The 144,179-nt window shown below is 43.5% G+C and overlaps 3 protein-coding genes and 1 long non-coding RNA gene across 5 annotated transcripts in view; 2 read left to right on the top strand and 2 right to left on the bottom strand.

Annotated features, from left to right (window-relative positions):
* The first annotated feature begins 39,771 nt into the window (after positions 1–39,771).
* Positions 39,772–93,410, top strand: LOC114814773. Its single transcript, XR_003762577.2, has 2 exons — positions 39,772–39,914; positions 92,974–93,410. It is a non-coding gene; the product is annotated as an uncharacterized LOC114814773 (long non-coding RNA).
* Positions 93,411–96,101: 2,691 nt separating this feature from the next.
* TMEM229A (transmembrane protein 229A) lies at positions 96,102–103,798 on the top strand. Its single transcript, XM_029072868.2, has 3 exons — positions 96,102–96,294; positions 98,751–100,507; positions 102,667–103,798. The coding sequence occupies exons 1-2, from the start codon at positions 96,102–96,104 to the stop codon at positions 100,157–100,159; spliced, it is 1,602 nt and encodes a 533-aa protein (XP_028928701.1). The 3' UTR covers positions 100,160–100,507; positions 102,667–103,798.
* Positions 103,314–123,915, bottom strand: LOC100076620 (ADP-ribosylation factor-like protein 8B). 2 transcript variants are annotated; one of them, XM_029073348.2, is made up of 7 exons: positions 123,665–123,915; positions 121,037–121,117; positions 113,054–113,127; positions 111,266–111,359; positions 108,891–108,958; positions 106,253–106,323; positions 103,314–103,681 (listed from the first exon to the last, which is right to left on the bottom strand). In XM_029073348.2, exons 1-7 carry the CDS (start codon positions 123,785–123,787, stop codon positions 103,626–103,628), a joined length of 567 nt encoding a protein of 188 aa, XP_028929181.1. In that variant the 5' UTR covers positions 123,788–123,915; the 3' UTR covers positions 103,314–103,625. The 2 variants fall into 2 exon arrangements, with proteins under 2 accessions (XP_028929181.1, XP_039769177.1); XM_039913243.1 differs by lacking the exon at positions 121,037–121,117.
* A 13,843-nt stretch (positions 123,916–137,758) lies between these two features.
* SPAM1 (sperm adhesion molecule 1) overlaps positions 137,759–144,179 on the bottom strand; it is a 6,971-nt gene continuing 550 nt past the window's right edge. Inside the window, exons 1-3 of the mRNA XM_001507887.5 lie at positions 143,776–144,179; positions 142,289–142,378; positions 137,759–139,342 (exon numbers count right to left, since the gene is read on the bottom strand). The exon at positions 143,776–144,179 is cut by the window's right edge and continues 550 nt beyond it. Of these exons, the coding sequence (XP_001507937.2) occupies positions 138,572–139,342; positions 142,289–142,378; positions 143,776–144,179 (1,265 nt within the window). The 3' untranslated portion in view covers positions 137,759–138,571. The remainder of the gene's footprint in view (positions 139,343–142,288; positions 142,379–143,775) is intronic.

Below are 144,179 nucleotides of genomic sequence, written 5' to 3'. Positions count from 1 at the left end.
GCTGAGATCTTAAGTCTATATATGTCCCAGAACCCTTGTGGACTTTAGCTCCATATCCCCCTTCCTGTCCCTCAGTATCAACTTTTCAGTTCTATTTTCCATGCTTCAGTTGGTATCTCCCTCTTGCCATTGAGACTTTCAAATGTTGGGCATCTCCACAATGCTGCAGTATTAGTGAGAATCTAATTTCCCAATTTTGATTGTAGTTTCCTGTTTGAGTTCTTTAGTCTGTGGCTTGACTCATGCCCACTTCTTTTCAGGGAGCCATGTTAGCTTCCTCCTGGTCACCAATGTGGCCTAAGAGAAAGAGCAGGGGGCTGGGTATCAGGAAACTCAGTTTCTAATTCCAGCTCCACCATTTGCTCTCTTTGTATGCATGCAAATCATTTGATTTCTCTGTGCTCCAGTTTCCTCATCTGTAAAATGAGGATTAAATACCTGTTCTCCCTCTTCCTTAGATTGGGAGCCCCTTGTGGGACAGGAATTGTGGCCAACCTGATTATCATGTATCCACCCCAGAGTCTGATGAAGAGTAAGCCCTTAATGAATACTACAATTATTTTTAAACAGGTAAACCTGTCAGCAAGGAATTAAAATTATAAAGAGGTAATGGAGCCTCAATGTATTCAATTTTTGCAGTTTGTCATCCACAGGATAGATATTGGGAGCTTAGATTAACCAGCCCACTTCACCCTTACCTCCAGAAAAAGGATGTTACCCCAACTCCCTCAGAGGTTTCCCAAAGTGCCTTCAAGACTAAAATCCACTGTGAATACCTTGAATAGTTGCAGCTGCTTCCTTTACTGTTCCTTTCTGCTTTCCCCTCAGAAGAGCTAACCAGTGAGACTGAGTGCTTATCATTCAGGGCAGGTCAATCCCTCCCCCTCCCCGCTCCCTGCTTTCCTTCCCCTACCCTCCAACCTGATTCACAGAAGCACACCTGCTGAGAAAACACTTGGGAGAGGTCCAGCTAAGAAATTTTCCTTGGGCTTTCTAACTAAATTACCCATTTCCCAATCTAGATCGAGCCTCCTAAATCTGTGGAAAAAAAAACCCTACAAGAGAAAATGTGTAAGGAGCCTCTCAACCATCTCTCCCTTACTTCACACTGATTTTTCCTCACACAATTTAAGCGGCTTGTATACAGCAGCTCAGTGAGAAAGCAGGAGGTCTGAGCTTTGTTCAGTTCATTATCCCACACGGCTTCTCACCCTAGAAGCCCCAAGGCTGAGAATTAGCCAATCATCTGCTTCCTAGAACACCTACTTCATCACTCCCTATCAGCTTTGCCTGAGGGGGAAGGAAAAAGAGAAATTCTTCCCCATTGCCTGCTCCTTTTAATTCCCCGTTTATTCATCTCCCCAAGGCATAAGAACAGGGAGGGGACTGAGCATATCCAATCTCTGCCTTGTTAGCAGTTTGACCCCAATTTTCGAGACTCCCTCTCCCAATTCAATGCCCACAAATTAGCTCTCAGGATGTTAGTTTAGCTTTACTGACCCAGAGGGGATTGATTAGTGACTGCTTTCTTAGCTTTCAAGAGCACTTGGAGATGTTGTCTATGCTTCATTCTGGATTGGGGAGGTAGAGGAAGAGTGAGAAAACTTCTGCCACTCCTGCTGACCAGTTTTGTCCCATTCAAGGGGACCCTGGGAGTTCCTGGCACATCTTAGCTGGGGTGTCTGTTTACAGCTGGGATGGAGAGCAATGTAAACATTAGAAATCAACCAGAGTCTGGAAAGCAAAGGGCAGTTCTCCTCTAGGGAAAATTCTCCAGGGCCTGAGTTTGAAAACCAAATTGTGATCTCGCCTCCCTTGCACATGTTCAGATTCTCCAAATCCAAAGCCTGACTGGGGTGTGAGAAGCCGCTGCAAAATTATCTAAGAGAAGTGCCCCTTTCCTTTTGTCTAGTGAGGGAGATCTTTTGTGTGTCTCCTCTCCCCTGACACATTCCCTTTCTCACCCTCTGTGCCAGTGAAACATATTTTACCTGTACATCTGCTAATGGCTTCCTTCGGGGCAGCACAGAGTTTGTGCCCTAAATGAGGGAAAGGGAAATAGCAGAATCTAGGGACCAATTGAATGGGGAGCTGAAGGGGAGTGGGGGAAAGAGTGGATGACAGAGTGGGGAGGAGAGGTGCCTGAGGTTTGTTGCTTGTGTGAAATGGTGGTGTTGCTGACTGCAATAGGGAAGCAGAAGGGGAGATGTGGAAAAGGAAAATCAGCAGCTCTGTCTTCACCACAGTCAGACACCTATGGGAGTGGGCCACAGAACAGCTACCTGGGTCAGGGAATAAATGACTGGGTGGGAGCTGGACTCCAACTGGCCTTTCTGTCCCTATTTTAAGCCTCCTGGTACAGGGGAGAAAATCCCAGCCAATAAAGCAAATTATTTACTGAGACTGTGAACCTCATGTGGGACAGGAACTGTGTCCAACCTTATTAACTTGTGTCTATCCAGTTCTTAACATATACTAAGTGCTTAACAAATTCCATTATTATTATTTATGCAAGCACAGTTGTTCCAGGAGACTGCTAAGGCTACAAGTCCATGGAACTCAAGAAAGAGACCTCATACCTCTGCTCATGGACCATACTCCATACTCATGGAAGGGACTCCCAACTGTCCACTGGGCCAACATCATAGGCACCACTGGGGTCACTTCTGGATCGGGATGGAGGCACCCAATGGGTGACACAATCCCATACGTGAGACTCCCTCTCCCTGCCACCCAAGACCTTTCACTACCAAAAAGGAGGTAGAAACTTAGAAAGACTTAGATCCAAATTCTTGGTGCTCAGCTCTGGTGCCATGATTTCCTCCCATTTGGAGTTAAATCCCAGAAGGTTAAGGGTGAGTGTCAGGACAATACCTTTGAATCCTCTCTTGGCCATGGGCTGGGCTATGGATGACGACTGAAATTACCTCCACTCACCTTTTTTATGATATTTGTTCAGTGCTGACTATGTGTCAAACCCTGTTCTAAGAACTGGGGTAGGTACAGGTTAATTAGGTCAGACACAATCTCTGTCCCACCTGGGGCTCAGAGTCTAAATAGAAGGACCAACAGGTATTTAATCCCCACTTTACACTTGAGGAAACTGAGGCACAGAGAGGTTAAGTGACTTACCCAAGGTCACACAGCAGTCAATTGGCAGAGTCAGGATTAGAACCCAGGTCCTCTGACTCCCAGAACTATGCAGGCCAAGCTTCTCACTTTTCTCAGAAAGATGCAGCCCATTCCTGACCTAGAATGAGAAACACAGTGGCATGCACATGAGGAAAGCTACACTTAATCATTTATCATTTTATAAAAAATGAGCCAGATATTCACCAGTCCAGAGAGTACTGTAACAAGATCATGTCTAAAGTGGCAGAGGGCCTTTCACAGAGCAACTTCACTACCCAAGACCTAATAGCTTCCTGAAGTGAACACAGAGACTTCTCTTTAGTAACTCTGCAGCTTTATGCTCTAATGGATGAAATAGCCACTGTTGCAACTGGAATTTCCATCTAAACACACAAAGGAACTAAAAGGTCTCCTTGTCCACTCCCTTTCCTATAAAACATCCTGAAATATCTCTCAGTGCAGGAGCTAGATACAAAATTTCTTTTCTCCTCTGGAAGGCCAAAAGGAAAACAGAACTGTGATTGCTGGGAAAATCACAGGATGGGTTTCATTTGGGCAATCCCTCTCACCTTAGGTGAAAATATTTCACTTTTGGTTTTGTCCCAAGACCTCCTCTTCATTGAATGGTGGACCAAGGTAAAGTCATCTCAATCCTGCTTGAGGTTCAGCAATTTGGTGGTCTGAATCCATTGCTCCTGAGTTCCTAAGCGAAAGCACATTACCAATCAGACCAAACCAACTGATCAGCTAATACTAGCCACAGCCTGCCCCCACAGGATAAAAACATAAATTTTCCCCGCTAATTACCTTGATCCTCACTTTAAGAGCTCTGAAAATAGAATGGAGGCGCAGAGTAAAGTGGCAGTTCACTAACTCCTGTCATTGACTGAACAGCATGACAAAAGACCTAGCCAGAAAATCAGAGCTTGAACATCCTAATCCTTATTTTGACTGCATTAAAAAGAGCTGAATTGTAAATAACTTTATTTTCAGATTTAGTTCCTGTTGCTGCCCAGACTTGCCCCTGAGTTGGCTGTTGGTATTTATCTATCGCTGTGGACACGCAAGACACTTTCTCTTCCTTGAATTGACTAAACAATAAATGCAAAGCAAAATCCTTGCCCTGTGAAGTTGACCATGTAAAACCACATCAGATTTAGCTGCGAGAAGAACCAGGAGAGGTGGGTGGAGGTTATTATTAATGATAAGTAATTATTTATCTGGTGCCAGCAGAATATTCCTAGCTCGGCAAGACATAAATGAGGAGATTTTCCTTCCCTGGCCCGAGGGCTGAGTTCTGAGTTGAGATATTAAACAAACAATTCAGAAAGGCAGTATGTTTACAATGAGAGTGTTTAATCTCTGGAGTGCTAGATTTTTTTTACTGAGGAGGCTTTAACTATATATATGGACTAGTAGTTAGAGCACGGGCTTTGGAATCAGAAGGACTCTACAAGAGTAGATGAAAAGAAGCAGCATGACCTACTGAAAAGAACACAAGTCTGGCTTGATCAATCAATTAGTGGTATTCACTGATCACTCACTGTATGCAGAGCACTCTACTAAGTGTTTAGGAAAGTACAACAGAGTTGGTAGACATGTTCCCTGCCCGCAATGAACTTCCAGCCTAGAGGGGAGAGAGAGCCAGAGGGCCTCTGAGTCATTCATTCATTCTTTCAACTGTATTTATTGAGTGTTTACTGTGTGCAGAGCACTGTACTAAGCACTTGGGAGAGTACAATATAACAATAAGCCAAAACATTCCCTGCCTCTCCTGGTCCCAGCTACATCCTCCTACTCTGCCCTCAAAAGCATAATTGTGCCATGTGATCCTCCAAAGCAACAAGGAGTAATTTCACAGGGAGAACCAGAGAATCTGATGTGGAAATTCAACTAGGCCTACAAGTCCCACAGAACAGTACACATGCTTCCATGTGCGGAAAACAAGACTGCTTCCAAAAGGCCACCTGTATCAATCTACGGGCTTCTGCTTGATAATGACTCAACCTGGCACTGCTTCAATTTCCTTCAAAAATATGCTTTTTGTTTTTACCATCATATTGCTCCCACACAATCAATTGTATTTATTGAGAGCTTAGTGTACTAAGCAATTGGAAGAGCCCAATATAACAGTATAACAGACACATTCCCTGTCCATGAGTTTACAGCTTAGACAGGAGACAGAAATTAATATAAATAAATAAATCATATTCTTCACTTGGGTCTCAAATGCTAGGGCTTCCACATTAAGGAAACTTTTTTGAAAAAAAATACAATGCCCTAAATTGTCAATGAGGAAACAAATCTTTGAAGCAGTGTGGCCTAGTAGAAAGAGCATTGGGCTGGGTTCTAATCTTGAATCTGCCACTTGTCTCTTGTGTGACTTTGGGCAGGTAATTCACTTCTCTGTGTCTCAATTTCCTCATCTGTAAAATGGGGATTAAATATTTGTTCTCTTTCCCCCTTTAACTGTGAACCCCTTGTGGAACAAGGACTCCACCTGACCTGATTGTCTTGTATCTACCCCAGTGCTTTTCTTTAAATGATATTTGTTAAGCTCTTACTAAGTGCCAGGTACTGTACTAAGTGCAGGGGTAGATGCAAGATAATCAGGTTGGACACAGTCCCTGTCCCACAGTTTTAATCCCCATTTTACAGATGAGGTAACTGAGGCACAGAAAAGTTCAGTAACTTGGTCAAGGTCACACAGCAAGGAAGTGGTGGAGCTGGGATTAGAACCCAGGTCCTCTGGGTTCCAGGCCCATGCCCTTTCCATTAGGCCATGCTGCTTCTCTAAATACTTGGCACAGAGTAAGTGCTTACCAAATACCACAATGAGAATTATTATTATTCTGAGAACGCATGTTAGATGTAAGACAATGGGAGAGGCAGTGGATCTTGGAGTACAGTGTCATGGGATGGAAAGCATTCCTTTAAATCTCTAATGCAATAATTTCAAGATACCTGCCATACATAGTTCAATGTCACAAACCTTTTTCCAAACCTAGATAGGGTGAAGTCTAAAGGAAAGCACACAGGTCTGGGCAAAGGAAACCTGGGTTCTTGTCCCAGCACTGCCTCCTGAGTAATCTCCAGCAAGTCACTAAACCTCACTTTGCCTCTGTTTCTTAATCCATAAAATGGGGCTGATAATATCTGTCTCTACCTCACTGGGATGTTTTGTGGCTCAAAGGAAATGATTAATATGAAATCCTTTGAAAAAATAAAAGTGCTTTATGAATTCAAGGCATTGTTATTTGAGCATTTTTCCTAGAATGTAATGCCATTACCCTTCAGTCCAACAATAAGTGATATTTATTGAGTGTTTACCGTGTGCAGAACACTGTGCTAAGCACTTGGAAAAGATATGTTCCCTGCCCACAAGAACTCACTGACTAGAGGGGGAGATGTAACTAAATACATTATGGATATGTACATAAGTGCTGTGGGGTTGTGGATGAGGCAAATAAAGGGTGGGAATCCAAATGCAAGGGTGACCATCATCATCATTATCATCATCAATATAATAAATATTAATAACAATAATGATAATATGTCAATCTGAGAACATTGCACAGATCACTGGCCAGAAGTAAGGAACATTGCACTATCCAGAAAACTCAGGAAGAAGGTTTTGAAGAAGTCTCTCTAGAGAATTTCAATCATCTTCAAGGTTGGAAGGAGTTCAGATGAGGCTAAAGAAGAAAAACTTCTGTTCAGACATGATGAAGGAGGAAATTCCACTCTGGGGTAAAATAGGTGGGAAAGGTGACTTCAAATGCAAAAGTCTTCATTGAAATTTCCTGGGGATCTTCCCAAACAAGCCAACCAACATATTCATCCCAGCTCTTGGGAGAAGAGGATGAGTCTCTGAAACCCCAGGCAAAGAAATAGAAGCATATTTGCATTTTGAAAATGCATCCAGGTGGCCAGCTAGGCTCGTTTTCTACTTCCCTGCTTGTTAATTATTAATTGGACTTCTTAAGCAATGTAATTCACTTGTCTAAGTCTGCTTATATAGTTCTTCGGTGCTCTTCATTAGAGAATTTAAGGAATGGAGACAGATTTCATTATGAAATCAGCAATGATCTTTCAGCACCAAGGGAGCTGAGTCAGGTTGGTTGAAGGGATCTCAGGTAAGACAAGGGAAGTGGAATTTGTGATGAACCATCTCAAAGAATGTAAGTCATGATTCAAGAAAAGAGATTCTGTTTTTATGGCTGAAGTTTTGTTCCTTTGCAATCCCTTTACTCTGAATCCCTTTATTCTGAGAACGCATGTTAGATGAAAGACAATGGGAGAGCCATTGCTATTATTTCTAAATCCAAAATGATTAATCCAAGGGAGTGAGTAGCCTTCTGACTCTGTTTTCATACACAAGCTGTATTTCTCTTATATGCTTTAAAAGATTGAGGAAAATTACATTTCTCTTCTGAGATATTCACTGACAACCTAAGTAGCAAGACAAGTGTGGGAAGGAAGACACGTGGGGGAAAATGACACCTTCTGGCTCTTACCACTAATTTCTTAGGGTGAATTTCCACAAGGAAGGCAAAGCTGATTTTGAAGGGCTCTTATTGAACTCTTGATTATCTGGATTCTTTATTGAAAGAAAAACACTGGTTTTGCCTGAATTATCTGCTGAAAGAATAAAAAAAAACCCAGAAACTGACTTTCAAAATAATTCAACCAAATAATTTTAAAATAAATTAGAAGTCTAACATAGGAATAGTTGTCCAAAGGTATTTCTATTCATTGAATAAGTACCATCTTTGCCTCATTTGAGGCCAAGGACTAAGAAAGAATATATCACAGTGCTGTGATTTAAAAAAAAATGGAAGTTGTGAAACAGAAAACCTTTCTTTCATCAATATTTGCTAAGTGGTTGAGATTCTCCATCTAGTGATTCCATTCTGAATAACTATCATCTGCATATGCATTATTGGTAAACAAGGAGCCTAGATTTCAGATGACATGACTGAAATTTAGATATTTGATCATGGGATTTTAAGGAGCAATGGTGGGGGGAGGAGGAGGCTGGGGGCTGTTAATAGATCTCTCTGGCAACAGAAGTACTAGATTTGAATCTTAAATTATAATGAGCAATGTTGGACCATCCAAATAAGGAGGAATGTCAACACCCTACCATTCAAGGAGATCAAATTCATTAAAACTCCTTAGGGGATTTCTGCATGGTAAAGACAGTAGATTCCACACAATAATTACTTCAATCCAACAGCTACCTCTAGAATTTACCTGTTTATTTAAACTCATCCACAGTGCTTGTGTATATATGTATATGAAATTATACATTCAATTATTTATTCTTATCACTCTATTTGTAAATCATTTTATGTCTCTTCCCCTTAGGCTGTGAGCCCCATTTCTGATCTGATTATGACTATCACCAAACTTGGCACATAGTAAGTGCTTAACAAATATTGTTATTCTTCTTATTATTAATATCATTACCTGGGGTTAGCTGGCAAATAAGAGTGAAAGGAAGAAAAGGCCAAGGGTTGAGTTGAAACTTCAGCATGAGAAGATTGCCTCCCCTGAAGGTCCCCCAACCAACTTTCTCCCTGTTTTTTCTGACTGTATATTAGCTTAATAGAACCTCTTGGACACAAGGAAGGACTTCCAATAACCAGCAGACACAAGTGAGGAATGATTACAGTAGAATGTCTGCAATAAACTCACAAGAAAAGCGTCATAAAAATTCAGTTGATAACACCACCGCCAAATATACACCCCTTCCCATCAAACTACTTCCTGGTTCCTGTTTCTCCGCTCACCTGGGAGTAATTAAACATCAGCAGTGCCCTCTGCTGTCTAATATCGAAATGAATACTTCACAACATGATCCTAAGTGAGGTATTTGTTAAGCGTTCACTATAATCATCAGTGGTATTTATTGATTGCTTACTGTGTGCACTTACTGTACTACGTGTTTGGAAAGTACTATACAACAGACTTGGTAGATGCATTTCCTGCCCACAATGTGCTTACAGACTAAAGGAGAAGCCGACTACATGCTAGGTGCTGGAATACATACAAGATAAGTACAGCAGTTAGAGTCCCTGTTCTACAAGGGGCTCACAGTCTAAGGGGGAGGGAGAGTGTGGGTATTGAATCCCCATTTCACAGATGATGAAACTGAGGCAAAGGGAAGTTAAGTGACTTGCCCAAGATCACAGAATAGGCAAAGTTAGGATTAGAGCCCAGGTCTCCTGATGCCCAGGCCCTTGTGCTCTTTCCATTAGGCTGCTTGTCCATTTAGAGTTTTAAAGAGGCTAAATAATACTGAAGAGTAGCCAAGCAAGAGGTGGCTCTTGTTTTTCACATTGTGAGTGAGGTTTATTTTTAAGATGAGCCTGTCCCTCTGTAACAAGTAGCCTGGAAAAAAAAAATCAATGAAACTGTGTGCCTCCAGTGACAGTTCTTTAATAAAAAACAAGTGGTCTGTTTTTTTTTTTGTTTTTCTCTGGAATAGTTATCTTTTCTGCACCTGGCTCCAGGGCTTCTTCTCTCACAAGAGATCTATTTGTTTACGAGTCCTAGTTCCACTGGCTTGGGTTGGGATTGTTGATATTTTGGGCTTTTTTGAAAAATGGTATTTGTTAAGCACTTACAATGATAAGCTCTGGGGTAGATATGAGTTAATCAAGCGAGACACAGTTCCAGTCTCCACATGGGTCTCCAAGCACTTATCACAGTGCATACAGCAAGCACTCAATATATACGATTGATTGAATGAATGAATTAATAGTCTCAGTAGGAACAGGCATTGAATCTCCATTCTGCAGCTGAGAAAACTGAAGCACAGGAAAATAAGTGACTTTCCCGAGATCTTCCAGCAGGAAAGTGCCAGAGGCTGGACTAGAACCCAGGTCCTCTGGCTCCCAGTGCTCTTTCCACTAGGTCATGTTGGTGTGTGAGGGGCAAGAATTCACAACTAAGACAGTGGGGCACAAATTGGAAGAGAAGAAAGAGGAGAAATTGACAAGGAAATACTTTTTGCTTCCAGCTTGGGGTTACTGACAAAGCAGGTCCTTGTTCTATCCACTAGGTCAAGCTCCTTCCCATAGGTAGTAGAGGTTTGCTAATAAATTGTTCTTAAGGAATAAGCTGGCTAAAGGATAGTTTTTCCCTTTAGCTGTCACTTCTACTGGCTTACATTCCCCTTGTGATAGAGGGGGATCTTTTCCTAAGGAGGGTTTGACAATTCTGAGTCATCTCCTTGCAATGCATGGGTGCTGGATGGGATTCCAATACCTCTGAGCTGGGATTGGGGAATCAATCAATCAGTCAATCAACTAAATCTATGCGGTGCCCTGTACTAAAAGCTTTGAAGAGTAATAGAGTTAATAGATATGTTCCCCGCCCTCAAGAAGTTTACAGTATGGCAGGGGAGACAGTAAAATAAATTACAAATAGGGGGAAGCAAAAGAGTTTATAGATTTGCTATGGTGTGAGGAGGTTGAGTGTGGGTAGGTGTGGTAATAGCCAAGTGCTTAGGGGGTGAGGACTCAAGTGAGGAGATCTGCCTTCTCTCAAAATCCTCTCCTTCCACCTGTGCATCTGATCACATCCTTTTTCACTTTATCAAAGTACTTGCCCTCCTCTCTTCTTCCCTCCATATCTGTCATCTTAAACTGTTCACTCTCCAATGGGCTCTTTCCCACTGCTTTCAAACAAACTATGTCTCCCCTATCCTAAATAAACCTTCCTGCATCCCGTGACTTCCCCCAGTTATCGCCCCATCTCCCTCCTACCATTCCTCTCCAAACTTCTTGAGCAAGTTGTCTATACCCGCTGTTTCAAGTTCCTCTCTTCCAATTCCCTCTTTGACCCCCTCCAATCTGGCTTTGTTTGCCTTCACTCCACAGATACTGCCCTCTCAAAAGTCACAAATGATCTCTTTCTTGTCAAATCCAAGAGTCGCTACACCATCCTAATTCACCTCAACCACTCAGCTGCCTTTGACACTGTCAACCCCACCTTTCTTCTGGAAACATTATCCAACCTCAGCTTCACTGACAATGTCCTCTCCTGCTTCTCTTCCTACCTCTCTGGACACTCATTCTCAGTTTCTTTCACAGGCTTCACCTCTACACCCCACCGTCCAAATTTGGGTACCCCATGACCTTCAGTTCTACGTCCCCTTCTATTCTCCATCTACACCCACTTCCTTGGAGAACTAATTTGCTTCCATGGCTTCAACTACCACCTCTATATGGCTGACTCCAAAATTTACATTTCCAGCTCTGATCTCTCTCTCTCTCTCTGCAGTCTCACACTTCCTCCAGCCTTCAAGACATCTCTACTTGGATGGCCCACCAACATTTCAAATATAACATGTCCAAAACAGAACTATTTATCTTCCCACCCAAACCTTGCCTTCCCATCACTTTTCCATCACTATAAACAGTATCGCCATCCTTTCTGTCTCACAAGCCCGTAATCTTAGCATTACCGTGGACTCCTCTCTCTCATTCAATTCACCAATTCAATCTATCACTAAATCTTGTCAGTTCAACCTTCACAACATTGCTAAAATCCACCCTTTCCTCTCCATTCAAACTGCTACCTCATTAATCCAATAATTTATCTTATCCCACCCTGATTACTGTAACAGCCTCCTTGCTGACCTCCCTGCCTCCTGTCTCTCCCCACTCCAGTCCATGCTTCACTCTGCTGCCCAGATCATTTTTCTACAGAAATGTTCAGTCCATGTTTTCCCACTCCTCAAAAACCTCCAGTGTTTGCCCATCCACCCCCACATCAAAAGGAAACCCCTTATCATCAGCTTTAAAGCACTCAATCACCTTGCCCCCCTTCCCTCACCTCGCTGTTCTCCTACTACAACCCAGCAACATACTTCATTTCTCTAATGACATCCTACTCGCTGTACCTTGATCTTGTCTATCTGGCCACCATACTCTTGTCCATGTCCTGCCTCTGGCCTGGAATACCCTCCTGCTTCAAACCCAACAGACTATTACTCCCCCCACCTTTAAAGCTTTATTCAAGGCACATTTCCTCCATGAGCCCTTCCCTGAATAAACCCTCATTTCCTCTTCTCCCACTCCCTTCTGTGTCACCCTGATTTGCTCCCTTTATTCACCCCTCCCTCAGCCCCACATCACTTGTGTACATAACTGTAATTTATTTATATTAATGTATGTCTTCCCCTGCTAGACTGTAAACTCGTTGTGAGCAGGGAGTGTGTCTACCAACTGTTCTATTGTTATATTATACTCTTCCAAGAACTTAATATAGGGCTCTGTACACAGTAACTGCTCGGTAAATATAATTGATTGATTGATTGGCCCTTGGAGTATATGTAATTTCAAAAGGACCTTGAAGATGGGGTGGTCTGTCAGAAGGAAAGGGAGAGGAAGTTTTAGGCAGGAGATGAGGGCATGACCAAGAGATCGATAAGGAGAGGAATGAGAGAGGGGTACAGTGAATATGTTGGCATTTAGAGGAGCAAAGGAATGGGTTGTGTTGTGATGGGAGAGGGGCTAAGATAAGGAATGGGGAGAGAGTTGACTGAGTGCCTTAAAGCTGATGATCAGGAGTTTCTGTTTTACGCAGAGAGAAATGGGAGACCACTGGAAGATTTTGAGGAGTGGGAAGAACTGTGCAAAATGGATAAAGTACATATTGTTCTTTTGGAGTTGTTTTGAGTATGCTAAAGTATTTCCAATGTTTGTACCATCCCTAGATGACTTATAGTTTTCTTGCAGAGCAGTAGCATGTTCCTCTAATGTGCCACATCTTCCAAATAGTGTAGCATGGCCTAGTGGAAAGAGCATGGACCTGGGAGTCAGAGGACCTGGGTTCTAACCCCAGCACTGCCAATTGCTTGCTGTGAGACCTTGGGCAAATCATTTAACTTCTCTGTTCTTCTGTTCTCTTGTTCTCCCTCCTTCATAGACTGTGAACCGCTTACAGGACAGGGACTGTGTCCAGCCTAATCGACTTGTGTCTACCCCAGTGCTTAGAACAGTGTTTGACACATAGTAAGTGGTTAAAAAATACCATAGAACAAACACAGGATGAGAGAGAGAGAGAGATATTGAAAAAGAGAGAAGAGAGGAGAAAGAAACTGGGTAGATGGGCTTGGACATGGAAAGAGAATGTAACAATAATAAAAATAGTATTTATTAAGCACTCTGTGTTAAGCACTGTTCTAAATGCTGGGGTAAATACATGCTAACCCGGTTGGACACAGTCCCAGTCCCACTTCCACACGGGGCTCACAGTCTTAATCCCCATTTTACAGATTAGGGAAATGAGGCACAGAGAAGATAAGTGAATTGCACAAGGTCACACAGCAGATAAGTGGTATGGTAGAGCAGTGATTAAAACCCCAGTCCTTCTGAATCCCAGGCCCATGCTCTATCCACTTGGTCATGCTGCTTCAATGTAGTCCTCCATGTTTGAAGATAACACTTTGAACAGTGAGATGCCATACATGTGCAAGGAGTGAAGCTGAGCCTGAAGCTTCTTAATTCTTCCACTAGCTTTGAAGAGATTCTCAAAGCCCCTGTATTGACACTGTAAGCCCTACGTGGGACCAGGATGGTGTTCAAACTGATTTGCTTGTACCTACTTCAGCATTTAGAACAGTGCCTGGCACATAGTAAATGCTTAACAAATACCATTATTATTATTATTTTTAAAAATCCATTACCAGCTGCTGTATCCCAGCTCCCCACTCCTTGGTTACATGTTCTGGAGGCAGAGAAGGAAAGAGCTGGGTGGGTAGGTCTACATGAGAGGGGTCAACTGTGCAGTAACTCTCCCCAGGCCTTTTTCTCTGCCCCCAGCATGCAGCAGGTAGAGTCTAGGTAGAAGTCTAGAAGGGCAGAGATAGACATCAAAATAAGTAAAGAAGCATAAATAGCATCAATATAAATAAACAGAATTATAGATATACTTATTGAGTGCTTACTGTGTGCAGAGCAGTGTGCTAAACTCTTCGGAGAAATCAGACCTGGTCATTTGGATGCCTGTATAAACCCCATCTTCCGGGCATTCATTGATGGCCAGATCAAGCCAAGACTTACATTAGAAAGGCCTCAGACTTCCTGTTTGTGCTGGAGTCCTTTACTGAGTGTCTCCACGGTGACCAGCTAACACTCAATTCTGTATCTAATGATGCAAATCACTGCTTCTAAGGAAAAGGGAGTTCTAAGTTTTGGGAGATCCCTGAAGTTGTGTCAAACCCCCCAAGTAAAACTGCAACAGTGACTTTACCCAAGTTAGACTCTTCGTCTCAGACAATGTTTCCACAGTATAAAATTTCACTGTATTGATTTTCATTTTTTAATAGAGAGGATATACTCCCTGACACTCAAACAACAAAAAAACCCCAAAACCTAGCCTTCAAGATGGTTGCTTGCAAAGAATTATAATTTGATACTAACTAGAATAAACTTCACAAGAACAGAAGTCAGTGTCCTTACAGTCTCAGGGAAATCATGGGGTTGGAAAAAGCCATCTAATACATTCCACTACTTCCAGAAAGGTCTGTACCTCCCTGTCTCAGAAAGATAATTGGGATGAAGATGCCAGAGGGTAGGGATAAAGAGAGAGAGAGTGTGGTTTATAATATCACAGAGAGAAAATTAGGCCCCTGGAGGAGGTGAGAGAGGGTGTGAAAGCCTAGGGCAGAAGAGAGAGAAAAAAACCTTAGATTAATAATGATGTGAAACAAAGAGAGGCACAAAGAGATAAGGCTGCTAAGCTTAGAAGCTTCCCAGGGATCAGGTTAGTCCCCAGAGGGTAATTAGCAGCCTAGTTGTGTTTAAAGGAAGAACCAATATGTTCCACATACATTTCCTCCCTGAAAAATAAATGGCTTTCAATTTAGAGCTCTGCTTTTGGCAGAGAGAATTCCACCTCCAGGGACAGGGTATATAAGAGCCCTGACAGATTGAGCACCATCCATGACACGCTGCTTGTTTCCTTCTCCCTCCCCGACTTGCAGGCTTCTCAGGCCAGGGAAGCTTAGGGAGCCCCGGGATTCCTCGAATTTCCCCTGGAATCCAGGCGGTCTATAGAGAGACTGTCATGTAGGTCCCACTCTTTAGTAAGAGTGTGAGATTGGGCCTGCTCTGGTTCATCTTGGTCGGTTAGGCCCATCTTCCTGAAGCTTGGAGAGGGTTGGGGCTGCATCTAAACTGGAGGTTAGAATAAGCGCTGGGATGATGAAACAAAAGCAGATGGGACACAGTCCATTGCCCATATGGGGCTCACATTATAAAGAGGAAGGAGAACAGGTATTTGTTCAATCCCCAGTTTGCTGATGAGGAAACTGAGACACAAAGAAATGACTTGTCCAAGGTTATGCACTAGGCAAATGGTGAACTAAGGATCAGAACCCAGGTTTCCTGATTCCCAGGATCCCAGCTCGGGTTTCTGTCCATTAGGCCACACTGTTACTAAGGTCATTATTGGAATTTTCTCTCCATGATTAAGGCCCATGTTTTTAGCCTGAAAGCAGTTTGTCCTGAAAATTCATGGATTTGCCAAAAAGTACAATCTTTTTGTTTTCTGATTTTTCAACCAGAATTTAGTATTAAACAAATATATTTTAAAACACTATATTCAGAATATACCCACTGAACTATAAAGTGTGATCTCTTTCCTTTGTAAATTTTCAATCATCTAACAGCTTTTCAGGAAACTGAAACTCTAGATCACTGATATTCAAAGTTTCTGACATATCTTTAGATTCCCCTCACATCCCAAAACAAAACAAAGATGTCCCCTCTCCCTCCAGCTATCCCTGACTCAGAGTGCACCAAAAAATTCCAATATTTGTCCAGAAATATCATACCTTTTTTGAAAACAAAATTTGAATCTATTGTTGCTACCACCAGTCCTCCAAGCTACAACTCCATTGGTTTCTGAACACAGAGTCTTAAATAGAAAGCTTATGAGCTGGAACCAAGTGGTGTGACCTAGTGGAGAGACCACAGGCCTTTGAGTCAGAGTGACTAGGGTCTAATCTGCCAGTGGTATTTACTGAGCGCTTACTGTGTGCAGAGCACTGAATTGAGCCCGTTATTGGGCAGGGATTGTCTCTGTTGCCAAATTGTACAATCCAAGTGCTTAGTACAGTGCTCTGCACATAGTAAGTGCTCAAAAAATGTGATTGAATGAATGAATGAGTGTTTGGGAGAGTATAATACAACAGAGTTGGTAGGCATATTCTCTGCCCACTACAAACTTGCAGTCTAGAGGGTGAGACAATCATTAAAATAACTAAATAAATAAATTGGGATTAGTATAAAACTATTAAGGGACTGAGGGTGTGGTGAATATCATGTGGTGAGGTGAATATCGTGTGCCTAAAGGGTACAGAGCCATCTACATGTGTAATGAAGAGAGAGGGAGTAGGGGAAAAGAGGGCTTAATTGGGGAAGGCCTCTTGGAAGTGATATGACCTTAATAAGGCTTTAAAGGTGGGGAGAGTGCTGGGCTGTCTGTCATATATGAAAGGGGGGGTTGGGGTGTTGGTAATTCGAGAGTTTGAATTAAACACACACACACACACACACACACGCACACAAAATCCACAGTCCAGTAATCCATCGGTGTTTAACCAAGAGATGATGATCTGGGGGTGGGGAGGTTATGGTACTTATTATTACTCTCACATATAATATCGTGCATCCATTCCTAGTGGAAAAAGCCCAGGCCTGGGAGTCAGAGGACCTGAATTCTAATCCCAGCTCTATCACTTTCCTGCTATACAGCCTTCGGCAAGTCACTTAACTTATTTGGGCCTCAGTTTCCTCCACTGCAAAATGAAGAGTTCTCCCTTCTACGAACCTGATGTGGGACAGGGACTCTGTATTTACTGATTAACTTGTATTTACCCCAGTGCTTAACATAGTAAACTATCAACAAATGCCATTAAAAAACCCTATGGAAACCATCAAGCATGTCTGAATGTCTCACACAAGTGCAAGATCAATCAGTGGTACTTATTGAGCACTTATTGTATGCAGAGCACTGTACTAAGAGCATTTAGAGCACCCAACAGAAATGAGGCTTATACCTAGGCTGGCCAATTGTCCAGCTTTAGAAGAAACAGTCTAAATTTTAGCTGGTCAGTCCATTTAGGTCTGCAATTTTTATTTTTATACAGCCTATCTACCCCAACTACATGCTTGGCTCATAGTAGGTGCTGAGTAAACACCACAATGATTATTATTATTAGCAGTGTTGTCTAATGGAAAGAGCATGGGCCTAAGAGTTAGAAGACCTGGATTCTAATCCTTCCTCTGCCACCTGTCTGTTGTGTGACCTTGGGCATTTGACTTAACTTCTTTGTGCCTCCATTCCCTCATCGGCAAAATGGGGATTCAATATCTGTTCTCCCTCCTATGAGACCGTGGGCCACATGTGGGACCTGATTATCTTGTATCTATCCCAGTGCTTAGTACACTGTGTGGCACATTGTCTTGTTATATGCTGTTGAGTCTTCTCCGATCCATAGCAACACCATGGACACATCTCTTCCAGAACATCCCACCTCGATCTGCAATTGTTCTAGCATTATATCCACAGAGTTTTCTTGGTAAAAATATATAAATGGTCCTTCCACGCAGTAAACTTGAGTCTCCATCCTTGAATTTCTCCTGTGCCGCTGCTGCCCAGCACAGGTGAGTTTTGACTTTTAGCAGATTGCCTTCCATTCTCTAGGAATGGAATGGATATGTGTCTACTTCACTTTCCCTCCTTTAGTCAAGACTGGTAGAATACTAGAAACTCTTCAGGTGCAACAATGAGAGGGGGTGTGGCAACACAGTAAGCTCTTAATGAATACAATCATAATCATCATCATTATATGTTTTTGTTACTATTGTTGTTGTTAGTATTATGATTCAGTCATCCCAGGGTCTGGAGGTTTGCTTGAATCCTAAGTAGGTCAAGTCTGGTAGGCTTTCTGGTCATGAGTCAGGGGACCAAAGGCCTCAATCCTATTCAGCCTCTAGACTGAAAGCTCCTTATGGGCAGGGAATGTGCCTGTTACACTGTACTTTCCCAACCCCTAAGTACATCTCTCTGCACACAGTAAGCGCTCCATAAATGTGATTGACTGATTAACTGACCACTAGCAATACAACCCTGACCTTAACCAAGTTACCCAATCTCCCTTCACATCTTTGATCTGAAAAATGGGCACAGTGACACTTCTTCATTCCAAGTTATGTGGGACAGTAAATCAGTTTTTGAGTCAAAGTCTCCTGGGATGTTCACCCTTTCCTCCCAGTAGGCTAGGCTCCTTTGGAGGAACCATAAGCTATTTTAGGAAGATACTGAATGATTTATTGACATCTGAAAATAGCTTCCACTTATATAAAGGCAACAACTTTGAATCTAGCAAAATGCATTACCCAAAACATATTATCCATCACCACCTACCAATTAACAGTAACTAACTTTTTTGTGGATAAGATTTACTCATTTTTGTATCATGGCTGAAGAACACAAAGGAAATAACAAGTTAACTGAGGTGTGTGAAGACAAGCTGGTTTTAAACTGTGATTGATTAACTGGGGATCAAAAAGACTACAAAATCTGAGCATGAACTATGCCGATTATTTTTAAAAGCCTGTGAGTTAATCTTCCATTTATTTCTGCAAGAGATTTCCAAGACTGATAAAATCACGCTTTCAACGGTCAGTTATTTTACAGCTTGGAATCTTATATCAGTCAATCATTTGTATTTATTGAGCATTTACTGTGTGCAGAGCACTGTACTAAGTGCTTGGAAGAGAATAATTATAACAATATAACAGACCTGGTTCCTTGCCCACAGTGAGTATGGAGTTTAGAGGGACTTTCCTTGGTGCTCTAAGGAAGGTCAGTGCAAGCCAAATGCATGTAAAGTGAATCCAGTTTGCATAGAAAAGGGGTATTAGATTCTTGACCCCCTTAAGCCAACAAAGATTATTGGTTAGTCAATCAAAAATGATTTTTTTAGCTCTCACAAGACACTGTACTTGATAGTTAAATTATGTAAAATAATGTTCACTTTAGTGCAAACATATACACTCTTCCCTCTGTATTGGCCCCAGGTGGATGATGAGGAGAAGCCCTTCAGTATAATTTGTAGGCTGAAGCCTCCCATAGCATTATCGATCAATCAATCAATGGTATTTACTGAGCATTTTCTCTGTGCAGACCACTTTAATAAGTGCTTGGGAGAGTACAGTAAAGCAGACTTAGCAGACACGATCCCTTCCCCTAGTGAAAGAGTTTACCGCCTGGAGATGAGGATAAGGAAATCAAATGTACCAATTTGGATGAGGATTTGGCCAAGGCAGTTCAGAAACTGGAGTGCCTGCCAAGCTTGCCCTTCTGGGGAAACAAGTCCTTTAAGAAAGATGGCTGGTTGGCTGTTCCCACCTCCAAGGCCTTGCACCCAACATGCTCCAAGTGATCGGAATTCTGGTCACCAGTGAGCAGAGAGAAACACAGGCAGAAGCACAAACATAGAGAAGGTGAAATAAATGGGAATTCAAAGGAGCCAGGAAATCATAGGAAAAGACTGTTAGGAAGAAAAGGAAACTCTTTCTCCACATATATCACAACTAACCATAAACACTAAAATCATGCTTAAAATTGCCCCAGAACAATCAAAATCATGACTCTTGAAATTATCCCTATTCTCCATAAGATTTGACACCCAAAAGGAACCTGGTAAGTGTGCCTCTGGGCAGTGAGAACACATCTGAATGGAGACCTGCACTTTAAAAGCTCTGAAAGATTAAGGAAATTTGCTTAGTTCAATACAATCCTTTTGGGGATTAAAATCACAAAATGAAAATCAAAATGATCTCAGCTGTGGCTTTACCATGGATGAACATCATGTCATCAGCTATTCATTCTACTCAGACAATTGGAAGCTCTACTGCAACTGTAAAACACAGCTTCTTGATCATAAAATGACAAAGTACTTTAAGGATGATCTCCGAATGGAGCTCAAAACAGAGAAATGGAAGCCAACCCAAATGGTGAAGATAATGTACTCTGGCAGATGGTTCACTGTCAGGACTGGCCAAATGATTGAAGAGTTAGTAAAAGGGGAGTGTAATTTACCTGGGCTTCCTGCAAGCAGAGAACTGAAATAGCAATCTTCATATTCAGAGGGAAATGGATTGTCTGTCACAAATAAGTCTTTTCAACCACACTGAGGAACCAACCACACTGAGGAACATGGATTGCATTTTTTTCAGTAGAAAAGCAGCATGGCCTAATGGATAAGAGCACAGGCCTGGAAGTCAGAAGGACCTGGGTTCTAATTCTGGATCTGCCACCTTTTAAAAAAATATAGTATTTATTAAGCACTTACTATGTACCAGGCACTGTACTAAGAACTGGAAAATATATAAATTAATCTATTTAGACACGGTTCCTATCCCACATGAGGCTCACAGTTTAATCTCCATTTTCCAGAGGGGATTGAGGTGCAGAGAAGTGAAGCTATTTGCCCACGGTAACAGCAAAGTGGTGGAGCTGGAATTAGAACCCAGGTCCTTCTGACTTCCAGGCCTGTGCTCTTATCCACTAGTCCACACTTGTCTGCTGTGTGACCTTGGGCCAAGTCACTTAGATTCTCTGTGCCTCAGTTACCTCATCTATAAAATGGTAGTTAAGACTGTGAACCCCAAGCAGAGCAGGGACTGTGTCCAACCTGACAACACTGTATCTACCCCAGCGCTTAGTACAGTGCCTGGCACATAGTATCCACTTAACAAATACCATAAAAAAGTAGAAATTTCTTTGGATACAAAGGACAGTGATGCTTACACACAGACATATACACTCAAGAAAACATAAACATTCAAGAAAGCAATGTGTGCTTATAGATGAAGAATATCTTAAAAGTATATCTCAAATCTGACAGCAGGACTTTAAAAAGCCGAGATTAGAACCCATGGCCTCTGACACCTAAGTCTGTGCTCTTTCCACTGAGCCACGCTGCTTCTCTTTTAGTGCTAGTGGCTGGGGGAGTATCACTCATATTCTCTAGCTGTCCCGCCAATTGTGTTCCTGATGGAGCAAAGAGGACAACAAGTGATTAGGCAGGAGGAAGTGCATGCAGGCCATTGCAATCTTCGCCCAAGTTGGCCAGCTAGAGGAGGAACTGGGATGTATGTAAATATCCTTATACTCTACTACTTCCTCTGTCTGTAATTTATTTTAATCATCAATGGTATTTATTGAGCATTTACCATGTGCAGAGCACTGTGAGATAGTACAATACAACTGAGTTGGTAGATATGTTCTCTGCCCACTATGAGCTTACAGTTTCCCCCTGTAGACCATCAGATTCTTGTGGGTGGGGATCACTTCTACCAACTCTGTTGTCCTGTTCTTTCTTAAGTGCTTAGTACAGTAAGAGGTCAATAAATACCCCTGATTGATTGATAGAATTCAGTTCCCTGGTTTCCCAGAGCAGTGGTCTTACCACTGGACCACAGCTATGTTGATGTTAAAAGCACCAACTGAATACATTCATTCATTAGTCTAACACTGGTATCTATTGAGTACCTACTTTTAGAGTTATTAACTTATTATTTATTTAATTGCATCTATTGAATGTCTACTCTACTGAAGGCTAAGAAATGAGACACTTCTTCTAGACTGTAAGCTTATTGTGAGCAGGGAATGTTTCTGTTTCATTGTACTCTCCCAAGCTCTTAATACAGTGCTCTGCACACAGTAAATGCTCAATAAATGATTAAGAGAATACCCTAAAAGTAAAAGGTATTGTCCCTGTTCTTGAGGCATTTAGAATCTATCACCTAAAATTTATAATTAAAATAATTAGTCTCCCATTTGAAGGAGGTGGGCGAGGCATAATTAACATCTAAAATTTGTATTTATCTTATACAAGTAATGGATTATTTTTCTAGCTAGTCAAATTGCTACTTGCAGAAACTGGTCATCAAGATGGAACCTAGTTTTATTCCACAAAAGACAAGGAATTTAAAATATAATCCAGGATCAAATCTATACAGGATTTAATGGCTGGTCAGGTTTGGAAATCAAAATTACAATATGGTGCTTATCTGCCATTACCACAGGCAAAATTAGATACTTTGCTTGGTATTTTACAGAAGGTTGAAGTAATGTGTGTTACTTCATGAGACTAAAGGTTTTATGGCTTGATTTAAGAAAGAAAGGGAGGCATTGATAATTATCACAAGAATATAATGAAGGAAATTTTGCTAGTTATGTTCAGGTACTATATATTATCTAACAAGGCAGTATAATTTGTAAACTGCTTAGAGAGCACAAACTGCAATGAAAAAAAATAGGAATTGGGTACCTGGCATTATTAAAACAACAGTTTCTTGTGGGTGTTCCAAAAGGTGATCACTTCCTCCTATTCCCCTCAACCAAAATGTTATATTTAGCTAGGCCCTATAGAGCCTAGAGGAACATTGGCCATAGCTACTGACAAAGGAAATCACTTACTATGGGCTACCAGAATCAGAGTATGATGTCAGACCTCAGTAGGGAACAGAGGATATCATCTTTGCTGCACATCAGATTTAGGTGAAATGCAGGGAACAGTAAGATCTCTCTATGGTGTTTATAACTTCATAAGTGTTCAGTAAATATGACTGATTGATGGTATCTTTCAGGAATCAGCAAAGAGTCTAGAAGCTGGAGTCAGATATTATCCTGATCCTCAAAGGAACACTGTCAATTGGGGAAGTGAGGTGACTGAGCTCTGTCCCCTATAAGAATGATTAACTTATTTTAAATATTTTTTACCGTGGAGTGTTGAATTATTTACATTGCTGTCATTGCTATTTATAATTCTCATTGCTTGTTACTGTTCTATGTGTCAGTTCTCTCCCACTTAGAATGGGGCTTGTTAGAATAATAATATTGGCATTTAAGTGCTTTCTTTTGTGCAAAGCACTGTTCAAGGCACTGGAGTAGATACAAGGTAATCAGGGTGTCCCACGTAGGACTCACAGGCTTCATCCCCATTTTACAGATGAGGGAACTGAGGCCCAGAGAAGTTAAGTGACTTGCCGAAAGTCGCACCGCTAACAAATGATAGAAGTAGGATTAGAACCCATGACCTCCAACTCCCAAGCCTGGGGTCTTTCCACTAAGCCACGCTGTTTCTCCAATGGGACAGAGACTGTGTCTCATTCATTATCTTGAATTCACCACAATGCTCAGAGCTTCATCTGAACTAAGCACTCAATGCCTATAATAACCAGGATTATTGGGAAACAGCATGACATAGTGGAAGAGCACAGACCTGGGCATCAGTGGATCTGGGTCCTAATCCGAGTCCACCACATGCCTGCTGAATGACTCTAGGCAAGCCACTTAACTTCTCTGTGGTTCGGTTACTTCATCTGTGAAATGGAAAACTCTGAGCCCAGTGTAGGACAGGGACTGTGTCCAATCTTATTATCTTGTATCTACCCCAGTGCTTAGTACAGTGCCTGGAACACAGTAAATGCTTAACAAATATCATTCAAAAAGGAGCATTTTATTATGAAAATATCCTCCTCAGTGGACAACGTGGGGGTGACATGTTTTATTCCTGAGGGGGTCAGGCAGGAGGGCAAGGCTAGTCCAGGAAATGGACAGCTCTGGGGACTCTGATGGGCGTTTAGAGATTTGGGAGAGAGAGAGAAAGAGAGGTGAATGATCATAGTGCATTATTAAAGTATCCAGAACTGTTTTCAGGTATTTAATGAGCAGTGCTAAAATGTGTGGAGACCAGATCAACCTGTGATATAAAATTATAATGTTGAATAATAATAGTTGGTATTCTTCCTATCATCACTGGGAAGAGGATCACCCTATCACAAATACTTAGCTTCTTCACGTAGGGCAAAGAAGACATTAAAAAGCGTCAGGTTTCCTTGGCAGCTCCTTCAGAAAAGTGTCAGGACACAGTGTTCCTTTGACAGATGTACTCAGCAATTCCTGGATAAACTGATTCATTATGCACATGAAAAGTGTGCCAGTCACAACAGGGCAAAATCAGCATAAATTCTTGCTCTCTTTTCACATTCTAACTGCAAGAGGTTTCTTTTAAGGAAAAATAACCCTGCTTTTTCTCCACAGCTGCAAAATATGCAGTCCCATTCAGCATGTCTCTTTGCCTCACCTTGAGAGGAGACTGATGACCATTCAATTCAAGTATTTACAAATCAGCTCCCCTTGGCCTTTGGTGGGGTGAGATAGGGCTACTTAGACTGTGAGCCCCTTGTGTGACTTGATTATCTTCTATCTACTCCAGTGCTTAGTACAGTGCTTGACACATAGTAAGCTCTTAACAAATACCATTATGTTGATGATGATGATTTAGGTGTGTGGGTCCATAAGAGCTATTTTATTTAGACTGTGAGCCCTATGTGGAACACAGATTGTGTTTGACCAGATTTTTTATATCTATAACAGTGCTTCGTACAGTGTTGGCACAATAGTGAGCACTTAACAAATATCATTATTGTTATTGCTATCATTATTATTATTACTACTACTACTAGTAATAATAATAATGTTAAGCGCTTACTATGTGTAGAACACTGTTCTAAGCGCTGGGGTAGATACAGGGTAATAATAATAATAATGTTGGTATTTGTTAAGCGCTTACAATGTGCAGAGCACTGTTCTAAGCACTAGGGGAGATACAGGGTGATCGGGTTGTCCCACATGAGGCTCACAGTCTTAATTCCCATTTTACAGATGAGGTCACTGAGGCACAGAGAAGAAAAGTGATTTTCCCACAGCCACACAGCTGACAAGTGGCAGATCCAGGTTCGAACCCATGACCTCCAACTCCCAAGCCCTGGCTCTTTCCACTGAGCCATGCTGCTTCTGTAATAGTAGTTGTAGTATAGTATTCAGGAATGCCTAGGTGTCTTTGTTTGGTCATGGTCTCTTAAACCTGCATCTCTCAGGCTTGGCAGTCTAACACTTATCAAGCAAGCTTTTTAATTTGCTCTGTATTCCACAACAGAGGCTTTGTTAAACTCCCTTTTGGTCAGAGTTACAAGGATCTGTTTTTGATCTATTTGTAAACTGTTTCACTGAAAAGCCTGCCAGGTAAAGACATATCCAATTGTTGGTCAGAGTGTTGGAAATGCGGTTATTAGAATCAGGGTGAAAAGGAATACTAATGACTAAGTTTTGTGTGTAGCGCTTACTATGTGCCAAGCACTGTACCAAAGGCTGTGGTAGATGTAGTACAATCAGATCAGACACACTCCCTGACACACCTAGGGCTCACAGGCTAAGAGAGAGGGAAAACACATACTGAATCCCCATTTTGAAGGTGAGAAAACTGAATCACCACAAAGTTGAGTGATTCAAGAAGGATTTTAGAAACACAGTGAAACAAAACCTGAAAAGACGTGGCAGAGCCGAGAGTGGTTGGAAGGCAGTGAAAAAGGACAAATCAAACTGATGGGCCACAATCTTTCATTCATTCATTCATTCAATAGTATTTATCGAGCGCTTACTATGTGCAGAGCACTGTACTAAGCGCTTGGGATGAACAAGTCGGCAACAGATAGAGACAGTCCCTGCCGTTTGACGGGCTTACAGTCTAATTGGGGGAGACGGACAGACAAGAACAATGGCAATAAATAGAGTCGAGGGGAAGAACATCTCGTAAAAACAATGGCAACTAAACAGAATCGAAGCGATGTACAATTCATTAACAAAATAAATAGGGTAATGGAAATATATACAGTTGAGCGGATGAGTACAGTGCTGTGGGGAGGGGAAGGGAGAGGTGGAGGAGCAGAGGGAAAGGGGGAAAAGAGGGTTTAGCTGCGGAGAGGTGAAGGGGGGTGGTAGAGGGAGTAGAGGGAGAAGGGAGCTCAGTCTGGGAAGGCCTCTTGGAGGAGGTGAGTTTTAAGTAGGGTTTTGAAGAGGGGAAGAGAATCAGTTTGGCGGAGGTGAGGAGGGAGGGCGTTCCAGGACCGCGGGAGGACGTGGCCCAGGGGTCTACGGCGGGATAGGCGAGACCGAGGGACAGTGAGAAGGTGGGCGGCAGAGGAGCAGAGCGTGTTGGGTGGGTGGTAGAAAGAGAGAAGGGAGGAGAGGTAGGAAGGGGCAAGGTGATGTAGAGCCTTGAAGCCTAGAGTGAGGAGTTTTTGTTTGGAACGGAGGTTGATAGGCAACCACTGGAGTTGTTTAAGAAGGGGAGTGACATGCCCAGATCGTTTCTGCAGGAAGATGAGCCGGGCAGCGGAGTGAAGAATAGACTGGAGTGGGGCGAGAGAGGAGGAAGGGAGGTCAGAAAGAAGGCTGACACAGTAGTCTAGCCAGGATATAACGAGATCCCGTAGCAGTAAGGTAGCCGTTTGGGTGGAGAGGAAAGGGCGGATCTTGGCGATATTGTAAAGGTGAAACCGGCAGGTCTTGGTAACGGATAGGATGTGTGGGGTGAACGAGAGAGACGAGTCAAGGATGACACCGAGATTGCGGGCCTGAGAGACGGGAAGGATGGTCGTGCCATCCACGGTGATAGAGAAGTCTGGGAGAGGACCGGGTTTGGGAGGGAAGATGAGGAGCTCAGTCTTGCTCATGTTGAGTTTTAGGTGGCGGGCCGACATCCAGGTGGAGACGTCCCGGAGGCAGGAGGAGATGTGAGCCTGAAGGGAGGGGGAGGGGACAGGGGCGGAGATGTAGATCTGCGTGTCATCTGTGTAGAGATGGTAGTCAAAGCCGTGAGAGCGAATGAGTTCACCGAGGGAGTGAGTGTAAATGGAGAACAGAAGAGGGCCAAGAACTGACCCTTGAGGAACTCCAACAGTTAAAGGATGGGAGGGGGAGGAGGCTCCAGCGAAGGAGACCGAGAATGACCGGCCAGAGAGGTAAGAGGAGAACCAGGAGAGGACGGAGTCTGTGAAGCCAGTAATGGAGGTCTCTCTATCAGAGCAGAGTCATCAAGGAGAGTGAGACACCAAGGAGGAGAAATAGCAAGAAAATCTGGCACTGTGGATAACCAATACAAAGGTTTGGCAAAGGGCAATCCATTAGGCAAAAAGACTTATCAGTCACAGACAAGTCTCATAAACCACACTCTTAAAAATGGACAAAATCTGTCTACTATAGAAGCAGCAGCATCCTCAGCCACAATGGACATCTTTCTGTGGTAGGAATGATGTCTACCCCTTTAGGTACAAGAGGATACCATTGGTTGTTTACTCTGATAGATTTTAAATTTCCAGTGGTTTGGTTTTATTTTATTTTATTTATTGTTCTTATTTAGAACACTAAGGAGACTCTAGATATTATATCATTTTTTTCCCTTAGAGTAATAAAAGATTCTAGCCCAAATAGAAGTTTAACACATAGAAGAGATCTGTTGGTATGTGACTTCTTATCCATGAGCTGGTGTGTTTAGGTGTAAATTTGATGAAGGCTGAATAATTCTTTTGATGGTGATGGAACACTTAGGGATTTTTAATTACATTGGTACCATCAATCTTAGTTTCTCTGAAGTGATTATTGTGGCAAAAGCTGCTTTATCACTGTTTCCCAGCTAATATATTGGCACATTTTCAGAGTTTCTCTTCATGTCTTGGACTTCCATTTTTTTTCCCTAAAGAGGGGCTGTTTGTGCTCATTATGTCTTCATGATTTGTGCCACTAGAAAGGTGTCAATGAATTCAAGGACTTAGGGCCCTGAAGAAAATCAAGCAACCCACCTCTCTGCCATTAGCAGGATGACACAATAACACTAACTGACAGACATGACATCCTCTTGCACTTTAAACCTCCATTTCACCATTTCACCGTGTTCTTCATCAAGAAGTTTGGTTAGGTTTATTAAAAGCCTTAACTTGCATGAGGCATTTTGTAAGGAACACATTTGGTAATAAAAGCTTCCCAAGTGAAATGAGGGAGTGGGAAGGATGAAAGAATTGAGAGGCATTGTGGCTTAGTGGAAAGAACAGAGTCAGAAGACCTGGGTTCCAATCCTAGCTCTGCCATGTATTTGTTGGATGACCTTGGGCAAGTCACTTAACTTTGATGTGCCTTAGTTACCTCATCTGAAAAATGGGGATTAAGACTGTGAGCCCTACATGGCACAGGGACTGTGTCCAACCTAATTGGCCTGTATCTAGCCCAGCACTTAGTAGAGTGCATGGCACATAGTGAGCACTTAATGAATACTTTTAAAAATGGAATTGGATTGTTTTAAATCTTCTTTGAAATATTGTTTGTTGAACATGCTCTATGACTTCCATTAAAGGAATTTAGGTGATGATACAATTTACAGAAAGTGAGAGTGGAGATTAGGAAGACAAATGGAGACTGCAAAGACCCAAGAAAAACAATGGAGAGGGGCTAAATGGGTTCTTAGAGGCAACGTTGGGGATGTAGGAGGAAAGTTCTGAACTTTTAGAAAGTGGCTGCTCCTGTGACTTCAGTGACCATTGGTCTGAACAATGAGGAGCCTGAATCATCAATCAATTGATCAACAAATTGTATCAACTGTATTACTTACTGTGCAGAGCACTGTACTAAATGCTTGGAAGAGTACGGTATAATGGAGTTGGTAGACACATTCCCTGCACACATGAGCTTAGTCTAGAGGATGCTCCTTTTGTCACAGTGTTCTGCTGCTCCTGTCAGTTTTATTGAAGTCCTTGTCCTTTATATTTATATTTCATTTGGCACCAATCCCCTCTCCACTTTACCTTTAGGTTGTGGCCCACTTAGAAGCCAGGGACTATGTCTATACCTAATCTGGGTACTTATTTTCCAGCGTTTAGTACAGTGCTTTGCACACAGCAGATGCTCAATGAATATCATTACCAATACCATTACTACTACTGTTACTAAACTACTACTACATTACTATAACTGGCATTTATTGAACACGCACCGGTTGCAGTGCATTGTACTAAGTACTTAAGAAAGTAGAACAGAAGCCCGAGATGTTAGGTGGTCCACCCCAACCTTTGCGGTGGGCAGCAAGAGGACTACAAACCTACAGTTCCTCTAAGCATCCTCACCTTAATGTGTCGTTATCCGACCCAAGCATATCTTATGCTCTTATGTCTTTGAACTCGCCTACACAAGCAAATTATAAGGATAACAAAAATAATAGTACTCGTTAAGCACTTACTATGTGCCAATCACTGTTCTAAACACTGGAGTAGACACAAGTTAATGAGGTTGGACACAGTCCCCGTTCCACACGGGACTCACAGTCTAGGTAGGAGGAAGTAGGATTGAATCCTTATTTTACAGATGAGGTAACTGAGGTGCAGGGAAGTTGCCTAAGGCCACACAGCAGATGCATGGCAGAGCCATGATTATAATATGATTATAACACGATTATAACAGGTTCTCTGATTCCCAGACCCGTGCTCTATGCACTAGGCCATGTTACTTTTGGAACACTGTTTCTGTTTAACAAACATCCTTCCTAACTCTACCCAGGCATGAGTCTCCGGGAAGCCATCTTCGTAGCTTAATTGGGAAAATTCCAGTGCAAATAGAGTATTTGAGGAGGAATATGTTTTCAAACTTCAGGAGCTGGCTGCCCCCTGCTGTCATCAGTTTTATGAATGTAAACAGATCTGAAGGGATGGCAACTGGCTAATTAAAGAAATGTTTGGATCTGGGAGCCTGCCACATTGGTTGGGTTGGCAGGTCCTGTTTAAGCTCAAAGTTCAGCTTTCTGACTAAAAAAACAGTGATCAACTCCAATATTTCTGGAGCTACTCTTGGATTTTCTTAGCAGTTAAGGAGAAATCGGCCTGTTAGAATTGAGGCTGCTTACTATTTTTCTCAAAGGAAGACTGCTCCTCCCTACCAGACTGATAAGTGAACTTTTTATCATCAACATTTGAGTCTCAGAGTGGCCTGAAGACATTTTTGTTCCCTGAGAGAGGACAAAATGGTATCTACTTACTCTATCGCACTATCCTAGGCACTCAGTTCAGAGCCTCCATGCAGTGAGCACTTAATAAATACCATTGATGACCTGATTGTCTGGGGATGTGATTGAATCATGAGACAAGAAGCACATTGGAAAGAGAAAAAGGACACTGGCCTAGTTTTCCTACATGGTAGAACTATCTCTGTAATCAAGCATCCTAGTTAGTTGGTTAATTGCCGCTTGTCAGCTGTATGACTTGGGCAAGTCACTTAATTTTTCTGGGTCTCAGTTACCTCACATGTAAAATGGGGATTAGGACTAGGAGTCCCATGTGGGACCTGGACCATGTCCAATCTGATTACCTTGTATCTACCCCAGGGCTTAGAACAGTGCCTGACACATAGTAAGCACTTAACAAATACCATAAAAATATTAATAAATGTGATATCTTCATGTCCTGACTCTGGCTAAACCCTAGATTATTAGAAGACAATCAGATCAGAGAGTCCCTGTCGCACATGGGGCTAAGAGGTAATAATAATAATTGTCGTATTTGTTGAGCATTTACTATGTGTCAGGCACAGTACTAAGTGGTGGGATAGATACAAGATCATCAGGTCCCACATGGGATTCCTATTGTAAGCAGGCGGGTGAACAGGTATTGAATGCTCATTTTACATAAGAGGGAATTGAGACCCCAGAGATGTTAAATGACTTGCCCAAGGTCACACAGCAAGCAAGTGATAGAAGCAGAATTATAACCCAGGTCCTCTGACTTCCAGGCCAGTGCACTTTTCACTAGGCCCTGCTGCTTCTCCTCTGGAGAGAGTAGATATGTTAATCACATTTTACATGCAAATTCCTTGAGGACAGAAATTATGTCTATTATATTGCACTCTCCCAAATACTTAGTATAGTACTCTGCTGAGGTTAGGAAATTTACTTTACAAAGTCCCAAGGGCTTCTTTAGACTTAACCCAAGACACCCTGATTTGATGGATTCTTCTTCTTTTAAGACAGTCCATGTGTTCCAACTACTGGGAACTCAGTTCTCGGTAGCAGACATAAAATCTGCTCAGAGACAAAAATATCTCCCAGGCCTCTCAGGATTAGGAGTCTCCCTGAGACATAATTGCCTGAATGTTACTTCTTCCTCTGAAGGAGGCTGTAATACTGAGATCTCATTTAAGTGAACCTTGGAAGTTTTAGAAAAGCCAGCCAGCGGGAGCCCAGACCAAGATTTCTGGGAGGTGCTCTTTGACAGTGATTTGAGTCTTTCATAAAGGATGTCTGCTTTGAAACTTTTGGACAGGGGAAGAGATAGGAAAAAAAAATACCCAAATACCAGCAATCACTGGGTTTGCCCAAGCAAAGTGGAAAAGCGAGTGGCGATTAGGATAAATAGGCAGCAAAAATGTTCAAAGGTGGTCAGGGTTGGCTGTTTTGCTAAGGGCAAATTCTTTATGATGTGCTGACCTGGAGTTTCCTTTAATCCAGGGCCCTCCCAGGGATGCAATTCTGATTGCTTCTCACCCAGCTCAGTTGGGACCATTCAATTACCTCTGCTCCTACTGCTGGGACAGGCGGGGGAAGGCTCCGAAGGAAAGAAAGAGGGAGGACAGGAGCCTCACAATGAGAGGTTTTATTTTCCTAAATTTCAAAAGCAGGTTCTCATGCTGAATGTCTGCCTAGATTTCACTGTGCTGGTCTGGAAATTGGATGGCCAGTGATGGCACTACAAAAAATGGACCCTGATACAGGCATATTATGCCCATGGGCACTGGGACCTGATGACTTCACACCACATGTGGAAGCCCACTTAACCTAACCAGACTGCCCAAATCCAAAATGTGTCTCTGGTCACCCTAACCTTGCCAGACTCATTAGTCTTTGCATTCCTCTTTCAGATTCAGGTGAAGTCTGAAGTGGCATCTGAGCCTCAGAACCTGGTGGCAGGAGACTGTGCCAGAAATAAATGCTAGACATAAAACCATCTGTCATTTTAACAGAATCAGAGAGGAGATAGCCCCGCTGTAAACCAGACTTTCCAGGATAACCCTGTACCTCTTTTTTATGGCATTCATTAAATGCTTACTATAAGCCAGGCCCTGTACTTAATGCTGGGGTAGATATAAGCTAATCAGGTTGGACAAAGTTCCTGTCTCACACAGGGCTCACAGTCTTAATCCCCACTTTACAGATGAGGTCACTGAGGCACAGAGAAGTGAAGTGACTTGCCCAAGGTCACACAGCTGACAAGTGACAGACCCAGGATTAGAACCTAGGTCCTTCTGACTCCCTGTCCCATGCTCTATCCAATAGGCCATAGTGCCTCTTGCAATCTGGGAAGGTGGGGGTGAGAGACCAGGGAGAAGAGGAAACAGAGAAGGACACCAGGAAATTTTCCAGGGCTCAGAAGTGTGGGCAGCTTTGTTCCAGAAAAAATATGGAAAAATGTCTGCTGATGCCAACATTGCCCTCTCAGGTCATCCCTGGTCTCAGAAGGGGCAAGAAAATTGTAATGTTCACCCTCTGTGGCTTTCTCGCTCCTCTTCACATTTTCATCTAGACAATAAGCTCATTGTGGGCAGGAATGTGTCTACCAACTCTGTTATATTGTACTCCCCGAAGTGCTTAGTAAAGTGCTCTGCACAGAGAAAGCACTCAATGAATATGACTGATTGACTGATTTCATCAGCTGTATGCTTTTCCCCTGAGTGCATTTGCTAACCATTCATTTGATCAATGGAGTTTATTGAGCATTTACTCTATGCAGAGCACTGTGGTAATCACCTGGGAAAGTACAGTAGATCAAGTGGACACTTTCCCTGCTATTAAGAAACTTACAATTAACAGGGAAGACAGATACTAAGGCAAATGATAGGTAGGGGAGGCAAACAAATATAAAGGCATGTAGATAAGTGGAGGGTGCGAAGGCGATGCAGTAGAGAGGGAAGCAGAGCTGGGCGATAGATTAATCAGAGAAGGCTTCCTGGAGGCGAGGTGATTTGAGTAGGCTTTGAAGATGGAGAGAGTATTTCCCATATGGGGTGGTCTGATTTGGGACTAGAGCTTGAGGGAGGAATGGGGAGATTTCTCCAACCAAAGGAAACATGTCACAGCTTATTTATCGTGCTTCCTCATTTAAATATTCACAAGTATTTACAATATTTACAAGACAATGTTCTCCTGGTCTGAATCTAAACAGTGGGAATCTGAGCTTGAGCCACACTGAGATAACAGGGAAGAGCAAACTGCTCTCTAGTCATATCATCACTACTCTACTTATTGTGTGTAGAGCACTGTACTAGGCACTTGGGAGAATACAATAGAGTTAGTAGATACATTCCCTGCCCAATTAATCAATCAAGCAATGATATTTATTGAATGCTTACTATATGCAGAGTGCAGTACTAAGCAATGTTAATAAACGCTGCTAAGAGGATCAAGTTTCCCTTGACTTCCTTTTTCTTTCCCTCTAGACTGTAAGTTCATTGTAGGCAGGTAATATATCTGCTTTATTGTTTTATTGAATTCTCCCAAGCACTTAGTACAGTGCTCTACAAACAGGAGGAGCTCAATAAATATGATTGATCGATTGATTTTTACATTTTATCTACCACGGGTTTTCTGGAGTCTTGTGTTTACAGGTCTTTAGTGCCTTGTTAGTCTCCACATATATTTATGACTCTGGGTTTTAATCTAAACTCCCTGCAATTAATGTATATCTATTTTATCACTGCACTCTTTACTTGTCTAGATCATCTCCAGATCAGTGCAGGAATGTAGAGAGGACATTGTATTCATGCTAGTAAATCAGACAAGAGTTTGAATCTTCTTAGGTGCCCAAAGTCCAAGTCCTGCTTTCTAGATTAAATAATTCATATCAAAATTTATCAGTCATCTTAGGCTGTGATGGGCCACAACCAATGAATAATTAAGATTCATTCATTTAATCATATTCATTGAGTGCTTACTGTGTGCAGAGCACTATATTAAGCACTTGGAAAATACAATTCAGCCACAAATAGAGATAATCCCTGCCCAACAATGGGCTCACAGTCGATTTAATAAGGGCCATCTAGAAGCATTCACATTCTAATTGAGTGGATTTTCTCTTATAAAGCAAAACAATTTCAAATCTAAGCATTTGCCAATCATACCTTACACCCTTGAGTGCATCTGTTAGGCCCAAATGGAAAATTAGATTTACTGGGGTAAAAATAAACTGCTTTCTCATAGTGATTTCTTTTTCTTTCCATTTTCACAAAAAGCAAAAATAAATGGAGCCAGTGATTCAGCCCTAGGGAGAGAGTGGCCTCCGGTCAGAGTGAGGGGACGTCAGGATTCAGTTCCATTAGACCACTGCTCTCAACACTCCCATTGGAGAGACTCTAGAGAAAGAAATTGCCTTCAGACCCACTCAGTTCTGCATTTTCACAGGATTCAACCAAAAGGTCCCTAGGTGAATGGGTCTCAATCCCAGTTTTGCTATATCCCCAGGGGAGAAGCATTTAGCTATTCATCCCTCCACACCCCTGGCCACACCAACCCCACCCCAGTGTGCACTTGTGTACATAACTTTAAACTTGTTTTCTTTCCCTTACCTATAATTAACCTTAGTGTCTGTGTACAGAGCACTGTCCTAAGCACTTGAAAGAGTACAGTGAAACAGAGTTGTTCGGCACATTCCCTGCCCACTAGGAGTTTAAAAGTCTAGAGGGACTGAGTAGAGAAACAGCATGGCATAGTGAATAGACCACAGGCTTTGGAGTCAGAGGACATGGGTTCTAATCCCTACTCTGCCACTTGACTCCTGTGTGTCCTCGGGCAAGTCATTTCACTTCTGTGTGCCCCAGTTACCTCATCTGCAAAATGGGGATTAAGACTGTGAACCCCACATGGGACAGGGACTGTATCCAACCCAATTTGCTTATAGTCACTCTAGCACTGAGTAGAGTGCCTGGCACATAGTAAGTGCTTTACAAATACCACAACTAATTATTATTATTGTTCTTAACAAATACCATTATTATTATTATTCTATCCTGCTTATTCTTGGGCAGTCCTTAGTCATGTTGACTAGCAGCTTCAAACCACAGCCTCCTATATCCCTGAATTCAGGTGTCATAACCTACTAGAAGGTAGAAACTTGGGAAGACTGGAAGCACCCGGGAAGCTTCCACTGAGTAGTTTAACATTCCTTTGGTTTCCCCACAACTCCACTCTAAGATCAACCTATGGCACAAAGGTTTTTTTCAGTTCAGCAGTCAGATACACCTGTCTCACAGGTGCTAAGGTATCTTTCACGAGCTGGTAAATCAGTCAGTCAGCCAGGTTTATTTGCTGTTAATGGGCAACTTCCACAAGCAGTCCCATCTTCACTGGGCAGATCATATGAAAAGAATGTACAACAAGAGTAATAGTGGCATTAAGTACACAGTTGTTATGTGCCCAGTGCTGAGGTTGATCCCAGATAATCAGATTGGGCAGTCTCTGCCCCACAAAGGGCATTCCATCTAAGAAAGAGAAGAGGTGTTTAATCCCCATTTTGAAATGAGAACACTAAGACCCAGAGAGGTTAAGAGACTTGACCAAGTTCACATAGCAGGCATGAGGAGGAGCTGGGACTGAATTTAGATCTCCTGCCTTCAAACCCATAGGCTTCAGAACCTAGAACAATAATGGGACATCCTAAAACCTGTTCTATGTTGAACTTTTTTATGATATTTGTTAAGCTTTTACTATGTGCCAAGCACTGTACTAAGTGCTGGGGTAGATGCAAGCTAATCAGGTTTGACCCAGATCATGTCTTACATGGGGCTCACAGTCTTAATCCCCATTTTACAGATGAGGTAACTAAGATACAGAGAAGTTACCCAAGGTCTCACAGCAGACAAGTTTCAGAGCAGGGATTAGAACCCAGATTCTTCTGATTCCCAGGCCTATGCTCTAGCCACTAGGCACACTGCTTTCTGAACTTAAATGGAGAAACCATACATGGGGTGGGCAAGACATATTTTAGAGACACAATCAAGCAAATTTTCAAATGATGCACATAGGCAGGGGCACTAGAAAACACATCAGCCTCATGCACAATAATCAAAAATAGGAAAATGTCTTGGAGAGGAACCTTAGGAAAGATTTTGATTCAAAGAGAGCACCATGCATTAGAACTAGCAAATGCAGGAGAGGAGAAAGAGGCAAGTTTCGCATGCAAATCAAACAGGAGGGTTTATCAAAGTCAAAGGTTCAGCATCAGAAATCTCATCATCAGTCGTTTCATCTTCAAATCCAAAAGCCAGATGCAGACATATGTTCAAAAGCGTGAATGGAACTTCCACTTTGTTTTGTGATTTTCCTAACTCGGTTGCCATTGCTGAAGAGGGAGGGGTCTTCCTTAAAGCAGCACCCTGCTCAGTAATAGCCAGACTGTGCCAGCTCTCTGGGGTGAGGCACAGTTGCTAGCAGCATTGAAGATGTGCCCAGAATACGCTGGAGGAGTAGATTTTAGGTAGAGACATTTCACTACCAGATCCTAAACTAGATTTTGTATTTATTGACTGGGATGTATTGTCTGATTTTGTTTTCTATTTTTTCCCTCTTCACCCTGGAGCCAAGAGGCTGTTGCGAATGTAATGCCCAACAAAATTAAGAGGAGTCAACTTTGGGGAATGAACTGTAATTGAGAGTAACAGACTGACTCTTCAGTAGTTAATATAAAGATGCCTTGAAAATGACATTGAAATTTAGGAACTGCAGCATTCCTTGACTTTTAAAATAACTGAAATTATCACCCACGTAACTTTCCTGATGAAAGTAATGGGGAATTTCCTCTGTCCCCTTAATGCTAGTTTGTAATGTCACCAGCATTAATTTGTAAAGCACTTTTATTTTCCCAGAGACTTTCACCTTAATTGCCTCATTTTAGCCTCACCATATCTGTGGGAGAGGTGGAGGGTAGCATTTTCCCCATTTACAGATGACGAAACTGAGACATGAAAAAGTTACATTACTCATAAGTGGTAGATAAGGGCCTAGAACCCAGGCTTCCTGACTCCCAGGTCTGCTGTCTTGCCACCAGGCTATGTGGCTTTCTTAGTAGAGGTCTTGTTTTCATTACAGAAGCATTGCTTATCTAGGCATCATTCTAACTAAAGTATTTGAAGAGATTTGCTGCCAGACCACCAGAAAAGGGGTTGCTGGAACATGGTTCACACCATAATACACGGCTTATGCCATAATGCAATTGATGATCTGATCTCTCCAAGCCAGGAAAATAGCGTGAAACTTCTGGAGTCTCAACTTCATTGGTCTTGATCCCTGTGTGAAGGACTTCCAGGGATTGGTGATATCCTGGGCAAAGTAATAACAATAACAATAATAATCATGGTATTTGTTAAGTAATTACTATGTGGAAGATACTGTACTAAGTACTGGGGTAGAAACAAGATAATCAGGCCCTATATGAGGCTCACAATCTAAGTAGGAGAGAGAACAGGTACTGTATCCTCATTTCGCAGGTAAGGGAACTGGGTTCAGAGAAGTTCAGTGACCTGTCCAAGGCCACAAAGCAGGCATGTGGCAGAGCCAGGATTAGAACTCAGGTCCTCTGACTCCCAGGCCCATGATCTTTCCACTAGACCACACTGTTTCTATGTAATAACTGCGGCATATTTCTATGAGGAAAGTGCTTTCTCTTCTTCACTCTCATTAATATCCTTTTTCTGTCTCTCTTTTTTACGGTACTCTTTAAGGGCATAAACTGTGCCAAGCACTGTATTAAGCATTAGGGTAGATACAAGATAATGTTTGACTGCATCTCTGTCCACAGGGGACTCACAGTCTAAATAGGATAGAATCCCTATTTTACAGATGAGAAAATTGAGGCACAGAGAAGTTATGTAACTTGATTAAGGTCACTCAGCAGCAAGTTCTGTAGTGGGGCTTAAAACCCAAGTCCTCTGTCTCTCAGGCTTGGGCTCTTCCCACTAGACAATACTGCTCTCTTTATCTCTGCCTAGTCAAAAAACATTAGGTCTTGGAGTCAGAGGACCTGGGTTCTAATTCTGGCTACAGCACTTGACTGAAGTGAGACCTTGGGCAAATCATTAACTTCTCTATACCTCAGTTTCCTCATTTATAAAATAGATATTAAATACCTGTTCTTCCACCTCCTCCCAGGTGAGACAGGGACTGGGTCCTACTTAATAATCTTGTATCTACCCCAGTGTTTAATATAGTGTTTGGAGCATAATAAGCACTTAACAAATACCACATTGTTTTCTGTTTCTCTCCCTTTTTCTCTTCCTCTTCCCTCCCCTTTCCTCAGTCTTTTTTCAGAGATTCTTTCTCCATTAGGCTTTATCAGAGAAAGGCTGGGTACATTTTGCCATTTTCCAATCTAGATGCCATGTCTTTTAATGCAGGGGTGAAGAAGCCATCTTTTGTACATGGAGGCTTGCTACCGGAGATTACATCTGCCAAAAAGAAATGAAGAATAGCACTTAAGAAGGAAAGTTTCAGTGCAGTGCCCTGCCCAGGAATGAAATGCACTCGCCCCCTCTAATTCATCACAGGCTAAAATGATTTCTCAAAGTCTTGAGTTTCTTCAAGGGTTAGGGTGAGTAAGATTCTTCTTGGCTAAGTCTTCTTTAGCTGCTTGAAATTTATTTTAATGTGTCTGTACTCAGTTTCCCTGAAATAGAATATTAAACTCAATAATATGTCAATTTGCCACAAAGCATTTTGGATCCAGCCAGCCAGATTCACTGGCACATTTATTGGAAACCAGGTCATCCAAGTTGGGAACTGACCTGCAACGTACGACTCAACTAATAGAGCTAACTGTTTTGTTTTTCTCTGCCTTGGCTTCCGCAATACTACACAGCAAATCTATTTGCCCACAGCAACACCGCAGGTGACATTTCTAGCACAGCCCATTAGTGGCTTTACAAACACCATCCTCTAGTGGCAGAAATGAGCCATTTACACCACCACCCTCTGCAATATATTGAAACTGTTTGACCAAAGATAGTAGTCGCTGTAATAGTATTTATTAAGCACTTACTGCGTGCAGAGTTCTGTATTGAGTACAGGGAATGGATAAAGGAATTGAGAAACAGCATGCATAGTGGCAAAAACACAGGCTTGGGAGTCAGAGGACATGGGTTCTAATCCCGGCTCTGACACTTGCCTTCTATGTGACCTTGGGCAAGTCACTTAATTTCTCTGTGCCTCAGTTACCTCCTTTGTAAAATGGGGATTAAGACTGTGAGCCCCATGTGGGACAGGGACTGTGTCCAACCTGATTACCTTATATCTACCCCAGTGCTTAGAACAGTGTTTGGCACATAGTGAGCACTTAACAAATACCATCACTATTATTAATTAGACAGAGTCCCTGTTTCAGTAGGGTCAAGTGAAAATACAAAGCATAAGTAACAATCGGGGTAGCTCAGAATAATGTCAACAGTGAATGTGTTTTTCCCCTTCCAGGTATCCTGGCCTAAGTGAATTCATTCATTCAATAGTTTTTTTTGAGTGCTTTCTGTGTGCATTGCACTGTACTAAGCACTTGGGAGAGTATAATACAACAATAAACAGGCACGTTCCCTGAATTAATTGAATTCTCAGTGCAGTATCTGAAGTCCACCACCAGGACAGCGGAAGGCCTGGTTAGGAAGGGTGCATTCAGGCCACTGAAGACATTGACAAACAACAAGGCTCTTCATCGCCGAGGCAAATAACCCGGCAACATTTCCGAGATCCAAAGAATGTTCTTGCTTGAAATCAAACTGGAGAACTTTTCCTGCTGTAACGGGAAATATTTCCTTTCCAACTACATACTTTCAAGGTAGGCTTTCTGTCCCGGTTACCCCCCTGGTCCCAACCGCTCCCAAAGATGTTTGAATTTGTCTCTCTGTTCTTTAAGTAACTTTTACCACCATGGAACAAGTTATAAAGTAAATTTCAGAAAATTTTCTGGTTTTTTTGTGGGAGCACTGAAATTATTCTTTCCATCTCGTTCATTACCTCTGTCCAGAATGTTTTTGACAAGGGGGAGGCAAATTGAAATGGTCTCAGATGCATTTTCAGCTAGTCTGTTAAGTTTCTGTATAGTTTGGGTTTGCCTATGGAACTATTACTATTCTAACAGTAAGGGAAGATTCTGAGCAAAGAGATGGTGAAAGTAGGTCAATATATAAAGACATTCTTTCAGTGACAGTTTTATTATTTAAAGCAATAGTGCATCCTAGTCTACTTGTGTTTCAAATATTAATAGTCAGTTTATCATATAAAGATGTGAGATTAATAAATGAGCTAGCTGCATTGAGACATAGTCTCTTCTCAGGTTTAAACCCATTAATGCTTCCTGAAACTCATTTTCATTCTGATCTATCGTGAAACATAAAAAGTTAGAGGAGTGACTCTGCTGTCTAATTCTGTCTCATACACCGGATTCTGTTCTGTTCAAAGCAGTTCCTAGCACCTCTCCTGACACATATTTGAATGATATGGGTATAATGCCAGAAGTTGTAGAATTGCAATATAAGTTCTCATGGAAAATTGTCAAGAATGTTGAGAGTGAAAGATTCATCTAAAGGATTGTGTGAAAATGGAGGAAAATAACTTTCCTGTACACAGCTCCTCTCCAGAGATGGCAACTGATTAGATGCTCTTGAAAGGATCCTTGAATACCCCTTAATAGGATTACAGATACAAGCATAGGAAACTGGTTTTTATATTTAAAAAAATCTTAGTTGTTAGAATGCCCACACTGTTTGGAACCAAAGTTCACATCCTGGAAAGACTGACCTGTCTATTGGCTTTTCAAAGCAGATAAGGCCTGAGCAGCAGTGTGACCTAGTGGAAAGAGCACAGGCCTGTGAGTCAGAGAACTTGGGTACTAATTCTGGCTTCTCTACTTGTCTATTGTGTGACCTTAGTTAAGTCACTTCTCTATACCTCAGTTACCTCATCTGTAAAATGGGGATTAAGATTGTGAGCCTTATGTGGGTTAAGGGACTTTATCCAACCTGATTTTCCTGTATCTAACTCAGGGCTTAGAACAGTATCCGGCACGTAATAAGTGCCTAACAAATATCATTTTTAAAAAGGCAGTTATCTATAGAGAAACCAGCTACTTTAGCTTTCCAGAAAACAGGTTTAAAGAGACAGTCAGAGAAAGAGACTGATCACTAGCAACATCAGGAATATAAAGCTAAATTCAGTTCCCAGCTGGAGGCAGACAGCCAGACACACACACACACACACAACACACAAACACACACTCTACCATTCTGTAGTACAACTGCATTAAAAAATATTTCTAAAATCAGACCTTTCCTTTATCAAGACTAAATTTTCCTCAATTTAGTTTAAATTAATGAAGTTTTTCTATAGTTGAAGAATGAAGTCCAGGTTTAATCCATTTAAGTGTGCAACTCTGTAAAAGCTAGATACAGTTATCATGCTCAGAATCTTTCAGGTCACATATCAGTGACTGTCCTAGTGTACAAAACAAATCCAGTTAGTAATTATTCATGTGCATCTTCCTTTACCTACTTGAGTGAAAATGTCCCCTTTATAAAAGGCCAGTTCTTGGCCCTTTGTAGTCAAACAAAAGTCAGAAGGAGACGAAAGTATTTCAATGTCCCTGAGATTGACAGACCTCTTATTAAATCGGGGATTGCCATCTGCGTGCAATAACTTCAAAAGCCTAGAGGAATTAAAACAATTGTGGAATGAATCAGCAATGATGCAGGTTACCAAATACACAAACCAACCTTTAGCTCTCAAGATTAAAACTGGAGGGTCAAATGCTTTGATGTGGCAGACAAGAGGATAGCTGACTTCAAATCTTCCCCAGGGCGAAAACAAGACGATAAAAGCTCAAATCCAGGGTTCATGCTAATGATTTACTTGGGAATTTTGCTGATTCCAACTTGTGGAGGGTTCCAGACTGCTGACTGCTCACAAATAAACATCCTGCAAAAAAAAACTGGAATCACTTTGGGGACACTAAACCAGATAAAACAGTAAGTGAAAGCAGGATCTGGAGTACACAGTGGGAATGAAGCAACTCCAAAAACTAAGATGCTGCAAATGTCCACTCCTTGGCCCAAGAAAGTTTAAAAAGAGAGACCGAACCAGACCTGGAGATAAACAGAATCCACATTTTTAATTAATCAATCAGTAGTATTTATTGAGCATGTACTCTGGGCATTGCACTGTATTAAGCTCTTGGGAGAGAACAATAGAGTTGTTAGGTATGCTGCCTGCCCTCAAGGATTTTACACTCCCCTAGCAATCCTCACATATAAGGTATGCACTGCAGTCTTCATTCATTCATTCATTCATTCATTCATTCATTCATTCATTCATTCATTCATTCAGTAATATTCATTGAGCACCTATTGTGTTAGGAAAAACAAAATTGTGTTAGAGAAAAATAAAAGAGAAAGATATGGTTGCTCTTTTGAAGGAGTAGATGATCTAGTGAGGGAGTTAGGCAGGTATTTCATAAACACACAGGAAAAACAAGGGTCGGGGGATAGAGATCAAACTGGTAGTAATAAGAATTTGGAAAGGAAATGATGAATCAAATGGAGAATATAAATCAATTTATGTATACATAAAGCTAAAGAGGAATGTCGGTATGACACCTGGAGTTGTGGGACTCAATCAACTAATACAGTTCATACTTCACTCCACTACCCAGACTATCTTTCTACAGAAACGTTCAAAGCATGTCACCACCCTCCTCAAAAATCTCCAGTGGTTGCCTATCCACCTCCATATCAACCAAAAACTCCTCACCATTGGCTTTAAAGCAGTCCATCACCTTGCCCCCTCCTACCTCACCTCTCTATGCTCCTACTACAACCCAGCCCACACACTTGGTTCCTCTGATGCTAACCTTCTCACTGTGACTCGATCCCTCCTATCCCACCACCGAACCCTGGCCCACATCCTACCTCTGGCCTGGAATGCCCTCCCTCCTCAAATCTACCAGTCAATTACTCTCCCTGCCTTCAAAGACCCTCTGCTCCAAGAGGCCTTCCCAGACTAAGTCCCACTTTTCCTCATCTCCCACTCCCTTCTGCTTCACTCTAGCTTGCTCCCTTTGCTCTTCCCCCCTTTCCCCACCCCAGAGCACTTATGTATATATCTAACTTTATTTATTTACTTGCATTGGTGTCTGTTTCCCCCACTCTAGACTGTGAGTTCATTGCAGGCAGGGATTGTCTCTCTTTATTGCTGTACTGTACTTTCCCAAGCGCTTAGTACAGTGCTCTGAACACAGTAAGCACTAAATAAATATGAAAGAATGAACAAATAATCAAGCACTGCCTAGTGGATAGAGCACAGGCCTGCCACCTGTCTGCTGGATGACCTTGGACAAGTCACTTCTCTTCCCTGTACCTCAGTTACCTCATCTGTAAAATGGGGATTAAGATTCTGAGCCCCATGTGGAACAGGGACTGTGTTCAACCTTATACTTTCCCAAGATGTTAGTACAGTGCTCTGCACACAGTAAATGCTCGATAAATATGATTGAATGAATTAGCTTGTCATTACCCCAGTGCTTGACACAGAGTAAGTGCTTAAAAAATAACCTTATTATTCTTATTGCTATTCTTATTATTTATTGAGTGCTTACTGTGTTCTAAGCATTTGGGAGAGTACAGTAGTGTAAATAGAGGCAGCCCTGCCATCAAGAAGTTTACAAAATAGTGGGGGAGACAGAAATGAAAATGAATTACAGGAATGGAAAGAAACCAAGTATAAAGCTATGCAAAAAAGGAGTGAGGAGTGGAGTGAGTACCCTAAATGCTTAGAGGGTAGAGACTCAAGTGCATGGGTGATGCAGAAGAGAAAGAAAATAGGATGGGGAGAGGAGACACTAGATGGGGAGGCTTCTCTACAGGAGATGTAATTTTAGAAGGAAGTGAATTGAGTAATGTCTCCTGGAGGAGGTGGGTTTTCAGGACTTTGAAGTTTGGAGGTCTAAGGGGACAGGATATAAAGCAGGAGGAATTTTCAAGAGGGGAAAATGTTCGAACAATTGATCAGAGCTAGTTGAGATGAGAGAAAGGTGTAATAAGAAAGTTAGCATGGGAGGAGCAAAGATAATGAGCCCGTCACTGGGCAGGGATTGTCTCTATCTGTTGCCAAATTGCATATTCCAAGTGCTTAGTACAGTGCTCTGCACATAATAAGCGCTCAATAAATACTATTGAATGAACGATAGTGGGCTAATAAGAATTGTGGCATCTTTTAAGCACTTATTATGTGCCAAGTGCAGTACTAAGTACTGGAGTAGATACAAGGTCAGACATAGTCCCTGTCCCACAGAGGGATCACAGTGTAAGGGGTGAGAAGAATAGGCATTTAGTCCCCAATTTACAGATGAAGAAACTGAGGCACAGAGAAGTGACTTGCTCAAGGTCACAGAGCAGGCACTGGCAGATGGGGAATTAGAATCCAGGTCCTCTTATTCTTAGGTCTGTGCACTTTCCACTAGACCACACTGCTTACCTGGGTGTATAATGGATGAATTGACCTAATATGCAATCAGTCAATCTGTTGTATTTATTTAACACTTACTATGTACAGATCATTATACTAAATGCTTCAAAGAAAGACCACTTTCTTTGCAAGAGGGAGGCAACAATGGAGAACATTGAAGGCAATGCTTAGGATTTTCTGTTTGATGTGGAGGGAAATGGGCAGCCCCTGGAGATTTTTCAGAAGCAGAGAGATGTGTTCAGAATAGCTTTTTGTCTCACTTAAAAGCACTGGCCTATTTGTGAATGCCATTGAACTACTGTTATTTAATGATTGGCTGATTTTTATGCTCTGGAAATTTTGAAAACGATTTGTAAGTGCCCCCTGAGGCATCTTAGTCATAAGAAAATTATTAAACATCTAAAAATGCTATCATCCCCACATCTCTTGAATGTAGTACCTTGAAATCATTCTGATTTATTACAGCCAGGTCGCTCTTCAGCCTGCATTGTCCCCATACGAAACACTTGTTAATCTGAGGCGGAATCACTAAATGAAAGAGTTGGATAACATGATGTTCATAGAAGGAAGGAACAGCAAAGCAAAAACTTTGTTTCCTACCTGATGGCTGTTTTTCTCATTGTTGATAAGAAACATCTTATGGAAGATTATCTCAGGGTCCATTGGCATGGGCTTGGATTCTGACCTATTTCAACTATCATCTTGTGAAAAGAGCCCTAAAATAGAAGAGAAAACGCTTTTCCTGAACCATCTCCAGTTACAGAGATAAAATCTGGTGATTAATTAAGCTGTGATCTGGCTGGAACATGAACAACTTGATGCTTTTAGATTTCTCTGTTCAGTCACATCTTGAGAGGAAGCTGAGAACTGACTCCACAGTTGAACCAGTCCAAAATGCATTTGTGGGATAGGACATTCCGGGCCCTTTCAACTCTGGGAAAGAGGATCAATAAACACCTCTGTTCAACAGAGGGGCTTATTTTTCCTCAAAATTGGAACAAAGCCATTTGGAGTGGCAACATACCTTGTCTGTGATTTGGGTTTTTTGTTGTTTTTTTATCAAAGGCTTCAAGTTACATCCAGGTTGGAGAGGAAAAATTGTCCACGGCTAGTGGTGTGAGCTATCTCTCCAAGGGTTAGGAATGTAAGAGATTAACAAATACCACAAAAGAAAGAATTCCCATTCAGGAGCTCAAATAAGAGTGATTCTTATTGGCGAATCTAAGTGGAATCTGGGAGTACAAAGGCCTCAGCAGATGACACTTCAGGCTGAGCTAGCTGAACTGAGTGGTAGCAATAACAGTCCAGCTCACTCATCCCTTAGTAATGTGCCCTTGAAAGAAAAGGAGCTTTAGATGTAGGCAGTCAGTGGCTGAAGGCTGTCATTTACATCATCCTTTCTTTCTTTTCCCTGAGATCCATTTTTATACAGTAGACAGGCCTTCGGTTGTTCGGTCTCCTTATTAGTACAGCTACAGCACCAGATAGCTTTATGTCAATAATTCTTCTTATTTTCAGCACTTGATCTCCCCCTGCCACAACTCCTGTGGCTGAGTTCACATGGCCTACCTTAGCTCCCTGATTTTCTTCTACAATCCAGCCTGTACACTTTGTTCCTCTAATGCCAACCTACTGACTGTACCTCAGTCTTTCCACAATCTCTCACCCATATCCTGCCCAGGGTTTGGAATACCCTCTCCCTTCATATTCGACAGATGATCACTATCCCCACCTTCAAAACCTTAAGAGCAAATCTTCCCCAAGAGGCCTTCCCTGACTAAGCCCTCATTGGGGAAGCAGCGTGGCTCAATGGAAAGAGACCGGGCTTGGGAGTCAGAGGTCATGGGTTCAAATCACAGCTCTGTCACTTGTCAGCTGTGTGACTGTGGGCAAGTTGCTTCACTTCTCTGGGCCTCAGTGAGCTCATCTGTAAAATGGGGATTAACTGTGAGCCTCATGTGGGACAACCTGATTACCCAGTATCTAGCCCAGTGCTTAGAACAGTGCTCTGCACATAGTAAGTGCTTAACAAATACCAACATTATTATTATTATTATCATTTCCTCTTCTTCCACTCCCTTCTACATTGCCCTTGAACTTGGATTTGCACCCTTTATTCACTCCTCCATGAACCTCCTCAGCAGTCATGGACATATCCATAATTTATTTCTTATAATAACATCTGTCTCCCCCGCTAGACTATAAGCTCATTACAGGCAGGGAATGTGCCCACCAACTCTTTTCTTTGTGCTCTCCCAAGTGCTTAGTACAGTGTTCTACACACAGCGAGCCCTCAGTAAATACCATTGATCGATGGACCTGGAAGGGGCACCTGAGTGAGGAGAGTCCCGATTCCCCCAGGGAAATGTTTCAAGTTTAGGCAAACTCAGCTTAAGTCCATCAAATGGCATGTGTGGTATGACTGGTTTCAGTGTCCAGTATTCTTGACGCATTATGGTGCCCCTCTCACGGGTTTTTCCAGCAGGCAGGGATGTGTTTCTAGACGTATTAGGGACAAACATGAATTCCAAAGAGAACCTGAAGCTTGACATTAAGAAAATGTGTTCCCTCTGATTTTAGCCATGATCAATAACATTTACTGAGCGCTTACTCTTTGTAGAGCATGAACTAAACACTTGGGAGAGTACAATAGAATAGGCAGATGTGATCCCTGCCTACAGAGAAGCTTAAAATCTAGTGGAAGAATTTACTGCAAATCAATTAATAGTATTCATTGAGCGCTTTCTCTGTGTAGAGCACTGAAGTAAGCTCTTGGGAGAGTACAATAGAATAAATAGACTTAATCCCCATCCTCAAGGAACATACAATAGAGTGGAGGAGCTTACTGAAAATCAACCAATCTGTAGTATTTATTGAGCACCTATGGTGTACAGAGCACCATACTAATGTTGGTATTTGTTAAGCGCTTACTATGTGCCGAGCACTGTTCTAAGCGCTGGGGTAGACACAGGGGAATCAGGTTGTCCCACGAGGGGCTCACAGTCTTAATCCTCATTTTACAGTTAAGGTAACTGAGGCACCGAGAAGTTAAGTGACTCGCCCAAAGTCACACAGCTGACAAGCGGCCGAGCCGGAATTCAAACCCATGACCTCTGACTCCAAAACCCGGGCTCTTTCCACTGAGCCACGCTGCTTCTCTAAATGCTTGGGAGAGGCAAATAGAACCAAAAGAAAAGGTCTCTGCCCTCAAGTCTAGAGAAGAATGTTAACTGTGTACAAGCCAAGAAGGACTCTTCTCTGAAGAGAGATAGATACAAGCTAATCAGGTTGGACACAGTCCATGTCCCACATGGAACTCACAGTCTTAATCCCCATTTTACAGATGTGGTATCTGAGGCACAGAGGAAGTGAAGTGACTTGCTCAAGGTCAGCCAGCAGATAAGCTGTGGATCTGGGACTAGAACCCAGGTCCTCCAACTCCCAGGACTAGGCTCTTTCCACTGGACCACATCACTTCTCTACGTCCGTAAATCCTTTTTGTAAGAACTTCAGACCAATTTTCAGATCAAAGAACAGGACTTTCCAAGGAAACCTGACTTTGCTAGTGTAGGCTCACTTTCAAGATTTTTAACCCTCTGCCCTTTTTTTGGCCCTCTCCGATTTGAACTGTTTTCAAGGGAAATGAGATGCTTGGAGTGGTGGGACAGGCCATTCTGCAGGAGCTTTGGAAGCAAGGACAAGCTGGAAGTGTGCTCTCTTGCATAGCAGCGGGTGGAATCCATGACCTCGGCTTTCAGTTGAACAACTGAACTGATCTTTTTACCATTAACAATAAACTACTCAGGCTATGCACTGGCAAAGGATTTCATATTAATAGCTGTGGTATTTGTTAAGCACTTACTATATGCCAGGCATTGTACTAACCACTAGGGTGGATACAAGCAAAGCGGGTTGGACACGTTTCCTGTCCCATGTGGGGCTCACAGTCTCAATCCCCATTTTACAGATAAAGTAACTGAGGCTCAGAGAAGTGCAGTGACTTGTCCAAGGTCACACAGCAAACAAGTGGCAGAGCCGGGATTACAACCCATGACCTTCTGACTTCCAGGCCCATGCTCTATCCACTACTCTATCCGGCAAGTTATTGGAGTCATAGAAAACTCAAGTTTTGCATTGGTTTGAACTGTGACCTCCTCTGAAATCAGGAGGGCCATTTTTTTTTAAATGGTATTTGTTAAGCACTTCCTGGGTGCCAGGCACTGTGCCGAGCACTGGGGTAGATAGAAGTTAATCAAGTTGGACACAGTCCCATGTTCCACATGGGGCTCACAATCTTAATCCCATTTTATGAGGTAAATGAGACACAGAGAAGTTAAGTGACTTGCCAAAGGTCACACAACAGACAAGTGACAGAGATGGAATTAGAACCCAGGTCCTTCTGACTTCCGGGTCTGTGGTCTCTCCACTAAGCCATGCTGCTTCTCTTATAACCCAAATCCAAACTCCATAGTTAGAGTTCAGCATTCAGGGATTAGATTTGATTATTTTTTCTCTTTTTCATTTTCCTGCTCACACTTTGGAAAGCTTTATCTGCTTCTATTTTATTTCCAAACCCTATGACAGCGCTTCATCAAACCACCTTCCTTCTTCAGAGATAGGCTCTCCAGAAAAGTCTTCTCCTCCAGGAGGCTTTCCCAGAGTAATACCCCAATCTTTCAAATCGTGAAATCCTTTAGCATCTCAACACTCTTATATCTATGGCATAGAAAAGTAAAGTGACTTGACCAAGGCCATCCTTAGTGGCAGAATGGGATTAGAACTCAGGTCCTCTAACATCCAGGCTCATCCTCTCTCTGTACCCAGGCCCCAGTGGAGTTTCAGTCTCCCTGAAGTGCTCCTTAAGGGTCTCAAAGCTAATGACCCATGAAATCACCAACTCTCTCCCAAACCCCAGGAAGGAGATACGTAGCAACAACCCTATTTATCAGATGAACCAAGTCAGTTGGTAGGAAATCTGGGCTCTTTGAGAAGCTTCTGAACGTGATCCTTTCCTTTGTGGGTAATCCTGGCCTCTCTTGACCTATTCAGTGAGGGCTCTTCAGGGTTCCGTTTGCAATCAACAGTCACTTTGTGGTGGGGTAGAGGGAGATGGTAGACTTTTAGATGAATCACGCTCATTGTGGGTAGGGAATGTGTATGTTATATTGTTATATTGTACTCTTCTGAGTGCTTAGTACAGTGCCCTCTGCACATAGTAAGAGTTCAATAAATAAAGGGCTCAGTTTCACCAAAGTCAAAGGCAACAAGGACCTTAAGGATGAATTAGCTATTAAGCCTCAATGAAATGGCTATTGGGGCTTGAAATTCATTTTTACCCTTTTAAAAAATTAAGTCAGAATTCTCCAATTCTAGAAGGTTCATCCAAGTGTTGCAGTTTGTACAGCAAATTTGTCCCCAGATATTCCATTCAAATTCCCTGCTAAATTAGGAACACCACTGTAAAACTTACCATGAGTCCAAAACACCCCATTTGAGGCTGCTTGAAGGTGAAAGATATCTGCTGTGCCCTGATTTTTCCAATGAACTTGTCTCAGAAGATGTATTTGTGGATTGTTACAAAAGAAATCTTCCAGTGTCCAAATAATTGCATCAATTTGGCAGGAGTGTGCCATTAAAATTAACAGCTTTAACTGTGTGTCTAGAGTTGAAAACAATATTTGTAGGTGCTAAATTGGCTCATTTCAACTGCTATTTATTGTGAAATGGGGCAATTTGGACAATTACATGCAGTTGAGAACAGCCTTTGTTGCAGCTAAAAGCAGTGGCTTGAACTGATATTTAACTGCTTTACAAAATGCTATTTACTGTCAAGAAAAGCCCGACTTATGGCCATTACACCCCTTTCAAAACTATAGATTTTATTTACAGCCTCATAGCTAATTCACTGCTTTGAAATGGGTACCTTCAGGAGCCAGAAACTTCATCAGAAATGAACCAAGGTCCGCTTTTCTCCTCAAACACCAACTGCAGTTCAACACTGTAGCACTACATCTGGCCTTTATCTCCCACAATAACCAAGATGGAGGCCACATTTTGACAAGGAAGTTGAGCTCTGGTATTAGTAATGAGTCCTTCCTTCTTCATGCTGGTTTGCCCATGTTTTCACTGAACTTCACTTCCTTCAGTTGACCCTGTGTGATCATCAGGCTTGTTCTCTTAGAGTGAGTGTGACCTTTACAGGAGATGTCAATGTTCCCAAAATCCCCTCTTCCCAATGCTATCGCCACTGACTTTGCTTTAAAGCCAAGGCCCAAATTTGGTTTATTTTCAGTAGTGAAGATACATATAGGGAATGAGAAGTGGATGATTTTACTTAGATAGGAGCAGGGATTTTGAAAAGGGGCTAGTGTTAGAAAAAGAGGATAATGCTAGAAAGAGGGGGCAAGGTGGATGAAAGAGGATAAAAAAATAGGGAGAAGAGAAGCAGTGTGGCCTAGTGAATAAAACACAGGCCTGGGAATCAGAGGACCTGGTTTCTAATCCAGGCTCTGCCACTTTTCTGCTGTGTGACTTTGGGCAAGTTCCTTAACTTCTCTGTTCCTCATTTACCTCATCTGTAAAATGGGGATTAAGATTGTGACCCTATGTGGGACATGGACTGTGTACAACATGATTAGCTTGCACTACCCCAGTGCTTAGTACTTCCTGGCACATAGTAAGTGTTTAACAAATGCCATTAAAAAAATGAGAGGAGAAGAAGAATTGGGGGAGGGGATAAAAAGAGAAATGGGGGCATAGGAGAGTAGAGCAAAGAGCAACACTCACCTGCTTTCTCCACCTCCTCCGTTTCCTCCTTCTTGTCAGCATCCGCCTCTGCTCCCTCCACTCTTCCACTCCAGGCTCCTGTAAAAACATTGCTTGGATGACCCAGTTCTCTTAGAACTCCTGCCAGTTTTAACCCCAGGGAAAATAGTCTGTCCCGGGCCACATCTCCACCGGAGTTACCCAGCCAGCTTCAATCCTGTGGTGAACCTAACAATAATAATAATAATAATAATATTTATTAAGCATTTGCTATATGCCAAGTACTGTCCTGAGAGCTGGATTAGATACAGGATAATCAGGTCCCACATGGGTCTCACAGAGTAAGTATGAGGTAGAACAGATAGAGAAGCAGTGGGGCCTAGTGAATAGAACACAGGTCTGGGTGTCAGAGGACCTGGCTCTAAATCTTGGCCCCGCCATTTGTCTTCTGTGTGACTTTTGGCAAGTCACTTACTTTCTCTGTGCCTTAGTTACTTCATCTGTAGATGGGGATTAAGACTGTGACCCCCATCTGGGACATGGAATATGTCCAATCTGATCGGCTAGCATACAGCGAGCACTTAGTAAATACCACTACCAAAAAAAAAAAAGGTGTGAATCCCCATTTTGCAGATAGGGAACTGAGACAGAGAAGTTAAGTGAGTTGCCAAAGATCACCCAGCAGTTAGAGGGTGGAGCCAAGATTAGAAGCCAGGTCGACTGACCCCCAGGCCCCTGTTCTTTCCACTAGGCCATGCTGCTTCCCAAATTTGCTTTTCAAGCATCCTCCCATGTCTTTCCCAGCCCAGCCTCCTCCCTGCACAACTCAATATTTTTCCCCTCAAAGGAACCTGAATTAATCAGTCATTGAACAGCATTTATTGAGCACCTCCTGAGTGCAAAGCATTCAACTTGATAAATTGTCAAAGTACAAAAGAAACAAGACATTTTTCCTGCCCTCAAGGAGTGGAGAGATGTAGACAGAAAGTACTTATAAAAGTGAGAGCAGGAGGAAGAATAAGTTTATAACAGGGACTAGTACAAGAGTGTCAAAATTAAATAGCTGAACAAATGATTAAATGCACCCAAAGATTTGATTATGTACAAATTAAGGATAGAATTAAGGATAGAATTGAAATGCCTTAGTGCTATAGATGGCAGTTAGCATTATGAAACTAAAGTGTTAAACAGGGAAGACTTCTTGGAGGAGATGGGAATTTAGAAGGGCTTTGATGATGGAGATAGCTATGGTTTGGTGGAAGTAGAAGCAAAACCATTCCACCCAAATTGGGTCAGATGGACTTCTTAGCCCAGATGCAACTTTCCTCCTCCATAAATGAGGAGCCCAGGGTACTGAAAGAAAGTGCTGTCACCCCAAAATGTTGCTCATTCTCTTATAATGTCTTCAGCATTTCTTACTGTTCTAGGTTGCCATAAATTGTGGGGATTTTGATGCACATCTCCTACTACTGGCTTTCAAGTTACTTCATTTTGATTTTGATTTTTTAGTAAATTTAGTTATGGCATTTATCAAGAATTTACAAGCCAAGCACTGGGTAAAATTAGATAATCTGATTATACCCAGTCCTTGTCCCTCATGGGGTTCACAGTCAAAGATGAAAGGAGAACAGACAGCTCACTCCCAGTTTTCAGCTAAGAAAACTGAGGCACAGACAGGTTAAGTAACTTCCTCAAGGATTAGAACCCTGGTCTCCCGACTCCCCCAGCCCCATGCTCTATCCCCAAGGCCATGCTGCTTTCCTATTTTCTTTGAAGAAAACATGCCTTTCCCATTGCATCTGGACCAGCACCCCTTCAGATGGTTTTGTTTGTTTCCAACCTGGAAAGTTGCAACTTCTTGCTCTAGTGCCTTCCGCATGTTTTCAGCTTGTGGGTCCAACAGGAATTTCTGACTTGGGTTTCTTCTTTTGGTTTCTTTTTCCTTCTTCCCCAAGGCTCTTCAGTGTCCAGATGGCACTCTACCCACAGGCTGCCCTTTTGCCTGCCTAGTGTAGGGCTGGTTTTAATCTGAGATAATACAGTGTAGGCAGTAAGTCTAGCATCCCTAAATTCTTCTTGCATAAGGCATGCATAATGAAGGAAACATAATACAGGGACAAACAATTTCTCTTCCTCTCATCAAAGACTTATTGAAAGCACATCTCCTCCAAGACGCCTTCCCGGACTGTGCCCTCCTTTCCTTTCCTTCCTCTCTCTTCTGCATCCCCCTGACTTTCTCCCTTCATTCATCCCCCTCCCATCCCCAAAGCACTTTAGTACATATCTGGAATTTATTTATTTATACTAAGGTCTGTCACCCCCTCTAACTGTAAGCTCGTTGTGGGCAGGGATGTGTCTATTATATTGTTGTATTCTACTCTCCCAAGCACTTAGTACAGTGCTTTGCACACAGTAGGTGCTCCATAAATACAATTGACTGTCTAATTGACAGAGAGTGTTCTGGGAGAGGAACTGAAGCAACGTGGATGTGACCACACTAATGAGAAGTGGCAGCTTTCAAAGACATAGCCCCATCTCCTGGAAGTGGCAGCTTTCAAAGACATAGCCCCATCTTCTGCTTGGTTACATTTTGGAGATCTGACATCCTTTCATAGCCTACTTCCCTTCATCAAGCAAAAGAGAATCTTGGGTCCAGAGCTAATCTGAGGACCAACTGAGTTTGGCAGCTTCCTGAGGTCATTGATTTTCAGGGACCCCCGCCCCCCGCCCCTTCCTGCAACTTCCTCCCTTTCAAATCCACCAGAACGTGGTCCTCCCCATCTCCCAACCCTCCTGAAAGCCCACCTCTTCTAGGAGGTGTTCCCCAGCTAATTTCCACCACCCTGGGTAATGTATCCGCATCATACATCTCAGTATTAAGGAGATATACCACTCTACTCATTCCATTCATTCATTTTTTCGTACTCTTCCTGCTAAACAGTTGAACCTATAAGTTTTCTCCTACTCCCACTGTCTACTGAGCACTTATGTCTGTCAGTCTTCTCCAATAGATTGGAAACTCCTCAAGGGCAGGGATGATGTTTTTTATTTTGAATGTCCTCTCCCAAGTTCTCAGTACAGTGCTTAGCATATAATTGGTATTCAGTCAACACTACTGAATGAAATCATGGGGAAAAAATAGCTTGGGGACTCAATCAATCAATCACTAGTATTATTGAGCATTTACACGGAGCACTCGGACTCAATCAATCAATCAGTAGTATTATTGAGCATTTACATGGAGCACTCGGACTCAATCAATAAATCAATAGTATTATTGAGCATTTACATGGAGCACTCTGTTAAAGATTTGGGAGAATCCACTTGAGCTAGTAGGCATGAAACCTGCCTCCATGGAGTTTACTATCTAGCAGGAAGCCTCCTGAACGTAAAACAAGCAGAATTCAATTTTAGGATGTTGTTCATCCAGTTTTCAGCTGATGTACTCCCTGTCCCTTTTATGTCCAGTATCCTGATTTTAAACTCCTGCTGAGTCCCACAGCTCGGAAGTGACTCTCACTGTGGTTCTGAGGCAAAGGATGAAATCAGAGGTCCTCTTGACCACAAGGTCTAGGTTCTGCAGATTTCCTCAAAGAAACCTTTCAGGTAACCTTATGGCACCATTGCATTATATAATTTAACCTACATAAAGATTGCAACATACCATATGCCTGTGATATCACATGTGCCTCCTTGTCCAAGACCAATGGTGGCCACCCTGCTGGAGACCATAAAAGATGGTTACTATTGTCAAGTGCTTACTATGTGCTAAACAGTGGGGTAGATACAATACAATCAGATCAGGCAAGGTCCCTATTCCATATGGGGAGAGGGCTGGAGATTAGGTATTTTATCCTTAAATGAGATAAATGAGATGAGGATAAAATTACAGAGGAGGAAGCTGAAGCACAGAGAAGACAAATGACTTTCTCAAGATCACATAGCAGACACGTGGCAGAATTGGGATTAGAACCCAGGTCTCCTGACTCTCACTCAGGTGCCCTTTTCACTTTATCATTCTGCTTCCAGTCACTCAATGAAGCACATTGTCTCCTTCTTTGCTCACTTTCCCAGTAATTCTTTCACAATTGGTCATATTTCAGAAGTGAAATATACCCATCATTCGAGAAGAGTGAGTGCTGGAGAAGCCAAGTTCTCCTGGAACAGAAACATGAAATGAGGGCTGGGTGGTACCAGATGGAATAAGTTGTTTTTGGCATTCATTTACAAAGTCACTGTCCCTTGCAGGGGACCATATGCCTGCAGCGTGGCAAAGTAGCTCTCTGGGCATGAGTCCAATTCTTCAGCCGAGTGGGCTCTAATTTGTTCTAATAACTCATTATTATGTGAAAGGGATTACACAATAGGCCTCGTCAACAGGGTGGTGAAGAATTCCCAGGCCATATGGTCTGAGAAGAAGCAGCGTGGCCTAATGGCTAGAGCACGGGCCTAGGAGTCAGAAGATTAGAACTCAGATCCTAATCCCTGCTCCTCTATGTGTCTGCTGTGTAACCTTGGAAAAGTCATTTCACTTCTCTGTGCCTCACTTTCCTCATCTGTAAAATAGGGATTAAGATGGTGAGCCCCATGTGCGACAGGGACTGTTTCCTACCCAATTTGCTTGTATCCACCCCAGCACTTAGAACAGTGCCTGGTACAGAGTAAGCACTTAACAGATACCACAATTATTATTATTATTATATGATCAAAAATTCTGGTTTGAATCCATCAGTGGAGACTGTGCAGAGCCACCTAGCGTGGGGGTTACTTGAAGTGCTCTAAAGATTGGGCACCTGGGCCTATCCCACAGTCCCCTTTGACCAAGGTCCTTGTAGCCAACCAGGAGGGCTGGTGCAGTGTTTTGTAGGGATTAGTCTCATTGGCTATGGGGCCCCTTCCCCTTTCCCTCCCTCCACTGAGTCACATAACTAGGGTGGGGGGGAGGAGCCGGAAGGGCTGATGGAAGAGCAGTGAGGGGTGAAGTTAACTGATTCCTTCACCGCCAGTGTTCCCTCACCTTCAGCTCACATCAACCTCCCACCAAGCCACTTCAGTCCAGCAGGGAGGTCAAACCATCCCCTGCCTCTCCCCCTCCTGCTCGGGTCACAAACCAGTTTGGCCCCTTCCACCCACCGTACTGCCTCAGCCTGGAGAGTCACTGAGTTCTTGGCTGTGGGTGGGGAAGGGGGAACTGAAAATGGAGAGCTATCCTTCCTTCAGTGCCACCACCATTTCTCTGGCAGGCCAGCCCAGGCTCTTCACAAATGGAGGAAGACGTCAAAACCGCCTTTCCTATAGCCCTGCTGTGGGAGTTCAGAACTGCCAGCAGCATCAATATCCATTCCTTCCCCATGGGATCATTGATTGGCATGTCACCTCAGCAGCAACAACGTGCCTTGTCCCTGCTCTGTTGTCGGGCACATGTACAGAATCTATCCAAGCAGAGGTGAAAGCACTAATCCCCAGTAGGACCTTCCCTCCAGCTGTCTCTTCTCCGTCTTGTAAACCAGGAATAAGGGGCCAGTTCCAGCACCAGGCCGCCTTCTCCATCTTCCCTCTCAATAGGAAGGAGCAACTGTCATAACCTCAGTTGCCTGGAGCACAAGCGATCAAAGTCATTTCCTCCTTCATTGTTTTTGGTCATTTATAACTTGACTTGGGAAGCTACATCTTCCATCATTCCCTCAAAGCCTTTTAGGTAATTCCCGAGGGCTGAAAAGTCTTCAAAGACTTCAAGATTCACTTAAAGGATAAAGCTGGGGGGCGATCGGGTGGGCATTCGACCAGTTTCATACCTGATGTCCAGTCTCAGGTTACCGATCCCCCGTCCAGTATTGTGAGGGTAGTTAGAATTAATCAGGAAAGTGATGGTCAGTATGCTTGAATGTAGTTACTGACCACTTTAGGTATGTCCCAAGACAATAGCTAACACAGTACATATCCCTAAGACACAAATTCCATTAGATTGGTGTCACAAACTGGTATCACAGTTTTACTTCATAGCCCTTATTGTATCCATCAATCAATGGAATCCGGCGAGTAGCTCCTCAATGCAAAGCATTGAACAACGTGCTTGGGAGAGTACAGCAGAAGCAAGCAACACATTCCCTGCCCTCAAGGAGCTGACAATTCTCTGGGGGGACTTGGGGGAATTGAGAGACAAAAATGATTTACAAACAGTGAGAGCAGGAGGACAAACAGGAGGGAATAACCAGAAGTAGTACAACTACATCAGGATGAAATGGCTGTTTAAATAATTGAATACAGAAATAAAAGTAAACATGAATGTGGGCAGGGGATGTGTCTGTTTATTGTTATATTTTATTATTATTATGGTATTTGTTAAGCACTTATTATGTGCTAGGCACTGTATTAAGCGCAACTCTCCCAAGTGCTTAGTACAGTGCTTTGCACACAGTAAGTTCTCAATAAATATGATTAAATGACTAGATTTGGAGATAAAGCAACATGGGAATAAGACTACCTTATATCCAGGAGACCCCGTCCCTAAGGCCTATATTTCAGGGCCAATGCAAATCCAGTCTTCTTTATCTAAGGTCCCACAAATAGGATAAAATTTGCTCAAGGCAGACCTGACATTTTCACAGACAGTTGTGGCTTTAAGTCATTGCTGTGGATTATAGTTCTATGGTAGGTGGTGACATAATCTACTCCCTGCCTAGTGGCTGATAGTGGTGAGGTCTCCATTTCCTAGAATGCTGTGACATAGGTCTAGATTTTCTGTGGGGTAGAGAATGGAGAAAGACGGTATGGGTGCTATCTGAGCTTGGCAGGAATTCATCTTGGGCCCTTCCAGCCTACAGGCAGAACAGACTAGGTGATGGAGGACATATTGATGACCCAAAATCAAATCAATCAATTGTAATTACTGAGCACTTACTGTGTGCACAGTACAGTACTAAACCCTTGGGAAAGTACAACAAAATTGGTAGACATGATGCCTGCCTAAAAAGATCTTACAGTCTACAGTCACTAATGCTCTATAGGAAAGCAGTGGGACCTAGCAAAAAGAGTATAGGCCTGGGAGTCAGAGGCCCTGAGTTCTAATTCTTTCTCTACCATGCTCTGTGACTTTGGGCAAGTCACTTAACTTTTCTGTGCCTCATCTGTAAATGAGAATTAACACTATAAGCCCAACATGGGGCAGGGATTGTGTACAATCGGATTAACCTTTACCTCAGAATTTAGTACAGGGCCTGGCACACAGTAAGTGCTTAACAAAGACCATAAAGGAAATAAAAAGCTAAGTAATAAAAGCATGGCTGGGCATCTCCTGCATTAGAGGATTGATTGGGGTCCTTTAAATTGCCCCCCTTGGTCAGACCTTTGGAGATAAAGGTGTAGAGAGCTGAAGGTGAACTCTTTCCTGATATATGTTTCCCCTCCACCCTCCCTCACAGTGATAAACTGCTTTTATCGCTCGCTCCTAAATCTGTCTAATCCCAATTTACTTTTTCCTTCTTCATACTGTGTCCTGACTTCCACCTTGTATAAGGAGTTCTGCAGTGATAATTGATCAGTCTGGCCATCTTTCCTCCTTTTTCCATTCTATCTTCCTTCAGCTCTTCAAACCAAATTCACGAGTTTTAACAGCCACAGTGATTTAGGGCGTTGGTGATGCCCCTGCATTCCCCTTCAGCACATGGAACCGGACTCCCAAGCACTTGATAATCACCCTACCCTCAGCTTCACAGAATTTATATGCATACCCTCTCTATATAATTTATTTTATGGGAAGCAGCATGGTGTAGTGGAGAGACCCTGAGCCTGGGAGTCAGAAGGTCATGGGTACTAATCCCAGCTTTGCCACTTGTCTGCCATGTGGCGTTGGGCAAGTCACTTCACTTCTCTGTGCCTCATTTACCCCATCTGTAAACTGGGGATTAAGACTGTGAGCCTTATGCGGAATACGGATTGGGTCCAACCCGATATGCTTGTATCTACCCCAGGGTTTACTTTGGTGACTGGCACATAGTAAACCTTAACAAGTACCATAATTTTTGTTATTTTAATGTCTGTCTCCCCTGCTAGGCTGCATGCCCCATGTGGGTATGTTAAGCAAGCATTTGAGCATGGTGTAGTGGATAGAGCACAGGCCTGGGAGTCAGAAGGTCACGGTTTCTAATCCCGGCTCCAACACTTGTCTGTTGTGTGATCTTGGACAAGTCACTTAGTTTCCCTGGGCCTCAGTTACCTCATCTGTAAAAATGAGGATTGAGACTGTTAGCCTCACATGGGTCAAGGACTGTGTCCAACCCTTTTCGCTTGTATCCACAGAATCTGGCACATAGTAAGCACTTAACAATAGTACTTCTCCTAAAAGGATGCAAGAGGGATTCTTTAGGATAATAGCAGGCAATCTGTTTACAAAGAGTTAAGAGAATAGGTCCTAAAGAGATAGGTATAAAGTTGTAGTAGTCCATTCACCTCCACAACAAACAAAAACTCCTCACCATTGGCTTTAAAGCACCCAATCATCTTGCCCCCTCCTAGCTCATCTCGATACTCTCCTATTAGAACCCAGCCGGTACACTTCGCTCCTCTAATACTAACCTTCTCAATGTGCCTCTATCTCGCCTATCTTGCATCTGACCCCTTACCCATATCCTGCCTCTGGCCTGGAACGCCCTCCCTCCTCAATTGTGTCTGTTCTACTGTGCTTTCCCAAATGCTTAGTGCAGAGCACACATAGTAAGCACTCAATAAATATGATTGAATGAATGGCTTGAATGGCTTGAGGGACTCCCAAGTTCTCAAGTGGACCTTCTGGTCTCACATTGTTTTGGGTTGCCTGGTGTCATATTCAGCATTTTTGGACCCAAGGCTGAGGTTAAACTCCTTAGGTCTGTCTGTGGTCTTATAACATTTGACTGTCCAGCTTATGTATGCAGTTGGGTCTCAGGCTTATCAATTAATGAACATCTCTTCCTGCCCTGGGTCCACTGCCTGATAAGTACTTTTGTGTAAGCCCACAAGTCAGAGTGTTATGTAAACTGTGTGTTGGACACCCGCCCCCCAGGATGTGTGGTCAGAGCTCAAGCACAACACCCCACATTCCTCTGGTTAACCCTATATCTTCCTCCTCGAGTAAAACGTTCTTGTGTATTGTACATCGCCTTGATTCTATTTAGTTGCCATTGTTCTTGTCTGTCTGTCTCCCCCGATTAGACTGTAAGCCCGTCAAACGGAAGGGACTGTCTCTATCTGTTGCCGACTTGTTCATTCCAAGCGCTTAGTACAGTGCTCTGCACATAGTAAGCGCTCAATAAATACTATTGAATGAATGAATGAATGAGGCCGACACCTACATACAGTTTCTGATGCCTGTCTTACATTCTCACTACTTTCCTGTAATCAATCAATAACTTTTACCAAGCCCTTACTCTTTGCATTTTCTTATCAGATTTGTTAAGTGTTTACTATGTGCCTGGCACTGTACTAAGTACTGGGGTAGATACAAGCTAATCAGATGGGACCCAATTAATGTCCCACATGGGGCTCACAGTCAATGCCCATTTTACAGATTAGGTAACTAAGACATAGAGAAGTGAAGTGACTTGCCTAACGTTAACAGCAGACTAGTGGCAAGACGAGACGAGAAGCAGCGTGGTTCAGTGGAAAGAGCCCGGGCTTGGGAGTCAGAGGTCATGGGTTCTAATCCAGCCTCCGTCGCTTGCCAGCTGTGTGGCTTTGGGCAAGTCACTTCAGTTCTCGGTGCCTCAGTTACCACATCTGTAAAATGGGGATTAAAACTGTGAGTCCCACGTGGGACAACCTGATAACCTTGTATCCCCCCCGTGCTTAGAACAGTGCTTGGCACATAGTAAGCGCTTAACAAATACTACCATTATCATTATTATTATTATTAGTGGTGGAGCCAGAATTAGAACTAGGTCCTTCTGACTCTCATACCCATGCTCTATTCCCTAGTTTATGATGTTTCTAAGCATTGTACTAAATGCTTGGGAGTGTACAATAGAGTAAGTTGACATGATTTCTGCCCTCAAGAAGCCTGCAATCTAGTGAGGGAGAGAGATATTAAAATAAATTAAAGGTAGGGAAGCAGCAGGGAATTGAGGAGCTGTACACTAGTGCTGGGAGTGTTGGGAATGAGTACCAAAGTCATGAAGGGGTATGGGCTCAAGTGCAAGGGCACTTCCTTCAGGAGGGAAGGAAAATGGAATAGGGCAAATGAGAGAATAGTCAGGGAAGGCTTCCTAAAGGAGATGTGATTTTAGTAGGGCTTGGAAGATGGGGAAAGTGATGGTCTGATGTTGCCACCCTGGCTATTTTGGAATCACTGTTTTCCTACTACCTTCCCTTCTCCTACTGCCCTCCTTCCCAACCCTCCTATTCACTCCTTTACTCCACGTTTGTTTCCTTTGTCCTTGCTACTTACACCTTTCTCAAGTTTGCCACTGCCTACCTCTTAAAAAACAAAACAAAACTTCCTCCCCTTTCTCACCCAAACCTAAGGAGCTGTTGGCCTGATAGATGGAGAAGATTTACCTCTTCAGCTTGAAAAAGTTGTTTTTTATCAGGAAAAAATGAAGTGATTACCCCCACAGGACTCAACTCTGTAGTGCTATCTTGCCCAGGAGAGTGATTTAATCAGAGTCCTCTTCTGAACACTTACCCAACAGTCTGTGTCAAAGAGGGAACGAGGGTAAAAGAATGCCAAGACTCTGGATTTCTTTTAATGAAGAAGGTTTCTTCTATTAGTATTATTTGACACGTGGCCCTTTACTAGTCCTTTATTATCCATTTGGAGGGCTTCTCACGGGCCCTTAATTTTACCTCGGGTCCTTAATGCTGCTAAGTGATTATGTTTCTTAGATTTAAAGAGCCAGAAGCATTTAAACAGTAAGAAGTGTTCCATCCAGGGAACATAAACCCTGCCTATCACCAGATAATTACTGTAATTTGTGTTCCTGTCTCAGCCCTTCAGTGCACCAAAAAGCAATCTGAAGCTGCAGAGAAAATGTATGAGCATGTGTTCGCAACCTTGACAGGATAATCAGTCACTTCCAGGACCTAGTAGCTGGCTTTGATAAAGACATCCAGAAGATAGAAATGGAGGGCTACCGTGCTTCTGTCTCTGCTCTGGATGGGCCCTGTGAGTCAGGGGGCCAGAGTTTTGTAGGTTCCATGTGGATAGGGTTTAGGGAGCAGGGATGGAAAGACAAGAAAGGTGACAGAGGACAGAGAGAGCAGAAAAGGGAGGACAGGGAGAAAATGAGAGGCAGAGGACATGGGGCAATTTTACATAAAGACACAAACATACAGACATCCACACTAAGACAGTCACAAGTGAATACAGATACACACACACATACATACGCACACGTAACATACATATATACATACACCACAAAAACTCACCGCTGCCCTGTCCAGTCCATTGTGATTCCCCCCTGGGAACAAGGTGCCCACTGCTGCCATTCAGAGAGCAGGCAGCTGGAGCCCTGCCCACATGTTCTGGGCAGTAGCAGCAGGTGCCTGTGGTCCCGGAGGCTGACAGTCCTGGTCCCCTGGACCAGGGGAAGAAGTGTGCCATGCAGCCGGGTGACATATTTCTAACCACCCTTGTGACTCCAATACCCATTGCAGGAGGACCAGCTCAGGTCTGGGGGCAATGACTGCTAATGGACACTGCCACTGCAACCACTATTGTCACAACACACTGGAAGAGTTCTGTCCCACCACCCTAGCCTCCAGTTGGATCCCAATGCCTCCCACCTTACGTCCTTCAGAGGGGTGATGACCAACCCATTCAATGGAGGGGGTCACCTGGTCACCTTAGCAGGGCAGTCCATTTCCACCCAAGTTGGAATGCAGATAGATTCTTTGGTGTGGGCAGATACAGGGAGGTCCAGGAGTTTCCTTCAATCGCGTTTATTGAGCACTTACCGTGTGCAAAGCACTGCAGTAAGCTCTTGGGAAAGTACAGTATAACAGAGTTTCTATCATTCCTTAACTTTCTTCTTTTTTTAATGGTATTTGTTAAGTGCTTACTATATGCCAGGCACTGCATTAAGCACTGGAGTAGAGGTAGGCTAATCAAGTGGGAAACAATACATGACCACATGCTGCTCATAGTCTTAATCCCCATTTTTTACAGGGAACTGAGGCACAAAGAAGTTAAGTGACTTGCCCAAGGTCACACTGCAGACAAGTAGATTTCATTCAGACCTTTCCACACTTGGTTATTATCTATTAAATCCCCTATACCAAGTTGCTGATTTTTTAAGTTGCTGATTGGTTAGCAGAAATTCCTGCATCCACATCAGAAGACTCCAACCTGTCAATACTTGGGGGCAGAAATCTAGAGGAGGACCTTGGAGGCCTGGTAGATCACTCGGGAACAATAATAATAATAATTGGGAACAATTATAATAATAATAATAATGATATTCATTAAGCATTTACTATATGCCAAGCATTGTACTTCATCCTGGGGTAGATAGAAGATCATCAGGTCCCACATAGGGCTCATAGTCTAGGTAGGAGGGAAAACCCATTTTGCAGATAAAGGAACTGAGGCACAGAGAAGTTAAGTGATTTGCCCAAGGTCACATAGCAGGTAAGTGGCAGATCTGGGTTTAGAACCCAGGACCTCTGACTCCCAGATCCATACACTTTCCACTAGACCATACTGCTTCCCAGTGTGAGCTTTTGACAGGGATGAGGAGAAGCCCTTATGGGAGGAGTCAGGAGGCAAACATTAATCAATTCCTTATCAATTGACTTACTGGAAGTAAAACAACTTTTACCCACACTAATTAGTTTTCTTGGTTGGCAGTTCTTACAACACTCTCTAGTAAAAAAACATATTCAAGATAATCCATTTTGGTACATGACAGGTGGATCCTTTAAAGATTTCTTCCTCTCTGAATATCAAATTGATTGTTTCCAAGTGTCCTTCAGTGACATTGACTAAGAATAGAAGGACTTCATCAGCAAGATATCATGCTAAATCCCCTGAAGAACCTGACTATGATATCTTGATAGCTAATTAAAATTGATGCCTATATCAAAAGCTTCATAAATACCATGAGAGCTTACTAAAGCCACCTTTTGGGGATACAACATGCTAAATGAACTTTTAATATCTTAAAATGGATTCCCAACTCAACAAAATCCGAAAAAAAATAGAAAAAGAAAGAGCATAGGAATGGGAGTGAGGGGACCCTAATCTCACCTCTCCCACTTACCTGCTCTATGAACTGGGGCAGGTTAATTTCCTTCTCTGGGCCTCAACTTTGTATCTGAAAAATAGAGACTGAATTCTTGTTCTCCCTCCCCTCTATCTATGAGCCCCGTATGGAAGAGGGACAGTGCATGACCTGATTATCTTGTATAAACCCCACCACATAGAACAGTGCTTGGCACATGGCAAGTGCTTAACATATACCTAAATTATCATTATTATTATTATCTTTATGAAATTATACTCATGATTGTAAGCTCCTAGAGGAGAGGGATATTGTCTACCTACTCTACTCATTCTCCCAAGAGCTTAGTACAGCACTCAGTAAATACTGCTGACTGATTGATCCCCTAGCCTACACTAATCTTTTCCATCATTTCTAATCCATTTAATTCCTTAAATATTTCCCCGGTTACACTGATTAATGGTACATAAAGAAGATGAAGCAATAAAGAGAACTGTTTGAGGAAAACTGGTACCCCAAAATCCATACTGTACTCTCCCAAGAGCTTACTACAGTGCTCTGTACATAGTAAGTGCCCAATAATACCATGATAGATTGACTGATTGATGTCAGGAAGAACCACGGTGTTATGTCTAGCTTGACATGGAAACGGGAGAAAAACAAGCCCCCCCCCCCCATTTTCAGAAGAAAGACTTTTTCAAAGCAGTCACATCCCAGGCCAACCCTCTCATATTCCATTCATGCCCCTACCTTCCTCCCTCCTCACCTGGCCAGCTGTTTAGTTTCATATTTGAGAGTTCAGTTTTCAGTTGATCTGTTCCCATCTAGTTCTGATGTCAGTCAATCAGTCAATCATATTTACTGAGTGCTTACTGTGTGCAGAGCACTATACTAAGCTCTTGGAAGAGTACAGTACAATAATATAACAGACATATTGGTACCGAGTGTCTTGATGCCCAGTTTTAAAATATTGGGGCACACACCTCCTGCTCCCAGATGCTGTGCCAGTCTTTGGATGACCTGGAAGGGGATCGCCAGGGCTGTGGGGCAAATGAGGATGTCCAGGAGAATCTTAGGAGACATGCTCTAAGATCATTCCTACTATTCCTTCACCTTTGATTTTCTCAAAATGGCAGCCATGACCCCAGTGTGTTACTCTGCAGTAAGTCTGTAAGCTCTCTGTGGGCAGGGAATGTGTCTGTTTATTGTTATATTGTATTCTCTCACAAGTACTGTGTACAGTGCTCTGCATACAGTAAACACTCAATAAATGAATGAATGATTTGGGAGGACCATCGTTGGTCACCCTACTCACCCCTTTCAGCATTTTGCTTTAGAAGCCACTTCCTGGCACCCTAGTGTGGTAGTTGTGGTCGACCACTCAGATGATCAACTGTCTCCCAGCCAAACCTCCCTGAGCTTCACCATTGGCCAGTGAAAACAATTTACAGAGAGCCAGCAGGAATCTAGACCCTGTGCCTGGCTGAGGTTTCAGTAATAGTAATAATTATAACTGCAATATTTGTTAAGCACTTATTATGTGTCAAGCACTGTACTCAGCGCTGGCATATACACAAAATAATCAGGTAATTAGGTTGGGCACTATCCTTACCCCAAATAGGGCTCACAGTCTCATTAGGAGGGAAAGCAGATACTGAATCCCCATTTTACAGATGAGGAAATTGAGGCCCAGAAAAGCTAAGTGACCTGCCCAAGGTCGTACAGCAGGCAACTTGGATCTGTTCCCTTTAAGCATTTGAAAGTCACTCCATCTTAAGACCCACAGCACTTATTTAACTTTCCATAATTTATTTTAATGTCTGTCTCCCCCTCTAGACTGTAAGCTACTGGTGGGCAGGAAATGTGTCTAGAAAATAACTCTGTGGTACTAAACTCTCTAGTACAGTGTTCTGCACATGCTAAGTGCTTAATAAATGCCAATGATTGATTGACTGACTGATTGAAGTGTTAGAGCCACCATTAGAACACAGATCCTCCAACAGCCAGTCAGTAATCTTTCTCCTAGGACACTCACCAGGTAATAACGATTTAGATCATTTTGGTGCTGAAACTGCTACAGAGATTACTTGGACAAAACCAAATGTATTTGTCTGAATTATCCAACTTGGCTTCAATTCTCTGTTTGCCCCAAATGCTAATTAAATCTTCCTTATTTGGGCTAAAAAGAACACCAGTGCCTAGAAGCTGCAGGAACTGATTTCTTGGGGCTTTTTTTGCATCTAAAGTTTCTGGCCAATTGCAAGCCCCCTCTGTAAGCTTCTTGATGATCATGACGATGGTATTTGTTAAGCACTTACTACATCAAGGACTGCTCTTAGCGCTGGGGTAGATACGAGATAATCAGGTTGGACACAGTCCCTGTCCTACATGGGGCTCACAGTCTTAATCCCCATTTTACAGATGAGGTAACGGAGGCACAAAGAAGTGAACTGAGTTGCCCAAGGTCACACAGCAGACAAGTGGCGGAACTAGGATTAGAACCCAGGTCCTTCTGACTCCCAGGCCTGTGCTCTATCCACTAGACCATGCTGTGTCCCTAGACCTGCTCCTCGTGGGCAGGGATCACGTCTTCCAGCTCTACTTCATTCATTTATATTTATTTAGCGCTTACCGTGTGCAGAGCACTCTACTTGTATTGCACTCTCCCAAATACTTAGTCCAGTGCTTTACACACAGTGAGCACTCAATAAAATAGCATTGACTGACTGATTAAAATGATTCTACTTCACTTTAACCCTAATGCACCCCTGGCTTCCACAGACTTTTCATGGAAATTCCAGTTGATGTCTGGTTGGACTTCGGGTGTAAGGGAGGCCATGTGGACAAATGCTTGAGGCAATGAACTGTCTCTTCTCCTAGTCAACAAGGACCTGGTTTTGAATTATCCCAGAGCACAGTCTGGTTTAAACAGATTGATTTAAGGTGGCAGTACATAAAGGGGAACCCATTCTAAATGAAAACCGAGGCTTTGCCGAGCCATGTTGACAACCATAAATGTCAACGAAGGCTTCGGTCCTGCTTATGGTCACAGTTTGAAATGTCTTCCACAAACCCCATGATTGCAGAGACAGGTGCAATTTTTATAGGATGAACTATTTTCCAGAATTAGGAAAACCATTTTGAATACAAATGAGCTAAGAAAATACAGCCTTTCTTTTAGGAGGGCCTGCCCCTATCAAGAGATCAGGGAAGCAGCGTGGTTCAGTGGAAAGAGCCCAGGCTTGGGAGTCAGAGGTCATGGGTTCGAATCCCAGCTCTGCCACTTGTCAGCTGTGTGATTGTGGGTAAGTCACTTAACTTCTCTGTGCCTCAGTTACCTCATCTGTAAAATGGGGATTAACTGTGAGCCTCACGTGGGACAACCTGATTACCCTGTATCTACCCCAGTTCTTAGAACAGTGCTCTGCACATAGTAAGCACTCAACAAATACCAACATTATTATTATTATCTTTAATAATAATAATTTTGTTATTTGTTAAGTTCATACTATTTGTCAAGCACTATACTAAGCGTTGGGATAGTTACAATATAATCAGATCAGAGTCCTTGTCCCACTCAGGGCTTACAGTCTTAAGTAGAAGGGAGAACAGGCTTTGAATCCCTGTTGTACAAATGAAAAAGGACATGGATTCTAATCCCAACTCCACTACATGTCTATTGAGTGACCTTAGGCAAGTCGCTTAACTTCTCTGGGTCTCAGTTCCCTCAAATGTAAAATGGGGTTTAACAGTATGAGCTCTATGTGGGACAGGGACTGTGTCCAACCCAATTACAAGCAGCATGGCCTAGTGGCAAGAGCACAGGCTTGGAAGTCAGAAGATGTGGGTTCTAATCCCGGCTCTGCCCACTTGTCCGCTGTGTGACCTTGGGCAAGTCACACCTTCTCTGTGCCTCAGTTACCTCATCTATAAAATGGGGATTAAGACTGTGAGCCCTATGTGGGACACCCTGACTACCTAGTGTTTACCCCAGCACTTAGAACAGGGCTTGGAAAGTAGTAAGCACTTGACAAATACCATTATTATCATTATTATCTTGTATTTACCCCAGCACCTAGAACAAATACCACAATTATAATTGTTATTATTATAATTATTGTTATTATTCAATGAGGGAACTGAGGCAAAGAAGTGTTAAGTGACTTGCCCAAGGACATATTCCAAGAAGGTGGCAGAGCCGGGATTAGAACCCAGGTCTTCTGACTCCTAGGCACCATGCCCTTTCTGATTCTATTGATTGCCATTGTTCTTGTCTGTCTGTCTCCCTCAATTAGACTGTAAGCCCGTCAAAGGGCAGGGACTGTCTCTCTCTGTTACCGATTTGTACATTCCAAGCGCTTAGTACAGTGCTGTGCACATAGTAAGCGCTCAATAAATACTAATGAATGAATGAATACTAGATTATGCTGGTTCTCACCTTGCACAGGAGATTTTTCTATGAATGGCTGTAAGCAACTCCCCACTCTCCCACAGCAGATTTGAAGTCTTCCCCAGAGGAGCCACATGTACCAGAGGAGAGGCATGCCAGGTCAGTCAGTCAATTGTATTTATTGAGTGCTTACTGTGTGCAGAGCACTGTACTAAATGCTTAGGAGGTACAATATAACAATAAACATACACATTCCCTGCCCACAAAAAGCATACGTGTTAGGCCAAGTATGTCATTTTCTGGAAGTATGTGAATTTCAAGTGATACTAGAGCATTTTCTCCCAGGAACCCCTGAACCCCTGAACTGTTTCAGAGCTTTTGCATTCTCTGCACAAGTCAGAATGAGATCTGGTGTAGTGTTCATGCTGTGGGAAATACCCAGTAAACCCTTAATAAATATGATTGATTGGCTGGGAATGCTATGGACCCAGAATGTTATAGATCCAAACCCAAAAATGAACCATGCATGCTCCAACCAGGACCTGGAAATCCAAACATTTAGACTGAGCAAGAGCAACAGAGAGTGAAGGCAAATCAGGCTAACCAGTTTATTCAGGATAATCCCAAGTCTGTGCTATATGAACATTTTTTCTCAAATTGCCCAGATCAGCCTTTTGAGGCTCCAGGGCAGTCCTAGCTGAACCAGAATACAAAGGGTGCAGAGATATGCCAACATCACCATCCTCTGCACTCTGTCAGCTGCCTCACTTTGTACACAGCTGGGCCAAGGGAAAAGAGGTAAGTGATCCTGGGTGATTCAATGTGAGCCACCACACTATAAATAGCTTTGCACACTGAATCCTGCTAGCCTCAGGACAGGCAGAGACACAGCTGTATTGCAATGTGAGCAGTATTAACATCTTAGGACCAGATATGAATACACACAATTCAAATATGTCCCTTCACAAATCCTTTGGCTGGTCACCTATTCACTATGTCTCCCTCTCATCTCTGCTCTTAACCTTTTCCTCCCTCCCTCCCCACCCTTCCCCTTCATATCCAGCAGAACACTGCTCTCTCATTTTCAAAGCCCTCCTGAAATCACAATTGGGAGGCCTTCCCTAATTATCTCTTTACTCTCTACCCTTTATCCCTTCTACTGCCACTTAAGCACTTCCACACCCCCTAAACACTTGGGTACTTAAACCTTCCACCCCTACCTCAGAACCCTCCTATACATATCTATTTCATCCTCCTAGCTATAATTTGTTTTAGCGTCTGTCTTCCGCTCTGGATGTATGTTACTTGAGGACCAGTTACCTCATCTGTAAAATGTGGATTAGGACTGTGAGCCCCATATGGGGCATGGACTGAGTCCAAACTGTTATTAGCATGTTTCTAACACAGACCTAGTACAGTGCCTGGCACATAGTAAGCATTTAACAAATACCATTAAAAAAAAGTTTTATATCTACTAATTCTATTACTCTCCCTAGTGCCTAGTACAGTACTCTTCACACGGCAGGTGTTTAATATGTACTTTTCCAGACCTTGAAGTCCCTCCTCAGGCACCTCCTCAAGGTGTTCACAATATAACATATTCCCCGTCCACAATTTTATTTATTTATTTATATTAATGTCTGCCTCCCCCTCTGGACTATAAGCTCACTGTGGGCAGGGAAGGTGTCTGTTACATTGTTTCTTAGTACTCTCCCAAGCACTTAGTAGAGTGCTCTGCACACAGTAAGCGCTCAGAGTATGACCCTAGGAGTCAGAAGGTCATGGGTTCTAAGTCCAGTTCCACCACTTTTCTGCTGTGTGACCTTGGTTAACTCACTTCACTTCTCTGTGCCTGTTACCTCCTCTGTAAAATGAGTCCAGTAGCATGGTGGGAATTTACCACTTCATTTGGTTCAGTTCAACTGCAAAACCTGCCAAAACTTCCCAGAATAGTCATCCCCCATCTCATCCTCCTACCCCCGCTGGGCCTCTTATTGGAAAATATGAACTTTTTTGAGCTGTTTACATTATTTTAATGACTCAGATCTAGAGAAGAAGTTCAGAAATATTTGGTTTGGCAACTTGTTATAAGTAAAATCCAGAGATATCCTCCCTAATGGAAGAAATTCCAATTCTTTGGATATTCTTTAGTCTGAAGTCTTTCCCGGATTGTCTTATCTTACAGAATTCCTGAAACTGGCCTGGCTTTGGGAGATCCAAAATGTCCTGAAACAAAATTCTCATCTTCCTCTCTAACCTTCTCTCTATCTCTTCTTGTCAAGGTGTGTCTGTCCAAAGGTGATTTTGAGGCCCTTCAAGGTCGAATCCAAGACATTAGCTTCATGATAAGTAATGTCTCAGGATGCTGTTTGTTCAGAAAATATTAATTTTCATAAGTTTTAAAAGATCACAATTATATATCTGGTTTGTGGACCCACTGGCCCTATAGTTTTATTGCTATTGTTCTTGTCTGTCCGTCTCCCCCGATTAGACTGTAAGCCCATCAAAGGGCAGGGACTGTCTCTTTTACCGATTTGTACATTCCAAGCGCTTAGTACAGTGCTCTGCACATAGTAAGCACTCAATAAATACTATTGAAAGAGTGAATGAATAGTTGTTGCTAGATTTTACTAATGCTTTCATTTCTTGGACAACTTACACTGAAAAATAACCTGCTTTTATCTCATTCATTTTGCAGTGTTCTCTTCAAAGGGCACATGACCAAAAGATTGCAGGCCAAGGTCTCCAATAGTCATAGGATATACAGTAAAATAGTGCAATACTTAAAAGAAAAAAGAAACACTTTCTTCATCAGAGTTTAACATGGATTTCCCATCACTTCCTTAGAATTCCTTTTTTTTTAAGCACAGTGCTGGGCTAAGCCTGCCAGGTGAGCTAAACCTGAGGGAAGGGCCTTCATTCAGAGCTATTCCTACAAATGTGGCAATGCTGGGAGTGATGTCTGAGCTCTTTTTGTATGGTATTTCTTAAGTGCATACTATGTGCCAGGCACTATACTAAGAGGTGGGGTACATAAACGATAATTGGGTTGGACGTGGTCCCTGTCCCACACAGGGCTCACAGTCTTAATCACCATTTTACAGATGAGATAACTGAGGTACAGAGAAGTTAAGTGATTTGCCCAAGGTCCAGGATTAGAACCCAGGCCCTCTGACTCCCAGGCCCAAACTCTTTCTACTAGGCACACTGCTTCCCTCCTAGTGTAGATTGAATTCCGACTGACTCCTCTGTCTTAGGTTGTTCCCCTTCTCTCCTTTTCCTCTTCCTTCATTTATAGCTTTCTGATAGAGCGGGGAGTAAGACAAATTTATTTCATTTCACTTTACCTGATTTCCATGGGAAGCTTGTTGAGGAAGGTGGAATGACTACAGTAACCTTTCTTTGATTGAATCCCCAATTTTTATCTTGGTCCTAGGAGATTCACCTCAATATGTCAAAAAGAATATTGCAGAAATAAGTTCAAGCTTACCTACCCCCAAGTTACCAACACCTTAATATTTTAAAGAGTTTTGCCCATATTCATTTCTTTGAAGTTACATATTTAGTCATTTCCATTCTGACATTCATTAAAGGGGGCAAAAACCCTCCCCATTAAACAGACTTGCAGAATTAGTAATTTGTCCTTTTCTTCTCAAAATAAATTTGCAAATTGCATTTTACAGCCTGACATCACCCCTAGGCATGAAAAAATCCAAATGAAGTCTTACAGACAGGGCAAAGGTGCCAACTTTTCACTGTAAGGATCAGGGGAAGCAGTGTGGTCTAGTGGAAAGAGCATGGGCCTGGGAGTCAGAGGACCTGGGTTCTAATCTTATCTCTGCCAATTGCTTGCTGCTTGACCTGAGCAAGTCACTTAGCTTCTCTGTGCCTCAATTTCCTCAACTGTAAAATCGTGATTATATCGTACTCCCTCCTACTTAGACTGTGAGCCCGAGATGGGACAGGGACTGTGTCCAACTTGATAAATTTGTACCTACCCCACACTTAGAACAGTCCTTGACACATAGTAAGTGCTTAGCAAATACTGTTTTTTTAAAGGGGGAATAAGAAAGGAATGGGGCAAGAGCCAAGAAGCCACAAAGTCTCTATTTGGGGTTTTTCACTCCTGACTGGCCATTCTCAGGTTGAAAGTTCAACTCAGAAAGCTGTGAGGGTAATTCCTCACATCGCCCCTGAGGAGTTGGTACTTATGCCAGAGTCATGAGCACAGTTTGAGAAAACTCTAATCTTGACATGTCCCTGCCAGTCTGGTTTTCTTATAAGCTCTCCCTCCTTCCTTACCTTATTGATATCCCACTACAACCTAACCCTCACATTTCACTCCTCTAACATCAATCTACTGTCTGTGCCTCCGTCTCATCCATCTCACCTTGTCCTCCTCCACCCTCTGACCTGGAACTCCCTTCCCACTCATGTGACAGGCCACCATTCTCCCCATCTTCAATGTCCTACTAAAATCCTATGTCCTGCAAGAAACCTTCCCTGATTAAGCCCTCATTTCTCCTATTTGCCTTCCCTTCTGCATTGCCTATTCACTTAGGTCTGTACCCCTTAAGCACTTACTTGATATTCACCCTATCCCCAGCCCTTCGGCACCTATGTACATATCCTTACACTCTCCCATTTTCTCAATCTGTAATTCATTTTAATGTTTGTCTCCCCATCTAGATGTGAGATACTCCTGGAATCAGATCAACCAATTCCATTGTACTGTAGACTCAAGCACTGTATAATACAGGGCTTTGTACACAATAATAAATACCATTCATTAATTGATTTGGCCCTTGTCTGCCATAGATATGGCACCAAATCCATTTATGTTGGGGCATTTTAATTTTAAACTCCCAGTCTTCCATTACCTTAGAAAAGCAGTGTGGCCTAGTATATTTTAGTGGACCATGGTCCTGGGAGTCAGAAGGGCCTGAGCTCTAATACCAGCTCTGCCACTTGTCTGCTGTGTGACCCTGGGTAAATCACTTAACTTTTCTGTGTCTCAGTTACCTCATCGAAAATGGGATTTAAGACCATGAGCCCCAGCTCGTTGTGGGCAGGGAATTTGTTTATTGTTGTACTGTACTCTCCCAAGTGCTTAGTAATAATAATAATAATAATGTTGGTATTTGTTAAGCGCTTACTATGTGCCGAGCACTGTTCTAAGCGCTGGGGTGGACACAGGGGAATCAGGTTGTCCCACGTGGGGCTCACAGTCTTCATCCCCATTTTACAGATGAGGTAACTGAGGCACCGAGAAGTGAAGTGACTTGCCCACAGTCACACAGCTGGCAAGTGGCCGAGTCGGGATTCGAACCCATGACCTCTGACTCCAAAGCCCGTGCTCTTTCCACTGAGCCACGCTGCTTCTACAGTGCTCTGCACACAGTAAGTGCTCAATAAATATGATTGAATTAAATGAATGAAATGACAGGGACTGTGTCCAACTCGATTTGCTCGTACCCACCCCAGTGCTTAGTACAGTGCCTGGCCCATAGTATGCACTTAGATACCACAGTTTTCATTATTAATTATTATCACCTCAGCTCCTGCCAAGAAATCCCTTGGCCGGAAGCAGTTCTGTGTTCACAGAGCTCAAAGGCTGAGGAGCAAGTTGGGGGTGGTCAGGGTCCCTCAAGCTCTAGGTCTGGGAGGAATTCTGCAAAATGAGGCAGATGAAGTCATGGCACTGCTCTGCGTGACTATCGTAACATATCCGCCATCATGTGCACCTTCTGTCCGGTAGCCACAAGGGCTGTCAGTAACCACCCTAACCTGAATTCAAAATCCTGGGGCCTCTCACTAAGACCTTACAGGTCTCTTGGACCCCTCTGAAGTGGCCAATTTCTTATTATTAATAATAATAACAGTAATAATAATTGTAGTATTTTTAAGATGCTGTGTGCCAGGCATTGTACTAACCGCTGGGGTGGATACAAGCAATTTTTCTTCAATTGCTGTCCAGTCATTTCTGACCCATAGTGATTCCATGGTCACACCCTCTTCTAATGTCCTATCTTCTGTCATAAAGTTGTGCTGGTATATGTATCCATAGAGTTTTCTTGGTAAAGATACGGAAGTGGTTTACCACTGACTTCTACCCACGCAGTAAAAACTTGAGTCTCTACTGTTGAAGCAGCGTGGCTCACTGGAAAGAGCACGGGCTTTGGAGTCAGAGGTCATGGGTTCGAACCCTGGCTCTACCACTTGTCAGCTGTGTGACTTTGGGCAAGTCACTTAACTTCTCGGTGCCTCAGTTACCTCATCTGTAAAATGGGGATTAAGACTGTGAGCCCCACGTGGGACAACCTGATTCCCCTGTGTCTACCCCAGTGCTTAGAACAGTGCTCGGCACATAGTAAGCGCTTAACAAATACCAACATTATTATTATTATTATTACTGTTGTCTTTGATCAACGTTTTGATCACTTGATCATCCACCTTGGACTCTTTCCCATGCTGCTGCTGCCCAGCACAAGTGAATCGACTTTTTGTCTGATGCTCCGGCTTAGACCTTGCCAGTATGGGTAGCCCTATATGGCACAGCTCGAAGCTTCATCAGCATACACAAACTCTCCCGCCAGGATAAGGTATCAATTCATAGGAGAGATGGTGCCCAATAGTCCGATCCTAATTCCTTTCCTATATGGGATTTTATCTGAATGCCTCAGATGATTCTCCATTCATAGCTCACCTCACCACCTCTCATGGTAAACAACACTTTCTGTAGTTCCAGTGTGCTGCCCGCTGAGACCAATGTCTCAGTCATTGTGCCTCCTCCCCTTTCAACATCAAAAGTCCCATCTTTCAGGAAGTGCCAGGTGCACATTTCCTCCCCAACCTTATGTGCCCGACTCCCTCCCCCACGTAACCAGGTCATCCGGTGTATCATGTGTGAGTCTGGATTAAATGGAAAGTTCCTTGTGACAGAGACCCTGTCCTTTCTGTGCCTGTAAAGCAGTGCCTAATCCTTACAATATGCTATAAATAAATGATCTAGGAGATAAAAATACATTTGAAAAATTTTCTGTTAAACAGTGGCAGCAATCTGCTGTCCCCCGCAATCCCATGTTACTATAAAGAAAAAAAAAGCAGAATAATGTTGGACAGCCCAAGAAAAATCTGTAACTGACCAAATTCTAAATTTGTTTCTCCAAAAATGCTCTGGTTTAGCATCCATTAAGTGCCCCAATCAAATTCTCCAGGGGGAATTCAGGAATTCTCCCAGTGGCCTCTTGGGTCAACTGTACTTTCCACTTTCCAGAATGTGGGTGGCAAAGAGCAGCATCTCTGACCCACTGCTAGCCCCCCGTCCCCTGCCGTGATGTCACACAAGATATTATGAATACCCAGAAGCCCCACCTCCAGATGCTTACAGTTATTTTCCCACTGGCTTGGTGGAAGTAGGCCTACCCCGGATAGGGCCGTTTAATGAAATACATATTTCATCCCTGATTACTTTTAAAATTTAACTCTTAACAGGACTTTTTTTAACATTACCTTGGATTTTGAATTTGGATATTTTTTGTGGTTTTGTTTCCCCTGCTAGTGTTCTCTCTGTTTACTGCTGGGGTTGGCAAACTTTTCGTGCAGAGGCCCAAATAAAATGAAACTTTTGAGCAGCTGGCACCCAAAAAGCCAATCATACAATTGAAACCTACTTTACTTCATTATGAATCAAATGGTTTAAATGTGCTGTCCCTCCAGCATTAATTCAGCATCAGTTTAAGAGCCCCATTTTTTTTCCAAGAAAAGCCATCTATGGCTCCAAAGTTGTAGGCTGCAGACCCCTACTTTACCCCCACTTAGATTATGAGCCCCCAAATGAAATAGAGACAGTGTCCAATATGCCTGTATTATACTCTCCCAAGTGCTTACTACAGTGCCCTGCATACGGTAAGCTCTCAATAAATATCACTGACTGACTTACCTTTTACTTAGCCCGATGTTTAACATGGTGCTTCACACATAAGAGGTGCTTCGCACATAGGAAGTGCTCAGTGCCATTAATACCACCCAAAAGACATTCAAAAAGGGAGGTAATTGCTGCCCTCATGAAGCAAGCACTCAAAAAGATGTGGCTGAGATTAACTGCCCACCCCACATCTGCCAAATAGGAAAAACAAGTGAAAACACACGCCACGCCGTGGAGAGGTTCCCTTGGTTTCCGCTAAGTTCCTATGATGATGGCAGTAGCATCCTACCAGTGAAAGAGGATGGAAGAAATCCTCTCACTTTCCTTACCTCAGGACCAGTAAAAATAGGTCTGCCAGCACTGTATCCATTTTTTATGTCATTTGTTAAGTGCTTACTACATGCCAAGTACTGTACTAAGTGCTGAGGTAAATACAAGCTAGTCAGATTGGACACAGTCATGTCCCACATAAGGCTCACTGTATTAATTCCCTTTTTGCAAATGTGATAACTGAGGTACAGGAAAGTTAAGTGACTTACCCAAGGTCTCAAAGCAGACAAGTGGCAGAAGCAGAATTAGAACCGAGGTCCTTCCAACTTCCAGGCCCATGCTCTAGCCACTAAGTCGCGCTGCTTTTCAAAATTATTTCCCGCCCCGAAAATGAATATAATAATAATAATGTTGGTATTTGTTAAGCACTTTCTATGTGCAGAGCACTGTTCTAAGCGCTGGGGGAGATACAGGGTAATCAGGTTGTTCCACGAGAAGCTCACAGTCTTCATCCCCATTTTACAGATGAGGTAACTGAGGCACAGAGAAGTCAAAATATGATACCTGAGAGCTACAGCTGTGAATATTGCCCAGTCTTGAATAAAGGAGATACAGAAATAATGGAGATATAGAACTGTTTATTTGAAACAAGCTCTAGATAGAGCCCTCTGAAATGAACCAATTGGCATGGGTAAAGAGTATGTTCAAAATTCAATTTAACACATAGAAAAGTTCTCTTAAGATTCCAGGTGGCTTATGACAGAAATAGTGCCCATTTTTAGACTAAAATTAAAAATTTAGTTAAGAAATATATTTCATAGCTAGGTGATAAATATCAATACTAAATATATAAATTTAATCAAAGTTGCAAAAGGGGAAAAGTTGGTTCTCCTTTTAAGCATCCAAACAAATTCATTCAATAGCATTTATTGAGCGCTTACTATGTGCAGAGCACTGTTCCTGGAATGTACAATTCGGCAACAGATAGAGACCATCCCTGCCCAGTGACGGGTTCACAGTCTGAATGGGGGAGACCGACAGCAAAGCAAAACAGAACAAAACAAAACAATATCATCAAGATAAATAGAATCATAGAGATATACACATCATTAACAAAACAAATAGGGTAATAAATAATATATACAAATATGCACAGTGCTGAGGGGAGGGGAAGGAAGAAGAGCAGAGGGGGGAGGGGAGGAAGAGCAGAGGGAAAGAGGGGTTCAGTCTGGGAAAGCCTCCTGGAGATGAGCTCTCAGTAGGGCTTTGAAGAGGGGAAGAGAGTTAGTTTGGTAGACGTGAGGAGGGAGGGCATTTTAGGACAGCCGTAGGACATGGGCCAGGGGTCGGCGGCAGGACAGGCGTGAACAGGGGACCGTGAGGAGGTGAGCGGCAGAGGATTGGAGTGTACGGGGTGGGCAGTAGAAAGAAAGAAGGGAGGTGAGGTAGGAAGGAACAAGGTGATGGAGAGCTTTGAAGCCAAGAGTGAAGAGTTTTTGTTTCGTGCGAAGGTTGATAGGCAACCACTGGAGGTTTTTGAGGAAGGGAGTGACATGCCCAGAGCGCTTCTGTAGGAAGATGACCCGGACAGCAGAATGAAGAATAGACTGGAGTGGGGAGAGACAGGAGGAAGGGAGATCAGAGAGGAGGTTAACACAATAATCCAGTCGGGATATCATGAGAGCTTGTACCAGCATGGCAGCAGTTTAGATGGAGAGGAAAGGGTGGATCTTGGCAATAGTATGAAGGTGAGACCGGCAGGTGTTGGTGATGGATTGGATGTGTGGGGTGAATGAAAGAGCAGAGTTGAGGATGACACCAAGGTTGCGGGCCTGTGAGACAGGAAGGATGGTAGTGCCGTCCACAGTGACAGGGAAGTCAGGGAGAGGAGAGGGTTTGGGAGGGAAGATGAGGAATTCAGTTTTTAGACATGTTGAGTTTTAGGTGGTGGGCAGACATCCAGGTAGAGACCTCCTGGAGACAGGAGGAGATACAAGCCTGGAGGAGGGGGAGAGAACAGGGGAGGAGATGTAGATTTGGGTGTCATTTGTGTAGAGATGATAGTTGAAACCATGGGAGCGAATGAGTTCACCAAGAAAGTGAGTCCAGATGAATCCACTCAATCCACTCAACTCTTTGAACAGCCTGGATGTTTATTCAGTTGTTTTTTTTCAAGCAATAAAATTCAAGGGCATTTGCCAAGTCCAGCATGATAGAGTAACACAAAGGAACCAATGAATCCTTATCTCCTGACACATTTGACTTTTCCCTCATTAATAGTAAATTACCTACACTTAGGTTTCAGATGCTACACTAAAGTCACAGTTCTTCTGAGACTCTGTTTTATGGTGATAGGGTTTCCCTATTTCATTATTTCTTAAAACAAATATTTCTTGGGGTATGATCCAATCCAGGCCCTTGGCAAAGAAAAGCGTACAGTATGATGACCAATGACCGCTCAAGATGGGAGGCAGCATGTTTTTGCAAACTGCAAGGGTGCAATTGGAACACTGGGCTCTGCTGGGCTTTTTGTTTATTGGCAAATGCTAAAGCTTTGAGTGGATCTCTGAGGGGTTTTAAACTAGACTGAAATCACCAGTAAAGATGAGTTGCTGTACCATTTGGTGGCAGTTCTTGGTTTAGTACTCCCCAAGTGCTTAGTTCAGTCCATTTTGCACAGAGGACCCTCAATCAATGCTGTTATTACTAGATTTTTTTTAAAGTTAAGTGTCATTTGAGTTTTAGTCATTAAGTGACCACTGAAAAGATCGGGGGTCTCAAAGCACTGATCATTAATCATCTAGCTCCCCTTAAAATTCTCTGTTGGAAATCTGGGTTAAAAAAAAAAAAGAATGGGCAAGGTTCTTGAGCCAGAACCAACCACAGTGATGGAGGGGGAGGAAGTGGGAAAGGGCAGAGGGAATAGGATATTATAGTAGCTCATTGTAGCATGGAGCCAGTAGGCAGTATGTTCTGGGGCTCAGGGAAGACTAGGCCATCACCGCTTCCACCTCCCCTGCTCCCCAGGGTGTGAAGTTTCTACAACTGTAACCCTCCAAAATTCACCACTGTACCAGGGACCCACCACCTGGGTCTCCAAAACACTGCTGCTACCCAGGAAGGAGCTGCCCCAATGAAGGAGCCACCCTGGGAAATTGCAGTGGCCCAGGGCCAGCAGGAATGGTACTTGGGTGAAGAAAATACCCAGGAGCCACCTTGGTGTCTTCTATCAGCACAGAGCACAGCTAGCACCTTCGCCCTTCCTGTCCAATCGCCACTTTCAGCTTGACAGTTGTTTATCCTTCTAGCTGAGCCCAATTTTAGCATTCCTTAGGGTGGCAGTGAGAAAAGGGAGGAAGAAATAGACACCATGACATATTAGCACCACTTCCCAGCTCTGCCACTTGTCAGCTGTGTAACTATGGGCAAGTCACTTAACTTCTCTGTGCCTCAATTACCTCATCTGTAAAATGGGGATTAACTGTGAGCCTCACGTGGGACAACCTGATTATCCTGTATCTACCCCAGCGCTTAGAACAGTGCTGTGCATATAGTAAGCACTTAACAAATGCCAACATTATCATTATTATTATTATTATTAAGAGAAGCAATGTAGCCCAGGGAAGCAGCATAGCCTAGTGGAAAGAGCATGGGTCTAGGAGTCAGAGGACCTGGGTTCTAATCCTAGCTCTTCCACTTGCCAGCTGAATGATCTTGGGCAAGTCATTTAACTGCTCTGCCTCAGTTAACTGTCTCAGCTGCCTCAAATGTTAAATGGGGATTAATTGCCTGTGCTCCCTCCTAAGACTGTGAGTCGCCTGAGAGATAGAGACTGTGTCCTACTTAACTTGTATTTAACCCAGTGCTTATAACAGGGCTTATAGTAAGTGCTTAACAAATGACATAATAAAATGCTGGGCCAGATGCAATTATCAGTTGGGACAAAGTCTCTCTTCCACACAGGACTCACAGTCTAAGGGAGAGGGAGGACAGGTATTTGATTGCCATGGTACAGATGAAGAAAGTGAAGTACAGAGACATTAAGAGACTTACCCAAAGTCATATAGTAAGCAAGTGGCAGAGTCAGAAGTTTGTCCCAGGTCTCCTGGCTTTCAGGCCCAGGTACATTCAACTCGTCCAAACTGCTCCTCACTCCCCACAAGAGAGCTAGGGATGGGTGTGACCCTATTACCCTATTTATTTTGTTAATGAATTGTACATCGCCTTGATTCTATTTAGTTGCCATTGTTTTTACGAGATGTTCTTCCCCTTGACTCTATTTATTGCCATTGTTCTTGTCTGTCTGTCTCCCCCGATTAGACTGTAAGCCCTTCAAATGGCAGGGACTGTCTCTATCTGTTGCCGACTTGTTCATCCCAAGCGCTTAGTACAGTGCTCTGCACATAGTAAGCACTCAATAAATACTATTGAATGAATGAATGAAAGTGTGAGGAGCAAGATTTGCAGGCAGAGCCAGGCTACAGTGGACCCTGGTCAAGGACAGCCTAGGGTCCCCAAGGCCAAGGTTTGCCCCCTTCCCTACCATCCCAGCCCACTGAGAAGCAGCATGGTGTAGTGGATAGAACATGGGCCTAGGAGTCGGTAGGTCATGGGTTCTAATCCCACTTCACCACTTGTCTGTAGTGTGTCCTTGGGCAAGTCACTTTATTTCTCTGGTCCTCAGTTAACCCACCTATAAAATGGGGATTGAGACTGTGAGCCCCACAGGGGACAGGCTCTGTATCCAATCCAATTTGCTTGTACCCACCCCAGCACTTAGTACAATGCCTAGTACATAGTAAGCATTTAATGAATACCACAATTATTACTATTATTATTACTCCCCATCAGGCATGTCCAGAATTCCCCTCCTGGACCTGGCTGAGACTATTTCTAGCCAGGAAACACTGCTGGGGATGAGGTGGGAGAATAGGAGGGGCTGGGGAGAGAGCTACTGGGATGACTCTGTCCCTGGTCTGCCCCTTAAGAACATGGGCCCCAAGAAGCTGCCCTGATGGTCAGTTGTTAACCTGGTCAGGGAGCAGGGACACCCAGTGGGGAGAAAACCCACACCACCCTGGTCATGATGGAACTGAGTAGCAGTTGGAAGAAGAGGGGGAGGAATGGGAGGAGGGGTGGGGGCACCCACTGCCCTTCCTGTGGATACCCGCAACCCCTGGCAGCAAGAAGTGCCCAGTTTAGGAGAGATTGCCTCAGGAGAGAATTCCCAGCCCCAGTCCTGCACTCTTGCCAATTTCTCAGTGCCTGAATTGCCATATGCAAGCATGATCATCTGCAAATGCACAACGCTGTGTCCTCAAATAACTACAATTAACTGGGCTGCCTCAAACCAGCTGAGCAATATCCTGAAGGAAAACAAACATACTCCATAATATTCTGATCTCCGCTGACACCCATTCAAACACAATGCCCAAAGTCACATGACTGGAAGTCACACTAGTCCCTGTACTGATGAGGAATGCTATTTTGGATCAGTTGGTCACATTGAGGATTTTCAGATTCTATAACAACAGAGCTCAATCCTAGCAACGCCAGGAGAGTAGCTCCTCCCCTTGCCTCTGCCCTCTCTGGCAGCCACAACTGAGTCATACCCTGTGGGTTTAGTTGAAAGAGCAGGGGAAGGGGGATGAGGAGCACTAGAAGTAGGACTCCGGCACCTGGCTTCTTCCCCTGGCCATGCCATGGTCTCTGTCTCAGGACCACTCACCACTTTGATCCATCACCACAACCGCCACCTCTGCGTACCCTGCAGGCTTTTTTTTTCCAGAGGGTTCTTCTGTCCCAGTCTGTATCCAGCTCAGCAGCCCCTCTCAGCCTTAATTTACTGAACACTTTGTTTTTCTCTAAAGGATTTTTTTGTGGATAATTTTCTATTCATCCTCCTAAAACCTCTTTGCACAGGGAGGGGCAGGAATTGTTTTCTGCATTTTACAGCAAGGCAGAAAAAAGGTTAAGTGACAGGCCTGAGGTCACACAGCCTGAGGTCACACAGCCTGAGGTCACACAGCATATCAGGGGATATGTCCACCAACTCTATTGAATTATACTCTCCCAAGCATTTAGTACAGTGCTCGGCTCACAGTATGTGCTTCATAAATATCACTGATTGATTGCTATCCACCACATCAAAATTCCTGGTCTCCTACTTGACTCTTTCTACTTCCATTCAATCGTATTTATTGGTTGTTTACTGTGTGCAAAGCACTGAACTAAGTGCTTTAGAGAGTACAATATAACACTAAACTGACACATTCCCTGCCCACATCCATCTACTTGACTCTGCAGGAATCTCTCCTCTCCCCCTCTACTCCCTTCTCCTACCCATTTGATTCTATCTCTGTCCAGCAGAAGTTCTGATAAATATATCATAAATATATTGTTCATATATATAAATATATCACATCTTGAAAACCTATATTTCTCTTTTGTACAGTGTATGTATTATTTGAAGGGTTCTATCTTCAATAAATGCCTTTACAATTTTATTGTTTGTTAACTGTTTATTGTGTGGCCCTTGGCATTTCTAAAAAAATTATAAGGTGAGATTTTATGGCCCAAATAAATGCCATGCTGTTTCTGTCTTACCTTTGGGCCAGTCCTTCCAGGCAATGATCTCTCAGCATGGCACCTTCACTCTCTCCTTCAAAACACTAAAATCACCAGACCATCAGAACTGCCATTATGGATCAAGCCAGTGGCCCAAGAAGCCCAGAAGTCCATGTCCAAAAGTGTGGACTAGGAGGTATCGTGTGCTTGTTGCCCTCCATCTGCGTGCTATTTATGCTTACCAAATACACAGAACTGTACTACAAGCTTGAGAAGATAAGACAGGATCCCTGCCCTCGAGGAGCTCACAATCTAGTGGGTGAGAAGGACAATAAAATAAACTAGAGATAGAAGAGGCAGCAAGTATAAGGATATGGACTTAAGTCCTGTTGGGGTGGGGATCAGATGAGTAACAAAATGCTCAAGGAGTACCAACCCAAGTGCTCAGGCAATGAAGAAGAGAGAATGAATAGAGTGGGGAACTGAGGTGTTAGTCAAAGAAGGCTTCTTAGAGGAGATATTATTTTAGGAGGGCTTTGGAGGTGGGGAGAATGGTGTTGTGTTGCATATAAAGGGGAAGGAAGATCCAGGCAGGAGAGAAGGTGTGAGCAACGGGTAGAAGGTGACAGAGATAAGATCAAGGCACTGTGTGCAGTTGTGGGTGTAAGCTCCTTGTGGGTCGGGAACATATTTACCAACTCCATTATATTGTACTCTCTGAAGCACTTAGCTCAGTGCTCTGCACGTAGTATGCACTCAATAAATACCATTGATTGATTGATATGTGAGAGCTGGGTTGCAGTGGGAGAGGAGCCCATTTTCATATCAATAAATTCATCTCAAACACCCTGATATTTTTGACCTGCACAGGTTTGTGTGATAATGGATTCTTTAGGCTTCCTGCCCTTTCCAATCATTCCTTCAGGCTGGGAGTAACAGATCCAACACCATGTTATACAACCTTCTTGGGCAGTGTTAAAAACAGGAAACTAGAGTCTGTGGGAGAGACACAAGACGACTCTTGGCAGCTGATAGGAGACAGGCTGCCTCCACTCACACATTCATCCTGTGGTATCCCTAGAGAAGTTTCCCATAAACCTTCCCTTGTTTACATATGCTCACTGGGACACTTCTATTCTCCCTTCTACTTCGACTATGAGCATCATGTGGGGCAAGGACTGTATCTGATCTGATTAACTTGTTTTTACCCCAGCACTTAGAAGAGTGCCCAACACACAGTAAGCTCTTAACAAATACCGTTAACAAAAACAAAAAACAATGTCAGTGCTAATCCAAGTAATTTAGGAGACAAAGAAGTTCCACAATTAACACGGTTGTGTTCAGCAGACATTTACACACTTGATGGTGAACAGTTGGCCAGAAATGAGTTGTTAACCTGGAGTAGACCTAGTCTTAGCTGACAGTGGAAACAGTATAGGCTTCAGAACTAATGCCAAATATTTACAGAGCAGCTAATGTAAGCGGCACTCTGACCTAGACACTGCTACAGTGTACCAAGGAAATACAGCCCTTGCCCTCAAGATGCTTTCAATCTTTTGGGTCAATAATAAATGATAATAATAATAATTGTGGTATACTTAAAGTGTTTTCTGTGTGACAAGCACTGTTCTAAACAGTGGGGTAGGAACAAGCAAATTAGGTCAGACACAGTCCGTGTCCCTCACTGGGCTCATAGTCTAAATTAGAGGGAAAACCGAGAGTTAATCCCCATTTTACCAATGAGAATACTGAGACATAGAGAAGTTAACTAACTTACCCAAGGTCACACAGCAGGCAACCCACAGAGCTGGGACTAGAACCCAGGTCTTCTGAGTCCCAGGCTCATGTTCTTTCCACTAAGCCATACTGCTTCTCTAAACCAGGAAAGTATAAATATACACCCACAGATACCTGTGGCAGAAAGAAATGTCTAATGAAGTTCTGCCTCCAGAGATGCATACAAAGGCAGTGGAGGAGGGGAAGGACTTGCTGAAGAGAGTGGAAGTACTGAAACCAGGGGAGGGTAGTCTGGAAGGGCTTCTTGGAGGAGGTGAGGCTTATGAAGTATTTAGAAAAGATTTGAACAAGACTTATAAACCCAAGAGATATTATTGCCAAATATAAATGACGAGTAAGGTTTATACCTTTGCAACCTTGATAGATCACAAATAACGATCATAAAAGAATCTCTTCTCCATTTGGTTTGAAAGAAGTGTATCTTTGGAGGGAACACTGGGTTCTGCCCTCTGTGTATTGATTGTTCCAAAGGATAATGGTCCTAGTTATTCCAGGAAGCGGAATGCCAGCCCAGGGGATTTACTTGATCTATCCCACTGGTTATTCTCATGGACATACTTGGCTGGAGTTTATATTTACCCCATTGAAGCCAGTGATTTTCTCCCACAAGCTGAGAGATTTTGTGATGGTTTGACCTCTCATTTAGTGTCGCTTCTTTTTATCTGGGAAAGTGTAGCTTTCTCTTTGAGCCTCAGAAACTAAACTGAGCCAAATTTTATGCCTGACAGCTTGACTTAGTGACGGGAAAGGCCTCCGGCATTCACTGATTCAATCGTATTTATTAAGCACTTACTGTGTGCAGAGCACTGTATTAACTGCCAGCAGACAGCGGCATTTGGGAGGCTGAAGGATGAGGAAGAAACAAGATGTGACTGAAGCTACAAGACCATATTGAGTCTATCAGTAATTGTCGTTCATCAGGCTAGACCAATGAGGTGGAGGGGTTAGCTGACCCTACAGGTAGGGCACCCCTAAGGGGACAGAGGGAGGTCCTGTGCACTGGTCACTGTTGGATGGCTTGGGGGGGGAGATATAAGGAGGAGACATTTTCTGGTTACATCTTCCCCCCCCTTTCCTCCCCGGCAACCAGTCTAAGTGGGGCTGTGGGACTGAGTGGAATCTGGTTGGGAGGGATGGAGGTGGAACAGTGCCAGTGTGGTCTAGTGGAAGCAGCATGGATTAGTGGTAAGACCATGGGGTTGAGAGTCAGAGGAGAGGGTTCTAATACCAGCTCCGCCACTTGTCTCCTGTGTGACCTTGGGCAAGTCACTTAACTTCTCTGTGCCTCAGTTACCTCATCTATAAAATGGGAATTAAGACTGCGAGCCCCATGTGGGTCAGGGACTGTGTCCAACCTGATGAGTTTGTATCTACCCCAGAACATAGAACAAACAGTGCTTGGCACATAGTAAGCACTTTACAGATACCACTATTATTACTATTATATTATTAAGACCACAGGATTGGGAGTCAGGAGACCTGCATTCTCACTCCACCACTTATCTATGTGACCTTGAGCAAGTCACCTAACTACTCTGTGTCTCAGTTTCCTCACCTGAAAAATATCTGCTCACCCTCCCTTCTAGACTGTGAACCCAATGTGGGATGGGAACTATGTATTGCCTTACGATTATCCTCAGCCCTTGAATTCATTTATATCTGACTGTACATTCAATTTCTTATTCTGATTCCACTTCTTGAAAACCTTTTTGTGTCTATCTCCCCTATTAGAGTATAAACCCCTTGTAGGCAGGGAACATGTCTGGTGTATCTGTTACTTTTCTCCAGTGCTTAATAAGAGTGCATTGCATCCTGTAGGAGCTCAATAAAAACTACTCCTCCTAGTACTACTGCCAATCAATCAAACAGTTGTATTTATTAAACACTTTCTGAGTGAAGAGCTCTGTGCTAAGCATTTGGGATAGTACAATAGAATAAGCAGACAGGATCCCTGCCTTCAGGAATTTTATAATCTACTATTACCACTACAGACTCTTGGGCAGAGGAGGGTTGGAGAAGATGAGTGATGGAAGAGAAGCAGCTATCCCACATGAATATTTGCTGTGTTTGCCTTTCCTAAGACCACCATATGCAGCTAATATTTCTTTAGGACCGGTTGAAAAGAACATTACTGCTTTGGTAACATTTGTTGAGATAAACTTCAAATATTTACTTCTGAAACAAATGTTTCAGTTCTTAGGACTGTGATCTTCTGAAGAGCTAATAAATAATGTTTCACTGTATTTTCAGAAGTGAAATTCTAAAAACATTGGATCTCTCATTTTAAAATTAAAAAAGAATAATTCTTAAAATGAACTTAAATACTGAATGTCTTTAAGACTTAATAAAAATACCTAATTCAACTTCTTATTCAAAAGTAATTCTTTCAACTGTACTCCTGGGAGATGAATGAGATGAATTTCAGAACTAATTTCTCCATCCCACATACCCTTCTGTAAACCAGATAAAAATATAGCTAGCTGCAGTGTAATCTAAGGAAACCAATCTAGTGCCTATAAAAATTTTCAGTGTTAAATAAAACCGAGTATCATGATTCCATTAATCCCATCATTAATGATTAGTAAGCATTATAAGCTTTGCAGAAGAACATGAGGAGAGAAGATTGTGTTTATATTTAGCTTTTTTTCCTTTCCTTCGCTTAGCCTTATTACAGGAATAAAAACCATAGGACAGAAGCTATTGTAGCTTTCACTGAAGTAAGGTCATCCCAGAAGAATTTAACAGCCGAGAGTGATTTGTTCAACATTCATCCAGTGGCAACAGGCAGACTTCATCCTCCAATAAACTGGCTAACAGAATAACATCAAGTTCAACAATAGCTATGAAAATATGAGGGGCCAAAGCTTCTGCAAGATTTATGCCACGTTAAGCAGGCTCATTTTGTGAAAGTATCTTTAAATGTAACTCTGCTACTCCCAAAACCATGCTAGACATGACAGATCCTTCCCTTAATTTCACGTAAAATGAAGGTACATGAGTAGGAAAGAAAAAACAAGTGATTGTTTTGTGAAGACCAATCCATATTTTTACACATCATCAATGGTATTTGAGCACTTATTGTGTGGATCACTGCACTAAGCACTTGGGAGAGTACAAGAGAATTGGTAGACATGTTCCCTGCCTTACAGACTAGAGGGGGAGACAGACCTTAATATAAATAATTTACAATATGCAATTTATAGATATGGTCCTAAATGCTGAGGGTTGAATATTAAATGACCAAAGGTCACAGATCCGAGTGCACAGACAATGGAGAAGGGAGAGGGAGCTGAGGAAAGAGGGCTTAATTGGGGAAATCTTCTTGGAAGAGTTGTGACCTCAAAAAGGCTTGAAAGGTGGGGAGAGCGGTGGTCTGATGTATATGGAGGGGGAGTTCGTTCCAGCCCAGAGGTAATCTTCTTAGTCAGTCTGAGGGGAGGGGGTTTTGGGGTGTGTGGCAGAGTGTGGGGGGAGAGTGTGTGTGTGTGTGTGTGTGTGTGTGTGTGTGTGTGTGTGTGAGACTCCTGGGCAGTTTATCCATTATGGAATAGGAAGGTAAATGAACTCCAATCCCAAGATGTTATTTTTCATTCAAATGCAATCAATAGCTTGCTTATGTATTTTTGTTTTACCAATTATGAAAATTTCAAATACATACCTAAGGGGTTTGGTTTAGTTAAAATTTCATTCTCTAGAAGGGGCACGGAGAATATCACAGATTATTTATTCTTTCCTATTGATCGAATGATCAATAGGAATGATCTTTTTTGTTTACAGATTCATTTTATCCTACAGGGTAAAATTAAATGATTCAAATTCCTTTCACCGATTCAGAAAAAAAAAATGATATGGTAGAAACACAATAGTCCTTCATTTGCTTCCAAAGCAGGTTCATTTTTATTGCAGCAAGAAATGAATGCTTTGGGGCTTTCTTGATGAGTACTTTAGCCAAGTGACTTCTTAGCTAGTGAGTGATTATTAGCAAAATAATCCATCACCATTGCCACCAACCCCATCCTCTCATTCTCATCACCATCATTACATCACTATCATCATCATCACATTCATCATCACCTCCACCATCATGACCAGCCATTTATGAATCCCCTATGTGTGTGGAGCAGTGGAGTGGGGACATTACAGGCATTTAATATGATTCACCAATCTTTTCCCTCTGCACGGGTCTCCCTCTCCTCTCAGCTCTGCCAAATTACACACCACTCTCTCCACCTTCAAAACCTTCTTAAAAAAACCACCTTCCCTGAGATGTATTCCCTGACCAATGCCCACCTATCTACACCTCTACTTGATGGTCACTGTAACCCTCTAGAAATATCTGTTTACTTACTTTTTCATCAAGTACATCTCTGTTCTTCCACTTTTACCTATTGCACTTGGGGCACTTAATGTCTGCTCATCTCCTCCCACTGGACTGTATCTCGTTCAAGGTCAAGGACTGTGCCTATAGACTGTATTCCAAGGCAACACATTGCTCAAGGTGGCTGCTAATGGTGCATTTCTTTGCTTTCTGTCTTCAAAATTTACTAAAGCCTCTTCTAAGAAACAGCTCAACTGTATCTAGGCTGTAAACTCATTGTGGGCAGGGGACAAGTCTACCAACTCTGTTACACTGTTCTTCCCCAAGCGCTTAGAACAGTACTCTGCACACAGTAAGCTCTCAGTAAATACAAATGATTGACTGAACCAGCAAAGAGAATCTTCCTGGACCCCGGATAGCGACAATCCAACAACAGTATTTACTAAGTGCCTACCGTGCACAGAGTCCTGCTCTAAGATCTGTTTTCCAAACACTTAGTACAGTGCTCTGCATGCAGTAAATGCTCAATAAATATGACTGAATGAATGAATGAATCAATCAATATAATTCACTGATTTAGCCAAGCACTGTAGTAAGTGCTTGGGAGGGTACAATAGTGTAAGTAGACCCCTGCTTTAAAAGGAGCTTTCGATCTAGAGGGGTGAGAGACATTTTATATAAATGACCTGATGGGGAAGCAAGTATAAGACTGTAAGCTTGTTATGGGCAGGAAAGGTATCTGCTAATTCTGCCGTACTGAACCCTCCCCCAAGCGCTTAGTATAGTTCTAGTTAGCTCTCAATAAATCCCATTGATTTATTGAAAGATATGTGAGTGCTGTGGAAGTGGAGTGAGCATCTATGTGTTTAACTCTTTTATTACTAAGTGCTTCATCTAGTGCTCTGCACCCAGGCAGCATTCAATCAATGTTATTGATGATGATGCCCTCTAGAAGCTTCTGAGCTCACAGACTGAGCTGACATAGAAAGAAAGACATAGAAACTGGGCAGGCATTCAACAAAAGCATGAACTGAATAATTAAATAAACCTAAACCATAGCAACGTTATGTCCAAGCAAAGAGGAAAATGCATATTCCTTTTCTAACTTGATTACTATATAGCAGGGTCTGAGACAAGAGTTAATTTAATCATTAAGCGCCTGGAGTTGCTATCCACATCATTTTCTCTGCATAAGAAAAACAGATGGCTCCACTTGAGTGGTTCATAGATTGAGAGAGACTTCTATATAGAAAAAATGCAGAAAAGCTCTCCAAAATCCACCAACACTATGACCCTGTCATCAGGGGCAGCCCAAGAGCATTAATAGTTCTGCATTTAGATTCCCCCCTTGGAATCTCCAGTGGTTTGGCCAACCTGAGAGGGCTGGAGACCTGTTGTTTATTCAGCTTGAAGAGTAATCAGTGTTATTTACTGAGCACTTATTGTGCACAGAGCAATGTACCAAGCGCTTACTAAGTACTAAGAACAAGGATGAATGGGGGAGGGTGAACGTTTTGAGGCCAAAAGTTTCAAGGTTCACCTTCTGTTCACGTTATGGTGATCATGTATCTACCCCTGCACTAGTACAGTGCTCAGCACATAGTAAGCAATTAATGAAATGCTAATATTATTTTATTTATATGGATCTGCTCCATTCTGCTTTGGGTAAAAACCATACACTTCAGTGAAAGATGCAAGACTGTTCTGCACAGTTGACGGGGTCGAGGATGTTAAAAATCAGAGAACCATGGCATTGGGAGCTCCTGAGAAGACAACCAGCCCATCACTCTGCCTCAGGCAACCCCTTACCTAGCTATTCCAAAGAGATTACAGAAAATCCATTCTAACTTTACCCATTTGAAGAGAGGCTTCCTACCTTTACCTAGCAACTTTAAAAAAAAACTTATGGTATCTGTTAATCAATTGCATTTATTGAGCACTTAATATGTGCAGAGCTCTGTACTAAACACTTAAGAGAGCATAATACAACAGAATTAGCAGACATGTTCCCTGCTCCCAACGAACTTATAGTCTAGAGGAAGAGAGACATCAATGAATGAATAAAAAGTCCTTACTACGTGCCAGGCACGGCACTAAGTGTTAGGGTAGATGGACACATGGGGCTCACAGTTTTAATCCCCATTTTACAGGTGAGGAAACTGAGGCACAGAGAAGTTAAGTGATTTGCCCAAGGCCACAAAGCAAATGGTAGATCCAGAATTAGAACCCAGGCCCTCTGACTTCAGGCCCATGCTATTTCCATTCAGCCCTGCTGTTTCCCATAAATATATCATTATTTTAAATATCTACCTGGGAAATTCTCTTTAAATGCCACTCTAGATGCTCCCTGCCCACACCACCCTGAGCAAGGGATTGAAGATAGTCACAAGGAATAACAATCCTTCATCTTCTGGAAGATCCCTAGGATGACTATGAGATTCCCAATAAGAAGCAGTGTTGACTAGTGGATAGAGCATGTGCCTGGGAATCAGAAGGGTTGGGTTCTAATCATGGCTCTGCCATTTGTCTGCTATGTGTCCTTGGCCAAGTCACTTAATTTCTCTGTGCCCCAGTTACCTCATCTGCTACATGGGGATTAAAACTGTGAGTTCTACGTGGGACAGGGACTGTACCCAACCTGCTTAACTTGCATCTACCGTAATGCTTAGTACAGTGCCTGTGTGGCACATAGGAAGTGCTTAACAAATACCATAAAAAAAGATTCCCTGCTGCCTCCTCTTTCGGAGACCTCCTCTTTCAGAGGTTTGGTTTCAGAGACCAGTGGGGCTTAGCATGGCCCAGGAACTCAGGGGATTTATCAGGGCCTTTGGGGGGGTCGGCAATCACACTGTTACCTCCCAAAACATTCCTTTCCAGAAATAGGAGAAGGAGGGAACAGGGAGGGAGCAGGTTCTCCCTTTAACCTTGACCTCATCTCAGAGGGCACTTTCAAAACTCCAGATGCTATTTTGGAATGGGCTCCAGGCTATAGGCTCCGGTTCCCAAGACGGCATGGAGAAGAGGCTGGCATGACCCACCAGTCTTCCTTCAGGTGGTCTTCCCAGCCTGCTCCCTCCCAAAGTGTCTGAAGAGTTGAAGACTCACTGGCCTGGAAGGAATAAGACCAGTTCCTTGAATTTTTCCTCACAGTCCTTGAATCATCTCTATGAGTCCCAGCAGCACCCTTTTCTATTGGCTTCACTTTGGTTTGGATGAACCCAGGATATCCCCGGATGAACACTTAATGGCAGATGGATTGCAAGCCTTGTCATTTGCTTCTGGAGCGCTCGCCCAAGCATTTAGTACAGCAGTCTGCATTCAGGAGGTGCTCAGTAAGTACCATTGAGAATGCATTTTCAACAAACTCTTCCCTCCAACAAAGCCAATATTCAGCATCCCCTGCCTTCCCCTCACCCTCCTTCCCCCAGTCCCCAGCCTCTATATGTGAGTATATTTAAATGCTTTTGTTAGTTAAGAGGCCCTTTCAGACTCCCCAACATAAAGTCTTCTTTGTGTTCTTTCTCCAATGCCATTGCCTCACAGCTCTCTCAGAAACAAAGGATTTATAAAAGAGAGTTTCTTCTCTATTTTGGTGTTGGTTTTTGATTAGCAGCAAAGCTGTAACTTACTGAAATATTTCAGAAGCTAAATCTTTTCTTCTTTCCTCCCTCCCACCCCACATCTGCTATTCCCCCCGCATTATAAAGATTCACTTCTTTGCACCTGTTCAGGTCTTGAGAAATGAGTGGTCTAGTTTTGGAGGGTTTTTTTCTATTAATATAACCAGATCTCCAGGAGGTGACCCTTCAGAAATGGCCTCCCTTAATTTTTTTTCTGGACCACAGGCTTTTTTAATGCCTTAAACCCTTAGACCTACTTACTAAAAGAAAGGGGTTTGGAACTCAGTAAATACAGCTCAAAATAGGGGCAAGGGTAGACTGTGGAATGGATGTACTTCTTTATTACAGTAATAATTATGCAATCAACCTAATCTTACAGAAACCCCATAGCTTGGGGAAAGACCCCAGGTTGAGAATCAGAGGACCTGACTTCTAATCCCAGTTTGGCCACTTGCCTGCTGTGTGACTTTGGACAAGTCACTTACCTTCTCTGTGCCTAAGTTCCCTCATCTGCAAAATGGGGATTCAATACCTGTTCTCCCATCTACTTAGACTGTGAGCCCCACGTGGGACCTGATTATCTTCTGCCTACCCCACTGTTTGGCACAAAACAAGGACTCATTATTATTATACTAACATTTATATTAATAATAATAAAGAGTCCAGATTTGACAATCAGAGGATCTGGCTTCTAATTCCACCTCTGCCATTTGCCTGCTGTGTGAACTTGGGAGAGTCACTCAACTTCACTGTTCCTCAATTACCTCATCTGTAAAACAGAGGTTCAATTCCTGCTCTCCCTCTCCCTTAGTCCATAAACCTAATACGGGACAGAAATTGTCCCTACCCTGTGTCCAACATGATGAACTTATACCTACCCCAGTGCTTAGTGCAGTGCTTGGCATATGATAAGCACTTAATGACTACCACAATTATTATTATTTGCCATCAATCATATTTATTGAGTGCTTACTGTGTGCAGACCACCGTAATAAGCACTTGCGAGAGTACAGAATAAAAATATGCATCCATTTTGCATGGAAAATAAAAGTGGCTTTTGTGAAAATGCCATAGGTTGAAATCTCTTTCTAACCTGCTTTAGACTGCAAATCTGCTGAGTAACTAGGAGGGCTTCTTCCAGTTTTTATTCAGCCTCAAGTTGACTGTTGATGCTCAATGAAGAGCAGTGTTGAGGTAAAAAAAAAAAGCCACCGCTTTGGGCTCAAAACCATGTCCACTCTGTTTCCTCCCCCCACCCCTCTCAGTGAGCACTAGTCTTCTTTGTGCTGTTCTAGATCACAATTGATCTGCCCAATATCCTTGCCAGGCTGGAAGGGGGACTCACTCCAGAGAAGCAGCATGGCTCAGTGGAAAGAGCACGGGCTCTGGAGTCAGAGGTCATGGGTTCAAATCCCGGCTCGGCCACTTGTCAGCTGTGTGACTTTGGGCAAGTCACTTCACTTCTCGGTGCCTCAGTTCCCTCATCTGTAAAATGGGGATTAAGACTGTGAGCCCCACGTGGGACAACCTCATTCCCCTGTGTCTACCCCAGTGCTTAGAACAGTGCTTGGCACATAGTAAGCGCTTAACAAATACCAACATTATTATTATTATTACAGGAGACAGAGGAACTGAGGCCTCTTGAGGGGGAGTGAAATACCAATGGGGATAATCAAGGGAAGAGCCCAGGGGCCCCGTGGCTTCCCAAGTGATGTGCCCCAGCTGGTCCCCCAAGCCACTATGGGAATCTGGGAACCTGCCATCTTTAATTGGCTGGCACATGCAGGGGCCTGCTCCCAAAAGGACCGCAGCATGCTCCCACAGAAAGAGATACAAGCCTTGCCTTTCAGTGGAATCCCATAGGACAAAGAAAAACGTTGGGGAAATGCTGCCTTACCCTGCAGCTTTTCTTCCTTTCCCTGGCTCAGAAAGAGGAAACACTATCTCACCAAGCACCATCCAGCCTAACAGAATGGGACCAAACCCAGTTTGTTCAGGGCTTAACCGCCAATGGCCCAAAGTGACTTTTGAATGTTAATTTTGTTTCACAAATGATGGAGCTCAAGAGAATAATAAAAATAATAATTTCGGGATTTGTTTAGCGCTTATTATGTGCCAGGCACTGTACTAAACGTTGAGGCACTGCACTAAGCGCTGAGACGACAGCCCTTTCAGATGTGCTTCCTTTGTGCCCACTCGCCTATCCTTTCCATGCTTAATGTGACAATGGGCAGTACCCCATACCTGTGCTTGGTACAAATGTCTTCTGGGAAAATTCAAGTGTAAATGTCACTCGTTAGTAGAACAGCTCCAAACCCTTGGATTCTTCTGCCCTGGCAGGGAAAGGAGTCTGGTAATCCAGAAAGCAGCTCAGGAGATGGAGAGTGAGGGAGGGACATTCCCACCTGTCCCATGCCCAGGCATTCTAAAGGTTGGGCCTGGTGCCCACGCCCAGGACTGTTACCTGGCAGCTCCCACCCTTGACTCAGAATCTCTGCCTGCCCGGTCTGGCCTGGGGTCAGGAACTTGGAGGAAGTTTCTGGAATTAAGAAACAATCTCAGACAGAGAGTGAATTGAAAAAGAAACCGCATCCTCCCACCCCCTAAGCTAACGCCTTGGCAACGGAATGACAATTTTTTACCGTACTACTGGGGCGCATGCATGCATTTGTGCCCACTGCCCAGGCCCCCTTCAGGAGACTCAGCGGACCACAAGGGAGGCGGGCTCCCTGGTATAGAGGCATGGGCTTTTCCCATTCTAGAAGGAGAATGCTGGGCTCCAGACCCAAATCTTCCATCCCAGTGGCTGTCCAGGTGTCAGTGGCAGTTCTCAAAGTCCTGGTTCTGCTCGGTGAGGGAACACCACCCCCGCCTGGAGCCCCAAGATGGAGCCCAGCGGAATGAGCATGGGCCACAACACGGGGGATAGATCCCCTTGGGACAGGGTCAAGGAGAGTGGGTGTTGCACTTAAGGCTGCTGCTTAAGTACCAGGCAGCCCACCCACTGCCTCCCAGAGTTTTCATGTCTGAGGTGAGAAGCAGCAGGTTGGAGAAGCAACATGACCTAGCGGATAAAACAGAGTCAGAGGACCTGGGTTCTAATTCCAGCTCCACCACCTGTTGTGTCACTTAGGGCAAGTCACTTCACTTCTCTGCACTTCAGTTACCTCATCTTTTATAGATTTTTATAATGGAGATCAAGACTTTGAGCCCCATGTGAGACATGGACTGCGTCCAACCTTTTTAGCTTGTATCTACCCCAGTGCTTAGTACAGTGTCTGCCTCACAGTAAGTGTTAACAAATACTATAAAAAACGTGTGGGGAAGGGGATTCATCTTTGCTCTGAGCCTCAAGGGAGACTTCCAGTATTGTTTTTAGCACAAGGAGGCTGCTCTGTGAGCCTCTCCCGTGCTTGGAACCCTTGGGGGACCCCTGGATGCCGAGGCCAGCACGAAACTCACTTCTCTCTCCCAGGAGTAACACCCGAGGACTTTGGCTCCCATCTCCCCTTCCACACTAGGATAGAAAGAGTTGGCATGTGGGCACCTTTCTGCCTAACTCTCCATCTAGACATAGGATTGGAAGTCACCAGGCCTAAAAGATCCCCACGTCACTACTCACCTGGCTCCTGACATAGGCCAGAAGGTAAAAGAGATCTGAGGGGCGGGGAGAAAGAAGGGGAGAGAGAAAGAGAGAGAGAGAAAGAAGTTCCTCAAGAGGAGGGGTCAAACTATGGGTAGGGGGTCAGAGTGAAGCTGACAGAGGGTAGAAACGAAGAGAAGACGGAGGAAGGGTCAGCAGAGACCAGTGAAGGGGGCTCTTCAGGGCACTGGAGAACATGTGCTCTGCCCAGGACCCAAAGCCCAGTTGGATGGCCACAGACTATTCAGAGAAGTTTGGTCTCTGGCCACGGCTCCAGGTCGGTGGCACTGGGCCATGCCACTGTGCCAGCAGAATCTGGCCCTGTTTCCCCCAACCAAGGAATTCCCTCCCGGTCAGGACTCTGCCTTGGCATATCCCTCCCCACCCAACGCTGCCTCCACCCTGCCACATTTCCGGGGGGGAGAGGGGGCGGGGGGAGGCCGGGGAGGAGAATAGATGGAAGCCCTGTGGTCTGCAAGTCCAGCAAGCAGGGAGCATGAACTGAAGGGGAGGGAAGAGAGAGGATGAAGGAAGAAGTGAAATATTTCTTGAAGTTGAGATTGGGATAGGAGAGAATGGGAGGGAAAAGGGAAGGTTGTGGGCTAGAGAGTGGAGGGAGGAGCTGGGGCTGGACAGTGGGAAGGGAGCTGGGACTGGACAGATGAGGGGAAAGATGGGACTGGGCAGAGGAGGGAGAAGATGGGGCTGTACTGAGGATGGGGGGAAGATGGGGCTGAAGAGAGAAGGAGGAAGATGGAGCTGGACAGTGGGAAGGGAAGCTGGGACTGGACAGATAAGGAGAGGGGAAAGATGGGACTGGACAGAGGAGGGGAAAAAAGAGACTGGAGAGAGAAAGGGGAAGATGGGGCTGGACAGAGAGGGAGGGAGATGGGGCTGGACAGAGAAGGGAAGAGATGGGGCTGGATAGTAGGAAGGGGAGCTGGGACTGGACAGATTAAGGGGAAAATGGGATTGGACAGTGGAAAGGGGAGTTGGGACTGGACAGAGAAGGAGGGATATGGGGCTGGACAGAGAAGGAGGAGATGGGGCTGGACAGAGAAGGGGGGGAAATGGGGCTGGACAGAGAAGGGGAGAGATAGGGCTGGACAGTGGGAAGGGGAGAGATGGGGCTGGATAGCGGGAAGGGGAGCTGGGGCTGGATAGATTAAGGGGAAGATGGGATTGGACAGTGGAAAGGGGAGCTGGGACTGGACAGATGGGGGAAGTTGGGGCTGGACGGTGGAAAGGGGAGCTGGGACCGGACAGATGGGGAGCGAGATGGGGCTGGACGGTGGGAAGGGAGCTGGGGAGCTGGACAGGAGAAGGGGGAGCTGGGGGCTGGACACCAGGGACCGTAGGGTTGAGTGAGGCCGTGGAGCCGTGGGAGGACGAGGGTGGGGGGGGGGGGGGGCTGGTGCAGCGGGCCGGGCTCCTCCCGGCAGCCGGAGGGTCAGCGGCTCCGTCCGGCTCCCCGCTGCCCTCCCCGCTCCGGGAGCGGAGGCGGGGCGGGGGGCGGGGGGCGGGCACCGGTCGGTCCTCCCCCGGCATCCCCGCCCCCCGGCGCGGGCAGGAGCCGCGGGCCCGGCCGGCGGCGCACAGCATGCAGCGCAGGGGCGAGCGGCGGGCCGAGGGGGCGGCGGGGCGGCCCGGCCCGGGGGGAGCCTCCCGCCCGCCCCCCGGGCCGCCGTCCGCCGCCCAAGGGCCGCTGCTGCCGGCCTGGATGCGTCTGTATTTCTACGGCATGCACGGGCTGACCCTGGACGTGGTGCTGTCGGCCGCCCGGCGGTTCGGGCGCCGCCCGGACCCGCGGCTGCTGGGCTTCTCGTCCCCCTACCGCTGCCTGCTGCACTCGCTCACCCACCTGGCCCTGGAGCGCGTCTACCTGCAGCGCGGCCGCTGCCCGGCCGGACCCCTCGCCTTCCACGGCCTGCTCTTCCCCTCCGCACACGTCGGCCTGCAGGCTCTGGCCGCGGGGGCTCTGCGGCTGCTGCCCGGGGCCGGGGGCGCCGGGGGCCCCGGGGGTCCGGGCGGGGCCGGGGGCGGGCCGGCCGACGGGCCCGGCCCGGCCGACCTGGCCCTCCAGTACGGGCTGGCCCTCTACCTCTCCCAGGTGTTCCTCAAGGGCTTCCTCAGCCTGCAGTACACCTGCCCGAGGCCATGGCAGCCCGCGGGGGTCGCCCCCGGCGCCCCTCCACCCGGGCTCGGCCCGCAGCAGCAGCAGCAGCAGCAGCAGCCCCAGCTTCAACAGCTGCATCAGCAGCAGGACCAGCCCCAGCAGCAGCTGCACCAGTCCCAGCTTCAACAGCTGCATCAGCAGCAGGACCAGCCCCAGCAGCAGCTGCACCAGTCCCAGCTTCAACAGCTGCATCAGCAGCAGGACCAGCCCCAGCATCGGCTGCACCAGTCCCAGCTTCAACAGCTGCATCAGCAGCCCCGGCATCAACCACAGCTGCATCAGCAGCAGCCCCAGCATCAACCACAGCTGCATCAGCAGCAGCCCCAGCTTCAACCACAGCTGCATCAGCAGCAGTTCCAACCCCAGCACCAGCAGCAGCGGCCTCCCCGGCCCGCGGCGTCGACCGCCCCCCACGAGGGACTGCCGGGCTCCCTCCGCTTCCTCTTCTTCGGGATGCACGGCTTCCTGGACGAGATCTTCTTCACCTTCTTCTTCAACGTGCTGGGCCCGGGGCCGGGGCCGGCCAGGGGCCACACGTCCCTGTGGTCCTTCTTCATGTACGGCAGCTGCAGCTTCGTGGTGGAGCGGCTGTACTTCTACCTGCACCGCGGGCGCGGCTGGGCCACCTGGCAGAGGGTCCCTCTCTATGTGCTCTTCATCTACACGTGGGAGCTGGGCTGGGGGCTGGTCCTCCGAGGCTGCGGGGCCTGCTCCTGGGACTACTCGCACTACCCCCTCAACTTCATGGGGCTCATCACCCTGGTCTACCTGCCCGGCTGGGTCTTCCTGAGCGTCTACCAGGACCTCCTCTCCAACGTGTTGTGGAGGGTGCGCTGCCCGCCCGACCCCCGAGTCCCCCCTCCCCAACCGACCGAAACTGGAGGCCCCCCATGTTGAAGAGGAGGGTGGCCGTGTTTTGGTTTTGTGTTCTTTTTCTAAAGATCGCTGACGTTTTCTATCTTTTACTAAAGTCTCCCGAAACGCGGGGGGCTCGCCACTGGGGTTTTCCGGCTGGCCTACATGCCTTAGGCACCTATGCACAACACCTGGAAAGGGATCCTTTCGAAGCTGGCGTAACACTCCGGGGTCTTTATGATTATTCAGTGTTGAAAACTAAAAACAAACACAACCTTAATACCTTAATGACTAAAAAACCGTGCAACCACTTGCTTCGGAGAGGGCTGGGGCAGGGCGGCCTCTTCACGGAAGAGGTTCTTTAAATGTCGACACCAGTGTTTTCGAGAGGTAGGTGAGGCTTCTTTGTAACTAACTAGTGGTTTGCTTATTTAAATTTTAATCAGGCTCTCGTTTTCCACATCATCACTGCCTGCTGGAGTTCGCTGCCCTGTACCGAGAAACTTGTGTGTGTGCGTGTGGGATTTTTAAACGCAGTGTTTGTCACATATCCAAGTGCCTGTGTCTAGCACCTAAGTCAAGGAGAATGGACACTCGTGTGGAAATACATTCTGGGAAATACCATCTGAGGAGTCTCTTGTCAAAAACCCCAAGACTCCCCTTGGGTTAGTACGTTCTACTCTCCATCTCGGAACTGATCGTTTTCCAAGTTTGGTAGCCTTAAATACATAAGTGTATTAAAAGTGGATCAGATCTTGTTTCCTTTACGCCTGGAGTTTTTAAAAACACGGGATTGTTAAGGCAAAACTCGTACCTCCCCGTGGGACCAATGTCTGTGAAGGGAGTAGAAGAAAAAATAAATCATTTTTAACCGGGCTGTGCACATGCAAAATCCCAGCAGCGCTTAGTAGGAAAGGGAATACTTTAACGGGTCTACCCGAAGCAAGGAAATGTAAGTTTTGGGTTCTATAGTAGATTCAGATATCTATTTAAGTAGTCTCTTATCGTGACATTGAAAAACATCTCTGTTCTCTTTCAGCTGCGGCTAGTGGGCTTAGGGTTGGCCCCGTGTGGTACTGTGCTTTATAAACCAGTGACAACTTCATGGGAATTATCAGGAAACTCCCAAGTTCAGTGAGATGGTGAATGATACTTGTCTGTCCAAACTAGTCTACTTAAAAATGCACTTTGGATTTTTACATGTAAAAGCAGGGGCCCACGAGGAGGCTGTAATAACTGAGATAAGTCTGTCTAGCGTGCTATTTAAATCTTCAGTACCCAGGGGCTTTGTATCAACACCTAAAAATGTTTATACAAAATATTACTCCTTTTGCCAAAGCCTCCACTAATGTGCCACCATTCTACTTCCAAATAATATGGGAAGAGTAGCATTTTTTGAAAAAAAATTTCCTTAATCCCTTTCCACTCCCTGAAGCTAACCTGTCTTCCAAATAGTAATAATTCTGGCATTTGTTAAGCGCTTACTATGTGCCAAGCACTAGTCTAAGTGCTGGGGTAGATACAAGGCAGTCAGGCTGTCCCACATGGGGCTTACAGACGTAATCCCCAATTTTACAGATGAGGTCACTGAGGCACGGAGAAGTTAACTGACTTGCCCAAAGTCACACAGCTGGTAAGTGGCAGGGCCGGGATTAGAACCCATGACCTCTGACTCCCAAGCCCGTGCTCCATCCACTAAGCCATGCTGGACAATACTTGGTCCAAACTGCCTTGTATACCATATTGAGACCAATTGCTGATACTGGCACAATCATGTTCGTCGATCCTGTAAACAATGAAAGGTGGAAGCCAAAGGGTTTTTGCTCAATTTCTCTGAGGATAAAAGGAGCATAGTGGTCTTCACTCATGCGATTAAAAACCTTTTAGAGAATTTCTGAAAAAAGAAACCTGTGCCTACAGAACTAAACTTCACTGTGATAAGTCTTGTATCTATCCCAGTGCTTAGAACAGTGCTTGACACACAAGCCCTTAATACAATAATAATAATAATATCAAAAAATGATTTCACCTCAACAGTTGTCTCATTTGTTGCTTGGCAACTTCTGGATTGTGAGGCCTGAAGCAATCCAAACCAGGAACTGTACCCATCCTTCTTAAATGGGCCCAGTTCCAATGTAAACACTTGCTCTATGCTAGTATTTACACACACATGCTTCAAATGTCACTTTAATGATAACCTTTCAAACTGACCTCATGTGCAACCATACTTCACCACTGAGCGGATATTACTGGGGTCCAGCTTGGGCTGGCAGGTCACTGCTCCTTGGGATCTCCAGAAACCAGACAGAGATGGGGAGAGGTGAAGCACTAATAGGCCACCGTTTCTACTCATCAACGGGTCTGATAAAGGAAGCTGGGAAGGTGACGGAAACCGCTGGCCAGTGTTTTTGAACTATGTGTGGGTTTCCATTAACTGTACTTTCCCTGCCTCTCATTCATTGCCAAAGAAAATTATGAGTCGACTGAATTCAAATAGTCGGTGTGAGAACTAAGAATACGTTGCTCAGTTTCCTTCCATCTCCTGACAGGCTCAAGTCAGAGCGGCAAGGAAACCTCTTTGAACTGACACAGTCTGGTTCTCTGTATTTGTGGGTGTCGTTTTCCAGCACACAGCCACTTGTGGAGTCTGTGCAGAAGAGGATTACTCATGCAGGTCAGAGACCGACACATCTCATCCACAACAATAGTGATTGGGTTGCCTCCTGTGTGCCAGAGCACTGTATTGCTCGGTGCTGAAATCGATGGTCGGTTTTACTGTTCTGAATTTATGCCAGGGGGATGGGAGAAACCAGTATGCCTTTAAATACATTTGAGACTTGGGAAACCATAGCATTTGGGTCTGAAAGGGGTATATTCAGTTTAGCCCAGCTAATTTTATAGCGGCATAAATATTTAAAATGGTTTTAATATGCTGCCTAAAGCACTGAGAAGAAGATGCAAGTTGACAGTAGGGATATCAAAACATAAATACTTAGTAGCTGATAACACTATCTCACTTTCAAATTGACACAGCTGGATTTTGCTTTTTGGAGCCTCAGTATAATTCTGGCCATTTTCGTAACAGGTCTCAAAAGCAACATAACCGTAAAGTCTCACAAGTCACCAAAGTGGCTCTAACAAATCGAATGTAATACATGACTACAGTTCATCTTCAGTGACGGTTCGATCATTCAAATAAATTTCAACAATGTGGTTTATTCAACTTCAGATGGAAAAGTATTGAATGTTTTTCAAATGCCCATGTAAAAAACCTTAGAAGAGACTTCTGGCTCAGAAAAACTGGCTTTGGTCACATTTAGTAATCACCTTCAATAATCTTGACATTTGTGTAAGAATTATGACTTTCTTGAAATTAAGCAGTTTCAATCAGCAATAGCAGTCCCAATCAGCAGTTATTTGGTTCTTTTTTTTTTTTTAAGGTGATGGTGAAAACAAATCCAGGGAGTGGGTTTCATTTCTTTTTTCAGCAACCTTTATGGAAAGGACTTTATCTTGCACTGTGCCTTGACTTGGAATGATGAATAAGCCACTGTAATGTAATGTCTGAAAGCATTTTAAAAACGAAAAGAAAAAAAAATCAATAGTTTTCTTTATAGAGGTACAAAGGATTATAGATACACTAAAAGCCATTAAAATAAAGTGCTTCAAGTTTGCAGTCAATATTAGCTCTGCCATTTCCTCAGGTCTTTGGCTGCTTGTGCAGAACGGGATGCTGAGGGGCAGCATGCGCGCGCACACACACACAAACCCCGAAAGGAGGACGAACTACAAACAGTGTCACATACAGGTAGCATGGTCACTGTGCTCCCTTCGCCACCAACCCATCCCAGTTGGCTCACAACTAAAAGCCACCAAGAAAGGATGGCTCCATTACCAATTACCTCTTCCCTTGGTCAACAAGAAGGTCAACTGTATAGTTATGGCAGTTGCAAAGGGTTTACTATGTGCTAACCACGAGGGTAGATACAAGGCAATGAGATCCAACACAGCCCGTCCCCTGATCTATCCTATCGCCATTTCACAGTTGAGGAAACTGAGCTCAAAGAGGCTAAATGACTTGCAAAAACATGTTAGACACCCCTCTAATGTCTCCCATGATTATCTGTAAAGATGTTCAGATGGTCCACAGGAACCTACCTGGCAGGGAGGAGAGAACATGAACGGTGGTACTGCACTGAGCAGACCACTCACTCTCACCAATTCCTCTGCAGACGTTCCCTGTCTAGAAGTCTCAGGAGCGAGGCCTGTCCGATACGCCCAAAGGGAGACTACCATGTCATCACTTGACAATAAACTTGAATTTCTCCAGTTTAACGCACTGTGTTTCTTTCATGCAGTAACACTTTTAGGAGCAACTTCTCTCCTTAATTTTAAGGAACTCATCTTTGAGGGTCTGTTCCTCATCCTTAACTTAAAAACTTGGCATCAGAGCTCTCAAATGCACTTCGGTCTCTGACACTGGTTGGCTTGTCTCTTTGAGAAGTAGACCAGAGACTAGTACAGACAGTGCTTAAGATGCTGCCAGAGGGATTCTCACCTTCCTGGCAGTAGGGGCAGAGCAGAGGCAGTACAGAGGGTGTGAGGAGCTTCCAGTCAGTGGCCTCCATTTTTTTTATGGTATTTGTTAAGCGCTTAAATGTGCCAAGCACTGTTCTAAGCACTAGGGTAGATACAAGTTAATCAGATTGGACACAGTCCCTGTCACACGTGGTGCTCATAGTCTAATCCCCATTTTACAGAGGAGGTGACTGAGGCACAGAGAAGTGAAGTGACTTGCTCAAGGTCTCACAGTAGACAAGGGGTGGAGCCAGGATTAGAACCCAGGTCCTTCTGATTCCCAAACCCATGCTCTGTCCACCGCCCGTGCACAGTAAGCACTCGCTAACTGCCACTGATGGATAGACGAGAGAGGCGATATCCCAAAAGGACACAAACAGAACTGAGTTTGGCAGTGAGAAATGTGGAACATTTTCAGATGCATGGTTTCTGCAGCAGGCTCCCAGGGTCTCCTGTCAGTCAGTCAATTGTATTTACTGAGAACCTACTGTGTGCAGGGCACTGTACTAAGTGCTTGGGAGAGTAAATTATAACAACAGACACATTCCCTGCCCACAGTGAGCTTAGAGTCTAGACAAACATTAATATAAATGAATTACGGATCTGTACACAGGCTACTGCTTCACAGACATTGAGCTCACCAGGGACTCCGATCCCCCAGCCTCGGATGAAAGAGAGCCCAGGACCACTCAGAAACCCAAGCATACCAGGCTCTGTCTGCTGCCCTTCCGAATCCTTGGGCAGGGCCAAGCCTGCCTGGCATCTGTTCTCTCCCAGGATCCGGCGCGGTTGCAATTCCCTGACGGGGGAGGGGAGGGAACCTCCAAGGAACAACTTTCCCTTCAGAAAAACAGGATGGAAAGTTGTCTCCCTCACACCACGACCCCCCGCCAAGTACTGGAAGCCACTAGCCGGTGACCCACTACCAGGGCCAAGCAGACCTCCCAAAGTATTTGGTGAGACTCAATAGATGAAAGATCACATGGTCACCTTCGAACACAAACCAATGAGAGGTGGCCGAAGGAGAAGAGAAACAAGGGTGAGGGCTGAGGGGAAGGGATGGAAATGAAAAAAAAGGAGGGAGTCACTCTTCCACGAGCTTGGGCAGCTCCTTTATCACACTAGAAAATAGCTCGGCTGAATTCAGCTCACAGGTGCAAGCTTTGCTAGCAGATGTCTGACACAGCTCACTAGGCACAAGGTAGAATGTCCTGACTTTGAGGACGCTGAAGGTTAGAACACGATCTGGAAAAACATGATCTCAGACACTATGACTCCAACACTTTTTGATCACTTAGACGAGACTAAAACCAAAACAGGGCTAAATGCCAATTTACAAGATATTATATCTCAAAGACTTCTACATTACAGGAGGTTGCAATGTTGCCAAATAGAAGCATCCAAAGTGGGATATCATTTTTCCAAGCATTATCGGCAAACAGAAATGCTGAGTGGCCATTAAACTTTCAAAAACCACTTACTCCAATTTAGGGACTATGAATAGTATATTTCTACACATTTCTCAGTGATTTATAAACAGCTCCGAAGTGTGCTTACCTATGTTTTGCTTTTCTTTGCAAGAAATGGAATAGCAGCATATTTCTCGATCCTGAATAAGTGAAAGATTTCTACAAAAAAAATAAAAATAAAAATAAATGACTTCAGAAATTGTTTTGAATGAGATGCTTAGAATTTTGCCCTCAGATACAAATGACCCTTCAATGTGACCCTTGCACTCCTGTGCTACCTCAAACATTATTTTCCGGCTCATGATCGAATAGAAGACATTTCTGGTGCACCTAATACATCTAGAATCGAAAACCTGGGCTCATTTAACGCATAGGTGCTAGTAGGCTACATTCAACATTAAAAAGTTAAAAATGACTCCTGAAAACCATCTGTCAGGACAAAATGCAAGTACATTCAGCAGTAGGTTCGTAAGGGGACCACAAATGAATCCCAAACATTGAATCAGACATTGCGCCTAAAATCTCCTTACTCACTGACAGTGATTCACCTGCCTCTGTACAATTGGTGCTAAATCAACAGACTAGAAACCCCAATCGTGCCCAGAATGCAAACCATCCTAAAGATGCATGGGAAGTACCCAAAATGTCAAAAAGTAAAAGTCAACAATCACAGGAACTTCTCACTTTCCAAAATTCTTCAATTGGCTCACTAAAAAAGGTTATTTGTATAATAATATTAAATGATTCATTTATCTGCAAAACTAAGATGCTTAGACAAAAAACCACTCTGCTTGGTAGCAAATGGATCCTGCAGTTATACTTCACTTAGTGCTCTTAATTGGTTCCATAAAAAGAATGTTAAGTGAGAGGCCTAAATGAAGTATAATTTCCCATAAGAAATAATGTCAAATACATTCATGTATCCCCAGGAGCCAAAATATTATTCAGAACAATTAAAAACATATTTTTTAAATAGTGTATGAAGTTATAATATATAGTTTCATGATCAGGCAGCAATAATGAAAGGCTTTGAATTTGAGTTTTTACCTGTAAATAGTTAAGGACTTCCTTTTCAAAATGCTATCTTACATATCCAAGACAGCAAAAAGACAAAGTGTGCACAGATGTGTCATCATCAGTGCTAAACAGAACTGCCATTTTATAAGGATAAATTGAACACAGTTTTAGTCACCTTGTTCAAGTCAGTCAAAGCAGTTCAAAGTTTGTGAGAGGGAGGAAGGAAGGTATTTAGGCCAAAGAAAACCTTGCTGGGTTATAAGTGCAAACTGAACTCAGATTCAAAATCCTCTAATAAAGAAACCAAGTGGCTTCCAGCTACTCCCTAGCCTACTCCCAGTCTGCTCATCACCCAGGGCTGGGTCCTTTGACATTACGAGCTTCCCATCTGTCCCCACACACTGCCACCTTAGTCCACAAGTCCACTGTTTTTGTCCACCTCCACTAGTTCAGTCATTTCTCCTGCCTCCTCTGCCACAATTGCTACTGCTATTATTTTCCCTGGTGCCACTATCTTTGCCTTCTCCTCTGTTCATTCATTCAATCATATGTATTGAGCATTTACTGTGTGCAGAGCACTGTACTAAGCGCTTGGGAGAGTATAATATAACAGTAAACAGACACATTCCCTGCACCCAACAAGCTTACATCAATGATATTTTTTGAGCACTTATTGTGTGCCGAACACTGTACTAAGTGCTTGGACGAGAACAATACAACCGAGTTGATAGACACCATCCCTCCCCACAAGGAGCTTACAGTATAAAGTGGGTGGGGAGACGTTAAAATCAATTACTGATGGGGAAATGGGAGAGTATAAGAAGAACCTAAGTACTGTGGGTGGGGTGACTATCAAATGTGAAAGGGATCCAAGTGCAGAGGCAATGCAGAAGGGAGGGTGACTAGGGGTAATGAGAACTTAGTTGGGGAAGGCCTCTAGGAGATAAGATTTTAGTAAGCTTTGAAGATGGGAAGAGGATTGGTCTGTCACACATGAGGGGGAAAGGATGTAGGTAAGGAGTCGATGACAAACGGGACTGAAGTACAGTGAATAAGTTGGTGTTTGAGAAGCAAACTAAGGGCTGAGATGCCACTACCTCCTCCATCCTTCAGTGGCAAATGAGATGGTAGAGACAGACAGGTGAAGGCAAGATTGATGGATGGTGGAGGGAAAGAGCCCCAGCCTGGACACAGAGGAGTCAGGGGGGCAGCAGGCAGAGACCACCAAGCACCAGCCAGCATCCCCGTTGGCAAGACACTCAGAGAGGAGGGCATCATAGGTAGCTCTCTTACATATGGTTGGCACCGGATTTTATTCTAGATCCATCTAGATCCACTTGCCATTCCCTTCCCGAGATTCCAGTGGCTCCCCAGTTCTCCAACCTGTTCCACTTTGGCCAGATTCACAAGGAAAATCTGCTCATTGCTCCTGCCTGTGAAAAATCACGCTGCTTCTGCTGGTGAAGAGGCCTTCCTTTCTTCCAACGCACATCTTCCCTCAGCAACATCACAGACTTCAGGAGGGAAACACATCCAGAAGAAAACTCTCTGCCCGGATCTGACGCTGTAATTATCTCCCCATTTCTCAATGCTGACTAGTAATACGTCTGCCTGGCAGATAGATTTTTAAAAAGGTTTTTCAAGACCTAAGGTTGAGTGCAGCAAAATGATCTGATTAACATAAGCATTCAGTTTACGTTAACACTTACAACTTTTCAATTAGCTGTTTTTCATCCAAGGCACTGGGTAGGTCTCTTTTATTTCCAAGCACTAACACCTAAAAGGATAAAAAATAAAATTCAGAATCACAGAATGGCCATTTTAATAGGATTTGGAGAGTATTTCACTATTCCTCTTTAGGTCTTTCTCCACTACAGAAAGCAGAACATTTTAAAGAAATAAAAGGCAATGCCCAAGTGAACCAGTATGTTGAATTTCAACATTATGAAAAGCAGTAGAATGAAACAACAGAAAGTATAACTGAAATAGTTATTACTCTTGGCAGTATTTGCAAATACATTCTATAAAAATCTGTTAGGCAGTCTGTTCCATTTTGTTCAATTTGAAAGTTGAAAAAACCCTTAATTCCAAAGATAGGAAATGGAGTAATTTACATTTAAAAAGTATACAGACTGAAAATAGACTGCAAAGTTTTATGCTATTTTTGATTAATTTTGTTCGATACACTTGGCTTTTACACACTTATGTAAAGGAATCATAAATAAACAGGGCATTCCAGTGGCATTTCTAAAATTGCTGCCCAAGAGTCTGTGAAATGGTTTAAGGATCACACTTTGGATTGCTATGGGGAAATGCAGTTTCATGCTAATTAAAAATATGTAAAATACATTTAAACACAACTTAATTTTAAGAAGTGAAATTCTTCAAAATGTGATGCATGTTAAGAAAAAAATCAGTTCACTTTTGACCACTACATTGGTTTCACCAAAAGTTTTTAACTTCTCCATCACTGTCAGAGTGCAAAGCAGCTTTAGGTTAAAGGCAGTAACCTAGGTTACCTGGTAAGATAACATTAGACCGGGCAGGAAATGTGCCTGCCAACTGTACTCTCCCCAGCGCTTAGTACAGTGCTCTGCACAAAGTGCTCAATACAAATGATAGACCACGCAGAGTAGTGTGGCCTAGTATATAAAAAGTATGGGCCTAGAAGCCAGAGGAGCTGAGTTTTAATTCCAGGTCTGCCACTTGTCTGCTGTGTGACTTTGGGCAAGTCACTTAACCTCTCTTTGCCTCAGTTACCTCATCTATAAAATGAGAATTAACACTGTGAGACATGGACTGTGTCCAACCTGATTAACTTGCATCTATTTCAGTGCTTTGTACAGTGCCTGGAACATAGTAAGTGCTTAACAAAAGCAATACAAAAAATCACAATTACACAGATAACATATTTCACAACTCAGATAATGAGCTAAGTTTAGCAAGAAGCAAGGACTTCTGGGTAACAAAGACCACCCAGTGAGATGATGCTATGCACTTCAACTTGAAACATACAACCAGCCTGGGTAAGATAGTCTTGGCTAGATTCCTGTCTCTTGGAAACCAGATCTGAAAATCTCTACGATACCATCTGAAGAATGATCATCAGAATTCTTAAAGCATGTAGAGAGACTCCCAACTGTACACTATCTGATGCTTGTTTTTTAGGGCATCAGATAGGGAAGGAAAGTTGAAAAATACTTTCCAACTATAAGAACGTACCAGCTGATCAACATGTCTCAATAAATACACCATGTATAGTTTCTCCTCTCAGTGAAGTCTCGTGTGTGCTATACCTTTAGATATAGCTAAATGGGGACAGTAATCACTTGGTCTGCCCTCTCTCCTACCTACCCAATACTTGTTTTAACCTATGATGACATAAATTACCAAACTGTTGTAAATATACGAGTAGGGAGACTGAAAATTTAAAAATTAGGATGTATATTTTGTAGCCGCACACTTCCCCAGGGCCTAGAACACTAGCCTATGTTATTAGGATATTTAATGATCAGACAATGGGAAGTGTGGAAATTCAGCACCTAATGATATTCCTCAGGTCCCCAAAAGTACTTGATGCTGGTGGAAGCACTTTCAAAAAAGAGAGATATCCATGTCCTCAAGGAACCAAACTCTAAAATTTAGAGACTGAACTACCTGCAATATATAATTTCCCTGAGAATTGGTGAGCAGAGATCAGAATAGCTCCATCAACCTGATTCACTCTGTAAAAAACTTCTATAAATTAAAAAAATCCAAAACAGTTGCACAGATCTATATCTCTTTAGGTTTCTGCTTCTCATCAAACAAAAAGAAAAAGCACCCTACGGTGAGGAGGGAAAGGACTGATTAAAATTTTACAGGCCAGTAAAGATATTTGTAGATCTGAACATTATTTTGACAAATGTGCAAATCTGACAAAGTATATGCATTATGAAATACTATGCTTGCTCAGAGGGAGGCAGACATGCATAATTGCTATTGAATTTTACTAATGATTTCCTTAAAAATCAAAATTTCTTCCAGTCACCTTAACAAGACACAGCTAAAAAACCTAGGAAAGTTTTGTTCTCAGAAGACTTACAGGGATTCCATGGAGCTGTGGTTTCTCTACCAAACTGTGGAGTTCATTTTTAGAAGCCTCTAATTTTTCTATATCGGCTGCATCCACCATGTAACTAAGAAGTAGAAAAGAAAAAGAAATAGTCTCACTCTTGCCACTGAAATGGCTTTGAGACAGTGCTGATAACATATGTACAAGTATATATTTTTACACATAAAACATACATACACTAAAGCCTGTAATATTTAAAGATGAAGCTACTGATGGTGAGATCCTATTATTGACTGAGCAGGTCTGGCTGAAAAGACCAATGCACAACCAACAATCCACACTGGACTGCACACAAAAAGTTTGGGGGTTTTTTTAATGGCATTTTTTAAGCCCTATGTGCTAAGCACTGTACTAAGTGTTGGAGTATATACAAGCTAGTCAGGTTGGACACAGTACCTGCCCCACATGGGGCTCACAGTCTTAATCCCTATTTTACAGATGAGGTAATTGAGGCACAAAGAAGTTAAGTGACTTGACCAAAGTCATAAAGCAGACAAGCAGCCTAGCTGGGATTAGAATTTAGATCCTTCTGACTCCCAGGCCTGTACTCTACCCAAAGATTGGCTGCTGTCATACTAGTGCAGTTGCCCCTTATGGAGCCTGCCCTTATTTTCCACTTGCCTCTTGATTTTCCTGAAACTTCTGCTTTAAGTGAGTAATTCCTCCACAAGATTTCCAGAATCTGTCCCATCCACTACAAACAAACCCCAACACTGGTCTAGGCAACTTGTCATTACTCAACTTGACTACCGACTCAGGCGACTCACAGATCTCCCGGTTTGCAGGCCCTCCCCACTTGAGTCCATACTTCACTCTGCTTCCTGGAACATTTTTCTACTCCCGGATTGTTTTTCTATAATGTCACCCTTCATGGCTCCACCCTCCTCAAAAACCTCAAGTGGCTGTCAATCCCTCTCCACATCAAGCAGAAACTCCTGAGGCAGAAACTCCTACAAATCCACAATCAGTTCTCTTCCTCCTACTAATCCACACTCTTCTCACTACACTCCAACCCACCTTCTTCTTTTCTTTCAAATCTACTCACTGGGCCTTAGTCCCAACTCTCCAATCACCAACCTCTTGCTCACACACTCCCCCATGCCTAGAACTTCCTCCCCTTGCATATACTATATTCTGCATATCCCCCTCAAGACTGTAAACTCGTTGTGGGCAGGGAATATGCCTGTTTATTGTATGGTACTATCCCAAGCGCTTAGTACAGTGCTCTACACACAATAAGCACTCAGTAAATACAACTGACTGATCCTACAAACTATAGCCCTCTCCACCTTCACAGTCTTTCTGACATTACTTCTCCAATCAATCTCTAATCTCCCCACTTTACATATCGCAACAATCACTTTAGCCCTCTATGCCACCTACATGCATAAGTACTCATCACCCCTTGTATTATGTATGCATGGATTTTATAGACTCTATTCCTTCCTCCTATCTGTAACTTATTTTAAGGGTATCTCCCCACTAGACTCTAAACTTGTTGAGGGCAGGGATTATCTATCCTAATTTTACTCTCCCAAGTGCTTTAATAAAGGCTTTGCACACAGTGGGCACTCGATAATTGCCGTTGATAATGGCAGGGAACATATCTACTAATTCTGGTACTCTCTCAGGCGCTTAGATCCGTGATCTGAACATAGTAAATGATCAATAAATACCACTGACCGACTGACTGACAAGAAAGGCCAGGTAGCATCCTATGTGGAGTATTAAAAAAAAACAACCAAAAAACCAACTTACACAACAGCATTGACACCTCTGCAATAGCGTTCCCACATGCTCCGAAACCTTGGCTGCCCTCCGATGTCCCAAACCTGCAAAAGTTCAGCAAACTTCCTGAATGATTTTTGAACATGTTTGAACATTCAATGAACAGCAAAGGAGGGGGACAACAGCATCAAATCTTCAAAAGTTGTGACTCATCCAGGTCTAACAGTGATTGTCCATGTTTCAAAAATGCTAGAAGAGGAAAAAGTAATTTGAGATTGTTTCCTACAGCAATAGCCAGACAGAAGTATGACAGGGGAAGGCATTTTTCTCTTTTCTCTCTCAAAGAGGCATTACCTCAGCTTGACGCTGAACTCTCCAATCCGGTCTTTCCTTTGGTTTAAACATGCAAAAGTATTTGGAAAAGCTAATTTCAAAGGCAGGAAATCAATGAACCAAAAAGACTCAATGGTAAATCTCACTTTTGAATATACGACCTTAAAAAAAAAAAAAAAGGAAAAAGCTAACAAGAAAAACATGCCTAGAAAGTAGGACCACGTGACTGATTTAGTTCTCCTGCACTGTTTGGATTAAAAATACTTTACTGAGTCAGATGCTATGTGATTTTACAAATCTCTTGTAAAATCCAAAGCAAAGCACTGTGGAATAGTGATGCAACTAATGTGGGAAATAGTGATTGTCCACTGACGACACTTTCAGAGAAGACCAAATAATATTTGGCCAAAAGTCCTAAGGTACGTGGCTGAAGGACCTGCCTTACTAAAGAGGTTAAAGGTAATCTTTTTTACTTGTTTGCTTTCAATTGTTTCATACACAGGGACTGTTCAATCTTAAAGTTTCTAATTTGTCCCACCTGTGTTATTTTAGTTTTCCATTCTACATCAATCACTGTTTCCTTCATCCCAATAGAGGGTTTCTGGTACTACGAGATGGGGACCAAGTACCACCCGAGTGATGCTTAAAATAATAAAAAAAAAAGAGTGAGAAGGACCACACCACAATGTGATCCCCTCTGAAAGCCAGCTCTCAGCTTGACCACTCTACTGAATCCATCCACTACTGCCATTTGCAAAGGAATATGGGAGAGTTAACAATCTGGGAAGAATCCAGCCTCATTTCATGGTGCCCACTTTTGCAGCACAGGAAAAACCTGTCAAAGCATGAATCAAGTTTATACCTCTGGCTAAATGGGGACTCATCTAATCTTCTATTCAGACATCATTTCCCACATCTGTTTTCAAAAAATATACGATTTATAGGAACTGGTGTGGTATCACCATGTGCCAGGAACTAAAACCAACAGCTAATTTCTACAGAGCACCTGACAACAACAATTTGATAGTAACTACTTCAGTCACTATTGGCTTCATTGAGCTTGGATCATGATTAGTAATGACATTTTCATTTATGCCTCTTGAAAGTGTCTTCAATCTAGGAAATAGAATGCTCAGATGTTAACTTCTTAATTCCCGTGTGCAGCATCTCAATAAAAATGGCAATGTATTTTTCAAACCAAGGCATTTGCACTACTAATTCCCTTGGGAATCATCAGCACTAAAAATGCATTCCCCTTCAGGACTTTTTCCCATTTTAAATATAATGAACCCAAATGTTTACCATTTAGGCCCTAGTGCTAAACTGCTTTTTTTAAATTAAGCAGCTTAAAGTGAGCACATTTCCTATTTGTAGAAGGAATTCAAACCACACCTTCACCTACTCTCACCCTGCCAATCTCAAAGTTTGGCTTTGCAAGTATTCTCCATGAGAACGGTTACTGTGTTACCTTAAAGAGATTTAGACATGGGGTAAACCCAGTAGAAGCAAAATGTTTATGTTTAGATGGTGACTTTTTTTTTACTTGCCCTTAAAACTGAGCACTAAAGTTCTGTATTTTATTTCAATTCTATTTCCTAAAATGTATAATCAGAGGGGAAAAAGAAATCAACACTGCAAATGTACTAAAAATAACATTTCTGGAATAGCTAGCAATTTAAACCCATGTGGATCTTCTGTTTTTCATAACCATAAATAATTTATCAGAGGGATTAGCCAAAAAGAGCCAGACTCTCCCAAAATATAAAATTTTAATGATTTTTAGACTATGAACTTTTTATATTCACTTTGACCAAACAGGGACTAATAAACATTGTTAGAAAAAAATTAGAGGATTAAATATCATTGATCAATTAAATTTCTTGTCAAGCCAAATCAATGGAATTTTAAGGCCTCTGGAGAACAAAATAAAAATTGAATCAAATAAGCAATCCACTTGCAGTGCCCAACTCCAAAGAGTTAGAAAAGATTTCGGCTAGTCATCTGGGAAGTCGAAAGGGGAAAGGTTGAAAATTTGATCGACTTCAGGCAACCAGCGGTGTACGGAAAGCCTAAGGGTGAGTTTGGGGAGGCCAACAGGAGAGCAGGAGAAAGTAGAGATGAAAGAATTTTGCTACACAACGTGTGTACCTCTTGCCAATCTGCACAGTGGAATTAAGAAGTGCTGAAATATATGGAATGCTGTTTGGGAAACAGCTTTACGGGTTTAGCAGAAAATGGGATGGGAAGAAATCTTTTTTTAATATTGGCTGAGATCAAAGTTGTGAAGATAAATGGTGGCTGAACAAGTGTTATCAAGATTAAGGTACTTTGGAGCCAAAACTTGTTTTATAGTAAATGTCCACTAGACTTTTCATTTCAGAAAACCTTCTGATAAGGCTATCTGTTCATTTCATTTCCTTCCTGCTTCTTGAGTGATAGGCAGAGGCTAACATGAAAGATTCAAAGCAAAGACAGCTGCAAGGTTGTTTTGACTCCTGACCAAGGACAAAAGTTCTTTCTGTCCCAACTCCACACTAATCTAGCAAACTCATTTTTATGTACCCAAGATCAATACTCCTCCTTTCTTCACTGGGCCTCTGCTTCCACTTCCTCCTTCACTCTAACCAATGCTATTTATAGAGCACCTACTGTTTGCAGAGCACTGTACTAAGTGCTTGGCAGAGCACAAAGGGGTAAGCGACACATTCCTGGCTCTCAAGGAGCTTATAGTCAGTACTCCTAAGGGAGGGCTTTTGCCATTCCTCTACTGGGAGAGGGGAAACATGGTTCTTGACTTGGGTTAAGGAAGAAGCAATCTTAATCTATCAATGGCATTTATTGAGCGCTTACTGGTTTGGAGTTTTTTATGGTATTTGTTTAGCAATTAAAAACAATAATAGTATTTGTTAAGCACTTACTATGTACCAAGCTCTGTTCTAAGCACTGGAGTAGAGACAAGGTAATCAGGTTGGACATGGTCCCTGTCCCACATGGGGCTCACAGACTTAATCCCCATTTTACAGAGGAGGTAACTGAGACACAGAAGTTAAGTGAGTTGCCCAAGGTCACACAGCAGACAAGTGGCAGAGCCGGCATTAAAACCCACATTTTCTTGACTCGCAAGCCCATGCTCTTGCCATCCACCTTCAGCATTAACATATACACATATTCAATAATTCATCTGGTCACTTCAGCCCAATATACTGATGGTAGTAACCATGCCATGCTTGTTCTTGTTTCTGCTATACCGACATGATTGACATCTGCTGCCCCATCCCACCCAATGCAGGGATCATGATTTTGGCACATGGCTGTGCTTACCGGAACAGACAGCACTAAAATGCCATCAAATGATTTGACTAACAAACTTATTACAGACCAGTGCAGCCAGAAGGTCCTGCCTGGTTAGAGCTTTACTTATGAACCTAATCTTTAAGGAGTTTGGCCTAAATAACACTGTAGCATTACTTATAGCCACAACTGTTTTTCTCTTGACCAAAGAGGCCATTACTTGGCAACGAGCCCCTAGTTTTCTCGTCATCTAATAGTGTAGTTCAATAAAAGTTTTGAGCCCAAGTTCAATAGTCATATTCAAAATAATAACCAAGTTATCCACTGGAATCTCATGAGAACTAGTCCTCCCATCTACGAAGCCCACTATGTTCAGCTCTTGTGTTTTATGCAGGTATTATTATGGAGCTTCAGACCTGATCTAACTCCAGGTGTCTGCTGCAATAAGCACCTTCTTGTTTTAAAGGACCAAGACACAGCCTCTGATGATAGGAGCTTTATTTGATTGTCAAAAACAGCCGCCTAACATGGCTACGCAAATTCCACCACCTTTCAACGGGAGCATGATGACCTGCTGAAATAGAAGACAACTGTTTTGAGGGGCTAGATCCCTGGCAGCTGAGAGTAAATCTGCCACTGGGCAACCTTTCTACTTGGGTTGAACCTGTCTTCCTTCATCTGGAGGACACCCAGAAAACCCCTCCTTCCCAAGTTCCAACGAAACGAGGGACACCACTGTCTGGAGCTGGTTCTCAGTCCCCAATAAGACACACAAGCTGGTGACGTGACGGAGCCAACTGATGGCCCTGGGGCAGTTGGCAAGGTTCTACACCTCTCGGCACATGGGTTGAAAGGAGAGTAAACCTGACTCAAAGAATTTCTCCCCAAAGTGCAATGTAGTCTGGCAGCTAATGCAGTATTGACATTGACAAACATCAACAGTCATTATGACTAGCGTAAACAACTTTACACTAACCCAAATAAAAATAACAAAATGCAGCATTAATAATGACAAATAACCAGCAGTCATTAGGACTAGTGTACACAACTTTACACTAACCCAAACAAAAAACACAAAACCCCACAGATTGTTTTCTATGCCTGGACTGCAGATCTAGCCTAAAAGCTAATGCCCCAAAATGGTTGGGTTAATTTGAGTTAGCCATCTCATTACACCAGAGGTCACAATGGAACTTGGAAGCAAAATGATTTAGCTTAGTAATAGATAATGGATTTCTTCATATTATATTTTATTGAAACCATAACATTATCCACAGGGTCTAATAATTTGATTCCAGCAGTGCAAGACATGGCCCGCCCCTCAAAAGAAATACAATTTACTTCAGATAAGGGCGTGTTAGAGAGATCAATTGGTTTCCAAGCATATTTCACCTCTGGTGTGAAAGCATCCTTGAGTTGCCAATACTACTAATAATAATTATGGTACTTGTTAATAGCTTATTATTTACCAAGCACTCACAGTATCAAGAGCTGGGGTAGATACAAGGTAACTTGATTGGACACATTCCCTTGTCCCACATGGGGCTCACAGTTTAAGTAGAAGAGAATAGGATTTAAATAATAATTATGGTATCTGTTAAGTGCTTACTATGTGTGAGGCACAGTACTAAGCACTGGGGAGGATATGAGTAAATCAGGTTGGACATGTGCCAACACGGTGCTAGGCACTGGGGTAGATATAGGTTAATTAGGTTGGATACATACCCTATTCCAAATGGGGCTCACAGTCTTAATCCCCATTTTATGGAGGAGGTAACTGAGGCACAGAGAAGTTAAGTAACTTGCTCAAGGTCACACAGTAGACAAGCAATAGAGCTGGGATTAAAACCCAGGTCCTTCTGACTCCCAGGCCTGTACTCTATCCACACAGCACTATTCGAAGCGCTTGGGAGAGCATGATACAACATAGTTGGTATACACGTTCCCTGCCCACAATGAAACCTTAACTAGGGAATTGGATCATCTCTGTTCTGATCAGCTGCTCATCTGAGAACAGCTGCTTCTAAAATAAAGAATGTTCCTGCCCCATCGTAAATTTGTGGCAAGGCTGGGGATGCTATAAAAACTTTCACTTGTGGATAAACAAACTCTGCAGGAACCACAATCAGGGCTTGTCATCAGCAAACCTTGCATGTAAGAGCAGACTTGGAATTAACCACTTCCCTTCCTGATTTAAATACCTAAAAAGAGCACCTGGGTGAGCAGAAGAGGAACTGTGCAGCAGTATTTGGACTCTGGGAATAAGAAAGGTATCAGGAGTAAGAAAACTCAAACAGAAGGGTCACAGCCCAGCTTACATTAATCGATCAGTGGTATTTATTGAGTGCTTACTGTGTGCATAGCACTCTAGTACGTGTTTTCAAAGAGTATAATACAAAGTGAGTAAACACATTCATTCACTCAATTGTATTTATTGAGTGCTTAATGTGTGCAGAGCACTATATTAGGCACTCCTTGCCCACAAAAAAGTGTAATTAATCAAAAAACAACAGAAATTCAATAGTTAACTGGACCTTCAGTTCACATACTGCATATTAAAGATACACATTAATTAATTTAGCCTTTCAATTAGGGAAACTATTTTCAAAGCAGAAAAATTAGGCAAACAGAACTAATTAATTAGAGACATGGTATTCATGAATGCTTTCTGTGGGTTAAGCAACAAAATGATTTTTCTAAGTTAGTCTTATAGTAAATGATAAATACTCTGATCTAACTAATTTAATTAAATAGACCAGAAAGGGAGATGAAATTCTGCAATGTGAGGCCACAACTGGAACCCTAACCCTGGACCACCACCCCACGCCCCCAACAATCCCTCTGGCTCCTGCTCCTTATTGGAAAGGGAGAAGGAATTCCTGCAGCAGCATGAGGCCATCTCAACATTTAGAACTTTGGGAAGGCCACAACTGTCACTGTTGCAATCAATCAATAACATCTGGAAGCAGCATGGCTTAGTGGAAAGAGCCCAGGCTTGGGAGTCAGAGAACCTGGATTCTAATCCCAGCTCTGCCACTTGTCAGCTGTGTAACTTTGAGCAAGTTACTAAACTTCTCTGTGCCTCAGTTACCTCATCTGTAAAATGGGGATTAAGAATGTGAGCCCCTCGTGGAACAACCTGATAACCTTGTATCTATCCCAGTGAGTAGAACAGTGCTTGGCACAAAGTAAGCACTTAACAAATACCATCATTGTTATTAAGCGCTTAGTTCAGTGCTTTGCACTCAGTAAGGGCTCAATAAATACAATTGAAGAAGGACCTGGGTTCTAATTCCAGATCCGCCACTTGTTTGCTATGTCAACTTGGGCATGTCACTTCACTTCTCTGTGCCACAATTACCTCATCTGTAAAATGAGGATTATGACTATGAGCCCCATATGGTACATGGACTGTGTCCAAACTAATTAGCTGTACCACCCCCACACTTAGTACAGAGCCTGGCATATAGTAAGTGCAGACCAGTGTACTAAGCGCTTGGGAGAGTACAATTCAACGGAGTTGGTGGGCAAGATCCCTACCCTCAAGGATCTTACAATCTAGTTGGAGAGACAGACATTAAAATAAATTATAGATAGGGGAAGCAGCAGAGTATAAGGATATGGACATTAGTGGTGGGTGTAGGATGAGCAGGGAACATGTCTCCCAACTCATATTATACTGTCCCAAGTGCTTAGAACAATGCTCTGCACACAGAAAATGCTCAATAAATACCATTGTTTGATTAATTGGGCACAATCAAACCCAAGAACATGGGTGATGCAGAAGACTGAAGAAGGTGGGGAACTAACAGGTTAATCTCAGAAGGTTTCTGGGAGGAAATGTGATTTTGTTAGGGCTTTAAAGACAGGGAGAGTGGTGGACTGAACTGTGAGATGCCTGCAAATCTGTTCCTCTAGTCATGAGGCTCTACTGCTCTTGCACTTATGGTCACGCTTATCTCAGCCTGCTTTTGTGCTTTTACTGCTTCATCTTTCTCTGTGTGTCTGTCAGCAACTCTATTTTCCTTCCTTATTCTTAGATTCAGAGTCCTTAGCTTGAAAACCATGGACCATGTCTATTTCTCACTCGTACCTTTTCCCAATATTTAGAATAGTGCTTTGCATCATAGGCACTCAATGCATCACTACTAATGACAGAGCAGTTTAGCTATAAATATTCCAATTCTCAAAAAATTGGACACTTGGGACTACACTGAAATTACTATTCATTCTTTCTTTGGAAACTTTTGACTAACCTTTTCTTCACAGAACAATAGTACAATAAACACCTACAATGTCATTACTTTTTGTTTATATCCCTCTACTGCTCAAATAGGTTAAAAGGAGGCATTTCTAAATGTATATTCAGCTAAAGTACTTGACACTTACCTTTATGGTAACATTTCCCTTGGTTATTTTTCTCATATTAAAACCTACTGTCGGAATCATGTCTTCAGTGAACTGCCCTGACTTATAAAAAAGAAAAGACAAATATTTAAGAATACTAAGAACACTACAGGTTTTTATTTACAACAGCTGTAGGAGTTTTGATTCTTCATTATTCACAGCTGGGGGGAGGGGGCAAAGGAGAATTATAAAGAGGGCCTTCTTCTCAATTAACCTGAGGTGGTAAAAGGAGAGAATTTGGCAAGCCTGAGCAGGACATTTGCAGCTTCACAACTATTCAGATGAAGGGGTCTTTTAACAAATTAATGAAAGAGGATTGAGGCCAAGAGTGTGGGTCAAGTTTCAGGAGATCAAGCATACTATGAAGGTGATCAATAGTTATTTTAAGGTTCATGATGAGCCTGACTGATTGGCTCTCGTACTTTTGAGGCCTCCAAAAATGGAAACACCCTATACATGAGGGGGTATAATTGGTTTAAACTAGCCTGGGGACAGGTTGATGGATTATAGCCCTGTGATTCCATGAAAGCATGGTCACGTCAGATTATAATTAAATCTCTCTCACTGCCAGAGGAAGTCTCCTTCCAATCCACCAACCCATACCCACTCTCTCTTTTGCTTTGTACAAGACCAGGAAACAGCAGAGATGAACAAACACACACAGAGTGCCACCCAAGTGCTGAGGTCAGCCTGGATTCACTACCCAATGACAGGTGAGGCTCGGGAAGTTCAGAGGAGTGTACACAAGCACACCCTCCCCTCTGTACTCCTGCTCCCATCTCCCAATTAGGGCCAGGAGGCTGCTAGAGCTGTGCCTAGAGCTCTCCCTCCCTAGAATGTAAGCTCATTGTGGGCAGGGAATGTGTCTGTTATATTCTACTCTCCCAAGAGCTTAGTACAGTGCTCTGCACACAGTAAATGCTCGATAAATATGATTGACAGCCTTCCACTGGTCTTCAGCCCATGCAGGGTTCTACCATGACCCACAGCGGTCCCCATTTTGGCACGGATCCAGGATCTCGACCTCCCCCTCTCCCTCTTCAGCCAGAGGGGAGGTGGGAATTGGGAGAGAAGCGGCGTGGCTCAGTGGAAAGATCCCAGGCTTGGGAGTCAGAGGTCATGGGTTTGAATCCCGATTCTGCCACTTGTCAGCTGTGTGACTGTGGGCAAGTCACTTCACTTCTCTGGGCCTCAGTGACCTCATCTGTAAAATGGGGATTAACTGTGAGCCTCACATGGGACAACCTGATGACCCTGTATCTCCCCCAGCGCTTAGAACAGTGCTCTGCACATAGTAAGCGGTTAACAAATACTAACATGATTTAGGGAAGGAGGGCTGAGGAATGAAGGCTGAGACAACTAGGCCTGGAGATATACAGTTACAGTTAATAATAATAATTATTATATTATTTGTTAAGTGCTTACTATGTGCCGGGAACTGTACTAAGAGCAGAGGTGGATACAAGCAAATTGGGCTACACATAGTCCCTGTCCCCCGCATAGGGCTCACAGTCTTAATCCCCATTTTACAGATGAGGTACCTGAGGCACAGAGAAGTGAAGTGACTTGTCCGAGGCCACAAAGCAGACAAATGACAGAATCAGGATTAGAACCCTTGACCTTCTGACTCCCAGGCCCGTGCTCTTTCCACTAGGCCTCGCCGCTTCTCCCTGGGGTTAGGGATGGAGGACTGGGATTAGGGGAGAGGGATGGGTTGGGGCAAGGGGGTTTGGAAAGAAATAGGAGCTTTGAGGGCAGAAGGATGGGGACACCCTGTTTGGTGAAGGGCCAAGTGGTAAGAGGATGAAAACTGGGGAGGGGAGAAGAATGAGCTCTGGCTGGGAAGAAGTAGATGGGGGAAGGGGCTTCGAGGATGAGGGACTGGTGAGGGATTAAGGGAGTAGTGGGGCAAGGGGAGGTAGGGGGCTTGAAGGATGAGGGTTTGGGCCTGGGGACACAAGCAGTGTGGCTTAGTGGAAAGATCCCAGGCTTGGGAGTCAGAGGACGTGGGTTCTAATCCCGGCTCTGCCACACAGCAGGCATGAGACCTTGGGCAGGCCATTTAACTTCTCTGCGCCTCAGTTACCTCATCTGTAAAATGGGGATTAAGGCTGTGAGCCCCACGGGGGTCAACCTGATTACCTTGAATCTATCCCAGAGCTTAGAACAGTGCTCGGTACATAAGAAACGCTTAACAAATACCATTATTATGATGATGATGGGCAGGGTGGGACTGGGGGTAGAGGGTAAGGCCAACCTGAGTTAAGGGGGCAAGAGGGGGAAGAGGGATCTCGGAGGGCGAGGGGCTGGGGAGCCACAATTGCTATTGTTCTTGTCTGTCTGTCTCCCCCGATTAGACTGTAAGCCCGTCAAAGGGCAGGGACTGTCTCTCTCTGTTACCCATTTGTACATTCCAAGCGCTTAGTACAGTGCTCTGCACATAGTAAGCGCTCAATAAATACTACTGAATTAATGAACAATTGCGGCTAAGGGCCGAGGATGGGGAAGGATCGGGGGACAAGGGGTGGAGCTGAGGGGGGAAGAACGGGACCGGGGAGGGGAGGCCGGGGGGTGGAAGGAGGAGGGTCTGGATGGGGGGGACGCCGGTACCGCCAGGACGTTGAGGAAGGTGGTCTTGCCCGAGTACTGCAGCCCCACCAGGGTCAGCTCCATCTCCTCCTTCCACAGGAGGGAGCGGAGCCAGTCCAGCAGGCGGGACAGCAGTGCCAGCATCGCGGAGGGGTGCAGAGCTGCAGGAGGGTAGAGGTGCAGAGCTGCAGAGGTGCAGGGTGCAGAGCTGCAGGGGTGCAGAGCTGCGGAGCTGCAGGGCGGCAGGGTGCCCGCTCACTGGCCCCCCCCACCGGCAGCGCACGGAGCGGTCGGCGGCCGAGCGCCGGGGCCCAAGCCCGAGGGCCACGTGACGGGGACCCGAGGCGGTCACGCGGCCCCCCGCCGAGGACACGAGACCCGCCGGGGCCACGTGACCCTCCCCCCGCCGCTCTTCCTCCTTCCTCTTTCCCTTTGCTGCGCTCGGCGCCCCGGCCGCAAGGGGGCGCTGCTCGGGGCCGCTGCCGGCCCGGGCCTCGAGGCTTATAATAATAATAACGTTGGTATTTGCTTACTATGTGCAGAGCGCTGTTCTAAGCGCTGGGGGAGACACAGGGGAATCAGGTTGTCCCACGTGGGGCTCACAGTCTTAATCCCCATTTTACAGATGAGGTCACTGAGGCACAGAGAAGTGAAGTGACTTGCCCACAGTCACACAGCTGACAGGTGGCAGAGCCGGAATTCGAACCCATGACCTCTGACTCCAAAGCCCTTGCTCTTTCCACTGAGCCACGCTGCTGCTAATGGATTTATCAACAATAGGCCCGTTGTTCCTTCCTTCATTCAATCAATCAATCAATCGTATTTATTGAGCACCTACTATGTGCAGAGCACTGGACTGAGCGCTTGGAAGGCAGCGTGGCATAGTGGAAAGAGCCTCGGCTTGGGAGTCAGAGGTAATGGGTTCTAATCCCGGCTCTGCCGCTTGTCAGCTGTGTGACCATGGGCAAGTCACTTCACTTCTCTGGGCCTCAGTTCCCTCAACTGTAAAATGGGGATGAAGAATTTGAGCCCTACTTGGGCAACCTGATTACCTTGTATCTACCCCAGCGCTTAGAACAGTGCTCGGCACATAGTAAGCACTTAACAAATACCAACATTATTATTGTTATTACAATTCGGCAATAGATAGAGACCATCCCTGCCCAATAACAAGCGCAAGGTCTAAACGTTACTATGTGCCGAGCACTGTGCTAAGCGCTGGGGTGGGTACAAGCAAATCAGATCGGACCCAGTCCCCGCCCCGCGTGGGGCTCACTGACTCAATCCCCATTTTACAGAAGAGGTAACTGAGTCGCAGAGGAAGTGAGCCCAAAGTCACACAGCAGCCATGTGGCAGAGACAGAATTAATAAGAATAATTATGGTATTTGTTAATGCTCTGTGCCAGACATTGTACTAAGCGCTGAGGTGGGTAAAAGCAATTTGGGGTGGACACAGTCCTTTTGTCCCCTGTGGGGCTCAGCCTCAATCCGCGTTTTACGGATGAGGTGACTGAGGCCCAGAGAAGTGAAGCGACTTGCCCAAGGTCACACAGCAGACAAGTGACAGAGCTGGGACTAGAACCCATGACCTTCTAACTCCCAGGCCCTTGCTCTACCACTACACGGTGATGGTGGTGGTACTAGTAGTAATAATTTGGTATTTTTTGACCACTTCCCATGTCCCAAAAACTCTACTAACCATTGGGACAGACTCAAGACGGTCAGGTCCCACTCGGGGGTCACATGAAGATGAGGAAACGCAGGCATCCAGAAGTTAAGTGACTTTCCCAAAGTCACACAGTAGACAAGTGGCCTAATGGGGTTAGAACCCAGATCCTTTGACTCCCAGGCCTGTGCTCTTTACACCTGGCCCTGCTGCTTGACGTTAGATGGGCTTATTTTCAAGTAACTTTGTCGGATAGAACATAACCTGCTAGAAAGAGCCTGGGATTGAGTCAGGAGACCTGGGTTCGATTCTCATTCTGCCTCCTGCCTGCTATATGATCTTGAGCAAGATATTGTGTTTCCTTGGGCCTTGACTTTTCTCATCTGTAAAATGGGGGCTAAACATCTGTCCTTCCTCCCCCATAGACTGTCAGCCCTTTAAGGGAGAGGAACTATGTCTGATTTTCTTATCTTATAGCTGCCTCAGCAAATAGCACAGTGTTTGGCACAAAATAAGCACTTAACCCATACCACAATTATTAATTGCATGGTAACACTTTAAATGTAACCACAATGCAAAGAATAATGGACACGCTCATTCCTTTGGGTGTTCGAAAAGCTTTTAGAAGCTAATTTTGGCACAGCTGGTGCCATCACAAGAAGTCAAGTCTCAAGCCCCTGAGAAATAATGGAAAATAATAATGATTATAAAAAACTAATGAATGCCTAGGACACGTCAACAATGAATATTTATTGCTCTAGAAAATCCTCAAGCCAAATTAGTCCAGCTGTCCTTGGGAGGACAGCCAGTTGACTTTCTGCTTACTGCCTAACCAAAATTTCAGGGAGGAATGCTGCTTCTCCTTTAAACTGCAAGTTTGTTTTGGACAGGGAATATGTCTCCCAAATCTTTTACATTTTATTCATTCATCCATTCATTCAATCATATTTATTGAGTGCTTATTGTTTGCAGAGCACTGTACCAAGCACTTGGGAGAGTACAGTAGAACAATAAACTGTCACAGTATCTGCCCACAACAAGCTTACAGTCTAAGCACTTTAGTACAGTGCTCTACATACAGGAAGCACTCAATACATAGCACTGATTGACTGGGCATGTCACCCTAAGGAGTTCACTCTGCGCATAAACTGCCAGTGCTGTTGGGGCCGTGGGTAATATTGCCCAACTTGTCTCTAGTGGCTTAGAGTCTCTTCATCTGTAAAATGAGGCTTAAATACCTATTCTCCTTCCCTTTTAGATTTTGAGTCCTGTGGGACAGGAACTGTGTCTGATCTGCTTAAATTATATTTACCCTGTCAGTACAGTGTCACTAAAATGTTTGTTTCAGGGGTTTTTGAAGTCCTCCCATAATTGCTCCAATATTTGCACAACTTTGAGTCCTCTATATTGTAAGGTCATTGTGGGGAGGGTATATGTCTGTTTATTGTTATATTATACTCTCCCAAGTGCTCAGTACAGTGCTCTGCACTCAGTAAGTGCTCAAGAAATATGATCGATCTATTTGATTTTTGGTTGCAGTGGAAGGGACCAAAATGATTTTTATAGGGAACAAAATGCCCTCTGTGCTTTCAGTAATGAGTAATCCCCACCCCTGACCTTGGCAAGGCTAATATGGGATGAGTGTGGCTGCCATCAGCAACGCCCCTCCCCCCAGCCCCAAGCCACCCATGAGGGATGTAGTCAGAGACCGTGCTGTGGTAAGAGAGGAGGAGGAGGAAGAAAACAGGCATCCCCTTTATTGTCAAAATGCTCCTTTCTCATCAACTGGTGACAACAAAAGTTTTGTGAGATCCAAGTGAGGTTGGGGTTACCCACAAGGGCCTATCAGAGTCAACACCTCCTACCCCAAACAGTTCACCCTATCAGTCGATCAATCCATCCTATTTATTGAGCTTTATGTGCATAGCACTGTGCTAAGAGCTAACGAGAGTACGATACAACAGAATTAGCAGATATATTTCCTGCCCACTACTCTTCTACAGGATTGCAAAGTCTGGAGAGGTGCTGATTGCATGCATAAAAGGTAATAATGATAATATGAATAATAATGGTATCTGTTAAGTGCTTACTGTTTGTCAAGCACTGTGCTAAATCCTGGGGTAGATACAAGATCGAGTCGGACAGTCTCTGTCCCCATGGGCTCACAGTCTAAGAAGGAAGGAGAACAGATACTGAATCCCCAATTTACAGATGAGGAAACTGAGGCTCAGAGATATGAAGTGATTTGCCCAAGGTCACACAGCAGGCAAGTGGATGAGCAGGGATAAGAACTCAGGTCCCCTGACTTATGGGCTGGTGTTTTTTCCCCTAGACCAAGCTTCTTCTGGGGTCTAATCCCTGAGACATCATTACTCCATCAGTTTGAGCCAAAATAAGACTGGTCCAGTCTGGTCATTTTCACGAGCCAAATCCTAGGCTTGTACCAAGAAGAAAATGGCCAGAGATCAATGGGTCTGAAATCCCAAGCTTAGATGCAGCTTGGCCTTGGCAAGAGTTCCCTATAAACAAGGAGGGTGGTGGACTGCCCAAATCCCCATCTCTGCCCCAGCCTGGTTGGAACCTGCCAAGCCTCAAGACCAGACTTGCCCATTTTGCCTGCCAAGACCAGACAGCAAAGAGAATTAGGAGAGGCTCACTAGCATTAACCTAGTAATCGGGACTCAAGGGGTTGGGGCATGATCTATTTAAGATGGCTTTGGTTGCAGAAAGAAATATGGCTTCCTCAATTTAAAGATTTCCTGAAGAGTGGCAGGAACTGAGAGCTGAATAGGTAAAAAGAGGTAGAGGAGTGTGGTATTTGTGAAGCAAGGGAGAGAGGACAAAGGGAGAAAGGAGGAAGGAGAGAGAAGGAAGAAAAGAAGGAGAAGGGAGAAGAGAGGGTGAAGGGAGGAGAGAAGAGGAAAAAGGGAGGAAGGAGAGAGAAGGAAGGAAAGAAGGAGAAGGGAGAAGAGAGGGTGAAGGGAGGAGAGAAGAGGAAAAAGGGAGGGAGGAGAGAGAAGAGAGAGGAGGAGAAGGGAGGGAGAGGAAGAAGGGAGGAGAGAAGAGGGAGGAAGAAGTGAGGGAAGTGAGGGAGGAGGGAAGGGGAAAAGGGAGGAAGGAGGGGGAGAAGAGATGAAGGAGATAAGGGAGGGGGCAGATGGGAGGGATGAGAAGGGGAGGAGAGAAGAGGGGTCTGCCAGGTAGCCAAATGAGTTTGCCTATCATCAGTTCAAACTTCCTGTTATTAAGCTCATTGTGGGAAGGGAACCCATCTAGCAACTCTGTTAAGGTGTTCAACTTCGTTGAACACCCCGGCGCTTAGTACAGTGCTCTGTACACAACATATGTTCAATCAATACCACTGATTAAGAACCTTCAGGTAACAGCTTCTTAATTCCCCATGTTCCCCACCTCTTAATCTTAATTTTAATCTTAATCTTAATCTTAATCTTAATTCCCCACCTCTAATCTTGGAGTGGAGCTTTTTCTTTGGAACAGGGGTCTGCAGATCATCATCCAGTGCGTGTTCTTCCAATTTTATCCTACTGTATTTGCCCAAGAGCTTAGCACAGTACTCTGCACACAGACCAGGAAATAAATGTCACTGATTATTGATCTTAATGGATTTGACTAGGAGCCAGGTATCCCCTTAGATGTTTAGTTGACGTCTGGCCTCAGCTAGCTGCATGCCCTTGGGGGAGCTTGTGGAGATAGGGAACTTTTTGTTTCCACAGGACAATTATCTGAACATGAATATTTTCCATCTTCAGAGGAAGGCTCCCTTTTTCCCCACACAAGAAAATCTGATATACCAAGAATAAAGGCCACTCATGTTGGAAGACTTCTTGGAGATGTTGCTAGATGATTTTTTGTATGTTTCATATAGGTATAAGCGGCAGAACCCATTTCTTGGGTTTGACAAAAACTTGTGGAAGCAGCTTGGCCTAGAGTGGATAGCCCTTGGGTTCTAAACCTGACTCTGCCACTTGTCTGTTGTGTGACCTTGGGCAAGTCACTTAGCTTCTCTGTATCCTCTTTTACCACATCTGTAAAAGGAGGATTAAAACTATGAGCCCCATGTGGGACACAGACTGTGTCCAACCTTATTAGCTCTCATTACCTCAGTGCTTGCTACAGTGTCTGGCACATAGTAAGGGTTTAACAAATACCATTAAAATGTAACCCAGGAGATGAAATGTTCTCTAAGTTTTGTTTTTTTAAATCATGTCATATTAACTGCTTTAAGAGTTGAATGATCTCTGAAAAGGATCATATATGAACATGTTAAGCAGATAGTTGGAAGCAGTACTTGAATGGAATAATGGTAGGTCTTTACTACATGAACCAATAAATGTGCTTAAATTAAAGATTATTTTTACAAAAGTAGTCACAATAGTTGTAATAGTATTTATTAAGCTTTTACCATGTGTAAACTCTTACTGACTACCCCTGAAAAAGAATACATGGTTACTGTGGTAGTTAACTACTATGTGTCAAACACTGTTCTAAGCACTTGGAAGATTATAAAATAATCAGATCAGACACAGTCCTTGTCCCACCCACGGCTCATAATCTAAGTAGAAGGGAGAACAGATTTTGAACCCCCATTTAGAGATGAGATAACTGAGGTCCAGAGAAGTTAAGTGACTTACTGAAAGTCAAGCAGCAGGCACGTGGTAGAGTGGGGATTACAACGCAGATCCTCTGACTTCCGGGCCTGTGTTATTTCAAGAAGGCCACACTGCTCCTCGAAAGCATTATCTAGAAATATTAAACTCTGAGCCCCATAGGGAACAGGGATTGGGTCCAACCTAATTAACTCGTATCTACCTCAGCACTTGGAACATTGCTTGGCACATGGTAAACCCTTAACAATTGCCTCCCCCGATTAGACTGTAAACCTGCCAAAGAGCAGGGACTGCCTCTATTTGTTACCGATTTGTACATTCCAAGCGCTTAGTACAGTGCTCTGCACATAGTAAGCGCTCAATAAATATTATTGAATGAATGAACAAATACCATAAAAATAATTATAGCCAATGAAAGATATCTTCCTTGCTTTGTCTCCCATTTACCATAGAATTGATATAATGGTTCATTCCATATGTTTCTAAATCTGCAAAGTGATCTCTTTAATTCGTTTCTAACGATGCAATGTGCCGACGTGTGACTTATCACTTCTGTTTTACAAAAAAAAGGAAAAATGAGGTTCCCTAATCTGAAGTCTTTTAGTGAGTTGGCTTGGGTGAAACTGTTCACCTACTGCCCTCTGGCGGACGAAGTATTTTAGGTGCTGTTCGAGGGTTTATCCCTTCACATGGGCCTCTGACACTAAAGAATTTCAATTAATCAATCACTGGCATTTATCCAGCATTTCCTCTGTTTAGAGAACTGGACTAGCACTTGGGAGATCACAATAGAGTTACTAATACTAATCATAAATAGTGTGGCATTTGGTGTCATGCCCTGCATTATGAACTAAGGTAGCTACAAGATAATTAGGTTGAACACAGTCCCTGTCCCACATGAGGCTCACAGTCTAAGGGGAAGAGAGATCAGGCTCTGAATCCCCATTTTACAGATGACGCATAGAGAAATTACTTGCCTCTAGGGAAAAAGTGTTCTAAAGCCAACAAGGGCTGTGGGAGGGTCTTAGTTTGAGGAAGCCACAGATTGTAGAAGTAAAACAGAGTCGCTCTCCAGGAACACTGTACAGCCTTGGCGAGTTTTTTATTTATTTTATTTTTAGGGTGTTTTTTAAGTGCTTACTATGTGCCAGATACTGTACTTAGCAGTGGGGTAGATACAAGATAATCAGGTTGGACATAATCTATGTCTCACATGGGGCTCACAGTAGTCATCCCCACTTTACAGATGAGTTAACTAAGTCACAGAGGCCCAAGATTACACAGAAGACAGGCGGTGGAGCCAGGATTAGAACCCAGCTCCTTCTGTCTCCCAGCCCATGCTCTATCCACTAGACCGTCCTGCCGTCTACTAGGCCATGCTGCTGCTGTGTCTGTGAGGTGGTGGGGAGGATAAAAAGTCTTGGCCCAACTGAGTGACTGAGGTATGACCAGAAGCTGAAGAGGGAAGGGGTCGAGGAGGGGAAAAGAAGCTGGTCTGGGAGAGAACCAGAGTTTCACTTTAGACTTCAGCCTAGGCCCTGAGTGTTTGGAGAGCAGCTTTGAGCAGGGTCACAATTCTTGCGTTGAACAATACAATCTTGATAAGCAGCTGGGATAGATTACATGAACAATCACAACCAGAGTAAGGACAGCCTCACGGCCAAAAATACTCCTCTTAAGGCATCTGGGTTTCTCAAGCAGGATTCAAGCTGCTTTGAAAATTGAGCTTGACCACTCCCTACAGCCTCACCTGCCCATCTCATCCCCTGCTCTGCTTTGGTTCCTGTGCTGCTCATTGTAGTCTCCCTTCCCCAGGTCTTTGATGACTCCTTACCCTACTCCCAAGGCCTGCCTGGAACCCATGCAAACAGAGGGGGAAGGGGAAAGGTGAGGGAGGGAGGATGGAAGGGGGTGGACACTTCAAGATGGACAGATACGGAGCCAGCAATTTATAACATTCAGCTACAGATTCAAATTTAAAACTCAATCATCTTGTCCAAGCAACATAAAATTCCTTCCAAATCAGTGACAATTTCAGAGGAAAATTGCACACAGGCTGAAATCAATTTGCAAGGGACTCTTGGCTCCTTCTTCTGAAAGTTGATTATCCCTAAGACCGTCTTAATTTTAAGTGGGTACAAAGACCCTTATTCCATGGCCAGTTACTGGTCGTCTAACCCATTTTGCCACTCTGAGCAATGCACATGTCTGAGACAGGGATTTGTCTCAGATTTGGGTCTCCCATTTGTAATAATAATAATAATAATGTTGGTATTTGTTAAGTGCTTGCTATGTGCAAAGCACTGTTCTAAGCGCTGGGGGATCCAAGGTCATTAGGATGTCCCACGTGGGGCTCACAGTTTTAATCCCAATTTTACAGATGAGGTAACTGAGGCACAGAGAAGTGAAGTGACTTGCCCATAGTCACACAGCTGGCAAGCGGCGGAGTTGGGATTAGAACCCATGACCTCTGACTCCCAAGCCCAGAGTCTTGCCACTGAGCCATGCTGCTTCTATTTGTATTAGCTTGGGACCCAGAAGGGTCAAGAAGACCCTTATCTCAGTACTCAGAACAAAGGCAACTCCTAGAGACTACTTAGTGGCCAACAGAGAAAGGAACTAGGTTTTCTTCTTTCATAAGATTTAGGTTTTGTTCCCTGGGTCATCAGATACCACCCTGGTTCCCCCAAACCTTTGCTCTAAAATTCAAAACCAGTATTAATAGAATTCCAAATGCTTCGAGGCTCACACCTAAACTGATGTTCCTAAATAACAGCTCTAATGATCAACTCTGGCCCATTTAATAATGTTGGTATTTGTTAAGCGCTTACTATGTGCAGAGCACTGTTCTAAGCGCTGGGGTAGATACAGGGTGATCAGGTTGTCCCACGTGAGGCTCACATTTAATCCCCATTTTACAGATGAGGTAACTGAGGCCCAGAGAAGTGAAGTGACTTGCCCACAGTCACACAGCGGCCAAGTGGCAGAGCCGGGATTCGAACCCATGACCTCTGACTCCCAAGCCCGGGCTCTTTCCACTGAGCCACGCTGCTTCTCATTTATGCATCACCCCTGCATCCTGAAAAGTTTCACCGGGAACACGGTCATTCTGTTGAACAGACTTGGGTGTCAGAGACCTGGGTTTTAATCCCAGGTCCTCCACACTATCATTACTATTACCATTATTATTATTTTTATTAAGCACTTACTCTGTCAAGCACTGTTCTAAACACTGGGGTCTAGATACAAATTAATCAGATTAGATGCAGTCCCTGTCTTAAATGGGGCCAACAGTCTAAGTAGAAGGGAAAATGGGCATTCCCCATTTTACAGATGAAGAAAAGGGAAAATGGGCATTCCCCATTTTACAGATGAGGAAACTGAGGCACAGAGAAGTTTAGTGATCTGTCCAAGGTCACACAGCGGGCAAGTGGAAAAGCCAGACTCCCAGGTCTCTCCTCTCTCCACTTGGTCACACTGTTCCTCTAGCCTACTGTGTCACCGTGGAAAACTCATTGAACTTCTCTGTGCCTCAGTTTCCTCTTCTGTAAAGTGAGAATTAAGAGCTGTCCTCCCTCTCACTTAGACGGTAAGCCCAATATGGAACAGAGGCTTTGTTTATTTTTTTATGGTATTTGTTAAGTACTTACTATGTGCCAAGCAATGCACTAAGTGCTGGGGTAGATACATACTAGTCAGGTTAGAAAAAGTCCATATCCACAGTCTTAACCCCCATTTTACAGATGAGGTAACTGAGGCACAGAGAAGTGAAGTGACTTACCCAAGATCACACAGCAAACAAGTGGCAGAGTCAAGATTAGAACACAGGTCCTTCTTACTCCCAGGCCTGTGCTCTATCCGATTAACTTGTATCTATCCTGGTGCTTAGCACAATGCCCGCCCCATAGTAAGCGCTTAACAAAGACAAATCATTATTATCATCCTAGGCCACACTTGGCCTTGGGAGCCCTTTTTCCAAGTTAGGAAGAGTTTTTTAATAGTAAGGCCTGTGAGCTATGCACTGCTATAGGTTTTCGGTGCTGCAAAACAGTATTTTGAAAATCAACACAACCACCATAACTTTAGATTCATTCATTCAGAAGGGATATAGAAAGAGCACTCTTCACTGATAGATATTCCCCTTAGAGAGTCAGATGGACCTCAATATGACCCAGGTAAAAATGGAAATACTGTTCACTGAGTCTAATAACTGCCGCCATCTACACCCATGGGAGCCTATGCTAGTAGCGGAGCAGTTCTTACTAAACACATGGTGAGAAACTACAAAACGATAAAAAGGAAAACACAGATCAACAAAACAGTTTCCACTGTTGTGACTATATAAGACCAATCCTTGAGAACTGTAAGTGTATTGGGCATACAGCCCCGGAGATAAGGAAAAAGGAGGCTCATCTGGGCAATTAGATGACACAAATAGAATTTTGCAAAAATATCTTCTGTTCTGGCTAGGGACAGACATCCATCAGACTGGAAACTAACAGGAGCTAAGGCCCCTGTGTTAATTGAATTCCCTTTCTTTAAGCAGTAGCCAGGTGCATGAAGACAATTTGCTGGAACAACAAATATTTGGTCCAAAGATCATTTGTGTCCATCCTCCCTCTCTCTTTTATGTTTTCAGTATTTGTTAAGTACCTACTATGTGCCAGGCACTGATTTCTGCAACCCAGCCACACACTTATGGCTGCCTTATTCCCTCGTTCATTCATTCAATCGTATTTATCGAGTGCTTTCTATGTGCCAAGCACTGTACTTGGGAGAGTGCAATATAACAATAAACAGACATATTCCCTCCTCCTAGCCCACCCCAGCTGCCCAGTTGTTGGTCAATTTCTGGGTTCCAACCTTTTAGAACATTCTCTTGAACATTTTCAGAAAATGAACAGAGTAAAGCATTCATTCTAGCAAAGTGCCTTGCTTCTGCAAGTGCAAATTCTGCCTTAGAGCACACACTTCCACCCCCCAACTCCCAGGACCTGCCTTTTGTAGCCATTCAAGACCAAGAAGAAAAGCGTATTTAAAGTTTAGACTGAAATTCCCCAAACTACCATCCACCCAGAGGCTAAAGAAATGAGATGGTGAAATAATTTGAAAGGGGAAAATGGTCTCATCTGCATTTTGACAGGCACTGCCAATTCCCTCCATTTATTGACTAAGTGGATGATTTTACACTCTGCTGCTTCTGTTTCACAGATAATTGTATGCCAATTATCCTTCCAATCGTGTAGAGAGCTGGAGTTAGAGGTGAAAACACACACCAGATGTCATAAATAGAATATAGCTAAATCTCAATAGTGGAAACCCAGGAATTTCAGACGTTGTTTATTGCAGTTGTACATCTCACCTTCATCTTACTAGGGATGAATCACTCTCACCAGCACCCTTAAAGGTGTTGCATTCATTCATTTATTCAATCGTATTTATTGAGCGCTTACTGTGTGCAGAGCACTGTACCCTTGTTCTTTACCTGGTGTGGCAGACAGCAGGTTTAGGGGATGGTCCTGATTTTTAGCAGAAATAACAATAGGGTGCCTTTTCCCACTTGTATGCTTCCTCCTCTTCTTTCAGCAATCATGTAACAAGCAGGAGAAGTAAGGGATTAGAGCCAATCATTATTTTATTGTCGAGCATATTGTTATGAGTCCTTTTTGGGACATTGTGCCCAACTTGTTTAGCTTGTATTTACCCCAGGGTTTAGTAAAGTGCCCCCCTCTCCACTGCCCAGGCCCGCTTCCTTTGCTCTACTCCAACCTGCCCCACAGCACTTGTGTACATATGTACATATTTATAATTTTAATTCTATTTATTTTTATTAATGATGTGTATATACCTATAATTCGGTTTATTTATAATGATGCTGCTGATGCCTGTTTACTTGTTTTGACATCTGCCTCCCCCTTTCTAGACTGTGAGCCTGGTGTGGGCAGGGATTGTCTCTATTTGCTGCTAAATTGTACTTCCCAAGAGCTTAGTACAGTGCTCTGCACACAGTAATTGCTCAATAAATATGATGAAATGAATGAATGCCTGACACATAGCGTTTAACAAATGCCATTAAAAAAAAGAGCATCTATAGGTCCCTCAGCATTCTGGCTCTGACCCATTGTAGGTGCCCCTCCCCTGTGAGGAACTCCTCCTCCCTCCAATCCACCAAATCAAGTCCCTTTCCACTTTCAAAGAGCAGCAGCATGGCCTAGTGAAGAGACCACAGGTTTGGGAGTTCAGAGGAACTGGGTTCTAATCCTGGCTCCTACAGTTGCCAGCTGTGGGACTTTAGACAAGTCACTCAACTTCCCAGTGTCTTGTTTCCCAACTGTAAAATACCTATTCTCCCTCCTTTTTAGGACTAAGTACTTATTTTCCCTCCTCCTTAGACTGTGAGTCCCGTGAGAAACATAGACTGTGTCCTGATTATCTTATATCTACCCCTGTTCTTGGCACATAGTAAACACTTAAAGAATACCACAGTTATTCTTTTCAAGTTCCCCTAAAAAAGCACCTTTTCCAGGAGATATTCTCAAATTTATAAAAACTTTACTGATCAGGTTAACCCATCAGTACTCATCACTTAAGTACTTAGTGCTCTGCCCATAGTAAGGGTTCAGTAAATACCATTGATTGATTGATTAGTGATTTATGCATTCTGGTAATTTATTCAGTTTTTTGCATCCATTTTTGGCTCCCAGTTATATCTATTTTCCCTTATTCCCATCCTAAGTAAAAGTCTGGGTCTGCCTGTCTCTCCCAGTCTTGGTCAGCCTCAGTACCCACAAGTTTACAAACTATTCTTTCCAGTCCTGCATTAAAGGAAGATATGTTTCCTGTTTCATCAGAAGATTTAGAGACTTGGACTCCAAGAAGGAAAAGCATAAAACCCAGAGAGACTCACACAAAAGTGTACGAACAGAAAGAGACCTTTCCCCCATCACTCACACAGGCACACACACACACACACACACACACACTCATACACACTCACAAACAGGAAAACATGGAGCAATGCCAAGTACTTAGTACAGTGCTCAAGTGCTTAGTACAGTGCTCTGCATAAAGTAAGCACTCAATAAATACGACTGAATGAATGTATACAGAGAAAAGCAGGAAAAGGGAGAAAGATGACTCCTACAGGCTCAGACTCAGAGGCACATATATATATATATATATATATATATATATATATATATATATATATTGCAGCTTTCTGTCAAAGAACACTCAGATGACCCAGTCAGTCAATCACTCAATGGTATTTGAGCACATACTATGAGCAGAGCACTGTACTAAGTGTTTAGGAGCATACAATACAACAGAATAGCTGAAATGTTCCCTGCCCAAACAATCTAGGGGACGAGCTGACAGTTCTGAGACTTTAGGTCAGAAAACCTAAGCTAAGGAATTGATTTTCCTCCTAGCGCAACACTGCCAGCCCTCTTTCTTTCCCGACAATAATGTCTGTGCTGTGGCATGGGATACAATGGGCAAGTGGACAGGCTTGCAGGCATGGATAGTGTCTATTGATTCTATTTGCATTGTGCTCTTCCAGATGCTTAGTATAGTGATTTTTTAACAGTAAGTGCTCAATAAATACCACTGATTGCTTGATAAGGCAGTACCGAAACTAGCCTTATCTCTTGATTTCCACAGCTGTGTTCTTGTCTTACAGGAGACCAACAGCAGCACTGTGGATAAATTTACACATCCATATGCATTCATTTCAAGTGTGTATTCTTCTTAATTTTGTGTCAAAACATTATTTTTTTAAAAAAAGAAACATGAAAAACCTGGTATCTTGAGAATTTAACCATCTTATTTCCATTTAGTCAATGGCTCATATTATACAGTAATACTTAACATACAACCTGGGTTACATGAGGTTTTATTTACACTTTAATAACACAGGTAATTTCTTTTGCACTGGACCATTAGTTCAATTTTAAACTGTGCAAGATAAGAATGGAATTCAATTTTCCAATTTGGTCTTCAGAAGCACAAATTTAGTTCAACGCACACCCGGTTCTTGCATAACGAGGTTTTCTCACTCCACGTTTCAGACAGGACACTTTTAGGGAATTATGAGATATTCTCCTGACAACATCCTCCACTAGACCATGAGTTCCCTGAGGGCATGGATCACAACTATTAACTCGACTGTACAGAGCTATACCCACAGTAAGCGCTCAATAAATACCATTGATTGATGGATGTTTTAGCTTGCATCTCTCTGGAAAGAACTAATTTACAATCTGGGAAGAAATAATTTATGTGTCAGTGTCGGGGATCATACACAGTGAAGGTTCCTCCACAAGGGGTCTGTCAGGAATTTCAACCCCAAGTTTAGAAGTGTGGAGTGTATTTACCTGCTTTGACAGAGGAGCTGATTACAATGCTGATTAGACAAAACACTCTCAAATGATTTTGTTTCCTAATATATAAAACCCTTTCCTCTCACTAGCCTCACCCTAAGCAAACTCCCACCTCATCATTTAGGAATAAGAACATGGCTGTTAAAGTGAATTTTCTACAAAAAATGATGTTCAGTGGAGTCAACGGGGGTTTTGATTCACATTTCAAGAAATAGGAAGCCCTGCAGTACAAAAGGTCTATTTTAAATACCACTAAACTGAAAAGAGGTTGATTAAAACAAATATTTCAGTTATTAAAATAAAGAGTATTTGGGTATAAAGGCTTGTAAAAACTGAACAGGTCCTCGAATAAATAATTCCATTTTGGGATTTGTTGTCATAAATTGGAGAGAAAGCAAAGGAAGGATAAGGCGAAATATCTTTGGGATCCTCATAAGTGTCTTTCTTTGAAGAGTCGATTCCAGGAATAACGGTCTGTACATCATCAATGCTGTTGGAGAGGACATCGCCTTCCACAAGTGCCTGGGATGTTGCCCCAGGCACAAGTGGTCCCTTGGTGCCAGGTGGGTCTACTGAGACACAAGTCTTGACGGTGGAGAAAGAATTGTCTTCCAGGTGGAAGGAAGAGTTAGAGAAGTCCTCTTCACTCAGATTCGAATTTAGATCGGCTTCGATGCAGATGTCATCAGCAATGCACACGTAGATGAAAGATGTTGTGGTCACATTCACCACTGTCTTACACGAGGATCCCGCAAAACAGCGACAGGTGAATTTTTTTGAAAATTGTTTCAGGTCCGCATAGGTCGGCTTCCCATTCACCAAATAACGGCCATCCTCAGTGGTATGAATAACGAAGTTCGCCGGGTTCAGATGAAGGTAGTCACTAGAGTTCCAGGCCTTCCGCACACATGCCCCTCTCTCCTCACAAAGCACTTGGCTGCACATTTTGGCCGCCAGGGTGACATTGATGATGTAGGGATTCAGCGTCATCCTCATGTAATTGTCCAGAATCCTGCAGGTTTTCTGTGGAAATTAAACAATAAAACAACTCAGCAGAGGTCAAAGTAGAACGGGAGACAGGATAATAATTACCTTCCAGATCTTCAGAGGAACTAAGCTGTGTTCACCTTCTAAGAGGAGAACGAAGCATGGAAAGTTCTTAAAGAAGTCAGTTCTCATTTGACCTGGTTCAGACGAGAGAACTGGGCCTATGGAAGTGGTCAAATTTTGTCCTCAAATGTGCAGGCTCAAATTTCACTGAAACACTATTAAAGTTCCACAGATTTGGACTTGTTTAAGAAACACTGCCAATGAGCAACTTTGCTGTTTTTGGACCAAACATCAGCACTGATTGAGCACCTACTGCATGTGCAGTACTGCATGTGCAGTACTGTACAAAGTGCTTGAGAGAGTACAATATTCCAATACTTCTATATGACTAGGAAAGATATCCCCATGTGGGACAGGGGCGGTATTCAGTCTATTTAACTTGTATCTACCCCCATGTTTAGAATAATAATTGATTAATTAAAGGTATTTGTTCAGCACTTACTGTGTGCCATGCACTGTACTAAGCACTGGAGAAGATACAAGGTAATCAGTCCCACATAGTGCTCACAATCTAAGTACGAGGGAGTATAGCTATTGAATCCCCATTTTACAGATGAGGAAACTGGGATCCAGAGAAGTGAAGTGATTTGCACAGCAGACAAGAGGCAGAGATGGATTTGGAACTCGGATCCTCTGACCCAGTCCCATGCTCTTTCCACTAAGCCATGCCGCTGCTGGTGGTATACCACAAATGCCAAATAACTGTAGTATTTGCTTAAAGCTTACAATGCGCCAAGCACTATACTAAGCATTGGGATATAATCAGGTCCCACATGGGGCTCACAGTCTAAGAGGGAGGGAGAACAGTTAATGCTTAACAAATGCCATAAAAGAAAGAAGATATGCTATCTGCTTTAAATGAACTTACACCCTAGTGTGGAATGACCTGTACCAATGTGAATTATATATACATACATATTGTGTGAATACATATATAAATTACAACCCTGAAAGAACATCTCCCTTGCACTTGGATTTGTGCCCTTTAATCATGCCATCCTCGACCCCACAGCACTTATATACTTATACATAATTTATTTTAGTGTCTGTCTCCTGCTCTAGATTATAAGGTCCTTATGAACAGGGAACATGTCTTCCAACTCAGTTATATTATACTCTCTCAAGTTCTTAGTTTAGTGCTCTGCACATAGTACATGATCAATAAATACTATTGACTGATTGCCACTCTTAGGTGTATTTTTAGGAGAAAAACTATGGATGTATGTGCTAATTCTGTTGTACTGTGCTTAGTACAATGCTCTGCACATACTAAGAGCTCAATAAATGTTATTGATTGATTGACTGATTCCTGGCCATTCCCCAAAATGGTGCTGTGCACTGTAAGAGGAGTATCATGAGGAGGGGGAGACAGAGGCCCCCAGCTCCCCTCAAATGGAGCATGAGAGGAGCACCTCTCTCCTGCTGTACAATGCTGGGAAGCAGAGGAGGAGCACTACTCTCCTGCTGTACAATCCCAGGGAGCACCCCCCATTAAATTGGACCCAACATGTAAATGAGTTGTCATTGGCTGTTCATCTCCAACTCAAGACCAAACAGGAAAAATGGGTTGGTTGCAGTATGAGGGATTTAGGTTAGCCATAAGGAAGAAATATCTGGCAAGGTTGGTCTTAAAACGAGACCGCATAATCAAAGGAGATGGTAGGATTGGTTATTTTCTAAAGGTTGTCCTGGTCCCAGTCAATTTCCCTAGGATATTCCCATTCTCTAAGTGGGTCCAGCAACCTATGAAAGGTGGTGTCAGAGCTGGGGAAGGGGAAAAATCAGGATAGCTGGAAAGATTTGGAAGAGAATGGGAAGTAACAGACAGTGTAAATAATTGAGATGAAACTGCAAGGCAGAACTGAACCTTCTTGATGTACGCCGGATGAAAGGGGCAAGGATAAATAATATTTAGAGTCAGTTCTTCCATAACTCATGTGTTCGCTCAGTGTTTTGGCTAGACGGTAACAGTGGCTTTAGGGAGGGTTTTTCTCACAAGTTGCTTCCATCTGGATACAGCACAATGTGGTGTCAGGAAAAATGGTTGTATATCTGCACCTATTAGGGTCACTACATTGAGAGTTTGCCTTATTGGGGCAAGAATTCAACCCTTGGGTTACAAAAGATCTGACTAAACTGGCATTTGGCAGGAAAAAAAAATAGGCGAATTTAATTTGGGAGAATTATGATTGCTTCATGGCACTGATTAAGTGCTTACTCTTTGCCTATCACTGTGCTAAATGCTCAGGTAGGTACAAGGCAATCCAATTGGACACAGACCCTGCCCTACTTGGGACTCATAGAAATGTCACAATTAGCCCCTTAAGGTTACTGCCTTATTAATGTAGAATGTTTAGGAGAACAGTGAAACTTCTATCTTCTTCACCTCATACCCTATGTAACCTGTACAGTGATTAGTGAACTTTTGTAAAATGGCTGTGAGCAGGGAATGTGTTTACGAACTCTATTGTACTGTACTCTCCCAAGCACATAGAATAGAGCTCTGTGCTCAGTAAGCCCTCAGTAAGAATATGGCCTAGTGGATGGACCATAGGCATAGGAGTCTGAAGGACCTGGCTTCTAATCACAGCTCTGCCACTTGTCTACTGTGTGATTTTGGGTAAATCACTTAACTTCTCTGCCTCACTTGCTTCATCTGTAAAATGGTGAATAAGACTGTGAGTCCAGAGACTGTGTCCAACCTGATTAGCTTGTATCTACCTCTGCACTTAGCACAATACCTGGCACATAATAAATTCTTTAACAAATACCATCAAAAAATACCAGTGATCGATTCTGAATGGTTCTGCCTTTTCAGCTTCCTAATTATTCTTCTTCAATCTTTCCAATCCAACTTACCACACTCCGAGTTAAGTTGAGGCTTCCCCACATTACTGTTCCGGAGACACCGAGGGCAGCACACTCTCCAATCGTATTTACGAGGTCAATCTGGCCATGTATGAGAGAATTAATCCAGAAATTAAGAGATTCATCACATAAAGGTGGCAGGGACATTTAAAGGTGTGCAGAATTAATAAGTTCTGTGAAAAGCAGCGTGGTCTAGTTGATAGAACACGGGAGTCAGAAGGACCTAGGTTCTAATTCTGGCTCCACCACTTGACTGCCATCTGACTTGGGCAAGCGATTTTACTTTTCTGTGCCTCAGTTACTTCATCTGTAAAATGTGCATTATGACTGTGAGCCCCATGAAGGACAGGGTCTGTGACCAACCCGATTTGCTTAAACCCACCCCAGCTCTTAGTACAGTGCTCAGAACATAGTGAGTGCTTAACAAATATCACTATTATCAATAATAATAATAATAATAACAATCACTGGGGCTCTTAGCTCCAACAGAATCCAGCCAGAATCCTACTGGCCAGTAGAGGGCGCCAGTTGCACATGAGTACAGATGTTTCATCCTCTTTGAAGTAAGAAAAAACTTCCCTTCAAAAACTTCTAGTTGGTGAGTAGTTGCTTTACACTAACAGTTCACAATTCCCAGCAAGAATGTGTAGCAAATTGTTACAGGAGAAGAGTAAAGGATATTAATTCCATTTACTCTGTTATCCAGAGTAGAAAGCACTGCCCAGTGAAACATTTATGGGCCAATCAACTTTTTGGCCTAGTTTTCAGAGGCCCCCAAAACAGTTCCATTTAAAGAACTGGTTTTAACTGTTGAGCGTAGCTTCTTCAGCTTCTATATTAGCTAACCTTTGGCTTTGAAGAAGAGGCTGCGAAATGTCCCCTTCTCTAGACTGTAAACTCACTGAAGGTATGGAATGAATCTGCCAACTCTGTTGAATTGTTCTCTCCCAAGTGCTTAGTATAGTACTCTGTTGTATTGTTGTCTCCCAAGCGCTTAGTATAGTACTCTGCACCCAGTAAGCGCTCAGAAAATACCACTGATTGAGATCCTTGTGGACAGGGAAACTGTCTACCAACTCTATTGTATTGCACTCTCCCAGGAGCTTACTGCAGAACACACAGTAAATGCTAGTAAATACCTTTGATTGATTATTTTTTAATGGTATTTGCTAAGCACTTATTATGTGCCAGGCACTGTACCAAGCTAATCAGGTTGGACACAGTGCATGTTCCACATGGGGTTCACAGTCTTAATCCCCATTTTCCAGATGAAGTGATGAAGCACAGACAAGTTAAGTGATTTGCCCAAGGTCACACAGCAGACAAGCGGCGGATCTGGGATTAGAACCCAGGTTGGTCAGACCCCATGCTCTATCCACTAGGCCAAAGTACTTGGATATTCGATCCATATGGCTCTCCAAAAGCTAAGGGGCATCAAAATACCCACAGGCCACACTTAGTCTAGTCCCAAGCCTCACCTGAGAGAGATAGTTGGAAGGAGCATTTGTGAAAACTGGACGTGTGTAGACAAAAATCGGAAGGGGATTCAAGGGGTCGGCTACTTTAGAAACCCGGATGGCTTCTTGAACTCGGTTCCGGACGAAGAGCGGAGCATAGCCGGAGTTCCGTAAGCCGGTATCCAGGTAGATGGATGGGAAGAGGGCCGTGCTCTCCTTCCACAGCCATTGCAGCTCATCGTTTCTGGCTTTTTCGATATCAAAGCAGCTGCCATTATAATTTGGGCTCTTGTAGTTGTGGTTGTAGCAGTCTGGGAAGAGGTAAAACCCCCACAGACGGTTGGGCCGAAGCGTCTTCCCCAGCTTCAGAGACTGTTGCATGAAATTCCGCGCTGCCTTTTCGAAATCGACTTTGGCGATGTTCC

Source organism: Ornithorhynchus anatinus, chromosome 10, assembly GCF_004115215.2.
Source record: "Ornithorhynchus anatinus isolate Pmale09 chromosome 10, mOrnAna1.pri.v4, whole genome shotgun sequence".
In the NCBI taxonomy this organism is placed as follows: Eukaryota; Metazoa; Chordata; class Mammalia; order Monotremata; family Ornithorhynchidae; genus Ornithorhynchus; species Ornithorhynchus anatinus.
Note: the sequence above shows the minus strand (reverse complement) of the source record. Positions and strands in the feature narration are given on the sequence as shown.

Bases quoted from the DNA above. Each gene is read 5' to 3' on its own strand.
- TMEM229A (XM_029072868.2), top strand. From the start codon at position 96,102: ATGCATGCATTTGTGCCCACTGCCCAGGCCCCCTTCAGGAGACTCAGC. The intron at 96,295-98,750 runs GTGAGGGAACAC...CGGGGGGAGCCT, and splicing joins CAAAGTCCTGGTTCTGCTCG to CCCGCCCGCCCCCCGGGCCG.
- LOC100076620 (XM_029073348.2), bottom strand. From the start codon at position 123,787: ATGCTGGCACTGCTGTCCCGCCTGCTGGACTGGCTCCGCTCCCTCCTG. The intron at 108,959-111,265 runs GTAAGTCTTCTG...TTATCCTTTTAG, and splicing joins CACAGCTCCATGGAATCCCT to GTGTTAGTGCTTGGAAATAA. The intron at 103,682-106,252 runs GTAAGCACACTT...AAATGCTTTCAG, and splicing joins CAAAGAAAAGCAAAACATAG to ACATTACATTACAGTGGCTT.